Source organism: Enoplosus armatus, chromosome 14 (assembly GCF_043641665.1).
Source record: "Enoplosus armatus isolate fEnoArm2 chromosome 14, fEnoArm2.hap1, whole genome shotgun sequence".
NCBI classification, from domain to species: domain Eukaryota; kingdom Metazoa; phylum Chordata; class Actinopteri; order Centrarchiformes; family Enoplosidae; genus Enoplosus; species Enoplosus armatus.
The window spans coordinates 7,628,015-7,764,115 of record NC_092193.1 but is presented as its reverse complement, the minus strand read 5'-3'; the positions used below and the strand labels follow the sequence as shown (position 1 = coordinate 7,764,115).

General features: G+C 40.4%; 6 protein-coding genes across 7 annotated transcripts; 2 read left to right on the top strand and 4 right to left on the bottom strand.

Moving 5' to 3' along the window:
- Positions 1-2,765: 2,765 nt before the first annotated feature.
- Positions 2,766-12,197, top strand: phc3 (polyhomeotic homolog 3 (Drosophila)). Its single transcript, XM_070919490.1, has 14 exons — positions 2,766-2,945; positions 3,700-3,855; positions 3,945-4,025; positions 4,115-4,273; positions 4,448-4,537; positions 4,825-5,047; positions 5,882-6,522; positions 6,611-6,734; positions 7,269-7,546; positions 8,317-8,476; positions 8,570-8,687; positions 10,022-10,151; positions 10,828-11,116; positions 12,043-12,197. The coding sequence occupies exons 1-14, from the start codon at positions 2,766-2,768 to the stop codon at positions 12,195-12,197; spliced, it is 2,784 nt and encodes a 927-aa protein (XP_070775591.1).
- Positions 12,198-13,902: 1,705 nt separating this feature from the next.
- Positions 13,903-21,230, bottom strand: dapk3 (death-associated protein kinase 3). The gene is made up of 9 exons (XM_070918461.1): positions 21,200-21,230; positions 20,257-20,363; positions 18,235-18,595; positions 17,705-17,834; positions 17,324-17,372; positions 17,201-17,227; positions 16,934-17,086; positions 16,797-16,842; positions 13,903-15,943 (listed from the first exon to the last, which is right to left on the bottom strand). Exons 2-9 carry the CDS (start codon positions 20,316-20,318, stop codon positions 15,407-15,409), a joined length of 1,365 nt encoding a protein of 454 aa, XP_070774562.1. The 5' UTR covers positions 20,319-20,363; positions 21,200-21,230; the 3' UTR covers positions 13,903-15,406.
- Positions 21,231-23,305: 2,075 nt separating this feature from the next.
- On the top strand, positions 23,306-33,303 carry sppl2 (signal peptide peptidase-like 2). The gene is made up of 15 exons (XM_070918741.1): positions 23,306-23,372; positions 24,917-25,033; positions 25,264-25,446; positions 25,572-25,661; positions 25,863-26,002; positions 26,962-27,104; positions 28,065-28,161; positions 29,059-29,175; positions 30,193-30,274; positions 30,418-30,492; positions 30,582-30,644; positions 30,779-30,878; positions 31,339-31,416; positions 32,090-32,250; positions 33,109-33,303. The coding sequence occupies exons 1-15, from the start codon at positions 23,325-23,327 to the stop codon at positions 33,301-33,303; spliced, it is 1,689 nt and encodes a 562-aa protein (XP_070774842.1). The 5' UTR covers positions 23,306-23,324.
- Positions 33,304-37,004: 3,701 nt separating this feature from the next.
- On the bottom strand, positions 37,005-56,322 carry arhgef18a (rho/rac guanine nucleotide exchange factor (GEF) 18a). Of its 2 annotated transcripts, none has more exons than XM_070918797.1 (22): positions 56,204-56,322; positions 51,207-51,274; positions 50,615-50,679; positions 49,815-49,946; positions 49,347-49,453; positions 48,228-48,368; positions 47,267-47,517; positions 45,387-45,512; positions 45,044-45,161; positions 44,608-44,835; positions 43,577-43,653; positions 43,117-43,298; positions 42,706-42,761; positions 42,058-42,237; positions 41,657-41,800; positions 41,132-41,232; positions 40,977-41,039; positions 40,841-40,888; positions 40,160-40,645; positions 39,559-39,880; positions 39,289-39,393; positions 37,005-37,995 (listed from the first exon to the last, which is right to left on the bottom strand). In XM_070918797.1, exons 4-22 carry the CDS (start codon positions 49,880-49,882, stop codon positions 37,838-37,840), a joined length of 2,961 nt encoding a protein of 986 aa, XP_070774898.1. In that variant the 5' UTR covers positions 49,883-49,946; positions 50,615-50,679; positions 51,207-51,274; positions 56,204-56,322; the 3' UTR covers positions 37,005-37,837. The 2 variants fall into 2 exon arrangements, with proteins under 2 accessions (XP_070774898.1, XP_070774899.1); XM_070918798.1 differs by having other exon boundaries at positions 51,236-51,274.
- Positions 56,323-60,052: 3,730 nt separating this feature from the next.
- Positions 60,053-108,126, bottom strand: insra (insulin receptor a). Its single transcript, XM_070918954.1, is given in 21 exon segments — positions 60,053-60,410; positions 61,790-61,924; positions 62,498-62,627; positions 63,388-63,547; positions 64,685-64,795; positions 65,202-65,431; positions 66,109-66,231; positions 66,333-66,363; positions 67,281-67,454; positions 68,095-68,234; positions 68,853-69,139; positions 69,806-70,004; positions 71,274-71,441; positions 74,041-74,294; positions 74,923-75,049; positions 76,018-76,232; positions 76,565-76,709; positions 77,310-77,449; positions 81,040-81,379; positions 98,662-99,210; positions 108,021-108,126. Coding segments are annotated over 21 exon segments (4,122 nt in total).
- A 13,060-nt stretch (positions 108,127-121,186) lies between these two features.
- Positions 121,187-134,409, bottom strand: mfsd14a2 (major facilitator superfamily domain containing 14A2). Its single transcript, XM_070919053.1, has 12 exons — positions 134,326-134,409; positions 131,553-131,648; positions 128,942-129,004; positions 127,590-127,717; positions 127,258-127,372; positions 126,848-127,066; positions 125,619-125,732; positions 124,443-124,514; positions 123,812-123,924; positions 122,094-122,191; positions 121,600-121,757; positions 121,187-121,486 (listed from the first exon to the last, which is right to left on the bottom strand). Exons 1-12 carry the CDS (start codon positions 134,407-134,409, stop codon positions 121,274-121,276), a joined length of 1,473 nt encoding a protein of 490 aa, XP_070775154.1. The 3' UTR covers positions 121,187-121,273.
- Between the last annotated feature and the right edge of the window lie 1,692 nt (positions 134,410-136,101).

The window sequence follows — 136,101 nt, the reverse complement described above, 5'->3', positions numbered from 1 at the left end:
CTTTGTGCTGCTGTGCTAGAGCAAAGAGAAAATGTGAAAGGGGTATGTGATTAATAAAAGAAAAGAAATAAGGAAAAATATGAAAGTACCTACACAGCATGATAATTGTTTATATAGACTACAAAAATAGCATTTAATAATGGCATCAGGCTACATCAATAAAATGTACAGCAAACCACAGTCTATTATTTAGCCTACAGTCTATGGTTCAAACATGTTGCCGGATGGTTCACGTAGGTTTATCTCACACTTATTTCACTTACTTCACGTATATTTCCAACAGAACTTGAATACCACGTGAAAAGAGCATCCTTCGCAACCGGGAACGGGTTGTTCCGCCTCTCCTTGGATGAAACTCCTGTCAGGTCGTGATGACCGTTTTGATTTTTTTTGTCCCTCCTTATACAGAAACAGAAAGAGAGACGAGAATGGGAAACATGACCAACTTTTTTTTTCTTTCTTTCTCCGTCTAATCAGCTAATTTCAGTTATCCTGCATTCATCATTGTGATGCATTAGTATGCATCAGTTTTTGTTAACGTATTCGAAAATCTGAAATCTGAAAATCCAAAAACCCATCCGGACTAATTAGATTGAGATTCAGTTCAAAGCCTATAGAGATGCTTTTACTTCCCAATCACAGTGCAGAATCATATTTTGACAATCATTTGATTCATAGTGCAATCTTAAAAATGAATAGCCTATATTTTAAAATAACTTTTACAAACTGATCACTAGATTCTAGCAATTAGTTATGTTCGTGGTTCCTCAACTAAGTCATCTTTATTCTACATATCGTCACTATACATGCAGATGCTTCAACTTCCCTTTTGTCTATTGCATACTGATTTACTTAAGATTGTAATTTCTTATGATGCAAGTATTTATGTCTGCAGAGTAAGAACCCGCTATAGAGCATTTTAACAGTCAAATATAGCCTACACACAATGGGTTTCCTTCCTGTTTTATATATAACCCTAACCCTATAGATAAAGTGAATGAACTGAAAACAAACCAACGGGATGTTGTGTCTTGCATTTTGAAATAGTCTCCTGGCGCATCTTTTTTGTTGGATTTCCCCCCACAAATCTTTTAGAGTTCAAACCTATATCTTCGTTTTTGAGCAATTATTTAAAGCCTTTCACCAGACATCGTCATAATAAAAGTTGGCAAAGCAGAAAACACATTTTAACCCGGCAAATATCTCCGGGGCTCTCCATGCAGAGAGCGCGGCGGACTCCCCGGCTGTGGAAGGTCCTCCCGCACTGCGAGCGGTGCTGTGTCAAGGCTTTTTTTATTGCCTGCTGTGTAACCTACCGTCTGATTTTTTTAATCTCCATTTTAGACAGTACTGACGCATCTGTAGGCTTCATGACTGGGACAATGTTCCGGGGTATGGTCAGTCCCTGATGTCTATCCATGTCTATCAAAACCAGGCAGGTAACGCCGACAAGAGGTGAATGATGTGTGCATGCATAAAGCGCTGTCTGAGCGATGGGAGGCAGACCGACAGAGGAATCCTGATGTGTTGAATGTATTGTGTATTTACTAAATTATGGACAATGCATTTAAGCTAAGACTCATTTGTGATCGTTCAGGGTTTATCGAGAATATCCTGCCGGCGTTTTATAGGACAGGACCGACTCTGCAGCAAAAATCAATCAATATTCAAGCTGCTATAGCAGTACACTACACCACCAGTGTTTGGCCTCATGAAATATTGCTTAGAATTTCAGTGTTTTAAGGCTAGCTCATTGACATTATCAGAATATCTTAGCTGGCTTCATCAGCAGTTGAAAGAAAAACAAACCCTCCAGTATTGCTGCACCTTTGTCTGATGTTTGTCTCTTTACAGATGTGGTTGTGGCACAAAATAAGAAGATGAAAATGCATCAATAATGTGAATGATTTACCTTTTTCGTACACATTCATCAGGTCTTCGTAACTCCATCTTTGTTTTTCTTCATGTTATGATAACTAGATGATTCACTTTGACCAAGGTCAAACAAAAGTTTAAGATGCTCTGAAAAACATAGAGTTATATAGATGTAACTGAAGGATTACTATGAGCCAGAAGTGTATTGTTTCTGCAATGGATGGATTGTCTTGTAAATGTATTATTTATGTGAATTTATATTAATTTTATTTATATGCTTTTGGGGTTAAAACCAAACTGAACTGAAATATCAACGTATTTTTTCCTTCATGTATCATGAAGGAATAGATTATGATTCAGGCATCCTGTCTATAGATAAAATGTTTTTACTATAGCTTTGCAATACCAAATGTAGAGATTGGGATGCAGCAGTGAACTCTACTTTGAAAACAAGATCACAGAGATACCTTTCAATTATGGTCAAATTAAAATATAACTGGTAGAGTTAGTGTCCTCGAAGTGTGATGGAGTACATTTTGTTGACGTAGATTTGCATGTAAATAATCTGGAAAGGAAAAACCACCTGCTCATTTAATGTAACAGAGTTCATCCTTGAACAGTAACACTGGCAGTTTTCTATCAGACTAACAACTATTCAGTATTTAAAGCTCCAACTGGTGTAAATCATCCCCTTTCTAGACTAAACTAAGAGCTTTAGCTGCAGAGAGACAGTTGAGAAAACTGTAGAACAACAAAAGAGCTAAGCAGTATATCTCCATTTGCCTGATTCAACTCAAGTTGGAACTGTTGTATTTAACTGCCTCCTTTTAATTAATGTCTATTTCACCTCCACAGTTTTCCCATTACTGAATCTGTGTGTGACCTGGGAGATGGATAGGCAGAGCCCAGGAGAGAAGCAGGCAGACACTAATAGGACTGTAGCCACCACCACCCCCACCACCACATCAGCTGCCATCACTATGGCAACAGTCAGCTCCAGCAGCACCACATGCACCCAGGCGCCCTCTACTTCCCTTAGCATCATTTCACCTGACAGACAGGCAGTCCAGGTAGTAGACAGTACCTGGGACCTCTGCATGTGTTGTTTCATTTGACTGGCAGGTAGTCCAGGTAATAGACAGTACCTTGGATCTGCATGCATTGTTCGACTTGACTGGCATGCAATCCAGGTAATAGATAGTACCTGGGACCTCTGCATGCATTGTTTCATTTGACTGGCAGCTAGTCCAGGTAATAGACAGTACCTTGGACCTCTATACACATTGTTTCATTTGACAGGCAGGTAATCAATGTAATATACAGAACCTGGGACCTCTGCAGGCATTGTTTAACTTGACTGTCACAGTGGTCCAGGTAATAGACAGTACCTGGGACCTCTGCATGCATTGTTTGACTTGACTGGCAGACAATCCAGGTAATAGACAGTACCCAAGACCTCTGCATACATTGTTTCATTTGACAGGTAGGTTTTCCTGGTAATAGACAACACCTGGGACCTCTGCAGGCATTGTTTAACTCGACAGGCGGGCAGGTGATAGATGATTCCTTGTAATGCTTAGAGCCAATACAGAATATTTGAATTTTGCAAAATGAAACATAGGCAGTGCAGGAAATAGACAGTCCTCTGTACTGCTGTGAACATTTTTTCCAATAGATTGGTATGTTGTTTAGGAAAGAGGCTACTCAAAAACATATGTATTTTTGAAATTCCACCAGGAGTATATGTTATTTAAAAAAAGCGATTTCCATATAAAATACCTTGTGCTGCACTGAAATTGATGTGTCCATCATGTGATGCAATAGGTGATCCAGCATGCTATCCACAGACCTCAGAGCATGGCGGCCCAGTATCTGCATCAGATGTACGCAGCCCAGCAACAGCACCTCATGCTGCAGACAGCAGCCCTGCAGCAGCACCAGCACACCCCCCATCTGCAGAGTCTGGCCACCATTCAGCAGGTCAGATGGTGTCTGTCATGTGTTAGTTCAAGCATGAGTCATTTTAACACGAGCTATCAGGTGTGTGACGTCTCTACAATGCTTTTCAGGCTTCAGTCTGTCAGAGGCAGTCACCTTCTTCATCCAGTGGCAGTTTGGTTCATCAGCCTGGTGGTGTTTCCCAAAACTCAGTAAGTATCTGCATTACCACTCTCATCAATCTGACCTGCTCCAGCATCTTTCTTTTATCATCGTCTTCATCATGCTGCCCCGAATCCAGATTACTTTACCAGCATCTCCAGTGACAGCCCAGCTGATTGGCCGTACCCAGACATCCAACTCCTCTGGTGCTGCGACCACCATATCCCAGCAGGCCATGCTCCTGGGAAACAGACCTGCCAACTGTAACCAAGCTCAGATGTACCTTCGCACTCAGATGGTACAAACCTTTTCAAATATCTCAAGCTGTTTGTCATACTGATACTTTAAAACTGCACGACTCATTTGCCCGATTTCTGTTTTTAATGAATGCATTTTCTTATGTTTTGCGTTGGGTTTATTTCTAACCAACTAGCCACCTGTCTCTCCCTGCTTTTTGCCTGTCTTCTGTTAGCTTATTCTAACTCCTGCAGCCACGGTGGCTGCAGTTCAATCAGACCTCCCTGCTGTCACCTCCTGCTCCTCTTTACCTACCTCCTCTCAGGTACAAATGTTTGCCAGGCTCAAAATTAGAATAACCCATGCATGCCACAAGAACGCAAATATTATAGACTTCAGGATGTTACACACCTCGAGCATGAGCCACACTGCAAAATGAAAAGATACGTGGAAAATATATAAGTGAGGGGTAGAAATGTGGTGTGGGGTTTTGATGAATGTAAGAGGAACCATTAATATAGTTTCATGAAAGAACAAGGTAGTGAAGGGCTGTCAACCACACAACTGATTTATAAACAGCGTAAAAGTGACTTTCTTTTTGCGCATATTCAGGTGCAGAATCTAGCTCTGCGTGCCCACTTGCCTGGAGCTCTGGCCACAGCCCACAGTGTGATTTTAAAGCCATCCGCCCAGTCGCAAGCCCCGACTTCGACCACCTCTGTATCCAAGGCGTCAATTTGCGCGCTGAAGACCAACCAGCTGACTGACAGCGCAACAGAAACAGGACCGGCTGATGTCACCAGGCTGGCCTCAGGACCCCAGATTATAACTCCAGGTGAGCTAATGTGTTCGTATACTGAGGTTTGACGGAAAGATTACAAGAAAGCCAATGTGTTTCAGGCTCCAGTGATGAGTCACAGGAATGAAAATCAGCTCCCACATGCTGTCTACGCTTATGATATATCAAACAGCTATGGTTCAGTGATCGCATATAACAAATGACAACAAGTCTGCATATATACACTCACAAAGAACAACAACCAATCCTAAGAACCAAGCAATCAACCATCTGTAAATAACATCAGCTGGGAAGAGGTGGGGGAAAAAATCAATATTCTTAAGTCCCTTAATAGACCAATAAGATACCCTGTAAAGGTGGAATAGATCATTTGTGACATATTGAGTCTGATCATCTTTCAGGTAAACAATGACAGATGTGTTATATTTACAGTGTTTTGGAGGAGCAAACTGTTATTACTACTATTATTCCATTAATAGTTTTAAACAAATTTAAATGTTTTAGGGACAAACATTATTCAAACATCAAGACACACTCTTTCTTTGATGATGGAATGCAAAATAAGTGCTTCTTACAATGCTGATTTAGGCTCCCATTAATGGTGAAAAATAAAATGTACAGTGTTTTTTTTATTATTATTATTAATGTGCTAATGATTAGATGGAGAAGTCCAGCAGAGTCCAGGTAGCTGTAAACTAAACTGAGTTCATCTTCAAGAAGTAACTCAGTCAAGACTCAATACAGAATCAACAGATTTGCTGGATGTGAAGAGTCAAAGATACACTGACTCAGACAATTAGGTCAACCTTGAAAAAGAGGTACTTGTGTTGGTTATTTTTTTTGTTTTTGTTCCTCGTGCTCTCCTTGCAGCCTACTCTCCGGTGCAGACCCACGCTCTGGTCAAGCAGCAGCTGTCATGTCCCCCAGGCCAGCGGGTGGCGCACCACCAGCTCATCCTCCAGCAGGCGACAGGAGGAGCTCCAAACCACAGACAGCTCCAGCCCATCGCCCTCAGAGTAGCACCTCAAGAAAGCAACTCCAACCCTCTTCCTCTTTCAATGAAAAGACTGACCACTCCCAGCACCCAGTCACAAACCAACAGTGACCCTCGAGCCCCGTCTTCTTCTTCTTCTTCTTCATCTGTCTCCAGTGTGTTTGCATCCTCAGCTCAGACCTCAATCCCAGCTGCCACCGTTCAGCCTCAGCCTCCTCCTCTGGTGGCCGCTCCGCAGCGCCGGACCTCATTCCCACAAGTGCAGAACCAGCCTCCACCTCCTCCTCCTCCTCTGGTGCTCCCCAGGATGCCCCAGAACCTCCCAGCCTCCCTCCACAGGCTGTCCCTGCACTCGGTCCAGGCTTTGGCCGTCCAGTCGGGACGGGTGCTGCTGACAGAGCAGGAGCTGCCTGTAGCGGAAGCTCTGGTCCAGATGCCCTACCAGAACCTCCCACCTCCTCAGACGGTGGCTGTAGATCTGAAAGTGCATCCAGTCAGACGCAATGAAACTCCTTCGGTGAGTCGCTGTGGTTAAGCTTTGTAAGCTTTTTCTGTTCTCAGTGTGTATTATTTTAACCAAGGGATTGTTGTGGTTTGAATTTCAGTCGGGGCAAACATGCAAAGTGAACGGACTGAGTTCAGAGGAGAGGAAAGATGGATGTTCTCCCGGTCCACAGAGAGACAAGACCCCTACACCTCTCATTGTGCCTCCTAAGCAGAATGGTGCAGGTAAAATATGATTATAATAATAAAAGAATATATATATATAATGAAACCCTTTCTAACCCTACAAACTCCCCTCACCGGCCAGAGGGGTGTTTCATAAAGGAGGCACAGAAATGCTTACCTTGAATAAACCTATAAATCTGAACCTGGATCTGCTTCATGTGCATGTGTGGTGACTTTTTAGTGCCGAAAATGAGCGTGTATGCAACGTACTATTAAACAACTCTGATGTATCTGACAAGACTTGTTCTGTATCAGTTGGATTATGTCACCTTTGGAGAAAACACTGTTTCAGTCGGTCAGATTGATTGTAACACTGGTTCAGGTTCTGAGGTGAAGTTAACCTGACTGAGTCCAGGCTAGTCTGGAGGGATAAGTTTCCATGGCAACTTAGGTCAGACTTATTTAAAGCTCCTTTACGAAACAGAATTTCCTGAAAACAAACTTGAATTACTGGAATGAACCTGGTTTAACTGGTAATCTTGCTTCATGAAACACCCCTCTCTTCTGTTATCTTTGCTGCCTCTGATTGTTCAGCAGCGATGGCTTCGTCCTCCATCGTATCCAGTCGCTCCGTCATCAGGTCACCGGTGGTGGAAGAGCCGTCCCAGCTCACCACCACCAGCAGCAGCAACCTTCCTCCTCCATCTCCTCCTCTACCTCCTCCCATCCTGCCAGCAGCGGTTAGAGGCCCCAGCCAGCCCCCATCCTCCCCAGCCAGCCTCCCAGGGAGCCCTGACAGGATACTCACAACCCACGTCCTTACTCATCTCGTAGAGGGCTTCGTCATCCGAGAGGGTCTGGAGCCATTCCCGGTAATTTTAATTGTAATTTTATCCTGAATCCCTTTAAATTGACATTGTGTCTTGCGTTTTGTTGTTTGGTGGTATATATTTCTTATTATTCATGACTGATTAACATAAAAAGATTTCCGGTGCAGGTATGATGGAGAATGTAGTATAAAACATTTTCACTTATTTAAAACATGAGTAAATGTCTAATTCTGGTGTCAGAATCAAAAAGTAAAGACGTCTAAGTATTCTGACTCAATCATTAAAAGAAATATCGACGTACAGATGTGGCTGAGATTCTGTTTTCTGCTTCCTCATTACAACATAATGCAACACATCGTGTGTAAATGCTGTTTTTCCAAGTTCCTGTAACACTCGGTCTGCTAGGATTGTCTTGGTTTTACATTATGTTTAATTAAGTCACACTGAATGAGGGTTTATTTGAAGATCTAGATAACAACATCACGGCAGGTGATTAGTTCAAAACACCTGATGTCGGTGCATTGACACTGTAAATAAACTACAGTGTGTTATATCAGGCACTGCTTTTCAGTAGTTCATTGTTAATTTTGGTCTTTTCATGGGATTTCTTGACAATAACAAAAACAGGGAATATCGCCAGACTTATCCTCTAAGAATTGCTATTTCTTTATTCACTCTCAACAAAGCATTGGCTGGGACAGGCATACCTTACAAATCAGTGTAATCCAATGATCTGTATCTACAAGGAAGTCGCACGTCTTTTCATGTCAGTGTGTGAAATTTAACTTTTGTAAATGCCCCTCTTAATGCAGGTGGTCTCGTCCTCGCTGTTAGCGGACCAGCAGGCTTCACTTCCTGAATCCCAGGAGATACAAACCAACGGGGATGCAGCAGCAGAGGACAGTCCTCTGGATGCTGACCAGTCAGATTCAACTGACTCTGAGATGGAAAACGATGGGCCTGCGGCAGATGGTGAGGTGGTGTGTGTGTGTGTGTGTGTGTATATATCTATATGTGTGTGTGTGTGTGTGTGTGTGTGTGTGACTAACAGCTGGTCCTGTGAAGTTGCAGAGCTGGGGCAGAGTGTGGCAGGTGTGCTGCAGTGTGAGTTCTGTGGGAACAGAGGTTACGCTCACACATTTCTGCGCTCCAAGCGTTTCTGCTCCATGACGTGCGTCAGAAGGTAAATAAATCACTCACACATTGAGACGTGATCACCACATTTCTGGTTCTCTAAGAGCACTAACAACACATCAAGCATCAGTCTGGCTCTCTGAAATAATGTCAATCCAGTACAAAAAAAAGGCATTATAGATGCAGTAAAATGATATTTCAATTGATGCTAAGTTGATGTTAAGTTAGACATGCCTTCATTTCCTTTTCTTGAGCTGATTAAAACCTGCAGAATTAAAGGAGCAAAGATTGACACAAGTAACCAGTCCTGCTGTACTGTTGTTTCAGTGTTTATTTGATGTTAGTGTTATATATTGTTTTACTGTCAGCAAATACCATGAAAAGACCAAAACCATCAACTGATTGATTGTAATAACAAGTATTGTTTGTGTAGCCAAAGCCTGATACAGCTTATTGCTCTGAGCCAGCTGCATTCTTGTCCAAAAACTACTAAAAACATATAAATGAGCCACACCGTCTCTCTGGGTGACATGTTCCTTCATTACCATGAACACACACACTAGTTTATTTTGACTCGATCCTGCTGTCAGAAATACTCGATAATACTCACTAGAGCAGTGATTGTGTATTAGTCCACCGCTGAAAATAGTCCCTAACAAATGCACTATTTACTCCTGTTTTCGTAAAGTTTTCTAAAAACTACAGTGCCCAGCTATTTTAGGAAATTATTGATCCTTTTTTTAAAAATAAAACTATGTATTTGTGATACATTTTTAAATATTTATGTCCTCACAGACATATGACCACAGACAGTGTAGGGAAGCCAGAAAGTATTGAGGGATGGACTAAAGCATTGGTTTTAGTCTTTTCATGGGATTTGCTGACAATAAAAAAAATAGAGAATAACACCGCCCTCATCATTTAAAACAAAGACTGATTTGTTGGATGAACATTATGAGAAAGGGCAGCTCTGTAACGTAACGTAAGCTTGTTGCCCAGTTTATTTGTCACACCGTCTGGAAGAAGTGTGTGGAAATAATGAGTAAAGCTCTCATCCCCTCGACAACTACACATGCCCTTGAGCAAGGCACTTTACTGCAGAGTGTAGTCCAGCAGTCCGTCTCAGTGGTGGTGAGACACGTCAGCTGACATCTGGAATCCATTGAGCTACATTTGGGTTATAAGAAAAAGTCTCAAGTGTATAATCACTCCCAGGTTTCTCTTTGAGTTTCCATCCAGGCATCAAAGGGAGTCCAGATGCATCAGCTCACTACCCCGATGGCAAATACTGTCTAACTGTCTGCACTGACTACACACAGGAAAGTAAAATATCAAAGGGCTTTTTAGGCTTCAAGAATGATATCATCACTGTTCTGTGTTTAGGTTCAGTGTGAGCTGCACCAAGCGTATCACAATGCTAAGAGCAGGTCGCTGGGGTCACAGGCCAGTGGGCAGGAGAGGACGACCCCCCAGCAGAGTCAACGGAGCCTCCAGAGAACATTTTCTGAGACAGGTCAGTTGATATCACTGACCTGATGCACGTAGTCAAATGCAGAAGCGCTGCAGGGATCACTGGTCCGATGAGATGAGCTTTGGAGGAGGCTCCTGGCTTGTCGGCACATTTTCAGTAACTATTTCAATAAGACAAGATGCCTTCGGTTCTTTCAATGTGTTTTTTTTGTCCTTGTTTTATTTGAGTCATTTCAAGTGACCTGAAATTTTCCAGAAACTCACATGAAGAAAAAAAAGCACATAGAAGAGGAAAGTCTGAAAAAATAAACATGACTTTGTGTATAGGAAATGTTTTTTTCTGTTTTCTGTATCCTGGTAATCATCAGATTTATCTTTTAATCCCTTGTGGGGGTCTCATTTTGAAGGTGTTCAAGATTTTGACTAATCATTTTAATAATATTTTCTATTAGTGGAACATTTTTGTACTTCAAAAGAGTAAAATGTTTTTCCCAGTCTATATTCACAGAGTGGAAAAGCCTCTAAAACTCTTTTTTTAGTTCCTTAAGGCACAATGACCCATCATGCAACATCAGAGAAAACCCTGTAATACAATAATTCCTTTAAATTAAACCTTTATTTTGAAAAACATTGCAGCTTTCACATGTCGGACCTAAAATACTTTAGGCACCAAAACACAGCAGATCCAGTATTTATCTGTCGGTCTTTGCGCTCCACAGGCTCGTGGGTCGTTTGGCTCGGAGGAGACCCAGCAAAGCTCACAGAGAGAGGAGGACGAGCAGGAGGAAGAGGACGAGGAAGATGAGCCCCCCGTTCCCATGACAACCAGGCTCCGTAAACAGGCCGAGAGAAAGCGAGAGAGGGAGAGAGAGCAGGAGAGAGAGCAGGAGCAGAGGGTGACAGAAACAATCAGCGTTTCTGACGGAGAGGAAGAAGAAGAGGAAGACGTCGGCTGTCCGTCTCAGTGGGGCGTAGAACAAGTGTTCTCTTATATCAACTCCCTGCCAGGTACTGCTGTGAATTCAACATACCTTTTGTCCCTGAAATGGCAGATATAGCTGCGTTCTGTGTATTGGGGTATGAATATAACTTAGACCAGGGAAAATAAACAATTGAAAAGTTGTGAAATGGGGCGTCATGGTGGCTAAAGACAGATACTGTACCATGTGAACCACAACATCCCCGCTTCAAGTCCAGCTGGGGACTCCTCTCTCTCCCCACATTTCTTGTCCAACTATTTTCTGTCAATCAAAGGCCAAAATGCCCCCCAAAAAATTATGTTTTAAAAAAGGGATGTAGTCAAATGTAAAAATGCAAAGCAAAAAGTATAAAACTACCATTTAATCTAAAGCAGCTCTTTAAGAATTCCTGGTCGGGTGGCTATGATTTTAAACATTTTATTACTTTTACTTTTTACTTTAAAACTTACTATATATTGGTTTTCAGCATGACAACCAACATATTGATACAGCAACAGTAAACAAAATAACATTTTCTGGTGCTCATAAGCAGCCAAACAGGTTTTCCCAAACCTTTTCTCAGAAACGCTGGAGTGGGTTGTGCTCCATTTCCTTCTTATCATCATAAATCATCTATTACATTTGAATGTATGAATGTAGGTAGCACACTTTTGTTCATTTCTTCTGTTAAGTTGTGATGACGCTGGCTGTTAAAGCAAAATAAGCAGCTCTTCCTTCATTTATATTACAAACACTCCACTACTGCTGCCTTCAAGGACATAAAGCGAATCACCTCCTGTGCATCAAATTAATGCCACCAGATGCTCCAAACAGCCAAGGTAGCTTTGATTAAATTGCCCCATAAAAGCTGGAGGCCCCTGTTTTTGACATAGTAAGAATATATATGTTGTATAACCTTGATATTTGTAATTTAAGTCACATAGAGATATGAAGATCATAATGTCTTTTGTCCAGGTGGTCATGATGTAGCCCAGGAGTTCCGCTCCCAGGAAATCGACGGACAGGCTCTGCTGCTTCTAACAGAGGACCACCTGGTCAGCACCATGAACCTTAAACTGGGACCTGCACTGAAACTTTGTGCCCACATTAATTCTCTGAAAGATGCATAAACTATTAACATTCCTACTCTCCACGAACGAACTTGTGTTGATCCAGGATGAAGAAAAATAGAATAGACGGTGTTTTTAACTCTGCAGAGACAACGAGGAAAGACTGCCTGTCTTTAACTTGTCCGACTTGTTCTTGGCTTTATACAGAGACGGTTAAAACACAGAGCGGATCATGAATCCACAGACTGCAGTTTTTCTTGTAACCACTGCCAAAGGTGTCACTCCTGACGCCTCCAGCTGTTCCAGCTGTTAGTCTATCACACTGTCACAGCTGATTTTAACACAAAGATGAGCAGTTATTTCTGTCACCTCTCGTTATTTCATTGTAGAAGTTTGGCTCCGGTTATCCATTTGTTTCAAAATGGTTTTTAAAAGTTCTTTTAATCATTTGTAAACAAAGAAAGCAACTTAACATTCACATAAAAGTTAAAGGATGCTGTACAGTCTCAGAGTTTACAAGACAGATTATTGCCTACTATCTTACAGATGACATTTGATACACTTATCATCAGCAAACACACAGTTGTAATGAACCAAACTGATGACAAGGTTGTTATTTATGAATTATTTATTACTGACATTATTAATATACAAATAAAACCATTAAGATATTCTGTTTTGTGGTTTTGTGATATGTTTCACAAAAGATGACAAAAATCCTCCAAATGGAGACCGGATTGACTTTTTCTATTGGACAGCAATAAATGTGACTTTGTCTGTGTTTAAAAAGTGGAATTTGAAGAAAATCGTGAAATAGCTGAATTTCCTTTTGGTCACTTTTTGGTCACTGATTCAATAAGCAGTAGTATATCTTCAACCATCTCCACAGCGTTGCTCAAATGTTCTTGTCAAACTGAACAGATGTTTATGCTTTTTGGCTGCCTGGTAGATGTGAGATTCAAGCTAAAAGCGGCTTTTTTAAAATCTCATGTATTTTGGTGAACCCCCACCAGAGGGCGTCTGTTATACAGTTTCCTGCTGTAAAGAGCCGAGCACAAGGAGGGATGTGACAGTTTGTTGCTGGGTAGAAAACAGGTCCAGCTCCAAAGACATGTTGTCAGTGTTGTCTTTCCTGTGTACAACATTAAGGAGTTTGACAAATAATACTGTCACATTTTTAATAATGTTCCTTTTTTTAAATGAATATATATGAAAAACAAAATATAATATGAAAATAGGAAAGTATTGTGATCCTTTACTTTAGTAAAAGTAGATAATAATTAGTAGCAAAATATCAAGTAACCGTCTCATAATGTAGAAAAATAGCCCATGTGAGTGTTATATATTATATTATGGATTATAATATTGCTACATGAAAGTCTAAGCAGCATTTTACTGTAGTGGCTGGTTGAGGTGAAGCCGATTTAAACTATTTAATTTACTTTTGTGTGCTTTTATCGGCAAACACGTCAAAATATGTTTTGCCTTTAAAGTAACTATAGCTGTCAAATAAATGTAATGGAGTAAAAAGCTCAATATTTCCCTCTGAAATGCAGTGGAGTATAAAGTGGCATCAAATGGAAACACTGTAGTGTTACAAAACAAAAGCTACCATCATCACTGAGCACTAGACTGCAGGAAGACATAATTACAAGGTGTTTTTTGCATCATGACAGGACGCTACAAGGAGAGACTGTACTTTACCAACCTGAATAATGTTGTTATTACACAGAGTAGAGACAGAATAACAACACATGAATACGACTTGGTAACGACGATAACTTTGTTTATTTGAAACAAGTCCAGACAGTTTTTACAGCTCTTTCTTACACTTAAGAGACAGATTAAAATATATTTTTGGAACATTGCTATAATCATTGAAGTGCAAATGGGTACATTTCTCTACTGAAAAATACTACTGACTATATCATACACTTTCTATGCTATACATGGGGAATGTGCTGCCTGGATGTGAAACGCATCGATGGAATGTGTTCATGTGTGCAGAAACAGAAACACTAACAAGAGTTACAGTTTATAGAGAAAGTTTCCATGCACACCATTTGGTTTACAAGGCTACTGTGCAAAAGTTGTTGCGTTTAAGACATTGAGCAATATCAATGTGATAGAAATGTCATTAAGTCGATGACAGATGAGTGCTCGCAGAGGCATTAAGGTCGATCAGTTTACAGGCACTGCAAAGATGAGTTTATACATTCTTAATCTGGTCATGCTCTATTTTACGGGTCTGTAAATTCAGATTAGTTTCCAAATCATTTCTTACAAGGTTTCCTGGAAAAAAACCATGTAATTTGGTATTAATTACGGGTAAACTAGAGAGTGATCAGTGGGCAATTCTAAGCAATTCCAAATGCTAAGCTAGTGCAACCTTGAGACTTTCAATCGGAGGACAGCAGGTGAAAATGTCTACAAACATAAAATTCAGCATGTATGAAGAAGAACGTTTCCATTAATGACTGAATGATGAATAAATACTTACTTAAATTTAAATGAATTTCATTCATGGAAATTCCTCTGGAAGTCAATAATAAACTCAACACAACTAATTAAACTAAGTAAAATAATAGTCTCAGAACTCTATTTTCTCTGTTATTACAACCAAACTATGTGGTTCTTTCGAGGAAACTTTCAAGGCATCACAGACCTGTAAAATAAACCCCAAATCTTTCTTTTCTTCTATGCTGAGAGTTTATGTTTATTGCATCCTTTATAGTCGACATTCAGCGGATAAATAAATACCCCTGAACTCTGTGCAAACCGGACTCTATGAGCTGTATATTGTGAAGCTTTCTCACATAACTGGCCAATAACCTGAGGCAAGAGGCTTTTACAGCACTAGCAAATTCAGATGTATTGAAGTTTCTAAAAAGATAACCAAGAAAAATAAAATTAATGTATTTTCCATCTGCAATGCTGACAACTGCAAAAAAATAGCCCAAATAGTTTTCAAATAATTGTGTTAACTATAATGCAAATAACAGTACATAAAATCTCTAAAATTATAAATAAATGTATAAAAACACAGAAATGAGCCTTTTCATGGAGGAATGGGTTCGACACATTGCCTCTCTGCTTCTTGCTGGTTCTCTCAAGCGTGACCTAAAGAGGGTGGAACGTTCTTCCCGATGGGCAGCAGCAGCTTATGATGACAACTGACCCACTCAAGCTCCACTGTGCAGGACACATGCGGAGAAAACGGGCAGGAGGAAACTTGGGAATTAAGAGTCATTGCTGGACGTCAGCCCGGCTTACGGCATGCTGCCAGAGCCGAGGCCGTCCTTCTCTACAGATATGGACTTGACCAGCTCCTCCACCCAGCGGACCTCAGAGGCCACCTGCTCAGCCAGGACATCGTAGCGGTTTTCTAGGCGCCCAAACTTGCGCTTGAGGATGTTGGCCGCCTGCATGGTGAGCCGGGTGTCCTCCTGGCTCTTTTTGCGCTGGGCTTGAGTGCGCAGCAGCTCTTGGCGGATGTGGCTCAGGTCGCTGGAGATGCTGTGGTTCTCCTCCTTGTACCAACCCTCCTTCTCCTCGTATATGGACAGCAACGCCGCCACGTCCTCCCGGCACGAGCGCTGATTGCGCTCCAGCTCCCTCAGGCCTTCCTCCGCCGCCGTAATCTCCTCGAGGACCTGGGAGAAGCGCTCAAAGTTGACGTAAGTGTTGTTGGGTGGCATGCTGGAGTGGGACTTGATGGTGTACTCCTTCAGACGAGTGGTCTTTAGGCGTCGGCGCTCAGTCTTGTGGTCTCTCTCCTCCTGGCGGACATTTCGCCTCTTAATCACCTGGAGAGGGAAAAATGTAAACGTCTGAATTAAGGATGGTCATTTTATAGCATATCAATATTGGATCTGAGAGCTTAAAAGATCTGATAATGATACATCAGCCAATACATAAACATTTTTGAGGATTTCTTAAATTTGCTTCATTAAGGAATTGTGACCAAGGTATGTACTGACCAGGATATAAGTAACTTAATTCTCTCTGGTGGACAAACTATGTTTCTAAATTACCTTAAACACATCTCTGACATGCCCTGTGATGCAATTTCTTATTACTTATCGGCCAACATATACACTGATACGATATATGTGATATAAGCTAATATGTGCTGAAATATCAGTCTACCTCTATTTCCACCTCTATTCGGTAGATGATGAATAAAGAACACATGTGCATGAGCTTTACTAAGTAAGTAAAAATGTATTTATATTGCACTTTTCAAAACAAAATGCTTCCCAGTAGAAGCATTTAGCACAAAATATCAAACAGGCAGAATCGTATTAAACACAACTGCAACAAAATAGAAACAAAAGACATCAGCAAGATAAGTAATAACTGAACGCCTATGTTGAATTTTAAACACTGGACTAATGTGCTCCCTGCACTTTCTCTTTGGTAGAAGATGGGCTACAGCATTTTGAACTACATCTCGACGAGCTATAATGTATAATGAATTACAATAATCCAGTCATGAAGACACAAAAGCATGGATTCATTTCTCGGCACTTTCAGAAGATTAAACAACTTTCTTAATATGAATAGACAGCTCAGCAGCCGAGCACCACACCTGAGTGTTAATGTGATAGTGAATGTTACTCTACATGACCAGATATAAACGCTACATAAAACACTCACCTTAATCCAGGGGTGTTCAAGACTGTCATCAATCGTCATTCTCTTCCTGCAAAAGAAAATAATCCACCAGTGAGAAAAAGACAGAGCAGAGACGTTCATACCCGAGATAGAAGTGTAAAATCTGCAAAAGTTCCTACTTGGGATCCTTGACCAGCAGACGGCGTATGAAGTCCTTAGCCAGCTCGCTGGTGTTGCTGAAATACTCCTCATCAAAGTCATAGTTGACAGCGGAGATGTTTGTCAGGGTCTCCTGCTTGGTCTCGCCCAGAAATGGTGAAGCACCACTCAACCTACAGGAACACAGAGGAAGGCTTTGCTTCATAAAACACATGAGGATGAAGAGTGAAGAACATTTATGTTGCTGCAAATGTCAACATCCAGCCGTGACGTGAAACAGTACTCACAGAATGTATGTGATGACTCCGATGCTCCTGCAGAGAAGAGGAGAACCACACATGAATGAAAACTGTCACAGGATCAGTACACAGCTTCAAAGGAGAAAAAATAAAAACATGTTGACATCTTACCACATGTCCGCCTCCAGCCCAAGCGGCTCGTAGTTGACTATTTCAGGCGCTGTAAAGCACAGAGGAATGAACGCTTTAATTCAAACCAGATGTGGATATCTGAAACGCACCATCATGGGCACACTCTAGTATAAAGCTGATTTAGAATTTTTTAAGTGGAACATTCCTTTCTTTTCTTTTTTTTTTTTTAAGATGATTTTTGGGCATTTTGCCTTTAAATTGACAGCGACAGAGAGGGGGTGACAGGCAGCAAAGGGCCCAGGGCCACTGCAGCAAGGACTAGCCTTTGTACATGGGACACCCGCTCTACCAAGTGAGCTACAGGGAATCCCAAAGTGGAACATTCTTTACAGACATTCAGGAGGAGAAACGTGATCTCACCAACAAACTCTGGCGTTCCGAAAATGTTCTTGAACTCATTTCCCGCTTTAATCTGATGAGCAATCCCAAAATCAATCAGCTTGATCCTGGGGTTGGGGACGTTCTTGTCCAGCAGCATGATATTCTCAGGCTGAAAGATATAAACAATATAGCTACACATTAGTGAGAGAATAAGGTTAGTACACATGTAAACAGAGAGCTAAGACGCTACAGTTTAGTCAGTCAGTTTAATTTGACTGTTATCTGACTGAAATTAACAATGAAAGCAACTCATATGTTTGGTAATCATGTCCATATGACCCTGAAATGAATATATCTTTTTTTGCGTAATAATAAATAAAATATCTTGTCAGTAGCACCAAGCAGCTTGACAACCTTGTGTGTCTACAGCCCTGTCCTGTCTTTAAAAGATGGAAAAACCTCTAGATACATAAAGTACAACATAAACAGAACTTCTCGCTAACATGTCAAATACGACTGCTGGCCCAGAGCCTCACAAAGAAGCCGTCTTAACCACACAGACTGCTGACCTTGAGGTCAAAGTGAGCGATGCGTTTGGAGTGCAGATACTGGACGCCGTCCAGGATCTGCTTGAGAAACTGTGTGGCCTCCTCCTCCGTCAGAGATTCCTTCTCAGCCAGGAAGTCAAACAACTCTCCTCCGGACACCAGCTCTAGGATCAGGATCACGTCGGTCTTGTTTTCAAAGATGTCGTGCAGGGTGATGATGTTGCTGTGTTGGATCTCCCGCAGGATGTTGACCTCACGCTCAATCTCTTCGCGGCTCACCCCTCGCCGGCTGGACGACAGCCGCCGCTTCTTGATGAATTTGGCTGCGTACTCGACACTTGAGCTCTTCTCTTTACACTTACGAACGATGGCAAACTGTCCGCTGCAGGGAGGAGAGAACAAAGGGGGGTTAAAATATAAGGATATAGACTTTACTTATAGACATCACTTTGGGCTATGATAACTTGGGATTGGCAGTGATCATTATTTATATCATTTTATAGATTAAGTCAGTGCATCCCATCGTTTTTTGGCTTGTGTCCTCTTAAAATAAAGCAACTTCTACTTGTGACCCCTCATCACAGATTATGGCCTCAATGTGGACATATAGCTCAACCAAAAAGTGATTTTTCTTTCTCAGATTGTTTCATTTGAAGGATTTTAAGAAGCCTGAAGAAATGAAAGTATTAAGAATTTCACAAGAAAAAAAAGCAAAAATGTGAAAATCATCACCGTAACAAAAGAAATAATACTTGAAACTACTTGATCTATATAGGAAACAAAGTATTCTCACTGCATTGGCAGACTTTTTTGTTTGTTTTAGGAAACTTTAAGGACTCAAGTTGTAGGAATAAATGACTTGGTTAAAAGGAGGCTTTTGCAGGGATCTTGTGACCCCTGAGATTTATCTTGGGGACCTATTAGGGGATCCTGACCCCTAGGTTGGGAAACACTAGACTAAGTAATGGATTGATAAAATAGTTGGAATGAAAATGATTGTTAGTTGTCCAAGTAGCAAGTAGATAAGCTTGAAAACTGATATGTGATGCTGAACGTACAACATAGGAAAGTCTTTTCTATTGTAAAGTAAATAAAGATAATGGAAATATATGTTATCTGGAGTTTTGTTTTACAGAATCTGATTTAAAAGGAAATAAATAAATTACATTACTGACAAGAACAATAAGGTCAACATGCAGGTGAGGAGAAAGCATTTCATAATGCATGGCTGTGCAGAGAACTGAATGTTCTCCCATTTAATGTTTGCATACCTTTCTATCTCAGTACACACACACACACACACACACACATACACACCCACACACCCAGTGCCCTCTCCTTTAGAGACTCTACACCTCAGCAGAGGTGGAAAGGCACAATGAGGCAGTGATGTCATACTTTTGCTGCATTACTGCAGAAAAACAATAGCCCAGGTAGAAAGTTGAGTTTAACCTATTAAAATGTGATGACTCATTCACAAACTATTACGCATGGTGTAAAAATGATATTAAAAAGGATATTCAATTTGTTGCTGACACATACTTAAATATTTTGGCCTTCATCCGATATAATGTTTTGGATGGTTTGCAGCTCATACTTGGCATCAAAATGCTTCTCAAACACATCTCAAGTAACTATTTGTGATTTGATTACACTTCACGTTCACATTGTCTTATTTGTGAGAAATTGGAAACACTGGAAATCTGAAAGACATTTGTGCTCAGCCATACAGCTTGATGAGGCTGCAGCTATCTGGTACTTTGCTTTAAAAATTCATCTGAGTTGTTTCACAAATGAAAACTAACTGTCATGCTATGCACATACTATCAACTAATCACACAGTTTTTCAATGCCATCAGGCAGCCATTTGTAGTCACACAACACTACATATGTGGACACATGAATCTCTGATGGCCTTCAAACGTAGCATAAATGAATAGATCCTAAAGCATCTTAAATGTGAACATGTGTCTTTTGTTTGACTACAGTAGGGGTGTTTTGTTTTTGTTCTGTTTTGTCAGAGAAGAAAAGACAATAACATACCTGCCCAGCTCCTCTCCCATCTCATAATACAATTCAACATCCTCTTGCCTGAAGCCAGCCATGATGTGCTGACTGGAATGATGCTGGGAGCAATGCTTTGAGATTCACTGCAAAGATATAAACCCAGTTAATACTGGCAGTGACTGGTGTGGACATGACAGACAGCACAGTGACCAAAAACAACGCCTTCTAAACTGTGATAAAAGTCTCAGTTATGAGCCAGAATTACCATTTTCATTTCTACATGGCAGTTCACCTCTGAGTACCTGGGTTTCTTCCCTCCTTATTTGGCCCGAGTCAACACAGCTTTAGTTTTCAGAGACTTTCTGGCTGATGTCAGACCTCTGCATACCAGTCCTACTGACATCATCTCCTGCCCTGGACCAGCTATCTCTGACTCAATTAAAGGGACTGGGATTCAGCCAAACTACAGAGTATTTTTCTCATTTTAACCTTGTTTAAGGTGTATGGTCTATAAAAGAAAACACGGTTAAAATAAAACTATTTCTGACTGTAGCTTATAACACACTGGTGAGCGCTGGAAAAGATGCTGATAAATAGCGACTCTGCCGTTTGTGTTAAAAACAGGCAGCAGGGACATTTTCTTCCGTGGAATATCATAAGAAAAACACCATGAAGGTCGACCTTAATGCCACAAAGACAAAAGGAAACTCGTGCCACAGGTAGAACCTATTAACTTCTCCAGGATTAAAGGAATACAAAAAAACTACAGGAAGAAATAAAGGAAATCCCTGCGACGGAAGACAGCTAGCTTAGCTGGTTAACTAGCTAACGTTAATACGGTATAAACACCGGCTTTTCGCTGTTTGTGACAAGTGTTACTTCAGTAAGGAAAACAGGCGATTAATAACACTGAAATTCTGGAAGAACGGTATCTATATACCATATAAAAAGCAAAGGCATTGCTATAACGTATACTTACAGTACGGTTGGCTACGAGTGCTGCATTCCCCTCTAAAGTAGTTGAGTATGAATTCCCAGACTGAACAGTGTCACGCTAGCCACAGAGAAACACACAACTTCCGGTCTTTTTTGTAAAAAATAAAAGCCATACCAACGTAAGTATTACCTGCCAGTCATTTCCATTTCAAACTTATTTATTACAGTCAGCCCATCATTCTGACCACTAAGAGGCATCAGTGCATGATGTCAGAGTTTCAACCACCGTGCGGGGAAACGTGCTGCTGTCTTCTGGTATAGAAAATAAGACAGGCGCACAACAAAACGTACTCTTTTATTCTGAAGGCAGAATTCGCTTCAGTTCCGGTGTTGCGTCACTTGATGCAGGTAAAGCTCCGGCAGACGGAAGGACATATGGAATGACATCATACTGAGTGAATCAACCCGCTGCAGTACGTCAATGAATAACAAGATCAAGCATGCAAAGATTAAATAGGGACCGAGGTCATTCAAATAACATTGGATACCACTGGTGAAGAGGATGCTCAAAATAACAACATAGTAATATATTATAACAATAATATTAATTAGAGTATAAATATTCACCTAATCTTTTCTATTTGGACTTATAAGTGAGTTCATGGTTAATGGGATGTAGCCCAATTAGAGCTTTTGAATGTCTGAATGTACAAACGAAAAGATCCCAGGGATATTTAATACACACTAAACACACACTATATAGAAATCTCAAGAACATGCAGTATCCAACCTAATCTTGGATGAATAACTGGATAATCCTAGAGGAACTTTTATTATAATTTATAACATTACTAACACAATAGTTATTCCCATTTTATCTTTTGCCAGTTCAAGTCTGTAATACTTGTATTATCTTTGTTTGACCATTTTCCTTCATGGCATTTAAGTATTAATATAATTTACACCGGAATCAATAGGCAATACAAATTTAGCAATATGTTCATATAACATGACAGTATTTTCTAACCTATTAGAATATATAATGAGCATAGGATGGTAGCAACGGGTTAGATAGATAGATAGATAGATAGATAGATAGATAGATACCATTCAATGTATGGAACAATTCGTAGACTTCTTACAAAGTTGATGTCTGAGGAAGCAAAAAGCTGCAGATTGGCAGTTATACTGGAGGCTGTCCAGTCAAATACAGGGTTTGGGATGGAAAACAGACCTGCAGCCTTGCCAGCCTTGTTGGGTCAAGACTGACTTCATGAGTCCAAGTATTGTGGTTCTGTACACACTTGAAGCAAATTTGTGATTTGTGATACTGGGCTATATTGACTGGCTGGGGTCCACAAATGTGGTGACTGAAAGTTAATTTAATGAGATCTTCTCTTTCTGTAATGTTCAACATAATTCTGGAGCTATAAAGAGCTTTGACATAATTTTATGCATGTAACATGAACCAAGCTTTTCTCTCCATTAAAGAACAGGAAAGGACCAAAATCCTCAATGAATAGCAAAAGTAAATAAATTAGATAAACAAATAAAGAAACATAATATATAATATATATTATGTGTATCCTATATATTATGTGTTATATTAACATATATCAAAAAGATCTGCCATAGTTATTCCTATACAACCCAATATTGTGTTTTAAATATTACCCCAAATTGTTGGAATACAGCTACTTGTATGATTCATATTTAACATTTCAGACATATTGAATCAAATATGATTAAGTCGATTGGCTCTTTGACAATGCAGTCGGACATAGATTACAAATTAAGTTTGTTTTATACAAAACCTGAATATGAAATCAGTCAAGCTGATCTGTAACTTATATTTTACACCATAAATTGTCCTCCATCTTTAAAAGCTCCACCACGCCTGTATTACCTCAATTTAAAACGTCATGCCCCAATTAAACTGGACTAAAACTATTTGGTAAACGTAGGTTTATTTAAGACTTCTTTTTGACTGACTTTGACCTTAACCAATCAGGGACGTGTTCACTCGCTTGTGACAGTGACAGCCAATTACAAACCCTACACAGCAAAAATGGGCGTGGCATATTGAAACAGCTGGTGGGGGATAGTGTGAGGGGCTCGAGCCGAGCGGTTGGTTGGTTGATGGGGGAAACAACAGCAAGCTAGGCATCATGAGGGTCCCTGAAACACTCATTTGGACCGCTATTCTCATCCAGAAGGTGAGAGAGACCGAGTGTAATTCTTCGAGAACTGTTTCTCTGTGCGTTTATTTCGCATAGCGGCACGTGGCGGACAAAAACAGACTGTTTTTTTCTCACCGTGTTGTGGGATTATTAGCTTGGATGCTATGATTGTTAGCTTGCGGGGATCACCGTGGGCCCTGGAAACCCACACATCACTCACCTTTTGATGTAACATTAATATAGCAGGATTATTGCTGATTCACCACACCATTGAAACCACCACAAGGTTATTGATGGACTATATTTTAGTAGCGATTAGCAGACATTGGATCGGGAAATGTTAGCTAACAACTCACATCACGCTACAGTTACACGTCTGTAGTAGCAGAGATAAAAAGGGTAATGAAGCCATGTAATCATTATTTATTAAATATAAGTGTTTTCTGCGACACCATGCATTTGTAGAGACATTTCTGGCTGAAGAGAGTTTGATGACTAGAGTCAAATATTTCAGTTAACGCATTTGAGGGTAAAATATTTCTCGGCTGATAATAATGTCACCAACCAAAGTGTACTTTGACCCGCTGAGTCAAAGTATAACTAATTTTAGTTATACCAAAAGTTATTCTTCTAGTTATTCTTCTATGGTATGCAAAACAGTAGACATATCCTCTGTTTTTAATACCATATACCAAAAAGGTTTTCTCAGTCAGGTACTTTAAATCTGTAGGGTCCCACTTACTGTAGTGAAAGTTTTGCCATGGAGCTTTATCTTGCCACTTTATTAGGTACACCTGAAGCTAATGTAGTATAATACAACAACCCTGAAACAACTCCTTCCTCATTAAAATGTTCAGTTTGTCTTGAAACCGTTTAATAGAGATTTTATTAAACGTTATGGTAATTTTGGAGGCTTTGGTTTGCGATGTTGTTAAACTGTATTGAGTTATACTGAGAGTTGTTAAAAGTATTTTGTCCACCTCATTTATATCAGTTAGAGTAGATTAAATTCCATAGCACCTCAAACCGCAATGTATAAACAAATTTACAGTGAACATATTATGGCTAGTATTCAAAAATAAATGAAAGAGACTAAACAAACCTTAATTTAAGTGTCATCATTAGTTTTCTACTCTGTGGCACCTGGGTTTGCAGAGTGTTTTTTTGTATAGTTTGCGCTGATGTAATTTTGTTTTTTTTAAAATGCTAGTGTTTGTTACATGTTTGTACATCTCAGGACCATGTTAGAAATAAGTTGTTATTCCTCGTTATCCCCTTGGATTGGTGTGTTTTATAGATCCATAAGTAAATGAAAATCAAATATATAACTTTTAAAACTTGACTAGCAACACATTTACTCCCATCAGAATATATTTAATCCCAAATATCTGTATTGTCATCAGCCCCAAAAGTCCAAGGTGCTCACTACTTTTTCAGCAATACTTTTGACTTTTACCTTGTTACAGGACTTCAGGTGAAACAGTGCGTCTGGAAATAATGTTCAAGTCTAATCAAAAATCAAAGTTGCAAACATTTAATGGACATGTGGCGTGACAAAGACATTGTTATCATGTTGACAGGTGGTGGCAGAGTACGGCATGGCCCATTTCAGTGACAAGGGCAAGAGCAAAGGAAAGGATTACTGCATATTCTTCAACTCACAGTGGGCACGCTTACCTCAGGACCTCAATAAGGCAGTAAGTCACAAGTGAGATGTAACCAAGTCTTTGTAAGCAATAATAATAATGACACTTAAAGAAGAAGTGGTGAAATGCTTCACAGCCACATAGAGCAGTGAGGATAAACTACAGTATGCACTTCTATGTAGCTGATAAATAAATTCTTGTTTTTTTATTTATATTAAGTATTGAATCATAACAGGATTTTCTCCAACTCTGGTTGACATTGCAAACCTTTTGTCTTGAAGTCACGTCTTCAGATCTATGACCTGACAACATCGGCCCTGTGCTTGCCCTCTGATGTCCCGGAGGGAGGCTTCCCAAATCGCATCCCCATGGTGATGAGAGGCAACTGCACTTTCTATGAAAAGGTCCGACTGGCCCAGCTTAATGGCGCCAAGGGCCTGCTCATCGTCAGCAAGGACAGACTGGTAACACTGCTCATAGCTATAAACATCTTAAGGCTGTTGTTTGTAGTCACTGTGCATCAAGACTAAATTGATTTTGGCACTTCAGAAAACAGATACATGTTTCTCTTGTCTTTTTTAAATTACAGACACCACCTGCAGGAAACAAGACTCAGTATGAGGAGATTGACATTCCTGTAGCGCTGCTCAGCTACTCTGATATGCTTGACATAAGCAAGGTGAGAGGCCAGCAACTAGCCATTGAAAAAAACAAACAAACTTACTGTATCGTTTTCTCTTGAACAGATGTGTATATATGGGGTGGGTTGGTAGATGAGCAAAAGTACAGAATGGATCTTTACCAGATCTACTTGGGAGAAGTATGTGTTTATAAGTGTTTAGCTTTGAGCTGACTCTCTATGACTCTCTAACTCCTGCAGACCTTTGGTAAAGGAAGGCTGGTTGCCATGTACGCACCTAATGAGCCGGTATTGGACTGCAACATGGTGATCATCTTTTTGATGGCAGTAGGAACAGTTGCCATTGGAGGTTACTGGGCCGGCAGCAGAGACAGCAAGAAGTAGGTGGACATGATGGAGGGATAGAGTTGGAAACTGACTACTGAATATTTGTTATCACTCCATGATTCTGAATGCTTAGTTGGGTTTGAGTGTTGTATATATGTACAGACAGTGATGTACTGGAGGGTTAATTCATTATAGCTTTGTTTTAAATCTGAACTGACCCAATTGCATGGAAAGTATTACAATTGTAGTTTAATGTATGTAAAGATAAAGTCTTTCAAGGGACAAACATGGCATTTTATTGTCAACGATTATGCAGGTTGTCGTGTACAGTTTACCCGGCTTTGTACTTTCCACTACATCACATTATTACAGGACACAAAGTTTCCATCTGCCTGTTTATACCATGCTTTTAGTCCTGGCTGCTAAATTTATATCAAAGTTAATTCATCAGGGGGGAAATTAGTCACTGTTTTCTTGGCAAAGTCCTACAAGTGTATGCTTGCTCCGTCTATTCTCTTAGAGGACTGTGTGTTTGTCTCTTCTTTTCCAACCAAGCAGTCTGCATTGTACAACTCCACTAAAGGGCACTGTTGTTTATTTGAGACCGTATGAGTGACTCATCGGCTTGAGCCAATCCGAGTCCGTCCTTCCTGACGGAGTTGCCAGGGTGACTGAGGTCACAGTCAGATGGGGTCTCTGACGCACGGGACCGCAGGCAAAAAAAGATTTTGGAATATGAGTGTGTGTTTTGAACTCAGGAAGGAAGTGAGTGCCAGCGAGCTGAATGACGGTAAATATTGACTGTGGATGGTACGATGATCATCCTGTCTGCTTTGGCAAGTCACCAACCATCAGAGAATATGAATAAGAAAAGACAAAACCCAAGAGGCAGGCTGACTGCTGACTCTTTTACTTAATAAGCTGGCACAAGCAGATGAGTGTTCTTAGATACTGATCATTAGACTTTTAGAGGTATGGCATGCCTCTCTGAATTTTGTTTTTCCTCCTGCAGACGCTACATGAAGCACAAGCGAGACGACGGTGCGGAGAAGCAGGACGAGGAGACAGTAGACGTCACCCCTATCATGATCTGTGTGTTCGTGGTCATGTGCTGCAGCATGCTGGTGCTACTCTACTTTTTCTATGACCGCCTGGGTACGACAAGTACACTCGCACATCATTGATCTGAACACACAAAGCTACTCGTTCATGTTCAGCTCTGTCAATCTAAGTCAATAAGCTCAATATGGCGTTTGCTGGGGATACAGGGTGTGAAGGAGATGGCCCACAATGCATTCCTTGTTTGACAAATAATCTCAACTCAAGCTCCACTTGCTTGCTTTTTCTGAGCTTTCAACCGCATCTCACAGGCCTCCGTGTTTACCTTCACTGAAACATCAGTACAAAACCTAGCTGGATCAAACTGGATAAATATAGCAGTTGTTTTTGAAACACTGTCAAATTTCTCCTTTTATAAGTCGTCCCCTGATACTAAAATATATTTAAAGCAAGAAGGACAGCAGTTGCTGAATTGTGCTTTATTTTGTAACTACAATTCCTAGTTTAAATCATAGTTGACTCAGATGTCTGTTTCCACAGTATGTGTAGGTTTTCAGCAGTGGAGAAGCAGCATTTAGAATCAGAAGATTGCTGGTTAAAAGCCCAGACTGTCAAATCTTAGGTAACAAAGTGAGCCAATAATTCCTCCATTTAGCTCCACTGTAAACTCAACATTCCTCCAAGCTCATTTCAGAGCTCCTCGGTGTCCAGCATTGTAAGGCTATAGATGCAGTTTACAGATATGAATGTGTGAACCTCGCGTGTGTGTAAAGACTGGCTGTGCTGTGAAAGAGCTTAATGGCTCAGATAACATTTCCCTGATAAATAGATTAAAAGACGGACAGCTGCTGATAGACTGCTTCGCGTCTTTGATCAGCTGTTGTACATTCACTCAGAACACAGTGGTGAAACTGATACCACTATTCAAATATGTAAGGACTAACTTTGTCAAAGAACAAAACACCAGAAAAAGTCTAATTCCTCAATAGAATATGAGTGTGGTATCATGTGATTATATGAACTAATCCCCCGCCTCACTGCTTCCTCACTGTTTAGCCATTTGGGTCATAGCCATCTTCTGTGTGGCCTCCTCTGTCGGCCTCCACAGCTGTCTGTGGCCTTTCGTCAGGAGACTCCCTTTCTGCAAGTGCAGGTGAGACACGTCAATGTGGTTTCATAATGCTAGCTGCCCAAAAGTCTATTATCAACATGTCATATTGTTTTCTGAATCTCCATACAGTTGTATGTAAGTTTTGTCTACAAATGTACTCATCCGAGAGGTTTCTTGGTTCAGACCCTGGACCCCCATTTATCTTTAGCTCTCAAGGGGAAGGGGACGCAACATAAAATCAATGTAAAAAAAAGCTATTCATTACCCAGATCAGTCGTAGGTAGATTTTTAAATAACAAAAAATGGAAGGCGAACTACAAAGGAAGAATGGCCTGAGGGGGCTGCTTAAATCAAATAAATAAATACAATACCAAAAGAGTCCTAACTCAGAGTTTTAACAGTCTACATCACTCTAAATAAGAGAAACACAAAAATTAAACCTCAACTATCTGGCCTGCCCTACTTTTACCTGTCCAAAACCAAAACCGTTTGAAGCAGCACCCCGGCTCCTAGTGTTTCTAAACATAGGATTTCTGAGTGTGTGTGTGTATGTGTTCATTGAAGAACTAAACCTGGACCAGTCCCCAGGTAGTTAAGCGAGTGCCTCAGTTTCACATTAAAATTACTGATCTCTGCGGTATTTTAACAAATATAGACAGATCTGGAGACACAATGTCGTGCTGCTCACATCAAACCACAGCCGCCAAACGGACAGCTTGGCTGAGGATATATAGCCTGTCTGATGAGACTGCATACTCTGGACTGGGTCCCTCTCCAATCAGGGTCTTCAGGATAGCAGTCAGTCATATTTTACAGTTATAGTTATATATACCTGAAATAAGGTAGAACTTGCCTGAAAAAAACCCCTGTACACTGTTGATATGAGATGTCTTGATTATGGTTACATTTATTGATTTGTGGACCCTCTTATGACCACAGGGTCCCAGAGAACAACTTGCCGTACTTGCACAAGCGGCCGCAGATCCGCATGTTGCTGCTGTCGGCCCTCTGCATCGGTGTCAGCATCACCTGGATGGTGTTTCGTAATGAAGACCAGTAAGTGCAAAGAGAAGAAGTGTCAAATTCTGTCACATGCACTTAGAAAAGCAGCCATTTGCTGCATTCAGCAATAAAGATCTTTTTTCAGGATATTTTGTTGGCATGTCACTGTGGTGCCTCCTGAGGGGGGTTTCATGAAGCCAGATTACCAGTTAAACCAGGTTTATTTGAGGACATTCTGTTTCATACAGGATGTTTAAATTAGGGACGGCTTGATACCACTTTTTCATGTCAGAGACCGATACTGCAACCTTGAGTGTCTGCCGATGTAAAAGTAATGCTGCTGCCACCCCTTGAAACACTTGCAATGCATAAATTGTGGTCTTTTATTTTGCTTTTTCTTCTTTGAGCTTAAAATGATGACATGTGACAGCGCTGCTGACAGGTCTCACTCACGTTCAAGCTACTGTTCACACGACACATGCTGCTCATTTGTGTTTCTCGTGACACATCTCTCTTTATGGCATGTCGTTCAAAGTTTAGTTAAGCATTTACACGATAGTTTGGCTGATGGATCGTATCAGATTATACTTTTTTTTCTCTGATATCCGATGTAGTGTTTTTGGCCAGTATAGGATCGGCACATCCTTTGTTTAGATACATATCTTTTTCTGTCTAAAGTATCTGTACAGTATTCCAGTCAGCATTTGTGATTTTAGATGCACTGCAATTAAAGTAAAGCTAATAGTCAACCCATGGCTGTAGCCTTATTGTATACACAAAGCATATAGAGACCATAGTATTATCAGTTAGGCAGCATATGAACTAAAATGAATTTGATTTGTATTAAAAAAGGATCATATTTGCGACTGTAAATAAGGGTATTTTCAGTGTCTGCCTACACCCATGGATTTTGGTTTAAGAGCACATTTACTCCGTTTTGGATATTGATTTGTTGTTGTGTGTGGGGTGACATAATGGTAGGATGTTTCTGCCTGTGTGTGATAACACGTTGTAGGTACAGTATATGATGATGGTGTGGGCTGACTCACAGCCTTGTTATGTTTCCTCCAGGTGGGCGTGGGTGTTACAGGACGCCCTGGGGATCGCCTTCTGTCTCTACATGCTCAAAACAGTCAGACTCCCCACATTTAAGGTGGGTCGGCACTCTCAGAAACATGAGACACATCCTATAAAAATGTGCAAAGGTTTTAATTATTGTGTTTCACTGGATGATAAATGTTTGTTTATGCACCTTGTTAGTTGTAAACTCATCTGATTTCTGTCTCTGCTCTGCAGGCTTGCACCTTACTACTGTCTGTCCTTTTTGTTTACGACGTTTTCTTCGTATTTATTACACCCTTCTTTACAAAGGTACGACAGCACTGTTTTCACTGAAGACTATTCAAATGTGTCTGTTACTGTGTGTCATGCTTAGATAACCCACTGCCTTTTCTCCACAGAGTGGGGAAAGTATAATGGTGGAGGTAGCAGCTGGTCCCTCTGACTCCTCCACACATGAAAAGGTGAGCTTGTTTTCAAATTCCACAAGTCCCTTTGGGTGGGGTGGGATTTAGTCTAGTTAAAGAAACTTCAAATGCCCCTCTCAGCTCAGAGGAGAAGAAGTAGATAGTAACACTAATGTTTGTGTTTCTTCCAGCTTCCCATGGTGCTCAAAGTGCCAAGGTTAAACTCCTCTCCCCTGGCTCTTTGTGACCGGCCCTTCTCCCTTCTGGGCTTTGGTGATATTTTAGTACCAGGTAATTAACAGTGTCATTATACCACAAAGAACTCAGGCTGCCTAAAGCTCATTATGTGGTTTTTGTGCAGTCACAACCAGATAATTATTTAACCAACAAAGACCACAGTCACCCTATTTAGTCTGTCCTTGGAGCAGAAAACATTGATGTGGTTGCCAGCTATGTAAACACAGAACTACTCAACACCCACACCTTTTATGGCTAATGCCTTTAATGCTATATAATTGCACATTATAAGACTTAGACCTCGTACATTAATAACTGCACAATGATGTTTCTCTACCATTTCTTTAATTTCATTTAGCTTGTCTGATGTATTAGGAAATATCCACCAGATATTGAAGGAAAACACTTTGGTCACTCAAATAAATACGATCGTGTCTGATATGATAAAACATGGCTGAATACAGTCGCTTCTCTTGTTAATTGATCTGAATTCCTCTTTGTTCTTTTCTGTCAGGTCTGCTGGTGGCGTACTGTCACAGGTTTGACATTTTAACACAATCCTCCAGGATCTACTTCATGGCCTGTACGATTGGTACGTACATGGGCAGGAGGCTCATGAGGGTTGTAATTAGTGAAAGGTGCTGAAGTGTTATGATAAGCCCCATTGGGACGGGATTACCAAATATTACAGGATGTGGTCTGTAATAGACATGGACATTCTGCAGGACCAGCCGATAGAGAGTACCAGTACCTACCTGTAGCCCACATTACAACAGCCCATTTAATGAGCTTTTACAGGGTCTTTCTCTCCTGAAGGCCCAAACGGGCTTATATGTTGGTGTTAACATGTTTCAGATTAGCAAAAAAATATTTTTTGACTGAAAAGTCAAATTTCACACTGAGCTCATAAAAAAAGAAAGAATGAAGTAGAAGGACAAGCTGCTCTTCCTGCAGAAAAGACTCCACGTTAACATACGTGGACGTCGCTCCGGAGCATATTTAAATTAGGACCAGCTGGTTAGTAGAAACACAGCAGGTAACTGCAGCTGTAATTGTTACTGGGGTGGGCGTGAATAATTGCCCACATACAGTTAGCACTCCGGACAGGATTAAATCACTGACCAGCGCAGGTTATGTCAAAATATCCGGTCGGAATGGGGCTTTCGAGTGAAAAGCTGCATTATTTTATTATTCATTATTGGCTGGACATGACTGGACTCTGAAAATGCTGACTTTGTGTGTGCTGTCCGTCTCTCTCCTGTCAGCTTACGGCATCGGCCTGCTGATCACCTTCGTGGCCCTGGCCGTGATGCAGATGGGTCAGCCGGCTTTGCTCTACCTGGTGCCTTGCACTCTGCTCACCAGCCTCACTGTAGCGCTGTGGCGCAGGGAGTTGCCCCAGTTCTGGACTGGAAGTGGATTTGTGGTGAATACCAGTTTGATATGACTGCCTACCGCCGAAGAACAAAAAGACTTAAGCAAAAAAAAAAAAAGCAAGCATCAAAAGAAAACGCACAAACATCTAGTTAAATAACATGCAGAGTAAAGTAGAATTTTAAGTTGAGTAACCCCTTTAAATAATTCCATCCAACTGCCTCTTTCTGTTTTACTGTCCCCTCCCTCCCATCGCTGCTCCTTGCCCTTTATTTTACTGTGGGTGTGCTGTAGTCTGCTGCTGAGGGCTCAGCTGTCTGTGAATGTCACTGCAGGTATTCTATCTGGGCTTGCTCCTTCATACTCCACCATTAAAACATCCTGATCTTACTTAAGGTTCCTTTTTGTTGTCGTTTTTACCCCTTCAGTGTAGATGTTTGTTTTCATTTTTCTGCGTACACACATCTGTGATAGACTAGTGGTAAACTGAAGCTATTCTTGGTGTTGCTCATAGTGACGTGGATTAGCTCATGTTATTTCTTAAATAATATTAGTTAGCATGGGTAATCTGTGTTGTTTAGTGGGACTCACCCCTGTGGGTTTTTCTTTGATATGCTTCCCCTTTCTTTCTGCATATCTGGGACTTTTTATCTGTGTACAGGAATACCTCTGACAACATTAAGAATTAAGGCTCCTTTAATTGGGGTTTAAGTGGTTAAGCAGGATGTGATGAGAAACAAAGAGTCAATTAAGCCTCAAATCTACCTGTGGACAGAGGAATGACTGTATATTCTTTGTTTTCTTTGTCTTATTTACGGCTATTCTGTCTTCCGTTCTCATCGTTGCATTTTGTTTCCCGCTCGACACAATTCAGCCATCTTATATACACACTTTTTTTTGTCCCCTGCAGCCTGCCATAGTGCTCGCACCAATCAACTGTACACAAACTGCAGCGCCGCAGACTAAGGAGCCCTCGACTAAACCGGAGCCACAAACCACCGAAGCCACCAATCAGAGCGGAGACTCACCCCAGGACCCGCCTCAGGAAACGCCCCCAGTTGAGAAAGATGAAGCGGAAAACAAATCTAACGGAAAAGACGTCTAGTCTAGTACGACATTTAACATTTCACTCCATGTTTTATTTGTTGTTGAGGTTGTTTTTTTGTTTTTTTTTTACATTGTGTCTCAGTCAATGGACATTTGGACATTTTAAGTACGGACGTTTATTTGCACTTGGTGCGAAGGGAAGAGCAGAGGAGAGATCTGTGTTTTCTGAATGGCTGGCTCAGCTGGGAAACCAGGATTGGACACACGAGGTCAAGGCATTGAAACTGACAAAAACGCCAAGTATAAAACCTGCACAGCCGCCCCAACACCTTCTTCTACTAACATACAGTCTGTACCTCCTCTAAAGGGAATGAAAAGCCAAATCTGGAAGCTACACAGCTGTTGGACACTACATGCTCTCAAGGCACTAAGATGAAGCTCTTTACAGCACTAAAGGCCCAGTCACACCAGTGTTTTAAAATGGCAAAATTAATTAATGTCAATGCAAATCACTGCAATTAGTTTACAGGGGCGTAGTACATCCACTGTATTTTTTTCAACTTTGGTGAACTTTGAGCTAACTTATTAGCGATGTTGCTCCATCCACTTTTATTTAACCACCACTGATGGAGTATAAAATGCTCCACAGTGGAGCTGGAACGATTAGTTGATCAACAGAAAATTAATCTACATCTATTTTGATAATCGAATAATCGTTCTAGTAATTTCTTAAGCAAAAATGCCAAAGATTTGCTGATTCCAGCTTCTCAGTTGTGAGGATTTGAAGCTTTTCTGTGTAATACATGAAAGTGAACTGTTGTTTGGGTTTTGAACTGTTGATCGAACAAAACAAAACGCAAGCATGTTTTTGGCTGGCTAGTGTGTTAGCAGTTAGCTCACCAGCTACAGTAGTTTACCAACTTGCCCTGCAAGTAGTCACAATGTCACCAAGCCTCTAGAACCAAGTATTTCGCTGTGCCCCTTTCTGGTGTGACAGGGCCTTAAAGGTCTCAGTATGCTTGAAGTTAACTTTTTTGTAAGAGATGTGTCGTCTGACCACGTCTAAAGGCAAATGTGTTCATAGCTGTTTCAAATAGCTACAATGGAAGGTGGAGTAAAAAGCCTGCTGTCATAGAGAGCGGTGAGATGCAATGAAGCACACAAATGGAGAAAACGCTTTCGGACAAGTTCTCCTCGAAGGCATTCAAGTTGACTCACTTGGTTGTACATCTTGTGTGATTCTGCAAAGTAGATGTGATTGTCGGCTTTGGAAAATTACAAAAATACTCAAATGCAGCGCCCCCTAGTCCAATGTCAGGAAGGTGCGGGAGAGGCCGGGTTCAAGACTCCAATAAGCACTTCATTTGAAGCATACTGAGACCTTTTATTCTCAAAAGCACACACACACACTCACAAACACTACATAACAAGCCATGTCAGCTGTCTGTATCCCTCCATTACACTACACCTGAGTCACAGTATAAAGTACAGCAGTGAAGAGTTTCACTCCCTTTAAAATGTGGCGCTCTCGTGGTTGTTGACTGAGCCAAAACTAGTAGATTTATATATATATTTTTTAAACTGAAGCATTTGTTTTCTCATCTTACTTTTGGTATATGTTTTGTTTTGCATGCTATTAATGATTTTACCCTTTTATTTATATATATATATATATATATAAATAAAAAATATATAAAACCAGTGTATAATCGATAGTGCAGAGTTTGTATAAATTATTGGTGGTGCCACAGTCGAGACGTTGGCTGCTGCAGATTTGTTCCCCCAGTAGTTACTCATATTGTCTTAATTGGTTTTGGCCTTAAATGTGTCCATGTTGGGAGGTAACAGCAGAATGTCACATGTAAAAGTTGCTTTATGGAAAAAGTACTGTACTCTAAATGATGATTATGATGTGCTTCAGTTTAATGTATGAGGTGAGGAGCAAGTGGCGGTTACCAATGTTCATAGATTAATTAGTATGAAGCATTTGCACAATATTTTTGAATTCATGGGCTGACGGAAGTCGTTGGTTCATGTGTGTATATGGTTATGTAAACTCAAAGGGTTTAAAGAAACGGAAACCAAGGTATCAATATATCCAAAATTCATCCTGCTTTGGTTTTAGGAATCAATTTCTGACCTGAGGGTGTCTTCTTAAAACACCAGAGTCCAGCAGTCGCTTCACTCTGTACACCAATATGGATTTATTTCTCATTCTCATTCATTTATGACGCATATTAACCAAGTTCAACATTTCTGTGTGGAAGGTCAAAAGGTCAAAATAATTTGGTCAGATGAGAGCAGTTGGTGTCTGGATGTGTGCCCTTGCTGATTTCCAGAGTTGAGATTATTAATGCAGCAGTATAGTTTGTTGTCGCCAAGTGGTTTTTAATGCCTCTGTTGAGGAATACATATATTAAAGAAACATTGTATCTGATATTTGGTGTGTTTTGATTTTGTTGCACAATATTACACAGAATTCACACTCTAGTTTACAGGCTCTGATTTGTTTGAATGGCTTAGAAAGGACTTCTCAGCAGCTCCACTCAAGATGCCGTCTGTGTTCGCTCTCGGACATGTTGACGCAGAACATGGTTCAGCCTCTTGCAGTGGTTTCTGAGTCTGAATGTGTCTTTTCATCGTGGCCCTCCAGCTGTGAAAATGGTCAAACTCTGCAGAGATAAACAGCCGTCCGACAAGGAGCCTCTTTGTCGCTTCAGCTCAGTCACTCAAAGTGGAGGGCTGTTGATTCTGGATCACTATCTGATCGACTAACATCCTGTTTAGTGGACCAGTTTACACAGAGCGGAAGACACACTAACATTTCTAAAAGGGACTTGCACCATATTAAAAGTTTGTAGATCAAATGGCGAGTACAACATTTGATATTTAAAACGCAAATACCGGCTGGTTGAATCAGTCTGTAAACAGAGGACGATAGTGTGTGGAAAGGTTTTTATCTTGGGTGTTAAAAAATATATCTTTAAGGGCTTTGGGGGATTAGTAGAAGTCTAACCTCAAAGAGGAGACCGTCTTTGAGCGATGAGGCGTCTCATCTGAAACTGACGGCCTGATGCTTCATTCATGAAGAGCAGTCAGGAGGCTTTTCTAAAAATGTCAGCTTCACTATATAAGATGATGGTGGTGCTAAAAGGTGTTAAAATGATAGGTTCTGTCTTAAAACACTCACATTGGGTAGGTACATTGAAACATTCCTCCTGTTCACACTGGCCAATAAAAGATCCTTTCCAACGTACATCTAATGTAAGAGAGGGGCGGACACAATACAGTCCTCATTCTGTGCAAAAATATATTCCAAAGTTTATGTCGAAGTTGATATGAAGTCATTGAGGCTTCAGCAGTCTGGAGGTAAACAAAATGGATATCTTCCGTCATGTACATTTACAGCGCATTAGTGATCTCTTCAGGGCTGGTATGAACAGGATTACAGCAAGCAAAAACTGCTTCAATGATCATCTGGACACCCAACTATTGTTCTAAGACAGTGAACCTGTCCTGTCAAAGTTCTGAATCTGTTTGATTTTTCTTTGCTTCTATCAAAGTGAAGCTATTGAGACAAATGTAAAGGCACGTGTCACATTTAGATATCACACTGGATAAAGGAAATGACTGCAGCAAGTAAAAAGTAGATAAACGGTCATGTAATCAAAAGCCTCAATGCACCATGACATCGGTTATTGTTTTGAGTCACCTTCAGTTCAGTGTCTTTGAAGAAAACCTAAAATAGTTCTTAGGCTGTCATGTCAACCATCTTTTTATTGCATGACCCATTAGTTGGGATATTTACATGGAAGCAGAAGGTGACAGCGCTCAGTGTGTCTCAACATAATGTTAAATTATGCCAGAACATTATTTAACAGTAAATGACATTAATTCTGTTACATTCTCATTAATGCTTCCAGCAGCTGTCGGTCTGAAACAACCCTGCTGTCGCCGTCTCCAGGCAGGAAGTGCACAAAACAATTTACAAACAAAAAGTTTATCGCCATGATGTAGTTTCTTCCACACACCCTATGAATTTATGATTCGAGTACAGCACAGACTGAGGAGCAGGACCACAGTACAAATCTAAAGGTTATCTGATTCATCTGAAGTAAAACATTGGTGCTTGGCACCTCATATCTAAACAAATGTAAACTACCACCTCCTCACACCGTGTTTATCATTTCTTAAATGAAAAAGAGAGCTTAGGAGTTAAGACATGAGTGATAAATGGTTAAAAACCTACATTCATTTAAAATAAAAATGATAAAAAAGAACTTCTCATAAAAGTCTTTGGCAAAGTCTTTTGCTTTTGCAGCATCTTCATTTAAAATATTATCTTCCCCAACGTGCACATTTTTTGAAGAGCTTGTATCGCAAATATTTCTTTGCGTTCAAATTAGCTGAAAAGCAAACAGCTGGTTTCCAGTGATAAGATTCCATAACAGTGACGGTCCTCTTCATACTGGACACACAGGGACGTCATGAAGTCATGTCCAATGTCTTTTAACAGCTCCATCAGCCTTTCCATGCGTGTAAGTCTTTATGATGGACGAGGCCTCATCCGAACTCCAGTCTGTATTTTAGGATTAAAGGAATATCACCCTCTCTTTGCCAGTTTCAAGAATTTCTTTGGGAAAAGGAGGCGGCACTGGTGGTGGAGCCTCGCTGCTGCCGCTGTTCTTCTGTGTGCTGAAGGACTGAGACGTTTTCACATTGCGGACAGCTCCAGGTGGGTTGAAGGCACCTGAAGGGAGTGAAAAATAAATGAATGAATGAATGGAGCTACAGTAGGTACCTGTAAAATTACAGCATCACCTGACAATCATAATCTCCCCTCCCATCTCTGCACTGCATGCAGAGTTTAAACTGATAATGATGAAGTAGGAGTTATGGGAAACAACCGTATATAACAAAATGTTAGAGTATTACTTTAAAGTGTTTAAGTGTTATATTTTATAATCTAAACTATATGGGCATATATTGCTACCCTTGCTGATAAAAATCGATGAGAAAAGTGAGAAAACTTTTTGGTTGGTAAGCATAAAACAAACAATAAAATAAATAACTTCTTCACTCATGTTTGGCAGGTTGCAGATTCTCCACAAGGGGGAGCTGTTCAGTCGCTAACCACTATCACTAACTGTTTTGCAGAATAAAATACTGTATTACTGTTACCGAGTATAATTCTGTGACATTATATTCTTATATTCCATTATATCCTCACTCTGACATATTATCTGATGTTTCTCCAGGAAGTTATAGCAACTGGAAGGGTTATGACACCATTGACAGGCAACCAAATGAAACGTACCGTTACCTTGAATAAAATTACAGATTTCTGCGGGTTTGAACATGGCTGGAAACATTTGGGATAATGTAAGTACACAACTCAATAAAATAACATAGGTTTAGCCATTTTTAGTTACATATTACCTTACATGTTATGCCTTTAAATATTGAAAAATATTGACTTTTTCTGTCTCTAAAGAACTATGAACGAGGCTTTAATTCAGCTTTTTCACGCACCATCAGAGTGCAAGTTGTCTGTAAAAACAGTCACCTCTACAGAGTTAATTATTCTACCAATAATAAGAATCAGAATCAGCCTTATTGGCCAAGTATGTGTACTCGTACAATACAAGGAATTTTACTCCGTTTTTTTGTTGCTCTCAATGTACTTACACACAGTACCAAAAACAATTTTCAGGAAGGTGGATAGAAATAGACATACAGCTAAACAAGCGTGAACTGGAAACTGAACAAATAAACAAAAACAGAAAAAGACCAGAGAGCGTGAAACAGAGGCTTGCTTAAATATATATTAGAAATACATTCACTAATAATAATAATAATAATAATATAATAAGTTTATAGTTCAATTATTCAACACTAAATATAGACCTTAGTCAACCTACATTGCTTACAGTATATTCAAATCAAATGTGGATATGTCTAAATCTGATTGGATGTAGGTGATTATGTATGTAGTCTTTAACACTGACTGAGTGAGAAGCCACTTCCCTTTGATGGTCTGTACCTGACTTGTAGATGCTTTGAGTGCCGGTGTTCCTTTTGGCTCTCAGGCTGCCTCCTTCTTTCCCGGTCACTCGGATGGGCAGCACCTGGTTCACGTCTATGTTGGCTGGATGTAGAAAGACAGGACTGAGGTCAGTGTTGGGGTTTTAGTTCAGTATCATTTGAATTTGAAGCCTGATTGAGCTTGCCATTTGCCAACTGTTGTGTCTCTTGTATTGTAAAAGCAAGGTTTATAACACCAGTTTTAAAAACTCAACATATGTATCCCGACCTGCGCTGTGTGTTCTCTGGTGGGACCCCTTCGTCTTGAAACCTTTCTCCTTTCCCTTTGACAGAGCAGCCAGCTTGGTGGGGATCTGCTGCTGCACGGCCGCAGGCTTGTGCACCTGGTTGGTGGTGCTGATCAGTTGGATGGGCAGCTCGGGCATGGCCGGCTGGGGGCTGATGCTCTCCTTGCGCGGTGGAACCTTTGGAGGGATTTCCGTGGGGTCTGAGGCGGTGGGCAAGACGCGGATCTTTGGAGGTAAGGTCAGACTCCCACCTCCGTTCACTATGCTTCCTCTGAACGATTGGTAACTGGAGAGACTCCAGTACTAGGGAGAAAGAGGAAATGCATAACTCAAACTAGTGCTTCTTTCTGATTATGTATTTTACTACAACATTCTAATACTTTTTCCTTTTAATATTTAAGTCCATGCCATTGTCGAGTTCCTCATTAAAAGTGTCAGCGTTAAATCAAGGCTGAAGTCAGCTCTGATTATATTGTTTCAGAAGATTTTAAACCTCTACTGTTATATAGACTTTTCACACATTGGTATATAAATACACAATAATGTTAATAAACATTCAATCCATTAGATTTTTATCCTCACTTGTGAAGCATCATCATAGTTGGAGTGTCCTGTGTTTGGGATGTGTTTCTTTATTTTCTCCTGCAGCTGCTCTAGACGCTCCCTCTCCTGATTTAGACGCTCCTTGTCCTTGTCTACTGATTTTGTAGACTCCCTCAGCCTCTCCAAGTCCTGCTGATAGCTTTCCTTCAGCTCCTCCAGCTCGGCCCTCTCCTCATTGAGCTTCTCCTCCCACTTTTGGCACTCCTCCTCCCTCTGTTGCAGCTCAGCCTCCAGAGTCTCGATCTGAATCCTCTGCCGCTCCCTCTCCTTCTCCCAGCGCTGCTGCTCCTCTTGATACTGGGCCTGCAGCTTGTGCAAGTTGGTAAGCTCCTCCTTATGCTTCTCCAAGTTGCGCTGCTTCTCCTGCTGGAGCAGCACGCTGCTGTAATGACGAGCGGGCTGCTTGCTCTTTGACTGAAAGGCGTGCTGCAGCTCAATCTGGCTGTCCTGCTGGGCGACGACTGCCTGCACGTTGAAGAATTTAATATATGACATGGGAAATCCACCATTGGCAAACACACAATTTATCTTTCTCACGAATTACACATTTATCTTCACAAATTCAGACAAAACATTTAAAGACACTTTTGCAAGAAGCTTGCAGAAATGAGGTGCCTGTTGAATAAAATATAGATTTCAGAGCAATTTACATTGTCTTACTTGTAAGCTGTACAGCCTCTGTGCGAGCAGTATCACCCTGTCACAAACCTACGGAGAAAAATAATTGCAGTGACAGATATCAATATTTCTGCATGGATGAACATAGAAAAGTCATTAACAGTATTAGAAAGGTTACCTCTGCCTCAGGGAAATGACTGGAGGTTAAATTGCAGTTTGGCATCTGTGTGTCCTCATCAGCCTTGAAGCAAAATAGCACAAGCAGTGTAAATACTTCACATTTTATCCCCAGATGGACGTATGGTTTAGATCCTTTGCATCAGTCTCACTCACAGACTGTTCCAGGCTCTCAGAGTGGTACACTTCCTGGAGCTGAGAGTCACTTGTGGCGTGACTGCCCTCGCTGCCACCTGGCCTCTCAGCTGCGTCTCCATCTGAGAAAACAAAATCATACACATCAAAAGTCAATAAACACCTTCACATATTCAATATGAGTACAGTTAGTTGAGTAGAAAGGTTTTTTTTTTTTAAAAGGAGTTAACAGTATGATTGGATTTGTTGTGCGTAAAACCAGTGCAATGAATGTTTAAAACAAACATTCAGATAGTGTATTATATACCAAAAGTGACCCTGATACCTGAAACTTTATCTTTCCAAAGAAAGTTTTGTCAAATTCCCTGACTACCTCGATTAAAATGCATGTCAAAGGTTCATGATATAGATCCTGAGTTGCACATCAAGTAAATAAAAACACGTCAGCCATGTTTTACTGCAACTCATTTTGCTGTCTTCACTGTCAACACAATAATGCATAAAATGAGTTAATGTCACTACCACGTCAGCTTTATGTCAGCTTACTTTTCATGGCGCTTGCAGCAGGGTTACTATCGGCCACCCCAAACGTTTCAGCCCTCCTGAGCAGCCCCCCCTGCACCGGACTCTCACCCATATGAAGGTTTGGGTCTTTGATCCTTGAGAAGAGCAGGTTCTGCAGGTTTTCCACTGCAGACAAAAGAAAGAAACAACTCCTTAATCTCCTCTCAAAGACATCATCAGTGCTCTCTGAGTCATGACTTGGCTGTATGGGAAACCAGAACGGAGTATATTTCACATTTACTTCTTCAGAATTTAAATATGGACTCACAGCTAACCAATGCAGAAACAACAGACACTAAATACTGCCTCATGATTCCCAACAAGACTGATTAACAAAACTGAGACAAACTCTTGAAAACTGATGCTGTTGTCTCAGCTCTTACCCTCATCGAGGGCTCCTTTGAGTAGTGTCTCCCCCTGCTGGAGGTCAGAGGCGTCTCCTCTGAGCAGCAGCCCTTTGTGGGGGGTTTCCTGCTCCGTCACAGTCTCATAGAGAGCAGCAAAGATCTGCTGTTTTTCGGTCAGACTTTGCTTTATTTGGTCATCCCTCATTTTTAGAATATCTAAAGAGCAAATAAACAACACGTTTCTCAAGTAAATGCAGAGAGGGCAGGTTGAAGGAGCATGGCTGCCCTTTTCCAGCGAGTCCTGCTTCATATAGTGCACATAAACAAGGAAGAAAATATATGTTTTCCATATTTTTAATATCAAAAGATTTCTTTTCCACTGAAATATCTTGCGTTGGCATTTAAAAAAACAAAAGAAAGAACAAGACAAAATCAGTGTACAAAGAAAAAGAAGACCATCTTCACACACTGAAATTTGAAAGCTCACAAAAAAAAAACCCTACAAGAGCAATTTCTTTGGAAGCTTTGGAAGACAACTACCCTCCATCCAACCAATACAATATGATAAAAGGTTTTTGGTTTACAAAATCTAACCTTTCCTCAATCTAACACCTCAGAACAAATATCTCTGCCTACAGAAGAATATCAAACCACAGAACAAAATCATTTCATAAATAACCTTACCTTGAAATTGTTGCAGTCTCGCAGTCAGTTCGCGGTACAGCTCCTCTTCTGGGTAGCTGAATCACACAGACATCTTACTCAGTATCGTCTTTCATGTAATATGTTAAAGACATACATTTTAAATACATTATGACCAGTTACTTATTTTCTTATATCAGTTGTCCATATACAAATATTCTCTTTATTGTCATTTTGATGTTTATCTCATGATGTGGTATATGTAAAAATGGAAATGGTGGTTGGCGGGTTTTGTTTATTGCTTCGGGCATCTCAGTTTCACTGCATTTCAGTCATATTTCAGTCTTTCATCAGGTATCAATGCTATTAACATACGCTGTTGCAACTATTCTATCTGATATTAATTTCCCAATGAAACTCGTTCTGCTCTCTTCCTAGAAGTCCTCAGCTTACCGGTTCACAGCTTCCCGTATCAGCGCCGTCCACGTGATGCGTTCCTCTCTGGAGCCCGTGTGGATCTCGTACATCTCCGGCATGCTGGTGGTGCATGCACAGATAAGGAACATGGCTTTGTCATTGTGAGCCACTTCCCTAACTATCAGTCTTTGAAGGGAGATCACTGGTGGTTTGTTATCCTGCATGAGCCACAATAATACAGCAAGTGTTATTATAATTCAAATAATTATTACGGTCTGTCCTGAATTAATAGGACATGCAACATATGATGTAGCGATCATATCTTGACGTAATCATTTAAAGAAAAGAAGTGTGAGACTTCATACTGCTTCTGTCCATGTAGAAAAACTGGACAAATACAAATGTATACAATGTTTATGTATAAATGATGCAGTAGGTAGTGACTGATGCATCTGTTTCAACAAAAATGACTCATTAATGTTTGGGCAGAACTCACCACAGCAGCAAACACCAGCTTCTGATCTTTCTCTTGTAAGAGGAGGATCACGTCTGACAGCAGCACAGCGTGGATGTCTGCAGGGAGACAAATGCTGCTCAGCATCGAAACAACACAAGCGCTTCATGTTTCGACTCAAGCTGCCAGATGCAAGATGGACTAGAGACATGTCTACTACCTTTCATTTTGTGCGAATCTTTGACACTCAAGTAATGACATCAAAATATGCTGCTACACTGGTTCTCTGAATCGTTCGGCTTTCACAAAAGCAAATTGCCCCGAAGTTGAACCTCCTATTAAAAAACACAAAGGAAACAAATCCAAATGCCGCCGCTATAATACTGCAGTAATCCACTGAACCGTCAGTCACTTGATGCATCATCTCTTCATCAAAATCAGACCAAACAACAATCTGACCTTTGGTGACCCCATTAGGGCAATGTGAAAGAGTAGCTGGAGGTGTGTAAAAATGTTGTATCATGCACAAAAGGTTCACAAACATAAGGAAGAACCTGAAAGAGTGGAGAACCATAAAAATTGCAGACGTTTCCATACAGATGCATTGCATGACACCATTCAGTAATGTATAACACAGGCACACTGAAGCTGCTCTGAAGTGGCTCACGGTGGCCCATAGTCGAGGGTTAATATGCAGAAAGTGTTATCAACTGTGTGTCTTGTTCCCCCTTCTTCCACGGTAATAAATACCACTGTAATAAACCTGTCATTTAATTATCATCTCTTATGTACAAGGAAATAAAACTCTGCCTTATGAACCAGGAAATGCTGTGAATGAGCTGTTGTTGTTGGGGGGATTTTCCCTCAAATTAGCCTATAAAAATACAAATCCCTTGCAGTTCAGGGAAAAAGAAACAAAACACTTGGAAAACAGCATTGATCATCAGACCATCAATCTCACAACTGACAACTGCTTACAGTAAGAATATCCAGAAAAATGCTTTACATGTGAGCAATGGTCATTGACTAAGCTACAGATAAACAACCACAATGTCGATAAACTCATAACAAACCTTTTTGTCTACCGGAGGACTTCCAGGTGACGCCGCCTTCGTGCAGCAGAGTCCTGTCTCCCTGGATCAGGTCCTTCAGCCGGCCCTGAGATTTCGGCTCCAATCGCAGAACGATCTCTCTCAGACGAGCGGCTTTCTCGTATGTACTGACCTGATCGTTCACCTGGGAGATGGTTTCTTTGATCAGCGCCAAACCCTGCACCAGAGACTTGTACTCGTCTGTGTCAGCTGAAAGGAGCATGAAATATATCAAATCGACCAGTCTCTCTTTATATATATGAAAACCATTTTATACATAGGGCCATTCCAGCCTGTATTTGTGTTTCCAAAGAAGATTCAGTCAATCAAATGTCTACTAATGAGTTTAACAGTGAAAGGCTGAGCATAGACTATAACAACTTGTTGAGATGCAGGTAGGTCAGCGGTGAGATTTTACCTTCAGTGTTCTGAATGATCCGCTCCACCAGGATGGGATATTTTGTGATGCGTTGAGTCACCAACAGAAAACACTCAGGGATTCCCAACCTTCGCACAAGGGGAAGCTGACCTATTTTCTGTTAAAACAAAGAAAGTTTTTGTTTTCCAAGACTAGCATCTTTCCTGCCATTCTCCTCTCAGCAGTAAACGGTCTTAGGTTAAGCATCACAGACATCATTCTTTGTGGGGCGTCGTTGTCTCTTAGATACTGCTACTGATGCTCCAGGCAAGTACCTAATTCTTCCATTCCTCCAAAATCACATCCATGTACCTACATTGACCAGTGGGTGCAGATTGCTTACCCTAATAAGGACCTGTAGTTTCTTGTTGTTCTGCAGCTGCTCTTTGTAGAAGCTGGTGGCTTCAGTGTGATGACTGCAGAAAACACTGTAACACTCCAGCATTCCTTCTCCCAGTCCACCTGAAAACTAACACAAGAGGAAAAAACATATACTTAAAGATTATACAGTTTTAATAGTGACAATGTTGCACTGAAGCTACTGCCAAAGTATAAAATATATGTCTTTATTTTGGAAAAGGGAACAATGGAAGAAAGAGAGGATCACAAAGATCCCAGACTAGATTTGAACCCAGGATGTCGAGGCTTTATGGCCCACAATAAATGCAACACACACCTGCCACACATTGAAGCATTGCCTTATTTGACACACGCACACACACACACACACACACACACACACACACACACACACACACACACGCACACGCACACGCACACTTGACATGTCAGAGACAGAAGAAACAGTCAAGGTATGGTGGCAAAGAAATGTCAAATTGGAGGGCAAATGTGAGAAAAGTACTGCTTTTCACTGCTTTTACTGTTGTGAAATAGGACAGTAGCGCATCATGATGCATTGACGGGCGTCAACCCTCAATGACACACATCACAGATGCCTGTGTGAGGGTTTACATAGAAAACAAAGGGTGTTGGTCTTGTGACACACAGCATATGTCACAGGTGTGTGCTACCCTTTCGAGCCACTTTAGCAGGAGGACATCTAACAAACTCCAGTTTTCATGTGTTATATGAGGCTAGGACAGAGAACACATAAACATTATTTTAAACTGAGTGACATTTTCACTTGCAGCGCTACATAGTGTATAATTCAGAACAGACAGCTCTGGTGTATCTGTGTTTATGTCTGTTATTCCGATTCTTCAATCAGGAAAATTATTATTAACCACAGAAGTAAAAATTCTCCAGGACTGTGATGCTGGGCTTCATAAGCCATCAAACACGCAGAGCAGTGTACAGTTACAGTGCGTTTCAGACATACCAGCCATTCCTATGGACACCTGTACACTCAGTCAGCACGTGACAAAGGTGGAGAGAGGTGGATGAATATACTATATTAAGAGCAAGGTGCAGCTAAGCAGGAAAAATTGGTGCAGTACAAACACCATTATTTATTCCTAAATAAAACCAATAACAATGTCAGAGCTGCATGTTGGACTGTAACAGGCACAACACACCTCGAAGCAACGGTAGCAACTTATTTCCAAAATGTAAAAGGTCACCTAAACATGAACAGTTGAATTGTGGGTAAAGCTAGCTGACTGCTTGTTGTAGACCTCTGTGTAGAAATGTAAACATAGCATTTAGGAGTTATAAATATACATTGACTAAACTGTGGACATGGATGTGTAGGTGCAATGCAAGTCTAAATGCTTTTAGTTAAAATGTGCAAGAAATACAATGTAGGAAATACATTTGGGAATAACAACCATTTGGTTTAAGAACATTTGGATGATGACAATCTGTTTACAGTAAATTCATGATCCTTTTAAACCTTTCTGTAAATCTAAAGATTACCTTCCAACTCCCTTCAGTTGTTTTGGAGAAGGCTTGTGCGGAAAAGTACCTCTAACTTGCTTTGTGTTATGTTGACATACAAACCTTACTGGCATTTTGACCTGAAGCTGAGTAAATAAATAATGACATTTTCACTTTAGAAGAAGGAAGAACTTTTTCTTTAAAAACGTACACTCTACAACTTTCCATGTTTACGAACCAAACTGTCTCTGGGGAAAATTACCCCCAAAACAAACTATCCCTCTCTGTTGCAACCCATTGATTTAAGAAGATCAATTAGACTCATTGACTGCAATGGTTTAAATGAAAAATGTAGCCGGTGGTGGCTTTGAAATGACTCTATCCTACCTGAGAGATGAGAATATCCCCCAGTTGTGTGATCTGGTAGTTGTTTGGGTTTCCTTCCTCCTGACTTTCGTTCTGGTGCATTTTGAGGCAGTTGAGGAAGTGCTGGTGGAGGGTGAGCAAGGCCTCCACCCCGAAGAAGAGCCGCTCCAGACGGGCCTCCTCTATCAGCAAAGACTGCCTCAACTCGTACATGTAGACATGGAGAAGGATTTTTAAGGTGCGTACATGGTGCATCTCCGTCTGGATCAACTCTAGGAAATTGATAAAGAGGGATTTCTTGATTAATATATCTGAAGAGATCCAGGTTGAGTGCATATAGGAACACTTGTGTGACGTAAAATGGCAGTAACATCCAACCAGCATCGGGGTGCCCTTGAACAAGGCATTTAACTCTAAATTGCACCAGTGAAGCTGCTTTAATAACAACACAATAACTGCTGCCGACCAATTCCCACATGCGAACAAAATAAAATAAATAAAAGTAGTCCAGTAGTCAAAGCTGGAAAAATGTATTCTGAAGTGAACTTGTCCTGTTAGACAAAACAATTGTTGGCGTCATTATACTTATTATCACAGTAGACATGTTTACCCTCAAAAGGTCCTTGGAGTTAAAGAAAGCATCCATCAACATCATAATTACAGGCACTGTCATCTCTGCTTCAACAGTGCAGTTATTATATACTCTGCCATCAGTGAAGATTCATCTTCTATAACGAGTGATTGACACCTCCATCCGTACACACACACACACACACACACACACACACACACACACACACACACACACACACACACACACACACACACACACACACACACACACACACACACACACACACACACACACACACACACACACACACACACACACACAAAAGATGATACATGATTACTGAAAATACTATTTGTTTTTTGGATTTGGAGTGATTCATTTTCTACAGACTTGGCTGGTTAAGCCTACCATAGATGACGTCCTGTCTTTTGACAGCCTCTTTGTTCAGGGCCTTCAGGTAGTTCTGGTCCACAGCAACGCTCCACGACTCCGCCTCCAAGTTCTGGGCGTCGGACTCGAGTTCGCCTCGCAGCACAGCATAATGAGAATCTGGATGACACATAGAAGGTCACACTGGGACTTGTTGTCACCCAAACAAGGCTTGTGCTTTGCGGTCATATGAGTATGTATCTCAGTGATTCATTACTGGTCATGAACAAATTATTTTTAATCCGTTCATGTGGCAAAAATGTTTTACGCTTACATGGCGCCAGATTTTAGTCATGTTATACTGCTTCATTACTTACAAAACAGAGGAAGGTTTAAGTCAACCATAAAATAATCTAACTTTGTAGTTGTAGCTGCTTCTAACTATGGATTATAAAAATCTCCAATACTTTATACAATAATGCCACTGCAGCATTATGCATTGATCTTCCTCTCTCCCTCATTATTGATAAAAGTATGAGAGAGATAAACAGCACAGATTATTTCTATCCTTGTGTTACAGAATTGTATTTATCTTTAATATCTTCAATGACAATAATTACAATTTTACCATTTAAAACTTTAAATTCTTATTTTGAATTCAAGATGACATTTGTTAAATCCCTGTCTACAGATCAAAAATGTACACGAGAAGGATGTACTCTAAAAAGTAGATGTTTTCAAGTAGTTTGGGCTACTGAAATGAAGATACGTTTTTGCACAATGTCCCAATTACAAAAGGTTTTTGCACACCATAAGGTCTGCACATTGACATGTGCAAAGGAACAAACAGTTTCACACACTGTCGATCACTTGTACTGACTTACAGGAGTATATGAATTTACCTGATGAAGGTCTGAGGACCAAAATGTCATTAACAAAATGAGTAAAAGAGTGTGAGATTCTTTGGTTTCTTTGTAAAGTGTCACATATATTTCATAGGAGAGGCTTAAACTTCAAACATAATAAAGACTACTTGGCCATTCAAATGAAAACCACATCCATGTTTCCATAAGCTATTTTTAACAGTGAAGTTACATCATGCTGTTGGGACAAAAAAGTACAGCAAGCTTTCAGCAGTTTCTCATGAAACCAGCTGACCTTCTAGGTTGATGGGCTCAGCCAAGGAGGAAGCAAGCGATACAGAGTCCTCAGAGGAGAGCTTCAACCGCGGGCCTTCGACCTCATCCATCTGCACCGGACCGGTTCTAGTTGGTATATGATGAGATAAAGCTCCACAGATAAAAGTGATGTCAGCATACAAACACGCACACAAAAGAAAAAGAACAGTAACGTTTGTAAGCCTTCAGTGCTGTTGCTTAATAAGGAGAAACGTCAGTAAAAACAACAAAAAACATCACGACTCAGAATCAGGTTTTGTACCGCACACCTCTGTCAGGCCGAAAAAAAAAACATGAGACTCGGTTTGTATTTCAGCTGCTGACACTTGACTGGAAAACAATGTGTCATGTATGAGGAAAAATGAAATGAAGACACTGTCAGTTGTGCTGTGAATGTGGCCACAAGATACACGATGGAAATGAGTTCTTAAAATACATTTTCACCAACCTGGGACTTGCGTTGTTGTAAGAGGAGGAACCAGGCTGAGCAGTGTGTTTTTTAGGGGTGACGGTCATGCCTGGACTGGGGAAGCAGGAAGGGAGGCCATGAGAGGCCGGGGGAGAAACACTCTCCCCAGAGCTGAGAGAGAGAAAAAATATACTGTGAGTAACAGAGGCAAAAAGAAAAATACTGTGTGAGAGACTAAAAATAAGAGGACAAGTGCAGAGGAAAGAAGTTTAAGTTATCTGTTACAAGTAGGTGTTTTCCTTTGTTGTTTCACTCTACACGGATGAAAATGTATTGTTTTTTAAGAGACGGCTTTTGTCAAAAAAATGGAGCCTTCTTGTTTGTCGAGTTTACATCATCAAAACAAAACAATGAAAAACAAAAAACACAATAAACCTAATCAAGTCAGAAAGCTGAACTATTGTTTCCTTTCAGAGCCTGCACCTGTTTTTGATCACATTACGTAGCGCTGGGCAATATGGTTAAATCACCATCACAATAGTAAAAATATGTTTGTGGATTTAAGTAAACATAAAATGTTCAAATAGTCAATCAATAAAATGAGCTGTGTCTCAGTGTTATGCATTACATCAGATAAGGCTACTTTAATGTGCAAAACATTACCTACAATAACTAGTTTTTCATGTTAAATAAGAGAGTTTTGTACAATATGATCACATCACCACAATACAAAACCACTGAAAGTCAATACATAGATTATCATGAAGCCCAACTTAAATGCAATGAGGATTTCAAGGATTTAAAGTTTACTATTCAGCAGGAAATTCAAATAAACACACCTTTATTATTTGTTTCTGAAAGCTCCTCTTTGCTGACTCACAGGTCCCTCAGACAGACAGGTTACCTACAAAAGAAAAAAGGACTGTAAGTGGAGAGTACATTTCATGGTCCTGAATCCAAAGAGGCTGCTGCAAAACTAATTTAGCCCTGTGGAGAGGGAACTGGTTTGACAAACAGTGACAGCACAACTCAAGTCAGACCAGCTCTCAGGTGAAGACACAACAAAAATAAATGGTGCCGGAGAACACAGAGCTGCACGGTAAGATAACAGGAGCCACTAATTACATGATTTATTAGAGTGACACAGATACAGCAGCGGTTTGAACATTCAGTACATGGATCAACATCTCCTATTCTACTTTAAAGAGACATTACATGAGGTGTATGTCATCAAGCTTTTATCTACTCAGCATTTTCCTCTTGACTGTGTGATACACATCTCTGCAGGATGGGGGTGTGAAAATGTTAGTAGACCATAATAATCATATGACTGACACATCCTTTCGAGTCCAGCTTTGAAATGACAGCTTTCTGATCTCAAATTACTTTAAAAGCCAACCATCTCTATGTCTGTGACCAAGAATGACTCACCTTGTTCATATATATACACTTCTGCTTACCGCTTTCTGTGTTGTGCCTTCCACAGTTTCCTTGTGACACTGGAAAAAACATAAAAGGGGAAAATAATCCGGTTAAACAGCAGGGTGAAAAGGAAAGAGGAAAATGCAGAAAAAAGATTGACATTGAATGCTCTTGGGTCCCAGTTTGATTGAATTTGGTGCCAACCAACAGAAAACAGTGTACCACAGTTTTAGCACAGCGGCCCTCAGTGACCCCACTGGCTGTGTCTATGAGTGTGTGTTTGTGTGCTATTGCTAATGGGCCCCTGAGGGTCAATGAGACTGATCCACTGATGTGTACAAAGGCCTCCACCTGATTCACAGGCAGCAGTAGGAAAGCTTGTGGCAAGTCAGACAGCAGGAGGAAAACATCTCCATAATGTGGATGGTAACATAAATTGTACTGAACAAATACACTTGAACAATGCATAAAATGCATGTTTAAAAAGACATGAGGCATAAAAAAGGAAAACAGCCCAAAAAAAGTCCCACTTTTTTCAAGCTACAAACTGCATTTTAATTGTATCTAAGCTTATTAGTTTAACAGAGAGAGTTTTAGAAGAAAAGCAGAAGTTGTTTGAAGTCAGACACACCTAAAACATACACATTGCTGTTTGACTAAAGGAGTTGTGACATAAACTCACACAGGAGCTCTCCTGCAAGCCTCTGGCTCACCTGTTTGTCACACACACTGACACTTCCTGCAGAACAAGAGTGTTAAAACAATGAGTCGATTACTTGATTAGTCCATCAACAGAAAATTAGCATTGTGGGGCTGATGGGAATGTCATTAGTTTTGCAGGTATTTAGTCATAAAACAAAGTAATGAACAAACTGACCAGACCTGCAATATTCTTTGAAATGGCAATCAATCCATTAGATGTTGAGATATTTCACTTGAAACCACAAATGTGAATTTCATGGTGCAACTAGAGGAAAAGTCATGGGGTCACCAAAGTCATTAGGATTCTTTGTCTGGAAACCATGAATGTCTGCACCAAATTCTGTGCTAAGCCATCCAGTAGACTGGAAACTTCAATTTGCGGTTGGCGCTGGAGGAAAAGTCAGGCCATCAACAAAGTCATTAGGATTCATCCTCTGGGGACCATGTATAACTGCACAAAAGTTCATGGCAGTCCATCTTATAGTCACTGTGACATTTCAGTCTGGACCAAGTGGTGGAACGACTGACAGACAAACCAACCTAAAGTCCGACATTGCCATCCACATCCAAAAATACCAGACATTTGCTGGTTCCATCTTCACAAGTGTAATTAAAGTGTGGCAATATTCTGACATTTTGCAAACTAAACGAATAATCGGTTATTTGTAAAAATAATTGTTGGTTGCAGCCCTAGTCTAAGTCTCAAATCTCAATACTGTTTCGATCTCTCTGATCTAGCTGCTGCTCAACCATTTGTTGTTGTGTCCTGAAGACAAACTCATGGAGGAGAGTCACATCGTCCCAGTTTTTATTACAATACTCTGCCAAAGATATCACACGATGTTTCCCATTACTCTTGTCTGTTTCTGTTTTCGGGGATAGATATAACAGCAGTTCTATGTCTTGGACCTAACCGATGAAAAAGAAGTATTTTCTATATACACATGATTGTTTACACAATGTACCATATGCAACATTTAAGATCTACAAACTTAATCAGCTTACAAACAATGCTTAAGCACCTTCTCCCAGGCATTTGTATGATATTACTTTCTTTAAAGACTTGTTTCTAAGCCTCATGGTATGTTATTAGCCGTTTTGTGGTTGTATGATTCAGCCCCTTGTTGTGAGTGACAGCCACACCTCAAATGATTCACCTACAGTGGGCGGAAAGGGAGCAGAGCAGCATGAAATACAAGTCATTCCCTACAACAGACAAAACAAGACCAGCAAGTCTGCCAAGTATCCTGCAGAGGACGGAAAGACAGGGGAAGAAACGACTAAATGCTGTGTTGGTGGAAAGTAGTGTCACTTAGAAAGACATGGGCCCTAATCACTTCAACACCAAAACAACAAGACTATTGAAACAAGAGAGAGTTGCTGACGTTTAGTCGTGACAAGACAAGTGAAACCAGGCCATCAACGGTTAACAACCGTGAAACTGTACCCATTAGCCTAAGGAGGACATAAAAGCTGACTGATACAAAAGAAACCCGTGATCTGTGTTACTTTTGTTCCCAATAAACCCCGGAGGCTGTAGTGCGAACAGGTCTGGCTTGCACTTCTCATGTTGCCTTCACATCCACCAGCCTTGACACACGGTTTACTCATTAACTTCTAGAGCCTGGCTGTGTTTTTATCTTTAGTGTAGTGTGATGTAAACGCATGCCAATGTGTTTCTGTCAGTATGAACAGGTGAATCCTACCCTTACCAAGTCCTCAATCTGAGGGAAGAGTGATGCATGTGTGCATGCAATGCAGTCTGAGGTCCCAGGTAACCTACAGCGCTTCCTAATTATAAATACATGAGACTGGAAAGAAAATGTAGTCTAGGGCATTGACCCCTCATCACATACAGTATGAACATATAGTAAACTATTTAAACTTGAAATCACACTAAATATCAAGTATGCATTATTATTTATTTATCTTGCCTTATCGTTGAATGGTACTGCAGATTCATTTGAACAGTCTGCTCTGCTATACCTCCAAATAATAATGTAATTTTGCTGTAATGCAGACTTGATGTCAGAGTTTGATGTCATATTGTATGGAAAAGAATGGAAACCAATGGCTGCGTGGAACAGTAAAAATACTCAAGTTTCTAACATACAATAGCATAATTTGCAAAATGGCTAGCTTCTCTCTGAAGTATAGACTTACGGTAAATAGGCTACAACATGCAAACCCCTGGTGTAGTATTGGTGTAACATGATATCCCCTGGTTACTCAAAAGTCATTTATATAATATGCATATCAATGTATTATATTACATTTCAGAACAGTGGTTCTCATGCTCTGACCCCCTGATTGAGTCCTATGGTTAGAAGAGAGATGTATGATATACTTTAAAATACAATATTTTTTCATTTATATATTTCAATCTTTTTTACTATATATATATATATATATATATATATATATATATGCGCTCTTGAAAACAGAATACAAAACGATGCCCTCAAATTCAGATGAATTTCAGTGAATTTTAGGATCTAAAAATATAGGGTAACCAGAAAAAGGTTGTGAAACCCTGTTTTAGAATCACATCCAACTGGGGCAAATGTTCATTCAAAGTAATCACATAGTGCCCAATTAATACATTCTTGTGTAATATTCATTCCTTTAACTGTCAACTGCTAAATACAGTCTCCTAATACTGTCATTGTGAGGAGACAATGAAACCTGTGGGATTTAGGATTGGTATAAAAACAAATTAAACATTGTTTTGTAAGAGCCAGACTGGAGGTGCAGATGTATTTGATATTTGCAGATGATATTTTAGGCCTAACATTAGAGCCTTTAATAGAAGATGTCATTCTCTGTCAGTTGTTGTACAGTATGCAACTTCAATTTAATTTAGCTATCACAGCAAGTACAGATAGATGTTTCAGCAGTTTCACTGCTTTCATTTCTTTTTCCTTAAATCTGCTTTTAGTCATACACTCCCAACTGACTAACTAACTCCTTTCAATGCCTACACTTCAAGCACTTTCAATTCTCAGATCTTTACCTTCTTCAGCACTTCTAAGTCCCACAACTTCCACTCTTCATACACAATTTACTGCTTTCGGTGAATACATTTAAACTGGCATTCATTTCTCTTGACTACCTCTTCAACTGAAACTTCAAGCTCAATTTATCACTAGCAGTTTGGAGATTTCAACTCTTCGTTTCGTCGTATTCGTCAGCTTTACTCAGGGCATTTAAATTGACGCTTCAACTAAATTCAGCGCTTAGCTTTACACTTCAGCTACACGTCAACTTATTTCAGCACTTCCATTTTAACTGCTATTTCAACTTGAATTTCGACTGCCACTTCAACTACCTTCAACTTTTCGGTATGTCAGCTATTTCAAATGTTTCAACTGCATATTTTAAACAACGACCACAGTAACTAGTTCCTGGTTGTGTTGTCACGTTGCAACTGCAGTTTAAATGGTCAAGGATGTATCATTCCGCACAGTCTATAGTACAACGGTCTATTTGTTTTACGAAATCTTATATTTTAGCGGTTAGTTTTCATATCATTCCGCATATAACATGACGCTCCATTTCATTTTCAATCACCTGACACTCCAAATAGAAAACTGCTGGGAGGTTGCTCGGTGGTTTCCTAAAAACACACCGTGAAAACACATCATAATCTCCCGTTTGGGGGAGCCGTTGATTAAAAAAAACCCCAATCTTTGACGACATTACCATCGGGCTTTGTGTGTTATCGAGCGGAAGGGGAATGTGAGGAATGCCAATGTGCCAGGTGAGAGTAACTGACCTGGATTCATAACGTTACCCACTGAAAAAAGTCTCAGACTCGTTAAGTCAACAGAGACAGGTGTTTCAAGGGATAAAACAAACAGGTGGAAAGTCAAGAGTGGAGGCAGGAGTGGCTGCAGGTGTACCTACATGTAGCTATCCCAATGTTTGCTAACAAGTTACTGGTTGGCATATGGCTAGCTACCTTAGCTGACCGAACTGACAACTAGCTACAGGAAAGTTAGCGTTATCTATTGCCTCAAATATAGAGAGTTGAGTCTAAAGTGACACGTAGTTAATAATAATAATAGTAGTTATAATGAATTCGAGTCAGTTTTCCAGGTCACGTCGAGTTAAAAAAAAAAGAAGAAGCAAGAGTTAACTGCTGTTTTCATGATCGTGGCGTATTGTGTTAAGCTAGCTAACGTTATCCCAGAATGTTACCACTGTTGACGTTACCCAACGGTCGTTTATCAACTTGTTTGTCCCGTCCGCCCTGTTAATTTGGAAGAACAACGTTAACAACCCCAACAACAGTTTCATCTTACCCGGGTGTTGTTAAACAGCAGCCGTGCGCGCCGAAAGCAAGAGACAGCTTTCTGAATATTTCCAGGCAAAGGCAAGAGAGGGAAATAAATTCTTCCACTGAACGGGACAGACAGTGAGGATGCCTCAGGAGGAACAAGTGCACGAATTCGAGAAGCTGGAGCTGATCTGGAGGCGGGTGTTGAAGCAGAAATCCCAGCCTCCTCTGGATGAGCCCTCCTTCCCTCTCGAAGCATCATGGGAGTCATTCGTTTCAGTGAGACACATCCCGCAAATTCATTCACTCACTCCGCCTTTGAATGAACGTAGACATGACCCAGTATGACTCTGCTGTGATGCTGCAGTCATTTGCCATTGAAATAAATGACCAGATTGATCTTTAACATGACTTTCCGCCTAAGAAACAATGATACCACGTGCAGCTGGGTGGAAACCAGCTGGTGTGAAAACTGAGATGCTTTTTTATTTTGGCGAAAATAAACAGCTTTTCTTTATGTAGGCAACTACAGGGAATGCAGGTAGAGCTCAGGTAGCATTTCTTGTAATTTAATTTCCTACCAGGCATTTCTTTGCAAATTAAATTAGTTTGAGGGCAGTATTGTAGCTACTATTATAACAGAGGTAGTCGTGTAAAAAATCTCTTTCACTTATGAACAGGTGAATCCTACCCTCATTCACTCATTACTCTGATTCAGGGTGTATTTTGTGATCCAGAGAGATTGAAGACGAGAAGTCCCTAAAGTGCTCAGATATAATTCCATAACTGGGTGACTCCACCTGCTGGGGAAGATTGTGTGATACAATCGAAAGCTCCAGAACAGCTAGAGTGCAGGAGTGAACCTTGTGCTGAGAATGATTTGTCAACCAAAATCACTAGACATGTACCTCCTTCGCTTGGAGTTGTACAGACAATAAACCATTCTGTTGCATCTAAATGAATCCAACAGGTGCATACTTTGAGTCAGGTTGCATTTAGTGATCCCCAGACAGACTGAGATGTTGTATCAGAGTGCAACAGGTGGTGTGAAGCCTCTCATACAGTTATGAATATTTGCAGCAGAGGTGGTTGACCCTCAGGAGTAGAAAGGGGCAGGACCTTTGATAAATGTTAAATTAAAAGGCAGCTCTGCCAAGGCGGACACTGGAATACCTGAGACAAAGAATAATAAAATAGAGATGCACAGAGGTGAGCAGGGACATGGAAATGAGGCCTTGACTTTACTCCTCGGACTGCACTGGACAGATGAAACCAGGACCAGTCAGGATTTTAGAAACTCTGAGGTCACCCTTCTCAGAACATTTTGACCAGAAACCAAAAGGAAGGTCTCTAAAATGTATATTGGAATACTTAGATAGTGTTAATCCGGTTAGAGGACGGGTTCATATTGTTTCAAGTGTATCTTAAAACAATACTCACATGCCCCTATATACATTGAAATTATTAAAGTTATTGTTGTCTTTAATTGTTCCTGCACACAATTCCCTGTTTGTGTTACTATTTTTGCTGCAGCTCAGCCAGAAAACACTGTCCAGTTCCCCAAAAATGACTAACTTTGGAAGATACCCACTAAATGTGACTAATTCAGCTGAAGCCTCATATTAACTTTAGATTCATTTAGGACTGCATTTTTGCATTGATCAAGGGTGTGGATTTTGGAGTCACGTTATGAAGGGATCATTTTACAGACAGTAAGGAGAAGAGGAACCATTTCAGCAACCGATAACTTTCAATGTATATATGGGCATTTGAGTATTATATTAAAACGTGAACCTACCCTTTGATATCATTTACAAGCTCCTCCGGCTTTATGGGAGATACTAACAGGAGCACGATGATGGATTATACCTGCATGACCTCGTCTACTCTGCCTTTACATGACAAGAATTTAGCTTGGATAAGTTAAGTTTATCACATTAAGCTTTGTCACTAAAATTAATATATATTCAAAACTGTTTAGAAATAACTCATATCTTAAGTGCAAAGCAGGGCCTCATGTCACTACATAGATGGTAGTTTCCATTTCATTGTTGTCCAGCAGGTGGCATCATTGCACTAGAGCACTTCTTTGGGAGTTCAGCTTCAGTTATTGAGTCAAACTTAACACACTAACACATATCACAGATGACACTCTTACCACCACACATGATATTTAAAATATACAATTTGCAAATATGCTACGGATATGTGATGAGTCACTACTGTGATTTTCATTTTGGTAGACATACTCGTGAAAAACTGCTGTACATTAACATTTTAATGTATTTAGACTATTCATAATGACTGCAATTCTGGTAAAGTTTATTCAAAATTTTAATGTCATTATCATGTGAAATGTAAAATATCTTGCCTCAGTATGTATGTTCATCAAAACTCTGAGAGGTTGTGTAAAGAAAGGAATATTTGGGATTTCTTTTATTTGCAAATATCATTATCTGTATTAGCTTCAAAAGTCCCATCTCGCTCGGGCTCTGCTTTGTAGGTAAATTGAGTTGAGCGCGTGTACATTGTATTTTTGTCCTACCTTTCCAAACTCTATTCACAGGGATAAAACCACAACTTCCCTTTATATACACAAGACAATCTCAGTGTGCAGTGAAGAAACACATCGCTGTCTGGAAAAACACATGTATTAAGAGAATGGAAAAATAACAGAAGCACTGCCAGAGCCTCTTCATGAATGCACCTTTGCTGCATTATTTACAGCACTATTTTATTTGATCTTGATATGATGGGCAGACATCTTAAGCTGAAGACGCCAAACACTCCTCCTCCCGGGCATCGCATAGCAAAAAGACCAAGTGCTGTTGGTTGATCATGAGTCCAAAAAAGCTAATTAGTATGATTTTCTGGATTAGAAAAAATAAACATAAGAGACCAACATGTAAAAACATTTTCTATGACCAGAAATACCTCAAAAATGACAACATATCAACTATGTACAAAAACATCAATAATATATTTATATATATATTTATATATTTTTTTAAATCTTCTATACCCACTAAAATATACCAAAGAAGCAGCTATTGGTCAATCTGAGGAACTCGTTCACCAACATGTTTTTTGAAAACAGTTTAAATATCCTTCAGCTGTAAATGTGAAAACTCAAAAAAAGAAAGAGAAAAAAAAGGAAAAGAAAGAAAGACACGTAAATAAATTTAAAAAATATAACCCAACAAAAGTCCTGTGTTCATCCTGTGTGCCATTTTGGAATACTGCAGAGTGTGAGGAGGTAAGCCACTTCAACCAGCTTCTCCAGTGGATAAGAGTTTGTTCGATGATGGACCGTCTTTGACCATCCAACAGAGAGTTCCCAAAGTCTTTCGCTTTCAGTTCGTCATCCACTTGTGTACTAAGATTCAGACACGGTTCCATGACAACTGATGTAGGCCACAGACAAAATAGAGGGAACTTTTTTTTTTTTTTTGTCAAAACTTAGCAACCCTTTTGTCGAATCAGGGGAGAGGGACACAGTCTGGACTCGGGAAGGGACAGTGGGTTTAGCAGCCTTCTTGTTTGTCAAGAGTTTGTTTCACAGTTGAATCCATTGTCCACCCAGTCTAGCACAAACTTGGCAATATATATATACAGTATATAAACTACAATCATGAACAAGAGAGACGCGGGAGGTTCATCCTTAAATACAAAAAGTGTCTTCTGGCATCCGTGTGTGGACTTGCTGTAGTGTGTGTTTGTGACATCTGAGGAGAAAAATAAGGTCCTGAGATATGCACTGAGGGGCTTCTGAAGAGAGAGTGATAAAAGTGTGATCTATATAAAATAACAACAAAAAACAAAAATATATTTAAATCTATAGCATCGACATGTTTGCGGGGATGTGTACAGTATGTTAGGAGGGGCTGGACCGCGGTAGGGCCAGTATTCGTCCGTTGGTCTTTCCCCCGTTCATGTGTGTGAACGGGATGTGGTGCTCCTCGTAACTGCCCCTCAGGCCCATGGAGGAGGCCTCGTCCCTGTCCAAACACTGTTCCCTCTGGGAGTAGGACGACGGGTCCAGCGGGATGCTCTCCATGTTTTCCATGTCCAGGTCAAAGTCTTCGCTCTCGGGCGGCTTGTTCTCCTCACTGTAGAAGAAGGAGAACTCCTGGAAGGAAGGATGCAGGTCCTCGCGCAGCATCTCGATGATCTCCTGGAAGGCGGGACGCATCTTGGGGTTGTACTGCCAACACATCTGCATCAGGTTGTGTCTGGGTGAGGATACAGGGAGAGTGAGATCACGGTTAAATGATGCTGATCTGAATTTTAGTTTGTCGCCAGTTATTTATTATTTTCATGATGTAGTTATTTCTCGTTAACAAGGACTGTCTGTGTATACTACTATAACTTAAAGGATGATGCTGGTGAAATTCTAGATTTTTCTTAATGCCAACAAATTCCATGAAAAAAACAAAACCAACAATGGATTTATCCTACTAACAAGTACTGCCTGTGTATCCAAAGCCTGATACAGCTTATTTCTCTGTGCCGTAGAGCTCCATTGTTGCTAAAAAAAACTATTAAAAACACATCAGTCAGCCACATCATTACACTGGGTGACATGTTCCTTCATTATAATGAATATTATAATGCACTGTAGTTTACTTTGAGTCCTTCCCACATTCACAGTCCTGCTGCCATAAATACTCACTAGAACACAAAATGTGTATTAATCCACAGCTAAAAATATTCCCCCCAAAAAGCACACTTTAGTTTTTAAGTAACATTTTGCTAAAAACAACAGCGCCCAGCTGTTTTAGGAAACTAGTTTGAATTTTTATTTTATTTTAATCAAACTGTACAACCGTTACCATATATTTAAAAAGGTTTTACATATTTGGGCTAAGGGCTGAGTGCCACAGACAGGTTTAGGACTTTTTTCATGAGATCTGTTGATATGAAAAATACAGACCATGGTCAAAATATTTACTTCATACTCGTACTTCAACCTGATATCGTCATCCTGTTTCTTTACTATTGCTACTATAGTCTACTCTGTTTGTACAGCATTTATTACACATGCCAGTCCTGAAGAGGGATCCCTCCTCTGTTGATTTCCTAAGGTTTCTTTTATATTTCATTATCGATTAATCAGTTATTTGTTTTGCCTATAAAATGCCAGAAAACAGTGAAAAATGTCCATTGCCTAATGTCCTAGATGAGGTCTTCAAATGTCCCGTTTTATCTGACCAACAGTCCAAAACCCAAAGACATTCAGTTTTCAGTTCAATGATATGATATAATATATTATAAATAGAATATGATATAAAACACAGAGAAGCAGCAAATCGTCACATATGAGAGATGCTGGAACCAGATAATTTTTGCCATTTTTCTTTAAAAAAGGACTTGAATGATTTATCAATTATCAAAACAGTTGCAGACTCATTTTCTGTCGAAGGACTAACTTATATATGGACTACTGTTGCAGCTCTCATGCAGACTGTAAGACCCTCTGAGGCAAATTTGTGATTTTGAGCTTTGTAAATAAACTGACTTGAATCGGGTTGTCTGAATTAATTAAATGGTTACAATACAACTCTTGTTTTTCTCAGCCCATGTCTAACCTTAGCCCTACTCTTGTACTCACAGTCTGTCAGCGCAGTTGTCCGGCCGGTCCAGGTAGCCCCCGTCCATGACGAACTTGAGGACCTGCTCGTTGGACAGGCCCTGGTACGGCTGCTCGGCCAGCGTGCTGATCTCCCACAGCACAACCCCAAATGACCTGGCAAACAGGCGGACGAGACAACAACAGCGACATGGGGAGAATGAGGACAGGCCAATTAGACACCTGACAGAGTAAATCTGTCTGTAAACACTTGAGGCAGCGAACAGGTAGAACCTGGGCAGAGGCGGCGGCTGTGATGCTGGTAAACAACGTATGATAGAAGCAGGTTAGCTACACACACGTTCTGATCTCTTATTTTAATATTTGTAATGTGTTTACTGTTTGTTATCCTGGTCTGGTTTTATGACCCATGTTGATCTGTGGAGAAGCTCTAAAAATGGACTCAAGACAGGTTTGTTGATCAACTTATCACAGTTAAACAATGTAGTTGTGAAGTGCGAAGAGTGGTATCTTATCAAGGGTAAGCTGCCTTTGTAGTAACTTTTAGCATGCTGTATGATAAATGATTTATTAAGTTTTATGAATGTCCTCCACAAACCCTGATCTCTTAACATTTAGTTTTAGAGCTGCTTCATACTAATTTTCTCCTGTTTAAGATCAACACCACGTCATGCTATGTACAGCGCCTACACGTCTACACACAAACCCAGAATCAGAGGTGTCACTGACCAGCAGTCTGAATGTGCAGTGAAGACTCCGTCCTTCAGAGACTCCGGTGCCATCCACCTGACGGGCAGCAGGCCCTTCCCTCCCTTCCTGTAGTAGTCGGTCTCGTAGATGTCTCTCGTCATGCCAAAGTCTGAGAGGAAAACAGGATTTTCATTAGTTGCAGTCAAACCTATGCTGATGTTATTTGTTACTAAGTGTTATATGTTTAAGGGGCTTTAACATGTATTTAAGACATACTTCTTCCTGCTTTTCAGTGTCACTGGTGTGATTTATCTGCTTCTGAAATATGTCTAGTCTTTTTTATTCAGGCTGAAATCTCTTTGATTATCTTTTTCTTCTAACTGTTTTATGTTTAAGATGCTGAATAAATACATCTTTTTTGACTTGAATGCCGTTGTTGAGGTTAGCCAGTTTAATTCTCATCTGTTCTGCATGGAGTTATGTATTGTTTAATTAAAAACGCAGAATAAATCTATGGGTTATAATGGCTATGTCCGAACTTAAAGCCACTTGAGGGCCTGCATAGTAACTAATGCATCCAGTAAATACAGCATACCACATGTCTAGTGAGATAATCACAGTGCGAACTTAACTGAAACATATTTCTTGCTCGCCATGTAAGCGCCGTCAATTATTGATGCAGGACTTTGTTATAGCCTTCCATAAATTTCTTCAAAAAGCCAACTTTTATTTTTCAAATACATCAGCGTTTTCCTGACAACACGGTCAAAAACTCTTGACCTGTTTGCTCTTCCATCTTGCATCACCTGACATTGACCACGTGACAAATGAACAAACTACACAATGTTGCCAGAGCATCAAATAATTGTCGCACATAGCTACAGTAATCAAATCAGAAACTCGTTTGTGCCTGTTGTGATCAAACTTGCCTCCTATTTTGACGGTGAGATCGTGGGCTACCATGCAGTTTCTGGCTGCCAGGTCTCTGTGGACAAACTTCTTGGCGTTAAGGTAAGCCATGCCGTCTGCGATCTCAGCGGCCATTTGGATCATCTCCTTCAGAGTGGGCGGTGGACGCCCGGGGTTGTTCTGACAGACACAAGACAGATTTTCAATTTCTGATTTGGCAACACAGAGATTCACACATTTTTTCATGCCAACAACTCATGATTTAGTGTTTCGATACTTAAAAAACGTATTAATTCTTAGATCCCTCAGCATAAAGAAAAATAACCAGGTTTATTTTAAAAGTTCATCATCACACTTGACTTGAAAATCTTAGTAGCAACTATTTTCTCAGCCAGTTTGGAGGCCTGATGTTCACTGCTGCCATGTTTTCAGCTGACTTTAGTGTTGACTGCTAAAGTCATCTGTCAACATCCAAGAGCTCCTCTTCCAATCCAAGTGCCATCTGTATATTTACACACTTCAGAAGACGACACCCTACAAGTCATCTGTACACATATTAAAAGTAAATTCAATGGTAATTGAAAATGTATAACAGTTATTGTGTTAACACCCCACAAATAGATCCACATCAGGCCACACAGCCTCTCGTCTGTTTAAATTACATTTGATAGATGTGATTGAGTCCAGAATCCACTACGATCTGGCTGGCAAGAAAACAGCAGGTGGAGTTAAATGTGTCATCACATTTCTTATTGTGTTAACTGTCGGTTAGTTTAAACACTGGTGGGCTGAAATTGTTCTGTATTTGTACATCTGTGCTGAGTCTTCAGCCAATGTAGAAGGAGGGGAACCACTGCACTTTTATTTTATTTGAAATGTGATATTTTCAAGATCAGACGTCACAAAGTGCCAAAGTAGATTTTGGCAATAAGAGCAGCAGAGGATCTTAGGGTGAGTAAAAATCAGTACACTATATGTGTGTGTGTGTGTGTGTGTGTGTGTGTGTGTGTAAACCAGTAGCCCTGTTTTACTGCACTTTATTATAAAAATAATTTCCCACGCAGATATAAAAAGAAAGCATCAAAAATGTGCATACTGATATGAAAACTGCACTAAAAGACTGCTGTACCATTTATCTACATAAAATGCAAAAGAGAAAAGAAGAAAAAGAAGAAGCCCAAGACAGAAGTATTTCTATATTCTGTTGCAAGTTCACCAAACTAGAAGTTCAATCCAAGATTAAACAAATAAGAGCATTGAACTCAAACATTTCAGATTCGGTTTGTGATTCAGGGGTCAGTGCTGCAATCTCATTACCTCAGCGTCGGGTCGCAGAGAGCGCAGGAAGCTCTTCAGGTCTCCGTGGGTCATTAGCTCCATCACCACCAGGGTCGGCTGGCCTTTAGACACGACACCCAGCAGACGCACCTGGGAGACGATGACGAGGGGTTTTCCATTTCAATATTGTCTGGTTTGATTACATCTTTCCTTATGACTCCATAAGAGAAGTGTCTCGAGCTCTTCCTCAACTTTTTATTTGTCGTATTTTTTCTCATTTACTTTTTTCTCCAACTACTAACATTGTTGGAGAGAGCTGATAATTAAGAACTTAACTGGTCCGGTAACAGCAAGGTGATACTGCTGCCCTTCACACAGCTAAATGTGGGAGAGGTCTGGTACTCACTGTTCTAGATCAGTACTGCGTCTAATTATTGACAGCTACAACATACCAGTGGAGTTCACTGATTCACACCCTACTTAGCACTTTTACACAGCCAACACTAAAACCACAAAGCCTCGTGTTTCTCTTTCAAGAGATGTCGTCTCTCCTTACCACGTGGTGGCAGCTGAAGGCTTTCATGACCGAGGCCTCGTTAAGGAACTCAATTCTCTCTCTCAGGCTGGCCGACTCGTTCACCGTCTTCACTGCTACGTGCGTCTCCCCCTCGCCCTTGATGATGTCCTTGGCGATGCCCTCGTAGACCATGCCGAAGGAGCCCTGACCCAGTTCCCTCAAAATGTTGATCTTGTCTCTGGCCACCTCCCACTCGTCCTCCTCATACACTGCAGGTACATTTACAGGAACATGTTCGACATGTAGCTTTATGATGATTTGAGTTCACATACAAATGAGAAAGCAGGTTAGTTAAAGTTGGATAATAATCTGATATTGCAGTTCATCAGTAGTCAGATTTCTCCCTTATTCCCTTGCATCTTTCCAAGACTTTTTTTTGATTTGGAGTATTTGAACTAAATAAATGAAATAGCACAAAGTAGAGGAAGGTTTTCCCTATTTTGCCAAATGTAAATAAGAATATAAGAGCTACTTATTTCTAGATCTCCTCCAGACATAAAAATATGCTCTAATTAACAAAATGTGTCTCATATGTTTTTCCACAGTAATAAGCTCAATTAACTAGTTATTACAATTCTTAAAATTACATCTTCTCCCTCATTCAAATCCAGAATCTGAATTGAAATACTATGTTTATGGAGATGTCTTTGGAGGTGTGTGTAACTGAAAAAGGAGCAAATAACTGGGCTTTTCATAAACTTGCTTAATGCCATCTTCACTATCAGAATTCTCTACCAGCACGCAGCCCAAGCTGACCAATCACAGTTCTTGTGGTCTCAATGTAGCACCTTCTTAGCCACTATAGCTCTGACATTTTTACATTTTTACACACTTACATTTTTGAGGCGCCATAATCCCTTAAATCTAAAATGTCTTTTTTGCTTACCGTCATTAGCGCTGAGATACTCTGGGTTGGAAGAGGCGTAAATGGGACCACTAGGTCCTTGAGTTTGACTAAAAGGAAAAAAAAGAAAAATATTTAATAATTACACAGAAAAAATATAAATAATAAGAAAATGAGTGAGAGTATTGAACAGGATGTGATGATTGCGTACTTCTTCTTGAACATGACGAATCCTGCCACGGCCACAAACAGCAGCAGGACAAAGCAGATGACCGGTCCGATTATGATCTTTACAATGTAGAGAGGATCGCCTGTTCAACACATCCGCCCGGACAGTGAGTCACATTTCAGGTGAAGAACAAACACAAGCTCTTATGAAACTGACAAATTAAACTGCTGCTAGGATCAAAGTGCTGCTCTGTGAACGTAATCTGCGACAAGTACCATCTTTTGATCTTGTCATAATGGTTCAAAGGGTTGAGTCCTACGAGGCTACCACATGTTTTCTATGTTTATATTCTGCCTTTACATACATTTACATTCATTTCATGGCTTTTTTTTTTTTTTACAACAGGTGATCACTATATAGATACGTCATATACTATAAGGTTAAATGATAGCAGATTTACAACTACATGAAATGTGTAGTCATCTAGGACTCAAAATGTATATTCTTACCACTGCTCAAGAACTTTTTGCAATTCATAAACGTTTTGAAAAACAAACTAATTTCCTACTAAACTAATGCCATGTCCCAAATCCATACTACAAGCTGAATCTAGTCAGGTTTTTTAGTATGTAGTGTCTTCACACTGGGAAAGTAACAAAATAAAGTATACACAAACCAGGCAGCATGCATACTAAATACGATCACACTATTCTCCCAAATTGAAAGGAGAGGAAAATGGAGGAGCTGCTAAGAGCTGGAATATAATTAAAATATAATGTGGTGTAGCAGCTCTAAAAGAATATGGGAAAACAAAAAATAATCTCTTAAAATCTTTTGATGTCTTATTGGCGGTAGCTTTCCTAAGTTGCAGTTTGATTGACATCTGACGTCACACGCATCATTTCCTGGTAAGTATGTTGATATTTTTGTATACTACCTGCTAAACAGTATACTATGATGAGTAGTATGTAGTACATGCTGTATAGGATTAGTATGTTGTATGGATTCGGGACACAGCCTAAGTCTTTGCTTGTTTTGCCCTCATGGAAGATGGAGACTTACTCGCGTCCTGGACGTAGAAGAAGGTGGGCTCGGTCCAGGATCCGTTGCCAGCCAGCGAGGTGGCCCGGATCCTCACCGTGTAGTTCCCCGGATGCATCACCTTCAGCTTGCAGCCGTGAGTCACTTTGTACATGTTCCTCGACACGCAGTAGTGCAGCTCCTGCAGAAAAACAACACTGAGGTTCAGCCAGTGGACAAAAACAGCATCGTATGACAAACAAGCTGCTTCACCATTTCCAAGTTTAAAATAACGTTTTGACTCATTGTGTAGGATATTCTGTTTCATCTCCCATGTTAATGTTTCATGTTTCCGCTGGGGAAGTTGTTTGTTTATTGTTTTCCACAGCAAATAACAGCCAGATGTTTTATAGACCTGTTTCCACAGCAACTAAAACATGGTGCGACGCTAAAATTACTTCTGCATTAAGTTTATCAACCAAATGACATTAGTGAGACCACAAGGCCAAATTTCAAAACCACAAGTCAAGTAATAAGTATTGCCTCTCTTATTTGTCTGAGCTGCATGTCGAGTTTCAGGATGGATACATTTAATTTGATCCTCAGTTAAATTGTCTTTCATTACGAGCCAGAGCTATTGTGTTTAATGAGAAAGGGGAATATAAAAAGTGCTTTCTGAGTAAGAATGAATGTGTTCATGTGTTGTGGTGCACTTACAGTGAACTCATGTCCTCAGTGACGCAGAGACTCAAAACACCACAAACACTAAAGCAATAAAGGCATGGCAGATGTGTGTGCTGATGTGTGTGTGTGTGTGTGTGTGTGGTGTGTTTCTTCACCTCAGTGTCCCCCAGTCTCTTGTAGTTGACCTCGTACAGGATGATCATACCATTAGGGGCCACAGGTTCCTGCCATGTGATGTGCACTGAGTTTTCTGTCACCTCATAACTGATGGGACCCCCGATGTCATCAGCTTTATCTGTGAGGAACAGAGTCACATGGTTTCATGAATCAGATTTCTATTAAAAACTTAATGTCCCGTCCTTCCTGTCTGTCTGTCTTTGTCAAACAATTGTGAAAATGCCAAAAAAGTCCCACAAAATTGTATCATTACCTGAAACAGGACGTTGAGGTGGGACAATGAGACACGTACAGTTAGGATGAAAGTGAGGGATCAATTTTAAACCAGTTAAAAAGGAACTCCACCGATTTTACACATCAAAGTCTGTTCACAGGTCTTTGGGAGTATGACTGTGTATATTAAAAGTATTTTGTGGCTCCAGAGGCAGCTGCGTGAAGTCTGACACGATTGGTGCTGAAGACTACAAGTTTGAAAATGAAAATAATCTGGTTTAATTGTGTTTTTCAACAAAAGATTTGAGGAATTGTAACCCACAGTGCAAACACACCTCAGTAATGAACACTTCAGAACCAAAGAGAGAGAAGAGGCCACACATTTTGAGAGCTACAGCAGATTAAAATCAACAATTTCGCCAAACTGAGGCAGCTATCATCTTCTTGATGATGTGTTCTTTTTATACATAGACCCACACTCTTCCCCTCCTTAGTAACAGTAACAAAAGAAGTGCCTTCTTACCTTCAGGCATTGTGCGGGCGCTGACATACGCTGCCATGCTGCAGCGGCCCGGGTCAGTGGGGTGGTTGCAGGCGTGGACTTCAATCTGGTAGCTGGTGAAGTGGCGCAGGTTGGAGATGACAGTGGACTCCTTGGCGTGAACGGTGACCACAGTCTTTGTGCTTTCAAAGGTTTCCTCGTCCTCGTCCTCAGGGATGCCTGTGCCGTGGGGCGGGCTGGGGGCGGTGGTGAGGAAGGGGTGCGTTCGGTTGGCGATGCCCATCACAGAGCGCCGCTGTCTCGAGCGTCTAGAAAAGGCCAGGCAAGTTTAAAGTGATTTACATAAAGACATCAAATTTGAAGAACAGCATTAGACGTTAGAGAACAGAAGCAACATTTTTTTTTTTTTTTTTAAAGTGAAAATCAGAGGGATTGCATGGAGCAATAGTTCCGGCGTCAGATCGACAATTTCTGTAACTTCACGAATCCAACATACACACCCACCCAACCACACGATGTGATTGGCCAGCTGTGTACACAACTATTTCTGTCACTTGTTATGTGTATAACCATGTGCAACACCATGAATGTCTTCCAGGAGAGACGGTCTGAAAATGTGTGCCGTTATCCCCACATTTAAACGATATCCCTTGCACTCCAGTGACACAAATCAAACATAATAGGGCAGAATTTAGCAACACCATTTGATTTCGTCCCAATACTCTCCCAAAGACTGCTCTGTTATGAGAGTGCTTCGCATGATCCAGATACCAAACACAAAATGGTGCATGACAACTTTAATTTGTTGTGAGAAGCTAAACTGAAAGCAATGTTGATCTGGAGTGAGTTTGACAACATGAAGACAAAGAAAAGAAAGGTTTTCTGATTTAGTCAAACTTGACTCAAACCTTAAAAAGCAATTCTCCTGAGGACTTTAATTCTTAAAAAGACAAATCCGTTGTCATTTGTCTTACTTGATTTCAAAGACTTCATTGTGGAGGTAATTCTCAAAGGTTTTGCGGTACTCCGAGTCCTCTTTCTCCTTCTTGAGCTCCTTGTCGGTTTTGGGGCAGGCGCAGCATCGTGTCCCCTGGCCCTGCTCCTCCGTCTGGTTCCACTTCTGCTCCTCGTCGCTGTCCACCTGAGTGGGCACTCGAGACGGCAACTTCATTCCTAGTGAAATAGAGTCAGACACAGCAACCAGAGGGGAAAAAAAACATACAATCAGTCAGAATGGGATGACAGGTGCAATAGACACAGACACATAACACAGTCTTATGCACAAATATCCACGTACACACCCTCCCACACACACGCCTGAGGGCCACGTCTGCCATCGTCAGCCCCGGGTCCTCTTTCCCCTTTCTAGTAGAGATAAATTACCAGTGACATGACCTCCCTGCAGACTCCCACCTCTCTGGATGTGTGGGAGTTATGGGAGTTCAAAAGAGAAAGGTTTGGGCTTGGTTGTGTGATAACATGGAAGAGCACGATGGAAGAGCACGATGGCAGGGCACCGACGCTCGTCAGGCTGTGACAGGAATAATTCAGCCAGGATAAAAATCTGAACTTTGCCTGAACCTGAGCCGGAGTGAGAGGAAGATCCTGACTGGTTTCACGCAGTTTCAGCTACATCATACTACAAAAACAAAAGATTCAACTTTACGGCTCTTGATTTTCTTGCTCAGTGGATACAGGGTAGCATTCTCCCTGTTAGGGAAAACGGTTCAATTCACAAAGGGGTCACTATGCTTAAAATGCACTCAAAGAAAATGTTCAATAAATGTCTTTTCTCTTCTGTTGCACTTCTCTGTTTAACATGTGCTGTAGACATATTGCTGTTGTCATGTGGAAATGTTAAACTCCGGTTTTGATGATTTTAATGTTTTCATTTAATTAAAAAATAACATGCCACTCTGCGGGTTGAAGAAATTCTGCCAGGGCTCCTACAGCTAATGAAACATTTTTGGAAAATGTGAAAGACGTAGTGACATCCAGCAAGGTTTTTTTTCCTATTCCAAGAAAAGCTGACTTTTTAAGAGTTATTGCAGACTTAAATATGTTTTATGTACATGACGTTAGCTAAAAATCTATCAAGATGATGACGTTGAGCGTGTTTGTTTTGGTTAATGTTTGTTGTGGTGCTTTTGTTTTGTTGATTTGTATTTAATGTGGGTTGATGTTTATTTGGAAAATCTAAATAAAATCTTGATATGAACCACCCATCCAGAAGGATCAGATCACAAAGTCACAGCAGAGTGTCCTGGGAGCAAACTGGAGCAACATGAAGCAGCCAAGAGCCTTTGAGAGAGAAGAGCTCTTCTACTAATGGAGAGACGACAAAAGACATTCTTTCTCTCGCTCTCTCGCACAATCAGAAACCACTGACACAGACGCAGACACAGGAATAGGAACAGGACAACCACAAACAATGTGGCTCACCTTTCTGACAGTAGTCAAACTTGTAGAGCTCGCTGGCTTCAGGCTGGCGCTGGCAGAAGACCAGGTAGTGAGTGATGTTGCCGTTGGGGTCATTGGGAGGTTTCCACTTGAGGATGATCTGGGAGGACGAGTTGGACGAGGAAATGGGGTCCAGCGGGACTGAGGGTTCTGGGGAGACATTGCAGAATCACCAAAAAAGAAACTTGTAATGTTATCACATCAGAGTGAAATGTGTTCCCATCTACATTCAGATGTCCGTATTTTACAAGTTAATGAAGACCAAATAAACTAAATATTCATTTTTAGTCTGGGCAGCACAGTAAAGAACCTTGTTTTGTTTGTTGTGATTTGCACATTTGGAAGATATTTTAATACCATTCTTAATACAGATTGTATGCTTCTTGCTCTCTGCACCAGGGCTGTCGTAGCTTTTCACTCTTCATTGACGTATGTCGTGGTTTTCAATGTGGCTTTGGTAGCTTTAGTTTCGCTATTTTTGTGTTAAGCTGTGTTTTAGATGTTTAGTTTCAGTTCAACTTTTCAGTAGTGTTGGCAGGTATGGTATTTTGTATATTTCAAACTTTTGCTGTGAAAAACTACATTTAAAATAATTATGTTGTCTTTACTTACCCTCATTTTAGATTCATTGATTTAGAAAAATGCCATAATATATTTTAACGGTAGTCTTATTTCACATTTATGCTTTAAAACAACATTTGTAACTTGTCAACAATGTTTATGCAACATGTAGCTTTTGGTTTGGTTGTAGTTTACTGTAATAACACTTGTTATCACATTACTCTACATTACATCTACACGATTACTTACATGATATGAATGTAGGTGGTGCATGAGTGAAATTTCAGAATAATTTCATGTAAAACACGACATGACTGAAGAGTTACACATATTTTCATGTTGCAAAACAAACTGCAATGTGACGCACATTTTTCTATTCTTAATTCAATCCTGCTTAGTGAAAACAGATTAACAGCACTAATGCAAGAGGCATAATGAACATGAGTCAGTGTGTGATTTGCAAAAGCAGGATGGGAGCCACAAGTGCTTGTTGTTGGTGAGAATTAAATGCAGCTAAAAATGTCTTTTGGCAGTTACATCATCATTGTTTCAAGACAGACTGTTGTTTTTGTTTTTTTATCCTATTATACATCTAAATGTGTTTTGTGATCTGTGGCGAGCTGATAATAAAGTGTGCCTTGTGTGCTGCGAGTACAAAAAGAGGTTAGCAGCTGCGTGTGGCGTGAATACTGTCTGGCATCACCGTATATCTGATTGTCTGGTGAGCCGTCTTTTCAGCAGACATATGAATCAGATTTTCGAGTGGGAGGCAAAAATAAGAGACACTTGTCCCGGCCTGAAGTGTAGTAGGAGTTCTGGGTAGACAAAAATATAATTGAACAAAGAGTTTATGTGTTGACATGTATACTTCATAAGAAGAGTGTGTGAGGAGGAGAATAGATGGGAGGAAGGAGGGGTGCGAGGGGATGTCAGACCGAACCCTAAGGAGACACAGAGACCCGAGCTTCGTCGCCACAGTGTGATTATGCTGTCCCCGTTTCATGACGGTGCAACACACTGGTCTGACCGCATTGTCAGACTAAGTCTCATCAGCAACAGCTTATTTGTAATGACAGCTTTGCCCTTCTGACGAGGTATGCTGGTTAGACATGACACAGACCAGGAACCCGGAGCGGTTTCCAGACAGATAGAAAACAACCCTCCCTTGACACGGCTGGCTGGCTGAATGATGCGTCTCTGCTGGAGGCCTGTTTCGTGTGAGGGATGTCATGTTTGATGCGGTTTATCAGGAAGGAAACGCACATTGTGTAAAAGGAAGCCAGTTAGACAGGACATCATGACTATGACAAGCCCAAACTGCTCACGACACACTGTGGGTGGCAGAGTACAATTAAGTGCTGGGGAAGAGTTTTAGGATAACTGCGTGACCAGCAGATGCAGACACCTTGCACGAGGCAGCGTCCTGTCATTCGGAGGCCCCCCCAGGCGAATCGTCCCATCTGTCTTCCTCTTCCCTGTTCTTGTGCCAAGGACATTTTGGCAGCAGCCAGACTGACACACTGAATTCACTAGTCAATGATAGTAACACCACAAGAAATGTGGATTCAAGACGGCCCTAAAAATAGGCCTTTTCCACTACAGGAACTGTAACATGGAGCTTCCCATAATCTGAACTTCTAATAACCTGCAAAGTTTTAGTTGGAGGTTCTACCTCGTGTTCACGCTGTGTTTTACATATTCTGTATTTTTGACATACGTCATTGGAAAGGCAACTCTTTTCACGCACCGTTTGGCAGGAGAGTGCAGTTGTGGAACAGACAATAATGGAATAAGTGTGGCTAATATTGATTTTCTTTTATGTTTACATGTAATGACTTTTAAACATCAATATCAATAGAATAATGGAAGGGCTGCTGCTGGATGGAAGGGTCCGCTCAACACTTTTTAGCTAACATTTTTTAACATTCATTAACTGTGGTGTTTGCCGTGTTGCAAACGAGGTGTTGCATTTCATGCCCCTGAGAGTACTAGAAGGAACTTTCCCCCCAGACTGCGGGAAACAAAAGCAGAACCAATGACAATGGCTACAGATTAGGTTACATGTTGTTAAGTTGCTGTAGCGAAAAGAGGCCTTAGAGACAGAGCATTTTGTATAAATATTTGATCCAGAGATTTGAACTACATCAACAGGATATTTTTGAACAACTCAAATGTAAATCAGTCTTACTGGTGGCGTTGGTGCGAACATAGATGATCTCGCTCTTGGCTCCGTGGACCTGGTGCTCGTCAGAGGCTGAGAGCTGGGTCTTCACCATTATGGCGTACTGCGTCCAGGGCTTCAGCGGCAGAATGAGATGACCCGGTTCAAACTGCTCTTTATCCCCCTCTGTGGCTCGACGTGGAGGGTCCACGTCAGCGATCACCCAGCTGTTGGAGCCGCAGGCGTCCTGCCCGTCGAACTCAGTTACGTTCTGAAAAGGTCTATAGTGGGGAAAAACAATAAGAGTATACGGAAGGAAAATGTGTTATATGTAGGCCTAAATTGCATTTCAGTTGAGAAAGGATATTGAGTTTCAGTTTGATGTTTTACGGCAGTTCATCATTTTATTTATCTGACTAGACAGCAGAGAAAAAGAGCCGCGCAAAACTTCACTGAGGCCAGAGAGACCCTCAAAGGGAGGATATTCCAGGATGTAGGTTCAAACAAATGAGAATTAACAAATACTTTGTTGAAATTAACTCAAAGAAAACCCACACAACCTAATCGCAAATACATTTATATTTGTTATAGTGGTAACTTTACTGCAGGCAGTTTTGAAAAGACAGCAAACAGCCTGCATGCATTTTCCATCTATGGTGTTGAATCCAAAATGTTGCCTCTCAGTACTTCTCAGTCAGTTTTCAGATGTTCATGAATTATCACGATTTATCTGCAAGTGTTTTAAATGAGTCAGTGAAGCAGGAAATGACATTACCACAATCTACAGGATCTAACTGATCTAAATGTTTCTATTCATCTATGAAGTACTTAAGCAGCTTAAATCAATATTTGTCTGTCAGAGATCCAAGTCTGATTGTGACTGTGGCTGACTGATGAACATTAACTTACGCTTCTTTGTACAGCACCATGAAGCCCAGCAGGTCTCTGAAGTCTGGAGGCCAGAAAGGTTCCCACTTGACCATTATTTTATCACTCATGGTTCGAATCTGGGTAAACTTCAACACATCGTTCTCACCTGAGAAAAGACAGAAAAAGTTCAAAGTACAGCAAGAAATAATATTATCTAGGGAGATGGGGAGTTGTTATGGGGAGATAATAGTGAAGAAGTATCTGCTTTTGTTGATTTAGAATGAAAACATCCCGATGTCCTGGAGCAGCCGCCCACCTTCACCTATTCAATCATTTTAAGAATATAAAATATACGATGAGGGGGCCCTCCCCTCAGATCCTCCCCCAACGCTGCAAAACTCTGGGGCACAATTTCAGACTTTTTTGTCTGCATGTTTTATGAGTTACTTTAGTATTTTTTGGGGCATTTTTTATGCTGGAAATGAGGACGAGAGAGATGCCAGTTCAGTTGCAGTTCATGGTTGGCGCCTTAAGTGCCACTCCCGTTATTGGAGTTTCTATGACACCTTCTACTTGACAAAAACTTTATAAGCCCACAGATCAGCCTGGCTTTGTGCATCTCAGGGACTCGATTTACTCCGACACATGTAGCTGCAATGTCCTGACCTTCAAATCCGGCCTGGGGCCTTTTTAGTAGAGGTCTTAACGATCCGGAAAGAATCAGTAGAAAACCTACCAAAACCCAATCCCCATGGAATTTTTATTTTTAAAACAAAGCGATCCGATCAAGAAAGGGACACCAAGGCAGCCAGAACCCGTCAGAAATAGACCCGAGGATTAGAACCAACCCTCCCAGTCAATCATTCTTACACATTGTCTGGACTTGAATCGAACATGTACTTTAACTGTGTTACCACGTTTAACAGTTATTGGTGCTTTACTCTGTTGGTTGTTCCGAGTTTAACTGTGTCAGTAAAAGGTCTGCAGGAAGACATTTGCAAACATAGGAGGGACAGGAAATTACCATCATAACAATAACTAGGACTGTGTTTGCATATGTACCAGGGCTGACTCTGTGTTTCATGTTGCCATAGTAACTCCTGCAACAACTGTCATGTCTTCAGAGGTTCTTACATGAGGCCTGGTCTCCATTGGTCTTGGAGGCGATGTCGTTCTTGACTTGCCGCTCTTTGGTCCCCGTCACCTCCTCCATCTTTTGGATCTCGGACATGCAGAGTTTGGAGTTGTAATGGAAAAACATGCGTCCCTGCAGGATGGTCAGCTTGTGTTTGGACCAATCCCAGAGTTGCCGCAGGTTCTGGTTGTCCAGGGCATAGAACGAGTAATTCCTGGAAAAGAACACACAAGACTGCATGAACATATTTTTCATGATGCACATGACATTTTAGCGGAGGATATTATGAAAGAGCGCCTTGAGTAACATGAGTAGAAAAGTATTTCAGCATGGTAAGCCTACAATTTGCATCATATGCCTATCCTTTGCCATTTCTACTGTAAGTGTCTGAATGAAGCCTCATATATGATTTGGGAAAGTCTAACCAAAAACAGTTACCACAGAAAGACATTTTGAAAAGGTCAGTCCTTCCGCTTTTAACTCATAATTACAGGAGGAGGCTCTGACATGGCGAGGATGAGATGGGCTCAGAAGACGGAGACTCACCCGATTTCTTGTTCCTCTCCACGAATAACACGGAGTTTGCGGAAAAACGAGAGGGATACAAGGGCGTAGGAACGTCGCACTGTCAGGTAGCCAGTGATCTCCTCCAGCTGGCCCAGGCTGGCCTCCAGTTCAGCTGCTATGTTGTCTGCAGAAAACCAAAAGACACGAGCCTTGAAGTGACTTTTGATTCTACAGTGAAGTCACAGTCTTCTTTTATGCAAAAGCTTAATATTATGATGTTGTGTTTTCAGTACATTGTCAACTTTCATATTTTCACAGCTAAATCTAAATTTCACACAATGAAAGTCATACTAAATCGCCCACTGCTATTTTCAGTTTCTTTAGGCAGGATGATCGGGAATGTGTGTGTGTGTGTGTGTGTGTGTGTGTGTGTGTGTGTGCCTAACTGTTAATGTGCATGTTCAATGTGTTAAAATTCATATAACCTTACTTTTCTATAAACCTAGTTTGCAGCCTTTTCTTACACAATGAGTAGTAGTATTAGTGTGCATTGACTTGATTTTTAATTTGTTTATTTTATCTGTATTGATATTTGTTGTTTACATTTATTATAAACCACTTGAGATGTACCATCTCATTTTCTAGAGGCTCCCACAGTTTTTTTAATTTCATTTTAAATGTATGTTGCCGTTTGTTCAACTGCACGTTTCTTTTTGTTGTTGTTGTTCTGTTGATCTCTTTTATACTGTTATCCGATTCAACCCAACAAACCACAGTTACTCACTTCCTCCACGCAGGTTGATGACGAGGCTCCCGTTGAGGACAGTGCAGCCTCTCAAAGCCTGGGCAGCCGTGACAGAGTCCACCGTTTTCAGACCCATACATACCTTGGGACAAAGCCCTGCACAGGGAGTGCAGTTGAGCCTGTAGAATGAGGGGGGAAAAAACACTGATTAGAAAAGTATTTCAAAGAAATATGTGTTGGTGCTACAAACTCATGTAATTCATTTTCCACCTTCTTTATGATTCTCCTCAACACAGAAATACTAGAACCTTAAATCTGCATTAACTGATTTGTTATGGTGAACTTATTCGCAAACAGTTGTTTATTTACACATTGAGCAGATGCAGAGAAACATTAGCATTCATTCGGAGTCCTTTTGTGTCCACCTGATGAATTTAAGTTCAATATTCACTCTCTTTTTAGCTCTGCGGCCGAATATGCTGATAAATAATGAGCTGAAAGCTGCTAAACCACTCCGGAGAGCTGGGGGGAACTACAGAGTCGGGTTAGAAGTCTCTGTAGATTCATAACTACGAGCGACACCTTTTAGTAGTCGTGTGATCTATTTATGTAAAAATAATAACTACAGCTGCAAGTTCTTGGCTGCACCGTATGCAAAACAAAAGCACTGAAAAAGAAGCTTTACTCCACTTTTGTTTTGAATTAACTGAAAATGAACTGACCGCAGCCCTTCACCTTTACAACCTGGCTTACATAATGTTTTCATAACAGGTCTATTCTCATAACAGATATATTGCCGGGGCTTTGTGTGCCAACCATATTAACCTATTTCCTGAAAAGCCATCTGTACAATCCCCACACTCATAATGTGGCAAGTGCAAACTTAGATGAGGTAAAATCCAAAGTACACAGCAACCTCTGCAGCCTCTCAAATTCACACAGCAGAGTGAACGTCTTTTAGCAGGGACACGTGTTGCGGAGAACGTTTTTTGAAGCTTTCATATTGAGGGGATTAAGGCATGATGAGACAATGATGGGTGATGTTTGCTCGGGGCCGGTGTCCTGAGTGTGTTTAAGCATTTATTTTTTGCCGCTGGCTGGTTTATGAGGTGAGAATGCTTTTGTTTGGCAACAGTTGAATAAGCTGGCAGGACAATTACAGAAGAATGTGGCATTTCTTTTGTGAATGCCAAATAACGGGAGCAGGTTGCAGCTAATGTGCTATGGATTTCATGTCACTGCACGTCTAATCTATAGTATATGTTGTACTTGTAAATGAGATTAATGACAGCTTACAACAACAAAAAAACAAACAAACCGCCCATCGGCATCGTTTCTTTATCAGACTCATAACTTTCCTGATCAATTTTGACCTTTTTCCCTCTCTAGTGCCACATATGTACTTTCAGAAGGGACAGTCATAACGCCTTGGAGTACACCGCTTAGCCTCAGAGCACTTTCATTTCCACAGCTTAGTTTAAAGCCAAGGACGGGAGAGAGATGCCAAAGCGAAGAGATCGGCCATAAGGGGAACAGAAAGGGAGTAAAAAAGGCTGAGATATCAGTATGGCAGGGTTCACCACAGGTCAACAGTGGCCTGAAGGTGCAGATGTGCAGGACTGTTGAGACAAGTTTGACTTTTAACTAAATTTGTTCAAGCATTAATCTAAAGATGTGAGTAATTTGTATGTGTTTGTCTGTTGTGGGAGTTTTCTCTGTTCCCCTTTCTTCTGCTGTATCTCTCTTGCAAAGGATATCTTGATTTCAATGTAATTACCTGATTAAAAAAAGGTTATATTAAAACAGCACCAAACAAAAAACATCACAAACTGAAAACATACAATACGAAAATTTTACGAAACATATTTCTTCAGTGCCTGATGGAAAATCTGCACAGCTTTTATTGAACTGATAATAAATCAAGTTACAGGGCGCATATCTGGGTGTGTATACCAGCCCTGCTGATTCTAAACTGTGGACCAACCTGGAAAATCTTAACAGTTAAAGAAAATCAGTGGCACTCTTTTCTTTCTCAACAATGCCTGAGGTGCACTTGAGCAAAGCACTTCACCCTCATCTGCTCCAGTGGAGCTGGATCTGCTTAGAGAGTCCCACTAGAAACCTCTCAGGTGTGAATGTACAGTATGTAACTCCATGAATACGAAGCTGCATGTTCTTCCAACAAAGATTAGGTGCTTGGCAAACCTGCCTGTGTATAAATAAAGGTTAAATACACATGACAACGCAAACACCGCAGCGGTAGCACAACCACTTTTCCTTGTCATCACCGTTGTCAGTGACAGACTGTCTGGATTATGATGCTGCAGTTGCTTGCCAGACAGACCCTCTACAGATGGGTGGAAAATTAAAGGAAAAACCAACGTGAAGAGTCTTAATATGGAGTCAGGCCACCACGAGCCCCCAGAGCAACTTCAGGGCTCCTTGTCGGGTCTGTGGAACTCTATAGATATTCTTCTTACGGAGATGGTGGTGGAGAACGTTGTCTACAAATTCTTCCATAAGTGTGAAACTGGGTTGAGATCTGGTGACTGTAAATGCTGTAGTGTTTTATTCACATTATTTTCATACCATTCAGTGAGCCCTGGTGCACAAACGCATCTGCATTTGATATATTTCTCCACTCTTTTATTCAGGGTTTTCCTTTCGTTTGTCCCCCGTCTGTATCTCATAGCAGCCAGCCAGGAGAACCCGGGGCACTGACAGTCTGTCCTGAATGCCTCTCTGACTCCCCTGGTGTTTAACTGCTACCCGGTCAACTAGCCAGTCGTGTTGTAACGAAAGACAACAAGTATTGAAAGTTCCAGCTGCGTTGTAAACCTCTGCCAGAGCAGAATGATTAGAGCTGTCTGGAGTGTCTGTGCTTGCAGGCACGCCCACACTAATCAGCAGCCCTGTCATGGTCAATGAAGGTGTCAAACAGGGAGGCGATAAAGGTCACTGGCAGGCCAGCACAACGTACAACGCCCTTCTTTGGAGAGGGAAGTCTGTTCGGATGCAGCGACAAAGATACACGCACAACAGGTTGTAAATTATAGACGTAGAGAAAAGGGAAATAACACTTCTTCGTCTGTCTGCATTTGCCTGTAGCTCGCTCACTGTAATGCAGACACCAGCGGTTGGTAAACAACCATCAATTTTGTGCAGCGTGTGAGCCACAAAAAAATGTAGCGGATGGATACTGAGTCAAAAGCAGAAACATAGATGTGCCAGCCTTCCTACTGTGCTGCACCACTTTGACCTAGCTGTCTGCAGTCTCACTCACACACACACACACACACACACACACACACACAAAAAGAGGTGTGTGTGCATATACAGAGTGTCGTCTGAACTCAGCAGGAGGACCTTCAACAGTCATTTTGTGCTTCAAACACAGTGACAAGAGCTTAACCAATCTGTGCAAGATCTCAGTATTTTTAACAGATCAGATTATTTTTAAATGTACATTACATTTGTTTACTTATCTTTCTTTCTTTCTTTTAAATTGGAGTCTGTTGTTGTTGTTATTGTTGTATCATTTGTTCTTACTGGACTGCTAAATGACACCTAGAAATGAAGTGTACCTCTTCTTTATGTGTTATATTTCTATTTACTCTGAACCCTGAAACAATTTACTTTATGTAAAGGATTAAATTGACGTGCATGTGAATGTGCGTTTGCATGCAGAATATCAAGCCAGCTTCACTGATCACACATTGTTCCATCAGACCATCAAGAGCCCATCAGACCGGCATGAGTGTCCACTTACGAGGAGGAGTTGACGGTCGTGTAGCCGGAGGGACACTCAGGGATGCAGGCACCGTTGTGGATGACGTACTCGTGGCAGTCGGGGCTCTTGCTGCGCTCCTTCTCCCGCTTGCATCTGTTGTGGAGATCCTGGCAGAAGGCGAAGGAGACGCAGCGCCAGCCCTTGAAGGTAAAGTGGTTTTCGGGGCAGCGCTCCACACAGTTGCCCTCTGGCCCTTGGAGGCCGCGGCAGGCCACGCAGTGACTGGCTGAGTTGGGCTTGGTGCAGCCGCCCAGGCAATGGTCGTGGCAGCACTGGTCGTCCTTGGTGCAGGCTCGATGTTTACACTGAACAGGGCACACTGCAGTTGAGAGAGGAACAACAGAGTTAGTGAAGCAAAGGTGAGACAAGATAAAAAAAAGGTTTCTTTAAAATGTATTCAGGACTGAATGTGAGCTGCAGGAAGAGAGAGACAGGAAACTGGAGCTTATCATCATGCAAACACCTACATAGTATTTCAGTTCCCCAAGTAACATGTTATTCTAATAAGTCTCTAATGATGGTATATCTTTATATCTTCAACTCCACAGAAATCTCATATGGTCAGATCTCTGTCAGCGGGAGTGAAATCCCTCCTCACTGCACTCACCAGCAGCCCAGAGGACCATCTGCCATTGGCCAACAAGCATACTGAATACAAACAGCAGGGATCCAGCACCAGAAGGCTTGGTGAAAGTGAGGCAGAGGGGAAAAATCTGGCATTCAAGGCATATAGTATTTTGCAAGCAAGACATGTGCAAGATCTTTTGTTCTTTTAGAACAATAAATCCCATTCCGTGACTGTGACAGTAAAGACCTGATGGATCAGTTGTTTTCAGACTTTTTTTAAGTTCCGAAATAATTTATCACGCAAAAATGCAAAATAGTCACTTGTTCCAGCTTTGGAAATGTGCAGATTTGCTGTTTTATATAATTGAAAATGTTATACTTTTTGGGTTTGAACTGTTAGTTGGACAAAACAAGGCATGTTGTTACTTTAGTTTCTGGGAAATTTTTTTTTTTTTTTTACATTTATAGATTAAATAACTAATATTTGATCAAAAAATAACTAAAAGATCAACTGATAATAAAAATAACCCTTAGTTGAAGGCCTGCAGTCGATGTAGTTGTTGTTCAACACTGTGTCACAATTCATGATATCAAAATAATCTCAACATCATTACAAGGACACGTGATAAATAATAAATATCCATGAATTGCTAAGCTCTTGGCTGCAACGGCCATAGTAAAAACAAGCCCTAAATCATCTACAGTAGCTGAGCAAAACTTAAGCACAGGCCTCTTAATAGCAACATGCCCTGCACAGACTCTTTGTGAGCCAGCAGAAGAAACACTGACAGAAAGTTACGCTGTCCTGACAATCACACAAACACTGAAGTTCAGTGACATTTCCGGGCCGTAAAAACGATCAACTAAGGATAGAGACACAAGTCTGTACAGTAGGCCGGCTGTTTATGCATACGTCTGCATTATATAGAACTGTTACATAACATTAAACATTAGACTCTCAGGATTGGCAGGTGTGTTTGTGTGCGTGTGTTGCTGTCTCAGCGTAGGTATGAGTGTGCAAGGATGAATGGAGGCTTCTCAGAGGTAAATACAGCTGACTGACCTGCCTGCTGAGATTAGCTTCTCATCCACAGGAGCCAGATTAAGACCGTTCAACAGCAGGGGAGATAATGAGTCGCTGAGGTTAGGGGCAGGTCACAGGTCAGGCCGTAAAGTTGTGAGTATGTTTGTCTTTTATGGGTCTGGACTAATATTTAGCCACGTAAACAAAGAAGGACAAGGGACGTACTTCAAATTACGGGAGATAATTAAACTCAATAATCTGTTATTCTTTGGAATTATTCCTCTGTTAACTTGCTATTGTTGACTCGTGAGCATGTGCACAAAAGTGCTTGGTTTCATTAGTGTCACAAGGTCAGCTCTTAAAAGAAAAAAACAACATGGACCCCCCTGTCCTCTTACATCCACAGAGGTCTTGAAGCGCATAAAGAGTGTGTGTTTGGGGTGGGCGGCAGCAATATGAGAATGGCAGTGTGAGGGGGAAGCTAAAGGGGGCATGGTGCAGGAAAAACAAATGATATAACCACCTTTTATCTACGTCAGTCTGCGAGTCTAAATAATCTACTCCACAGTGGGATTTACAAACAGCACTGGGGATGATTTCCACACTGAAAAATAAAAACATCTCTCTTGATATGATGTTTTCCTTCTGTCTCCAAAGTTTATTTCAAAAGCTGCCCTTCAACTTTTCCTCAAATGCTTGTAGGCGCGCACACACACACACACACACACACACACACACACACACACACACACACACACACACACACACACACACACACACACACACACACACACACACAGATGTACACAAAAGCTTTGCTGTGTGCTCACGCCGACTCCTGATCCTCCAGCGGGGCTCCATGCCGGAGCACAGGCCCAGCAGCAGATCCACCCTCAGCCTTAGCCAATGTGTTGGCTAGCTGTAGAAGCTAGCCATTCAAATGGCCTCTCCCATCTCCAAGGAAGACAGGCTCACAGTTTAACCCTTTGTGTCCCTCTCTCTTCCCTCCCAGCCAGTCAGACAGCAGCAGCAAAGGGAGGTACGCCAAAAAACCGACACGAGAGCCACATAGTAACAGGCTGGAGCCGAAGAAAAAAAGAGCTGCACTGCTCTACTTTTTCTGTCTCCTCACTACTGTGAATCGGCTGCTTTTATACTAATCAAAAGCACAAGTCGTTCTTATTAAGTACTTTTGATTTATTTTTTTTGTCATGCACACAAATCTGTGGTGGACAGGAGGAGGAATTTTGGGAGAAATGTGGCGCTTTCTGTAGTAAATGGGTTCAAATTCGTGCCGACAATCACGTTATGTTAGTATGATGCTTCAGGTGATGCATCATGTCTCATAATGTCTACAACTCATTAGGCGTTTTTACAAACTTTAACAGCCCTGAAAAAGGTTCATCCAGGTCGAGATATCTGTTTGAACAACATATCGGTTAAAGAGTATTTCAGACACTTTGATGATATTCTTTGCACAACGTCCAGTGTATTTTTGAATGTCTGGTGGAAAAAAACATTTAATTATTATTAATACAATACTGATGCTGACTACATTTTGGCCAACTTCTAATGAAGGGAAACCACTCAGTCCTGTTCAGATATAAAACATTGCATTAAAGCTGAAACAATGAACTGATTAGTCGATCAACATAGAAATGAATCTGTGACAATTCTGATAGCCGATTTATCATTTTCAGGTGTATAATCAACCTAAATTTCAAATATTTGCTGGTTCCAGCTTCACAAAGTTGAGGATTTGCAATAAAACGATAGCGATATGTACAAGCGATAGACACTTAGGAAAGTTGTTCAATAGTTTCACTTAAATGCATGAAATGCAAACCGCCATGAAAGCACATAGCGAATACGCCCTGCCTCATAAACAGCCTATCACATCCCTTGATAACGGAGTGTGCTACAAGTGACACAACAACTTTATTGATTCATAAAAAAAAATTGCTTAAATTAGAGCTGAAACAATTGGTCTAGTGATTAGTCAACAGACAGAAAATTGGTTGGCAACTATTTTGGTTATCGATCGTTTTTCAAGTTTCTCCATTTTAAATTGAACACTTTTAGCTTTTGAACGGCTGTTTGGACAAAACGACGTCACCTTGTGATGGACATTTTTCACTCTTAGTGACATTTCAATCAGAGTAGATATTAATAGATCATGAAAATACTTGTCAGTTGCAGCCCTACATTGAATGTGCGATGAAAATGTTACATGTCTGATGTTTTTTTTTTTTTAACAGAGGCACCAGCTAGTGAAGACTTTTAGGGGGGAAACAAACAAGTGTTAATGTGGGTCAGTCAATTTCAGTAACTGATGTCAAGCTTCAGGCATGCACATGAGTGCCACCTGAGAGAACAAGCGGACAACCACTTTCATGAAGCACCAAAACTAACCACTCAGTGTCCGAAAGATTTGCACAGTTCACTTCGCCAGCAGCTGACTTGGCCGTGTCTGCTGAGTTGCAATCAATGCTGGTATTTGATCCTAAATTAGCGGTGTTATTCACTATCAGACATCACAGAGGCTTTTATAATATCAACAACAGTGACCACACTGAAGGAGATAGACTTGTTTCTTGTGTGCTTGTCAAAAGTGTTTTCAAGGTCGAGACCCTGAGGATCTTTGAGAGTGGGGCCACCCCAAGCCATCTTTGATCTCCCGGAGCGAGAAAGACGCTGAGGAGACTGTTTGGGGGAGTTTGTCATTCTTTCCTTAAAACATGCAAATCTCTTAATACAGGCCCCGTTTCTTTATTATCATTATAAAGCATGCGGCTAGCACCACTCATGAAGGGCAGAGGTCTTTTCTCAGTTTGGTTTGTGTCAATTAGCTATGCTCAGCTTGAGTTTGGTCTTGTCAGCATCTCCACTACTTATCTTACATTTGGACATCACTTGACAACAATAAATCAATGGGGTTTTTAGGAGGCAAGTGCTGGGTCTGCAGTTGGACTTAGGTCTGTTTACGACTGGCTACATCTTTTTTAAAAACGTCTTGACGCTGAATATGTGTATCGCCTCCTGTCTCTGTAGTCCTTATCCTTATTACTCTGGTTCCTCTGGCATGCTGGTCAGGGCCTGTCTGATCTCTTGTCATGCGGTTTGTGCAAAGTACAGCAGGATCACATGAAGGCCAGGGAATAATGCTGCAGAAATGCCTGGCTCTTTATCTCATCAGCAGAGGTTTCACTTGGATGGGGGGGGGGGGGGGGGGGGGGGGGGGGGCGTCACAATGAGACGCTCAATCCCCAAAGCTCGAAACGGACATCAACAAACCAACACAACTCCAGGCCCCTGTGTAACAGATGAATACACCCTGTCAGGGAGATGCCAACTTGGAAATGGGAGGCGAAGAAACAGATTTGCGCAGCCTGCCAGCCAGCGGCCAGCTTCCCCAGCGTGGGGTGTCGAAAAGGCAGAAGGAATCCACATTGCTCGCAAGGAATGACTCATACAGTTTATAACGGTTCCTTGTCTGCAACCAATGGACACACTCTGTATGAAAAGTTTTCTATCTTAGCTGTTTCTACCAATATCAAAATGCACACCACACACCCTAAACTCTGGGATTCTTGCCTAAAATTAAGAGCCTCTGTATTTGTCATTAACCACAATCGTCCCTAAAATCACTTTGCGGTGAGTTTTTCCAAGTTCCTTTTTTTGGCAGTGATGAAACAGCAGTCTATTCAGGCTTTTTTGCGTTGAGATCATATAAGACCCCAGAAAATGCAAAACGGGAATGTGGTGGTGCACTAGTTGGTAATTAAAATTCCACGTCCATGACGAGGGCAGGACTTAGTTCCTTATGAAAGAAAGTTTTTGCTGAGGGCCCAGATGAGAACAATCTAAAGAACAAATAAAGTGCTTTTGAAAATGGTGATCTTTCAATGTTTCCACACTTTAAAACAAACAGAATAACAGCGCAGCAACTTGAGAACTGAATAAAGTGCCAGAATTGAACTTTGAAGATTGATTCATGTTTCAAATATGACGTGGATTGCTTGGCACTCACAGCTTGTACAGCAAAACAGCTGACTAGATATTTAGGGGTGATGAGGTCGTGCAATAAATATAGAAAGGCAAAAAAAAAGAAAGAGACACAAAAGCTAACTAATTTATTAGTATAGTAAATGCATATAGAGGTGCAACTAATGACTATTTTCAGTTTGGATTAATCTATCATTATTGTGTGCCCATGGTGACGTCGATCGAGTAATTGCTTAATCAACTAATTGCTTCAGCATGAAATGCATAAGGTAACATCCAATGCAACATCCAAACATAACAACCCATGGGCATTGCTCAATAACACATCTACATGCAGCTGGTTTACCCACTTGGGGAACTTTTTCTAACCAAGGTACTTGAACAAATTCAAGCTTGTATAATTAACTTTTTTTATGTTTGTGCTTTCTAACAGCCATTCCCTATCAGCCGATTAATTTGTTTTTGTTGGCCACACAAGGGTTTTCTTACAACAGACTTGCTGGTGCAAGTTCACCAAACAGTATGCAGGGCTGAGAATGTACTTCATTCACTGGAACAGTATTTTTTAATGCATTCAGTAAACCATCAGAAGTGACGACTCAAAGTCCCTTATTCTGCTTGATAGAATCAGATTTTTCTAGTTTCAAGTAAACATATCTTATTACCTATTTTTGTCAAGTCATTGTGTGTACTATCAGGATACGGCAAGAGTGTTAACAGATGTTAATTCAAGGCGTATATTTGTGGATAACCATGGTAACAGTACACTGATCTCACAGTGGATGGTGCATGGTGTTTAAAAGTCTATCTTGCAATTGGTATATTTTATGAGGTATGGACACCGTTCACATTAATGTAAATCTTGTATGTATGTAAACTATACATCCTGTATGCACAATTTATAATAAAGATATGTTGCGAAAAAAAAGTCTGTCTTGCCAAATCTTTGACTATCTTGCCTTCATAAGGCTGGTATATGAGGCCGTTTTTGGTCATTTAATATGACAGAAAAGCTGTTTGTTGAGAACTTTGAGGTCCATAACCTTAAGGTCTATCTTTATACAGCAGCCAGCCTGATCAGAAAAACTTAAACACAACATTATAACTGTATAGTGCCAGAATAACACAGACTGCAAGAACACAAAATGTTCAAAAAGCAATGAATGTGTCCAATGTGTGTCCAATTTGAATACATATCAGTTGTTACATTATCACTATCGTTAACATTTGTGGTTCTATAGCAGAATCAAAATCCCTCACACTGCCCATGCCACATTAAATTTATGATTTCAACTCGCCTCAGGCGGTGATGATTGGTGGCTCTGCCCTGACTCTCACTAACGTCTGTCATTAATACGGAGCTGCGTGGTTTCCTCTCTACTAGTGAGGAACAGATGTTATATAGTCCCCACTTCTATTTCCAAACATGTCTGTGCCTACTGCAGCTCCCTCTGTACCTTTAATAAAGAATGAGATGGCGGTGAATAAAATGGACGGATAGTGGGACATAAAATCAACAATGAATCAATTCATCGAGTGCATGACATTTGAGTCGAGATGTTGACTTTGTAAAGAATCCTGTATAGACAGGAACATTGGGCAAATGCAACAGTGTTACATTATCTACAAAAGCAATCACTGACAATACCCCATAACATTTAATCAATTACTTTGTTATGGCGCAAACAGCCCAAGACTTTGTTGACTGAAGACAATCCAGATTGACATCTCACATTTCTGAGTTTAGGCCTTATATCTTTATATAAGGGTGATAACTTATCAAATATTTACCAGTAAAAACCAAATTGTGCAGATGATAAGAGAAAAGCGTGATTGTTTGTAGGGCCTCCAGACACAAAGGAAAAGCATTTATCAAGAGGTGAGACAGCTGACTACAAAGTAGAGCTGAAACGATTAGTCCATTAGTTGACTGACAAAAAAATTGTCTGTTTTTGGTGAAGCAAAAATGCCAAATATTTGCTCGTTCCAGCTTCTCAAACGTGAGTATTTGCTTCTTTGTATTATAAGATAGTACACTGAATACCTTCAGGTTGTGGACTGGGAAATAATGCTGGGCATTTATCACTATTTTCTTACATCTTACAGACAAAATGATAAATTGATTCATTGAAAAAATAATCTGTAGATTAATCAATAATGTAAAGGATTGTTAGTTGCAACCCTACATCAAAAATTGTCAAATTATCTTTGGGTTTTAGTCTGTCAAATATCAGTCAGGAACGATAATAATTGTCATTCTGACGTCTAAATATTCAATTATGCATCAAAACTCTGATGAGAAAGATTACGACTCAGAAACAACTTGCGATCAATCTAATTCAAATTAAAGCAAAATTTAGTACGTCACAGAAAAAGATTCAAAATTGTTGCCTGGATGTGACTTCATAAAAAGCAATGGCCAACGACCTCGGTTTATTTGTCTCATTTTTTCTTGGTAACCACTTGTCAGCTGGTCTGACTCAGCAGCAGCAGGGCTCGTTGGAGACGACTCGGGTAACAACAGGAAGCGTAAACAATTTCATTAACCGGCCCGGCCTCCGTTAATAGAACAAAAACACACAAACAACATGGAAAAGCACTTTTTGTTTTTAATGTTGCCCTGCCGCCGTGGTCATCTGAAAGCAGGATATCCAGTTTGTCCGTGACTGGAATAGAAATGATAAACACTGTGCTCTCATTGATGGGCAATTACACTGCCTGCTTGACAGGCAAATGACGCACGCCACAGCCTTGAATCTTCATTTCCTTCCAGTGCTCAGTGTCGAGCTGTAATAATGACTAACTCTGTGTTTGACTTTGACTACCTGTTACGACATCAACAGCATTTATGTCACGTTTAGGTCATTAATGCAACGTCACACCACGCTTTTGTCTTTTTTTTTTTTTTAATTAAATTTTAACGAACGCAGCTGATCTCACGTAAAGTGCAGCCGTCCACAGTAGGAATAGAAGAAGAAATGTTTTTTCTGCATTAACTTTACTAAAGGTTAGTTTATTTATTAGGACAGTCAGTATTGGGGTGAAGATGGATTTTATTTATGACGCTTGTTTCTTTTGAGTCTCTTGTATTTTATGTTTCCGGCAGCAGCAACAGCAGATTGTGTGGAATAAAAAAATAAAATAGTTTTATTCTGTGGAATAAAAAATAAAAATATATAATAACATGACCAGTGACCAGACAAGAAACTCACTTTAAGGAAAAGAGACGTGAAAGTAGAGCCACGTTTTTGTCTCTGTATCAAAAATATCAAGAAGGACAAAGCCAATAATACTGAGGTTAACAACTTTGAAATATTTAGCAAAATAAGAAAGATTGAGTTGTGTTTCAACACTAGAGCTGTAACAATTAGTACATTTACTATTATAGTTAATATAGTTAATTGGCGACAATTTCAATCATATCATTTTTGAGTAATCACAATATGTTTTTTATATCACAGTAATGGTATATATCACGATACAGTAATTGTTCTGTAAATTCAATTAAGAAATGGTTTACAATAACCATACCGTACTTCATGCACTGTATTTACAATTTCACTCCCCTCCTCCATGTTTTCTTGTCACTCTTCTTCTGTGGCTGTTGGCAAACCAGCTTTGAGGTGCATTACCGCCACCAACTGTCGCTCTCTTGTCAAGTGAGAACGTGGTCAGTCCTGCTGCCCAAATCACGTTGCCTAGCGAGGCAGCTGGATTAAAATCCAGACCAGAATATATAGCAGACAGCTCCCGCGGTGGAAACGGTATCACCAAATTTCTACCAGTGGACACATTTCTGCCGTCACGCGGTATATACCGTCATATCGCCCAACTCAATATTAAGGCTTGGCTCTGATGGAGTGAGGTGCAATGATATTAAACAATAGTGATATTTTGCTGCACCACACGCAAAAAACAATGTGGTAATTTATGGGTCATATGAGCGTAGAATGACTAATTGAAAAGACAATTTATAAAAAATTAAACGACAAAAAACAAAAACCATGTGGTACAGGTACAACAGATAGCGATGACAAAATAATACAAACCTTATTTTATAGACAAATGATTGAATAAACTAATAAAACATCTGGATCAAGGTTGCATGTAACTTGTGAGAGAAGATAAAAAGAAACATTGTCTGATTAAACCAGCAGTGAGCTGTTGTAAATCGAATGGCTGTGGGGAGTGTGAGCGCGTACAGCGCTGAAGAAACGCCTGTCAGCCCAGCTTTAACAAATGCCTGAAATGTCTGGGATTCCATGGGAATGGCTCCAGTAGCTGAACGGCGAGGGTTCGCAGGGTGCAGCTCCACAAGACTGAGTGCCAGAGCAGTTAAGTCAGCTCAAAGGAAAGGACTCATGTTGTGTGTGTGTGTGTGTGTGTGTGTGTGTGTGTGTGTGTGTGTGTGTGTGTGTATAAGGGGGTCTGAGAGCAGTCTGGATTTAGGCTAGTAGAATAGCACTCTGCATACTGAACCATGAAAAGAAGCTGGGGGGAGAAGGGGGTAGATCTTCATGACTTACACGTATCCGTCTAATCTTGTCTGATTCTTTATTTACTTTTCATGTCTGATTACAAACCAAAGTTTTGAGATAGATATTAGGTCAAACAGGCCAGAAGTCATACTGCAAAGTAAGTTTACTAATTTTTAAAAAGGCATTACTTATATGCAGAATATCAAGTGAAGCATTTTCTGCCATTTGTCTTTTCACACATTGTAATCTACTGAATCACACGGGTAGTGGGTAATATACATAGCTGGTGTGTATATCAAGTTTTGCCACGGCCAATTCAAATAAACATCAGCTTCAGCACAGCAGCTTTATTTTCTTTTTATTTCAATGTTTTAAATCTCATCTCAAGACCCTTTTATCATCAGTGCTTTCTGACCCTGAACATTTTTTGTTCATCTTTGTGTTAAAAAAAACATTTGAATAAATGCTTATCGTTTTCTTTTCTGAAACTGTGAAGCACTTTGTAACCCTGGCTCTGAAAAGTGCTAAATAAATAAAGTTTTTTATTTCACTTTTTTTGCACCAAATGAAAAAAGGAAGTAGCATTTATCTAAGGCAAGCAAAGAAAAATGAAAGACAAATAGTTCACAGGCGAGTTGAAAATTGGTCTCAAAGCCTTTGCACAGTGGAAACAAATAAAGACAGAAAAGGAATTCAAACATGATGCTGGGGTTGTAATGTTTCTTTTGGACAGGTAACCTACTAGCTGACAAGAAAATATATAGCCTTTACCTTGTAAACTCGCTGGCCATATGTGCATGTGCAGTATATATATTGTATTTGGATGACGTTTGGTCGTGTGGACGCTATGTGACATCTCTGAACAGAGGTTGCAGTCCTGTAATAAAATCACAGCCGCTCGTATTGAGGAATTGTGACGGAAAATATATTTTGCACATTGTGAGGAAAGGTAAAGTAAGTTTGTCTTCGCAGGACATTTTCATTCAGTGGAATAACTGTTTACGCTCAGCAAGGACGTAACGTCTTTCACAAGCACGAGCCTCGATTTCCTATCAGCTTTGTTTTACTTTGAGCGCAATTTAATTTTCTACTCGCTGCAGTGGAGTGCAACAACGTGCAGGAAGCTACGGATTTAAGCTTTAAGGTTTAAAATCATATAGATGATACAGAATGAATGGGGCCATGACAAGAATAGAAACAGAATAAGATTCATGTGATGGGAGGAGGACAAGGCCGGCTTAGCTTTCAAACACAGTTCATGTTTATAAGGCAGTGCTTCAGGCAATGAATACATAAGGCCCATCGGGCTGTTGAAATTGACTTACACCAGCCCTCAACATGTCAGAGAGACCTCAGAAAGCAGTGTCCTTACACTGTTGGCAGGTAATAAAGTGACATACAGTCTCAGCTTTCAAAAACAAAAGCGCCAATAATGAACACAACTCAAGGCGATATAATAAAGTCATAGTTTTGACACACCAAGGGGTCACTTCCATCGCAAAATAATAAACCTTAGTAACAATATCCTCCTATTTCCCCACAGACAGCTTTACTAGGAGCTAAGTTTGTCCTCTTTCCTGCCTTGCTGACCTCCACGAGTCACCCATCAGCATTTTGGTCTCATAAAAGTGTCTGCCACTACCGAGGCGGTATCCTAGGCCCCCGTGTCCATTCATAACCTCAGAGAGGAAGCAGACCAACAAAGACAGGAAACAATTGGGAAGAACGCTCCGTGAACTTCTACGACCACCATTGTTCAGAGTGGAAAGGGATCGTGGCGCCAGCGCTGACCGTTGCGTGTGGGAGCTGCGACAAGGTCGGCAGAGAGGAGAGCTGAGGGTCAACAGTGAGGCGGGACCCATCCCTCAAACCCCCCCCCCCCCCCCCCCCCCCCCCTCACCCCCGTAGTGACCGGTGACCTCGCTTTTCCTTCTCATACGGCCTGGGTGAATGTCTGATGTGTTCATATCCACGATTACACCACAGTGTTACTCTCCTGTTTCCTAGCAGCAAGACTAAACAATAGCCATCCACTCTGTCTGCACACACACACAGAGGTTATGTCCCTGAGAGATTTATAATCCATGTCTGTGTTGCCGTTACACACACACACACACACACACACACACACACACACACACACACACACACACACACACACACACACACACACACACACACACACACACACACACACACACACACTGACCCTGATAAATCTCCAAGTCCATCTTGTGATTGGTGGACAGACATATATTATGTGAGCCAAGAGTAAATTTGGAACATCCATATCAAGAAAGGTCCAGCTCGGGGTCCTCACCTGACCTGATTCTAATGCGATTCATAGCAATACTACAATTGTGGCAGCCTGCATGAAAGCAACAGTAGTCTGTGTCTCTGTGCCCATGCCCATAGGCTACACATGCAACAGCTGTGGAAAGTGCCAAACCAATCAGAGGTCGAGGCGTCTGCTGAGAGCTGTTCTCCACCTTATGGGAGCTTATTAAATATGCAACAGATCTCACAAACCCAAACACTAACGAGAGGAGGAGGACAACCCATCTCTGGCAGAGGGTAGATAATTAAGATCACTTTTAATAATGTGTGTGTTAAATACTAGCCACCTGGGAAATACATGCTCAGTTATATCTCTCTGGGCTTGGGGAAAGGCCTGCAACAGAAACTGCTCCGCAAAGAGAACAAACACAGTTACAAAAAAAAAAGAAACAAAGATATCAAAAGACCCTTTTTGGTGAAGATGACTCTTTTACTGCAACAGAAAACACTTCAGCAAATGCAATGCACATTCAATTAATATTATTAATATAATAAGCAAGTTTTATGCAGGGTTCAAAAAGCTTGTGTTCTCAGAATTTCTTCTTAAACCGAGAAAGTAAACTCCACTGAATTTCACAGTAATCCAACTTATGTGTACTGATATGACTAAGAAACTACTTCATACTCGCATTTTCCCCAAATTTGAATAAAAAGAATCCCATTAGATATGCAAGATTAGGGGTACCCCTGAAGGTCTATGGGGATTTTTGGTGCCGATCATGACCCACAAGGTCCCCAGTTTGAGTCTGCCCAGGCAGACCATTGTTGCATGGCATTCTCCACTGTCGACTCTAATAGAGACAAAAATGCCCAAAAAATACTTAGAAGAAAAGAAAAACATGCAAAATTAAATAACATTTTGACTGACAGATGGACAGTCTGAAAAAAATATATATAATGTCCCAACGGGAAGCCTCTGATTTCTTCACAGCCAATTTTTTCAGATGCCAACCCCTTTCAGGACTCAGGCTAAGCAGACATCCTAACAGCCTAAAACACTGTGCCACATAACAGCCATTACCAAAACATAATCAAATGCCCATTATCTTCAAATGAGTGTTGGCAAGAAATAGTAATTCATTTCAAGTAAATAGACTCGACAGTAATATTTCCCTTCACGCCATCTCATATTTTCAACTCAATTTTTAAAAAGGAAATAAAGGCCTGCTTTGTTTTGCAGCAGATTTCATAAGCTTGTGTTTATAAACAGACTTGAGTTAGGGGCTCACAGCTGATGATGATTGCCAGTAAAATGTTTTGGTTTTTTTTCAAAATAGCCCTGATATTTTATGAATTAACATTAGAAAGGCCCCCGACATACTCAAACAACAGGATGTACAGCGTTTGTTTATACTACATGTGGATGTCTGCCCTCAAAGACCAGCAGACACTCCACGTGAGACGCATGAAATAGAAAGTGGTTAACTTATTAATTTTTTTATGAAATATAACATTTAATGTTATATGATATTTTTATTCAGGAAAAACAAGTAGTGGCGTTATGTCACACAGCAAAAGCTACATATTTAATGATTGTTTAAAGGGTTATGTAGTATCGATCTAGATCAGGGGTGCCCAATACGTCGCTCGCGATCTACCGGTCGATCGCAAAAGGTAATGTGGGTAGATCGCATGGCATTAAAAAAATCGTCAGCCTATCATCCATCCTCACTATGAAATTTGTCACTTGATTGACATACAGGGCAGCCAGTCTGACATCTGATCTTTTCTGACACATGGGTCACCACGCATGCGCGTACAAGAGTGCCAAGTGCGGCAAAATGCATCCCAGGCTGATTCCATTCAGTGCAAGTCATCAGAGTAAGGTAATGACAAAAAATGTACAGAGTTATATTGTGCAATATGGGTTCATGCAGTTATGCAAGGTACACCAACACATATTGTACATATAAAGAATACTCAATATATCTATAAATAAATATATGTTTTGCATTTTTATAGTAGGTAGATCATTTTGACTTGGTCATTTTATAAGTAGCTCGCATGCTGAAAAAGTGTATGCACCCCTGATCTAGATCAATCACACTGTACATTCACTTCATCAGTCTGGTGGTGCTGGCTAAAGTCATCTCTGACCAGTTGACTACTGCCCACTGAGTCGACCAGTGGTTTTAATAGTCAAAATCCCTTTGAATATGTCCAATAAGTTTGTGAAATGACAGAACAACAGAAACAACCTCTAAAATGCACAGTAATAAGTGTTCAAGCCCTGTTGGGAAAGCTTTTTTGCATAAATGTCTTATGTGTGAGTATGTTTGTCTGGCATTTGTCTTTGATAAAACTCCATAACATATCTAACACAATTTCAAAGAGTTAATTGCAAAGATGAGAAAGATGCTTCACAGGATGATGTCTTGTATTTGCCACTATTACAGCTGTTGACATGGAGTGTGTTTGTGTGTGTGTGCCTGTAGCCAAATCTAATCAGCTTTGGTAATGAGCATCTCCTGCAACCTCGCTTTGCCACTTTGTTTAACGGACGCACCCAGTTTAGTGTAAAAAGGACGGGGAAATTAGCAGTGGCTGCTCTGGGAGAAGCTCAAATTACCTCTGTAATAGAAGCAGGGAAGGGAAATGGGTTGTGACTCCAAACATGGGACCTAAGCCAAGCCTCGTGGTTCTGCAGCTTTGTTTTCTGTTGGTGTACAGGCTACAGAAAGTATGTGTGACCTGCAGTCACCTCTGGCACTTACAGCACTTAACTACTGTCTATACTTTGCATCACAAAACACAGCAATATCACATTTTTTTAGATGTTCTTTTATATTAAAAGAGCTAAAAGACACTTTTTGGAATCAAAAACAATTCTCTATTTATTTATTGTGCATGTCAATTTTATTTCTAAAATTTATATCAGATCCAGCATCTCTGTTTGTTTATACATGCATGTTATTGTGTAAAAAAACAGCAGACTTGACACCAGAAGATAGAAGGATAGAAATAAAGAATGCAACAAGTTTGGGAAAAGTAGCTTATTTTAGGGACTACAGTATGTCTATAAAAAGCAGTAACAGGGTACATCTGAGGAGTCCCGTCCTGTGGTTCTAGCCAGGGCTTAACAGATCTCTTCATGCTTTAGTGAAAGTAGGCAAAAAACCACAGGTCCCAGACCACAAGACCACAGCCCTGCCCTGGCCTGTGACTGGAGATCAGAACTTGCCAGTCAACGCCTGGTTTTGATTCATCGTCATCGCACAAAACTAGGAAATCATCTTTGCTGTGAGACTTTTTATATAAACACTTCCGCCTTAACATTAACCACAATTTGACAATAGGCCCTCTGGGCCTGTTCTGCAAATGTCTTCAAGGATTTGTGATGACTATGAGCAATCACCTCAAGCACAAATTCATTAGTGGAAAAACTATAAAAACACTCTTCAGTGGCAAGGGGACTGAAGAGCATAATAATGGACCTCGCTCAGCTCACCAGAAACGGCATGTAGCCGCCACAAGAAACAAACATTAATAAGAGCCTGAAAAAGCAGACATGTGCAGAGAAACTCGTTCAAAAGAGCTGTTAGACTAACGCACGCAGTATTGCGTAATGGTGCGAGCCAAGGTGTTCAGACAGCACCCATACGCTAAATTCTTCTCAGCACTTGAACTTGAACTCTTTGGCAGTGTGAAATGGGTGGGCTTGTAAAAGCCAGAACACAGAGGGAACGGCCCGTGTCGCAGGAACTTAAAAGGGCACAATGAGAAAAGGGCCATGATGTCTAATTTCTTCTTTACCTCCTCCACACAACATGAGCAATGACAACACTACAGTCTATTGAGAGTAAACATTCAAAGACTAACTGGCGAGGTGTTGCATCACATCATCGTTTGGTTCAAGATACGTTGACACAGAACTTGGCCTACTTAACTAAACCTGAGCAAATGACACAGCTCTGACACTTCAAAACTAAAGAGAGGGGCACAATTAACTTTTGGCAAAACAACGTTTAGGCGATTCAACAAAGAACTATTTTTGTGACACTCGTGCTTTTATTTGGTCCAAATGGAGAGTTGAACTCTGTAAATGTTAAGACTGGCTGAAATGTGGCAAAAGGGAATGGAAATAATGATGTGTTGATGGAAAGAAGCCGAGAATAACTACTCAGGAGCTGCTACTGGTCATTGGCAAAAAATAGTAGTGAATTGTAAAAAAAAAATGAATCTAATAGTGTGTTTGATACAGTTTCTCGTCTAAACCAAGTGTATGTTTTAGATGTATAAATGTTTTAACATTACAACAACATCTGTTGATTAAGACGGTGAGATGTGGTTGAAAGCTCTGGAAAAGGCTAGTGAGTCAACCTTGATTTAAGATGGGCAGATTATGACATTATTATTTAACTGTAAATGTTCCTCTAGTGTGGTGAGTTTCAAGGGTTTTATAATCTTACTTGGTAAAGTTACAGTTGCAGCTAACAATTACTTTCATTAATGATTAATCTGTTGAGTTTTTCCCCCAATTAATCGTATTCACAAGAAAATTCTCTGAGCTAAAGATGAAGTCTCCGAGTCGCTTGTTTTGTCCGACCAGCATTTCGAAGTTACTGAATTTACAATCATATAAAATAGATAAAAGCAGTAAATGTATTTGACTTTGAGGTTAAAGGTTTTGGCTTAAACATTTAATCCATTATCAAAACTGTTGTTGTCCTAATCCAGGACTGTCATAATCCAAACATTTCAGTCACTCCATTTATAAAATTGGTCGCAGGAAAAGCTTTGAAAATATGTCGCCAGATGGAAGGCAATCTTCTTAGCAACTTAAAAGAGGACGATAAAACATTGTCAGGCAGTCGTAGAGTAACGAAAAACTAGATTTACTTCGTCAAAGACGTCTGTTAAAGTCTATACAAACCGTGTATGATCTTTAACGGTGAAGGATGTCTTCCTCACCCCTAACTGGATTGCTGCTGCTGCAGTGTGCTCAGTGCTGCCACTGGTGGACAGAAACTATATTGCATATTAGCATCATAAATTGTTAAGATGAATCTCTTCCACCCAGTGACTACTTATTATCACTTATCTTTCAGTACTGAATTTTAGGAATGCCAGTCTGAAATGTTCAGGTTCCCTCTGACAGCCATCCAGGACCGTGATATGTGGTATGATGGTAAAGAATCACAAAGATCAAAAATATTACATGAGAGAGAATCATAACAAAAGACTGCTTACTTCTTTGACAGTGGTTCTGCGTCCAGCAGCGTTCACTGAAGTGTCCGTTGATGGTGGTCGTCTGGCAGGTGGTCTTCCCCATGGCTGCCCCTGGGCACACATCTCCACACTCTCTGTCGTTCTTGTTAGCCATGATGTAGTTGTCCTCCACTGAGTCTGAGATTTTGGACCAGTCCAGAGTGGAGAGGTAGCAGAGATCTGGGTTCTTCTCAATTCTAACGGCTCCTCGGGTGATGTTCATCAAGCTATGGAGGCCGATCTCTCGCAGCTGGAGCATCTCGAACATCACCAGGGCGTAATTGAAGAACAGATTGTTCCCTCTGATCACAGTTAGGTTGGGGAACAGATCAGTGAGGCTCTCCAGGCCGTAAACTCTGAAGAGCAACAGGTAGTCGGTGACCACTATCAGTTTGGGGAAACTGAGGCCTCGGAAATCCTCGGGCTTGGTCCTGAACATGAGTAAGATCTTCAGGTGGCCTTCGATCACAGTGCAGTTCACAAGCGTCTGCAGGTTGGTCACATTGTTCCGGATGTCCTTGCTTGGACAAACTGAAAAGACATGAAAGGAAAGACACAGGTTCTTAACAAAGTAGATACTGTTGTGTATGACTCAAAACAATTAAAGTAAAAACAAGGCTAAAACAATATCGTGTGGAAAGGCTGAGATGTACAGTAAAGTCTTATGGGTAACTGAACAGACTCTCAGACATGAACAACAACAAAAAATTCAAGACAATTTTTCTTGTCCAGTTGTCTGCGGATTACAACTGCTGAACGTGACTGATGCGTTAGGCAAGACGTCTGCTCTGTAAACTGGAAAAACAGGGTTGAAGAAGTCAGACACGGTCTCAAGGAGGAAAAAAAATAAATAGCTCTCTTGGTAATTTGAAGGGATATTTTACTGAAAAATATGTGGTTATGTCTCTAGCTTTGATGAAGACCAGACCAACTTCACTGACATTTTGTTTAGCAACCACATATCTGGCTGCGAGCCACTGTCAAATATGGAGTGCTGTCATCGGAGTGAGGCTGTGCTCATCCTTGGTTACGCTGAGTTGATTTGTGGAGTTGCTTCTGTAACTCAAGACCATAAAAAACATTAGCTAATGCATTAAAAATATTAGTCTATGAGGGAATTCAAGCACCAACAGCCGTGTATTGCACCAGTAGTAGATTTGTGGCTTTGTCAGTCCTCACCCAGAAATACCTCAACTATGCTCTTACGCAGACGGGCTACAATGGTACGTTTCAATCATTTCAAATTCTGCTGTATCACAATGACGCAGTACAAGAGTTTAATATAGGGTTGAAATTATTAACCATTATTTATCGGTCTATTCTTTTTTCAATTAATCATTTAGTCTATTGCATATCAGAAGATAGTGAAAAAAGCTGAGCACCATTTGTCAGATCCCAAGGGGCTGTCTTCTAAATATTTGTTTTGTCCACCCAACATCCCAAAACTCAATAGTATCCCATTCACAATGCTATAAAACAGAGAATAACAGCAAATCCCCACATTTAGGAAGCTAGCAGCAGCACACTGTTGTCCCTTTTGCTTGAAGAAATGGCTTAAACAATCAATTGATAACCAAAATACTTGATTTGTTTTCTTTCAATCGACTAATTGATGAATCAACTAATTGTTTAAGGTCTAGATGAATGTCAACTGTACTAAAACTCCAGATAATGCAGCATGGTGATGTTGAAACCTCCTGCTAAATATATCAAACACTATTACACTCAGGGGGTCTGTATGGAGAGAGCTGACAGTCATGAGGATTTCCTCAACTCTCTCTTCTGGAAATCAGCCAAACTCTCAAGCATATGCTTTGTGTGACATAACACAAGTAATGACGGCCATAAAGACGTTTTCCTTTGCAGGTGCAACGTGGGACATTCCAGGCCCAATTTTACAGCTCACAAGCCATGGGTGCAGCTGGTGGTGTGCTGCCTGGTGAGAGGACTGTATTTGTTTACCTACCGACCCACCGCTGAGCCGGGCGCATCAGGCCAACTGGTGAGCCGTGTGGGGAACAGCTAGGCGTGCACCTCTTTATGGCAGCAGCTCATTTTACACCTTCTGTTGCATAACAGTACAAGACAACTGACACACACACACACAGTGTCCAAACAACAAGCTTTTCACTCCATGACCTTAACCAGCATGTTCACTCCGCAGCTATTATCTAGAGTTCAGCCTACAACTTTGAGGCTCGTTTAAAAGTACACACAAAATGTCCTAACATGGGTTTAAACAGCAAAGCTATTAAAAGCAACTTGGCTTGTTAAAAAGTAGATCTCTTTTTGAACTACATTTAGATCTGCAGTTCTCTTTGTGGTCTTGGGAGTATAGCCGAATTGTAAGCATGAATGGCATGCCACAAATCTGTAATTTCAACACATCCACCTCCAAATGAAACATTTGCCATCAAACTGACGGTAACTGCCAGAGTCTGCAGCAAACATAGCCCACTGTAGATCCCATCAAGGAACATATTTACAACTACAAAGAGCCTTCCTCTTGCTTATACAAGACCACACACACACTCGAACAAAACAGTTTAATAGATAAAGACGCTGGCGGCGTACAATACGAGGGGACAGTGGTTTTGTAGTGGCAGTAAGTCAGCCAGCAGAGTACTGAGTGACCCTGTGGAGAATTATCACAGGGCGGCGAGTCCAGGCTCCTATCAGTGTACACTTTCAGCCAGGCCAGTATTTTTAGCACCGCATTCCCAATAGAGAATCTAATACACTCCGGCTGCCCCGATAGTGGCTCACATTGGAAACTGGAACATGGCAGCCCTGGTGTGTAAGTGAGGAATTTTAGAGCAGCAGCAGAGAAAGAACTGGCCGAGCTGACTTCTCCATGTGTGAACACTTAGTTTAGAAACAAAACTTTGGCAGGAGTCGGAACTTTTCTTTTCTTTTTTTTTTTTTTAAACACTGTATTTTGTTGTTTTAGCGTAGAGCACTGAAACTCAGTCCGTGACGACATGACACAACTCAGGCAAAACAAACCAGATGCATCTCAGAATTTGAATGCTCCCTGTATTGTTGGGACAGAGAAAAAAACTGGGAGACATCACAAAGGTTACTATGGTGACTAGGCCAGCTCCAGCTCTCCATACATCACCTAATCTGAGCCAGGCAAGACTGAAAACACAGCCATGGGCGCCGAACTGTCAATTAGAGCCATTAGAGAAGCAGAGTTTCATTTAACCGATGCCATCAGAGGTCTCTCACTGCCGACACCTCTGAGACAGATGAACTTTTAAGGTTAATTAAAAAGCAGCAGTATGATGGTTTCTCATTCCAGCAACACTGTGTGAGAAGAAAAACCTGATAATAATAACAACAGGGATTATAACCACACTGGAGAGAACGTAAAAACGAAGTTTAATGGTTTATCTTTTTATCCTTAGTACTAAATCCAAAGACGAGACCAAAACCAACAATTAATTTATCATAACAAAACAAAGCAAAGCGTATTTGTATAGCACTTTCCAAAACACATAGACAAATCAAAGTGCCTTATCAGAGGCATAGAAATGTTTTCTATAGACTGCTCATCAGCAGTAATGCTTAACTTTATCCAACACAGATGAAAAGTCCAACAAGTGTTAAGGATGAAATCATAGCAGCTACTGAGCTCGCATGTCAACAGATCTCAGCAATCTTAATCTGCTGATAAAGGCAGTGTAAAAAAATAGATAAAGCTAGTCAGTGGACCTTGAGTTGGAATTGTTTTGTCAAGACCAATTTAAGCAGCATCAAATTAAATTATAAACAAAATAAAAACAGACAAACGATACTGTTTCAGTGCAGTATAACAGTTAATAGCCCAAATTTTCTCATTAGGATTAATAAAGTTATCTTTATATAGGCTATCTAAAAAATATATAAAAATAACAGCGCAGTTTAATCAAACAAGTATCAAACAAGTATTGTCTGTGTAGCAAGAGCCATTCATCTGCGCCTACTAACAATACTTGTCAGCAGTTTAAGTTGTTGATTTTGGTCACTTCAGGTGATTCGTGGATAATCATTAAAAGATAAAATAACACCAGCAATCTGGATAGCTCATTTGGATCAGGAAAAATGCACGTTATTAGGGCTGAAACAGTAAGTCGATAAAAAAATAATAGCCAGTTAATAATCTGTTAGTCATTTCAGTTATTTTTAAAGCAAAATGAGAGGATTTGCTGCTTTTCATTGTCATAATTCACAGTAAACAGAATATCTTTGGGCTTTGGACTTTTGGTTGAACAAAACAAGACATTTGAAGACGACAATCCAAATGTGTTCAGATCCACTCGGCCCACGAGAAAGAAAATGTCAATTTGTTGATATATCTGACAGCTGCCTTCTGTGACCCTACTGACGCAATTTCCATGTCACAATTCTGTACCATAATGCAGACACGTTGCAAACAAGACCAGATCATTAATACGAAGTGTAAATGCAATGTCAATGGTGACATGTCCTTGTAATAAATCCAGATAGATACCATTGTGAATGCCTGATGTAAATCACATCTAAGTCATGGGATGGTCCTAAATTTAAATCAACATGTTCTGAACTATAACTCTGAGGCGTGAACACAAATACTGTACATAACTATACTAAAGAAAGTCAGCACTAAAGTCTGAGCTTCACTCTGTCCACTGTGCGCTCAGAGGCACAATGTACAAACCTACAATCCTTTCACTGCAGCTGCAAGCATCAACAGGCACCGACACTTCTGATCTTGTGAAGAAGGTGGATTGGGGGGGGGGGCTACACGTTGTCAGACTGATGGCGTACATTATCGCCGGGCCTCGGAGAGAACTGAGGCCTCAGTAAGCAGGAACACAAACACTCAGTGATTGCAACACTTCCCTTTTCAAGGTTTCGCTGTTCTGTTGTTTTCCAACCTAGGCTAAAACTAACCGCAGATCCACAAAATGAGAGGTCACCGAGAAACATGTTCACCGTGTCCAAACTGACATGTGATGTAATCATTTTTAAGAAGGGGTGTAAAACCTAATCATCCAGCAGTTTTAAGGCATACCGTAAACACAGAAAACAACTTTCAATAACTTTGTCTTCATTCTCTCTTCTGAACTGGTGAAATAATGACATGTAATACAACGACATAGTCCTGTTCTGAAGGGAGCATCAAAGGCAAACAAGCTTAAATTCTGTTTCAGATAACTCATGTTTAATAACTCAGCATACAACCATTTAACTTTGAAAGGCTCCCGGCTGCAATTACAGTTAATTAAAAAGAGGTTTGCCATCTCTAATCCTGTGAACTGCACAGGATTAGAGATACTAAGAGATGCTACCTTCTTGGGAAATTGCTCAAGAGTCATCCTCATGTATAGGCTCTCCTATAAATGTCTTGTAAGCAGGGCTGACAGGGAGGGGGGGGGCAGAGCGGGTTATTTAATGTGCCAGCTGTTTGGTAGCAGCACATTGACAATACAATACAGTCCAGGGGATAAAATGAAACCAAAGTTATTCAGTCCCTGGTCTTTAAATAGAGTGAAATGGAGTAAAAGGGAGAGCCTATAAAACCACAAAGTTCCCTCTTGGGATTGTTTGATGGGTATCCTGTAGAGAAATGGCTCTGGACCAAAGATCATTTGGTGATTCAGTTGCCCACCAGCTGCACACGCTAACAAATAATTCTCCCTGCCAACGTTGGCAGTGAGGTAATTATTACCTCTTAAGTGTGAGAGGACAATAACAAGCACATTTCCTTTTAAACAGGGTCACAGTGTCAAGGGTAAAGATCTGACACAACAAGACTTCCTTGTCAGACGCCTGTGTGGTCAAAGTGAAAGATTGCAGGTGTGCAGATTACTCCATTTTCTCAGCTCTATATATTTTTCAAACGTGAACCCGTCAACCAGGATTAGGCAGCAATTGTTGAGCGTGACAAGTGCAAAAATCACTCTATTGTATGCATGTCAAACATACTCATGACTGTTGTACTTGGGACAGGAGTGGCAGTTTGTGTGTAGTGTTTTTGTCTGAGTGTTTTTGGAGTTGGTGGGGGAGGGATGACAGTTTCATCACCTTACAATTGCTCTTGTCGGGAGGCGTAAATCAAAGGCGCCAGGTCGCTGATTGCTGCCCCCCTTACGAGACCCGCTCTGACCAGAGCGGTACTCAACAGGTTGCCGGTGGCTTCATGGTGAGCCCCTGCTGTTTAACACAAAGTGATGTGTTATCATGGCCCAACAATACGCTGCAGTCTGACAGCCAGACCACCTGAGACCTCGACACACAACCTGAGGTGAACCATGCTGGAACTCAACTGCAGTTTGTGGCTCTTATGTTTTGCCATTACACTCGAATCATTGGGCTCCACAAATGTTTTTGGAAAAATAAATAAATAACCCAGAAGGTCGTTATACAGCACCCAACACAAACGGGTTAAATATCTTCTCCATCGTGCAGCAACTGGCAGTTGGAGTTGGGCCATATGATGCATGTACTTGTTGCACTGATATCCGACAAGTCTTTCACAAAAACAAGGTGGTGACTAAATGACAGTTAAGCCGTCTTTAGTGGTTGCCGTCTGATCGATTGGTGCTGAAAAGCAACGTCAATTCATAATTCATATTTGAGAACTAGATCAAAAACTGTATGTGCAGTTGTGCATCCCGACCATTTAACAGCATGATTATGTTATCCCCACCTGTTTGTTCATTAGAAGGCTGTAAGCCGAGGCGTCCTTTATCTGACGCCATCTGGCTCTTTTTCAAATTGTGTCGGACAGTTATTCAGCCTGTCTTTACAGCTTATTGCTTAGAAAAGATCTCAAGGTGATTTATTCTGTTTGATTGAAGAAGAGTAGCCTGTATGCTGTAATGTTTCGGTAAAATTAGATTTTCGCATCAAAGACCGCCGATGTCAGAGGATAAGGGAAAGGCAAATGTATTCAAACAGTGGGATTCATGTGGAGACCTGCGCGAATATATCAGCAATCGCCGGTCAGAAAATTTTAACATATCGCCCAACCTTACAACATAAGAGGCCCAAACTGGGGATAGCTAAAAGCAATATGTAATAAAACATAACAGTTACAAAAGTATGCACTAAAATTTTCAACTGCCAGCCAATGCTACATAAATGAAATCAATTCACACTGCCACTAAATATAAGCTTTCATTATTAAGTGAATTTTTCCATCAAGCTGAGCTGGGCAGCTACCAACAAGTAGCTCAGAAGATTTCCTGACTTCGACACTGGTCAGTCCAGCTTATGAAATCGGCCAGTGTGAGGCCCAGGTCCCACTCTTCCCTTCTGTGGTTCACTCTCAACTCTGACAGGAGTGGGAGGGGGTGGGGGTTGCAGTGGAATTACACAACTTGCTTTTGATTTATGTCTTAAAATTCTTGCTCAAACTGGTTTGATGACATCGCTCCATTCGCCCCCTCACTACAATCTGATGAAAGGTGAGAGAGTATGTGCTTTTATTTTCCTTCACAGCACCTCTCAACTCCAACTACCTCCATGTACTGCAGTATGAGTTTTAAAGCTACCTGGGGCTACATACAGTGTGTACATACAGTGGACACATTCTTATACTGAACAAAGGGGGAGTGTGCGTTAATGTGTACATGTTCGTGTCAAGACTATTGTAACAAAACTTTTTTCTCAAAGATCAGAGACGGAAATTTTTTTTTTTTTTTTTTTTTTTTTTTTAAATCAATGGATTAACACAGAGCAATTTCGTAGATAATCTTAATAAAGCCTGTGATATTTTGCAACTGTGCACCAAAACTAATGCAATGTATTTGGACATGCACTCTCTGTTACAGGCAAATATTTGAAAGAAATTATTTACATACAATTATAAAAAAAGTATTTTCTATACATCTCAATGACACTACAGAGCATTGATTTGTATCGCCAAATACATTTTAATTCCCCATAGTGGAGCTTTTCAGAATTATTTAGATTATGAATACATTTTGCTTTCGTTTAAGCGCCTGCCATATTTTGTTTGCAATATTTTGAGAGTTAATTACAAACTTAAGTGATGACACAATGACTAAACAAAAGCCAGTGTTTCTTCCAACTTTGCAGAGCCAAGAGTCAAAAGAACAGCTGTATTTATTTCTCTATTTCAATAAGTTTGAACAGTAGAGAAACCACACGAAGAGCTGTCATCAGTCAATCTCACTTATAAATCACCTGTAACTTCCACTGAGTCATCTGCTTAGATAAAAATGGTAACATTTCCTGGCATATGGGACAATGAGTGAACTGTGTAATGTCTCGATTACCAGACTGGTCTCTGTTCTTGTCATCTTGAAAATGCACTCTTACTGTACAGCAGTTTAAACCTGCAAGTAGTCCCACAGGTTTGCTATACATTTCCTCATAAGTACAGCCAATATTTGCTTAACAGTACTGTTAACAGTAACAGATTCCAACAGAGTAAAACAGCGAGTGTGTGCAGTCATTGTAGTGTTTGAGAAATGTGAAAATGTCTCCGGGTGATTGCAAATGTGTTCATTCATTCCTATCACCGGGGCTTGTTGGCTGCTGAATATAAAGGGATTGTCAGGAGCTGTAAAGAGGGCTTATTGTTACATTCCTGCACTGACCACAGCAACAAGTCAAGGCTTTCCATTCTACAATAACAGCCAATTAATTCTCCCAAACTCTCAGACCACTTAGTTATTTGGGACAAAACATTTTGTTTACAGTTCCTGCAGACTCAAATAGCCGATAAGTGTTAACCTTTGTCCCTTCAATGCAGTGACTGTCTATAAAACCACTGTTGCTGCCTACCTGCTTTTATCAAACCACTAACAAAACAAGAAAGTCTGGATAACAAAAGGTACAGGGGGGTTACAGTATTTCACAGCATGTTATTCTTTTCCATTCATAATTTGTCTATTTAAAGTCATTGTACTGACTATATCATAATTTGAATGTGTAATGTAATAATAATTAGCGTCACAATTATCTGAGTCCTAAAAGTCTTTACCTATTGATCTCTACCAAAATGTAAAAATCAGAAGTAATTCATTTAATCTATTTCCCCCATTATCTTGTCACAATTAAGGAATGTGTAATGAGTTTTAGAGTTAATCCCCTCACCTGCAACAGACAGAAAGTCTGCGCAATATTTGACACACTCGGACAATTTATTTTAATGAAATGTGAGTATGTGTCTGTAGTTTATAATTTCTGGGTCCTTAGTATATCGCATAATTCCTGTACAAGTATATACACACATGCAGCTGTACAGTGCAGCCAGCCACTTGTTCAGACAGTTTACACAATTAAAATGCTCAATATTAACCATGATTTTTCTTTTTTAAAAAGTGTTAATTAGTGTTACTTACCCTCTCCACTCGCTCGATGACAGCTCATCATAAAGCAGCCAGCGGTCAAAACAAAGCCCAAACACAAAGTCCGGAGCCACATAACTGACTCGGGATAAGACACCATCCAGCACTATTCCGGGTCAAATACAGAATAATCCTTGGCGAGAAGGGCAGTTCAAACTTTAGGAGATATACCCTCAGGAAACTGGTTTTGTTTTGCGGCGGGGGCCAACAGGTAAACAAAAATAAATAAAAGACATCCCGGAAGATGGGCGGAGGAACGAGTCCAACGTGTTCAGTCAAACACAAGCTAACGCTGCTGCTGCGGCTAAAGTTAGCCACCTCATGGACAAGCACTGTTAACAAACACCAGCACGGGACATCTGTGCTCCTCTTCTGTCTTTAACTGCATTGGTTAGTTAAACTGGACCTGTTGAGTTCGTCCGTGTCGGGAAACAAAGAGAAAGAAAAAAAAACAGACTTGTTGGCCGAGCAGAAGCTAACGTTAGTGCTAGCAAACGGCAGTTAAGCTAGCTAGCTAGCTTCCCAGCCTGGCTCCACCACTCTAGTCCAGGCCACAAGTGAAGTTTGTGCTGCTTTTACAGCAACCCTCTCAATTAATTCTAACTTTTAAGAAATCTCACCCACACAGCTGCGGTGCATATTCTCTACAAAAAGAGATACGTTGCATGCATGGACACCTCAGTAAAAGCGACCCTTAACTTAATTTAGAAGGATTTTGGAGCCGTTTGCTGCTGACTCGATGGTTGTGGCATGCGTGGCGTAACGTTAGCGTGTCTTTCGTAAAAAAAAACAAAAAATCCCTGAAGTCCCCCAGCGAGCACAAAGCATTACAGATGATTTATTTTGCTTGTGAAATAAGGAGGATTTTTTTTCGGGCGGCTGGCTAGCTCCAAAGCGACAACTCCTCTTCAGTCAGTGCAGAGATTTCCAGTGAGACCTCCAGTCTGTGAAAGGCTGACAGACAAGACTTCGTCGTGGCTCAGCTGCACTCCGCTCCTCTCTTTTTTTGGTGTTTGGAAATTGAAAAAAAAAATGCTTCAAGTTGTGTTTAAGCGCCGCACAGCTGGCTGCTCCCACAACTAAGCGTGTGTCTGAATGAGAGAGAGAGAAAAAAGTAGGTGAAATAAAGTTTTCGAGTTCTTTTTTTCCTCCTTTTTCTTTTTCCACGCACAGAGAGGTAGATTGTACAGTCTCCCAGGTCCTGTAGGATCCCCTTCTTCCCAGCCTCTCCGCCAGTAAACAAACCCTGCCAGTGAGCCAGATGGGCTTGAGGGGAAATGCGGACTGGAGTTTATTGGATTACACAACAAACTGATCTCACTGTCAGCAGGTAAAAAGTAATGCATTTACTTACATTTACTTGTACCCTGTTGTGCAAACGACTCGATATATCAGAAGGCTGCTGTGGATTTATTGCCATTTAAATTTAAAGTGATCATTAAACACATACTAGAACTGAAACAATTAGGATTAATCAATATATCGATTGACAGAAAATAATTATTTGATAATCAATTCATCTAAATCATTTGGTTAGGATGTGTTTGGCTACCCCAAACGAATTATCCAGTAATTGATTAATCGAGAAACAGAATAATCGATACTGGAAAATAATCTTAGTTACCGCCCAAAAATACAGTTTAAAAACATTTAATAACAATAATAGTAATAATAATAAATTATCAGATGCTAATCTCGAATTTAAAAGGGATATTTTCCTAATTTTATGGCAAAATTAGTCTAGATGAAACTCCAATTTCAGTTAAACAAATTAAAAAGCCGTTTGGGGATCATTAACATAATAATATCATTATTCATAGCCCACTACTGTGATTGGCTTGCACTGCTGGTCTTGACCCCTCCCCTGACAGAAACAAATGGTGGCCAACAAGAGACAAGAGCCTGTGCAGCAGAATGAAAAATCAGAAGCAGGATTAGATCTTGTTGACGAAAACAATCTGACAACAAGGTCCACTCAGTCCGTCCTCAGCAGAAGGACTTTGCCACGTTGTCATGGAAATGTAGCTGTTAAAAATGTTTCTTCTCGTCTGTGTCGGCTTTAACATTCAGGTTTTGTTAGAAAAAAAGAACCTTAACTCAAGGTTTACTTACTAGCTTTTTGTGAAGCGTTCAATCACATCTCACAGTCTGTCTCAGTGGATGGAATTTTGCTCTGTTGCCGTGGAGACGGCTCAGTTGTTGTTGATCTCCAGTTAGATTTGTCCACATTGCGACATCACATGGAGGAGCAGCTCTAAGAGACTTATTCAACTATCTTTATTACGTACAAATTGTGAAACATTTAGGATTACAAGTTTCATGTTTTTACTGTAGTCAAGTAACAAACCTCGGCCAAGTGCAGGCCTCATATGATCATATAATATATGATAATCTCCCTAGTTAGACATTCAATTCCCAGTCACAACTAGAAAATACCAGAATCGGTTATGGTTAGTTGCAACATTATATTAACAAATATTAGAGTGCTATTATACAGTATGGTATAATGCATACTGTAAATACAGGTATGCAGAAACATGCAAGGTAGTACAACAGTTTAGTATGCAGAGTTTTAGTGCAACAACAGGTAATAACATGTCCATTAGTAGTGTGTGATTGTGGTGAGCTTTCTCCACTTTTACAGCCTTTGAGATGGAGATTTGCCAAAGATGCAGCTGTTTTGAGTAAAAGGTGTTGCCAGTTATTTAGATTTTTCTTTGAAGTCGGTTGAATCTTTATTGGGTAGATGACAGAATGGTTACATGATTATTATGATAACACCAAACAAGGCAAAATGATGAGTGTGACTGCATCAATTAAAATGCACTCATTCTGCACTCACCACAAGAAGCAAAAACATTAACATAAACATTTGTTTTCACTGATTCACTGGTTCAATATTAATTAAAAATACAGCAAGCAAATGCTTGATGGCAAATCTAGTGGTAAAAAAGGATTGAGTCAAAAGGACGAATCACAGGACAGCACTGACCCGGAAACTGCCACACAGGTTTTCTAACGGACTTTAATGTAGGTGGTGAAGTGATTACTAATCATGTTGCAATGCTGCTCACCAAAGTTTGTTAAAGTAACAAGACAACAAGTCTGCAAACACATGTTGAATTGATTTAGTGAACGGAAGTTAACACTGTAAGGTGGCGGTATTCTGAAAATTGAGCATGTGATTAAGGGTTTTTGCATTTTATTTGTAAGCGCAGTATTTTGTGTTTAAAGGTAAAAACTTTTAAAAAATTTTAACTGGTGTGAAAACAATCGTGAAACACTAATATGAGCTTTTCGTTGTATCTTGCATGTACACACACATCTGGTTAAGAGAAGGTAAATGGGGGGAAACCTTTTGTCACTTGTACATAAACTAATTTGGCTGTTATTGAATTCAAGATCTCATGCTATTGAGGAAAGTTTTGCAGGGACCCAACCTAAAAAAAAGCCGTCCTGAATTTTTATCCTCTTAAAGAGCTAATAGCAATTATAACCGGCCAGATTTGGACCTTCTGTACATGTTCGAAAATTAAGAAGATCTCTGTTATTTTAGGAAGCTGAGGGGAAAAGATGAGGAAGGAAAATCCTTATGTGATTCAGCCATTGTTTAAAAACAGAACTTGATTCTCCTTTTGATCCTGTAATGTTCTCACACTCAGACAGATTAATGGGGGGAAAAATTACATTTCACACTGCGTTCACAACTGAGCTGAAAATATCTGGGATTGTTCTTCCTGGCGTGTTTTGTGTGAGCTCCGTCTCCATCACCACTGCGAAGTCACTACCTGTTTACATCCTCCATCAAAGCAGCAGCAGCATGTTTGGTGCAAGATAATCACGTCCTGTTGTTTATTGTACTGAAATAGATTTTACTGGAATTCAAAAAAAGCTGCACTTCCAGGATTTCTGTGGCAGCTGTGACACTTACAGTCATCAGTTTGTTGAGATTTGTCTGTAAAGCCGTCAGGTGGTGTGAATAAACACTGACTACTATATGCTGTTGACGCAGGCATTGATTCAGTGGGAAGTGACCACTTACCAAGAGTAACGTGAAACAGGAGAGCAGCTCATTAGTAATATCAGCACTTGGTAATCGGGGGTTATTTGACGCAAGAGGAAAACTCAGAGGCTCTCACGTGTTCACAACAACACCGTAAGGAACACCGTTGCAACGGGGTCAAGAGGTGATGCTCACTGACGCCTTTCAACAACCACCGCCGAGCAACAAGAGGGACAGAAAGGCACTAGTAATTAGCTCCTGAGCCGATTGGACCATCATGCAGTGCAGCAACATCTTGCATTATATAGGAAGCAGAGCTAAATTGCATGGCTGTGAATTCTATATCTAATGATAATCCCATATAGAGAGTGCAGTCTGTAGGAGTAAGGTGCCTTAATGAGATTAAAGCCTAGTGAGTGACTGGATGAAGCCATGTCCCACTTCCCATTCAGTTTCTAACAATAACTTAATAATTAGAGAGGTCTGATTTTCCAATTTTATTCAGTATTTTGTATTTTATTTTGCTTGTATATTCTGTAGAAGAGGAGATGTGTTTGTATATGGGGTTGTTAGCGTGTGAGATCTGGGGACATGCTTTCATACAACATTAGTAACAATAATAAACTTTATTTATATAGCACCTTTCAAAACAGTGAAACAGTGCTTTACACCGGAAAACATTTCAACATTTCAACACAACAATTAAATGAAACTGAATAAAATATCCAAAATACAAGAAAAGATAAAAACAGCAAAATAAACAAATAAAACACACATAAAACATACAGGACTGTTTCCAATATGTTTAATGTGTTGTATGTCCAACAGTTGTCCAACAGTTTGGACATTTATGCTTCCTTACCTCCTTTAAAACATCCACTTTTTTTTTAGCTCTAGATGTTTAACCATTAACATCTTTCAACCATTTTAAAATGTCATAGGTCTCCTGAATCTTTAATTACTAAACTGCAAAATTCAAAACACTTTTTTAGTAATGTTCGATGAAGTCATTTTCAGTACAACCCGTGACTAATAATGAGCTCAAACCAGTGTGGCCAAAGCAGAGTATGTACCCTACTGTGCTATTTTGATGAGGGCCATTATTGCTCAGAACTATTGATGTGTTATTGAGGCTGAGATGAACAAAAAAACAAATGACTCAAAAACACATGATCTGAATGCTGACAGCCTGTTGCCGGGGTCTAAGGAGGAGGTTGTTTTTGACCTATGACTTCTAATCCCGGCGACCTCCTAATCCTGACCTGCTGGGGTCGTGGCTGACTGTTGAGGGTGGAGCAGTCTCACTGTCCTATGCACAACATGGCCTCCATAAGCAGGCAGATGGTGTTTAAAATCCACTTCAGCCACACACATGAAGAATTTATTAGATATGATTTTGGGACGATTGTTAATTGCTTAATTGCTTAAAAGACCTTAACTGTGGTTTTGCAGGTTACAATTTTATATGTCTTTCATGCTGTAACTTTGCAGGTTCATTAAAGGTCCTTCTATTCCACAAGGGATGCAACAGTACAATCAAAAATATATAAGGAAAACATAAACTAACTTTTATTTAATTTTAATCCAAAATGTAATCTCAGTTTGTTTTTATGCTGCTGTTTGAACAGTTGTGTCATGTAGTTTTTATCTATGATTTATTACATTTTGGTAACCAGAGATGGTTGACTCAGATGGGAGCGCTTTGATGTCCATATTTTTATAAATGAAAACTTCAATTGTTAGACTTTTGAAAACAATGTACATTAAAACTGAATCACCCCTCAGCAGTAATGTAACACTGTCAAGCTCAAGCAAGTGTCAACAGTTGTTTAATAGGTTTTCATACTGCACAAAAATCAGTGGAAACCAGTGGCTGCCATGGAAAGTAGGTAAATCACGACAAAAAAACAACATCTCTGCATTTGAAAATTGTAATGTGTGTGTCGTTATGTGTCGTTATGTGTCGTTATGTGTCGTTATGTGTCGATGAGGTAATGCTGCTTAGAGTGGGAACTCTTCCTTTGTGGTGCCATCAAGGAAGCTTCAACTTTCAATATTTATATGTTGGTTGTCGAAAAGCATTTCTTTCAGTCTATGTTGTCGGGAAATCTGACCCGGAAGACAAACAATAAGCAAACATGGATGTCCTAGAAAGGACTATGAATTTGGCACAGACATCAAAATGTTAGTTTGGAAGCAGATCATTAAGTGATTTACAGGGCAAAGACAATTTGACAGAACCAGGCATGAAAAAAGAAACAAAAATGACAAAATGTATTCAATGGAAAATAAGAATTAAAATAACAAAAAACAATTAAACTGTTTCAATGTACTTGGTATAAATTGACCAAAGTTCAGGTCTCCACTACAAGTTTCTGGTCAGCTGACAAATGTAAAACCAGTATTCACCGGTGTTTTAGCTCTGGTTTGGTCTCCACCAAATCCTTACAATTCTTTGTCGGTTCAAGAGATCATTTTCACATTACCAGTAGTCATTTGATTTAATGTAAATATAAAATGATATCTATTACTCAAGTTTTAAAACATGTCTAAAAAATTATAAAAACAACACTGGTATGGAAACCCTGAGGTTTCAAATTTGACTTGGGTTCAGCTAAAAGGCTATGATGAGGCTCACAGCTGTTTCAAAATAGTCAGAAGCAATATAAAGTAGATGTGATTGTGGCAAATAGCCTCAAATATTCACCGATGTGGTACATTAACTGTCACTCTCTGCACAGGTTGTTGTGTCTCTCTCACTAATGATATAAATCTGCTTGAAATGATCAGTTCACTGCAGGGAGGGATTAAAGTGCTCTTACCATAAAAGCCTGAAGATGCACTTTCTGACACTCCTTAAGTGTCTGCTGCCTACAGCCACATTAATAACAACCACACGTTACTGTGTAACCTTTACCTTATTCCAACATATCGGTATGTAGGTAGCACCCTGTTTGGATGTGACAGCAAAAACAACAGGGTCAGGGTTCAGAATGATAAGGCTGACTCACAATGTTATTATGGACAAACTGTGACACACTGGGGTTATTTCTGTCAGTCTACAGTATCTGTAAAAGGTGCGGGAGATATCCGAGAGGCAAATACAAGGAGTTTAAAATGAATAATATTAGATTATACGGCCTTGGAGGAAAATGTTTTGTATCCAGAGATGTCGGGGCCTTGTGTGTGTGAACCAGCCAGTACCCGGAGGCCCACACCTATCCCTGAGTTAATCATCAACCATATGTCCTAGGAAGTCATATGAGAAAACATTGGTGGTCTGCATATAGAACATGGGAAAGCAGGCATTGTGGCAGAGGTTAGTGACAAACCCAGGTTCACACAGACCTGTTTGACTGGAAGAACAATGAGGTTCACACATGATTCATCCCGGGGCTCTTCCTAGACGCCAGTACGCCACACATCTCCACCACAGGAAAAGATGCTGCCGTGTGTCAGGGCCGAGTGGGACATCCACCACTGGGCCCACTTCCCCTTCCCAGTGCGTCTGTGGGGCCCGAGGTGTACTGCTCTGAAGAAATATCTCTTCCTGCTGACATTTACAGTGTTTGCAAAGACAATACTTTAAGTTTTGAGGCAGAGCTTGATGGATGCACTGCCTCTCTGAGGTTAATGGACACTCACATTTATAGCAACAGTGCTGTGGACTGTGTATGGCCTCTGGCCAAGTCCAGGAGGCCAGTTTTCAAACATGTAAGCACTCTTCCACTCTCATGCACCTAATTGAAGCCTGGAAAGTAAATGTGCCATGACAGCGACTCTGCATCACAATACATTCCAGCAGCTCTCCCAAATAGTCACATGGCCCCTTTTCATCCCCAACACGAGCACAAATAAACGACGGGTGAAACACTAGAGGGGCTCTTGCACTCGCACTTACGCCTTGGAAGTGATCTGAGCAGCTACCCTCTTCTAAAGCGCTCAGTAAAGTTGCTCTTGTTAAAACATGCCCAATCCTTTCCTTGCCAGAGAGCTGTTAATCCTGACAAGGCTGTGTGCCCCTAATTCCCAGAAAGCTGGAACCTGCAGTTTGTTGATGTGTTGTGTAGCTACATGCACTGGAGGCTGCAAGTTAAAGCATTCCCCCTTCCTTTTGGTGCCACAAAAAAAAAATGTGTTACATGTCAAACATGTGTCTGCAAGTCTTCATGTGTAGGGGAAACTACTAAAGTGTGATATGAAACAGTAGCAAGGCGGTCGTCTTTCTTACAGTAAGTATCCACTGGATTTCTGGAGCCCACATGGCACAGTATGAACAGCAGTTGGTGATTATGGATGCTCAATCAGAGACCCCATTGTGCTGATGTGTCTGTCGTAACGAAATCCAACTCAGTGCCAAGTGCTGTTACAGGGCTCGTCAGGAAACAATGGGCACGGATTATGGTTAAGAGTCTTATTATTATCTCCTCTATCCCAGGTTAAGACCGCACAACACCTGCTGCTCCACTTGGACCCTTTGCCTACATCATCATATCCCAGCAGACAGAAGGAAACACCAGTGAGGCAGTCTGCTCAGGCTCGCAGAGATTAATCTGTAAATGTAGAAGGAAATGTCCCATTAGAGAGACAGTGGCTGACGAGTCTTCACTGTTTGTCGAGGTAGTCTGATCTCTCAAAAGCAAAGAGGGAAAGTGATGTGAAAATACCATTAGTCCTCATGTAGGATCGTGTTAGCACATGTGAAAAGTGTGATGACGGGGAAGTAATGTGCTGGGATTTATGGAACCGGTATTTTGCAAAGCTCTCAGAAAAATTTAAAGATGAGTCCCAATGTCAACACCGTCAAGTTAAAAAGATTCATTCCACTGTTCCCCCCTCAGTTATAGTCAGCTGATTTCTGTATGAAACCAGAGACTCAACAGAAGGATGCACAACATATAAACAAGGAACAGGAAACAGTTTCTAAATAAAGCAACCTTTCAAAAGACAACATAGTCTATTTACGTATTGATAGAAAGGTAAAGGTTTATGATGCATATTCGTGGTCAACATTATAATGATCGATCCCCAAAGTATCAATACTACAGATACTAGTGATACCCCACCCCCCCCCCCCCCAAAAAAAAAAGTTAGATCATGTTCTGGGCACATGAAAACTCTTGTTGGCATGCGCTCAGCGATCACCTCATTAGTTCAGCGCACTCACACAATAAACATTTATTTACTGTTCGGACATACAGAGAATAGCAAAAGGAAAAGCCTTATGTTGGTCAGATTATTAGCTGGTAATCAAAATATATTCAGAGGTAAACTATTACTGATGAACACATTTCTCTCCCCTACATGATATTACAGCAGATGCTTTTATTAATAATAGAAATTATATTAATGTGGTCCTGGTATTATTTAATATTGGAGAGAAACTATATTTTGTGGTGTCACCAAACCAGAGTTCACACTAGTTCAGGGGAAAGCAGTGTGATGGCCTTGTTAAGGACTTCAGCCAGACTTTACTACTGCCTCCATGTGGCTTTAATAAAGAAAGGCTCAGACCACAGAAAGTAAACAAGCTTAGGTCTGTGCATTAATAATAGTATCTAAACTGTGGAGGTGGAGGAAAGCGTTACAGCTGTAATAGAACTGTGAGGGGCAGGATTACTAAACAAACAACCAACAAAGTTAGAGCATTAAACAAAAAGTCAGTAAGTAAAGGCTAACAGGAACACTCACTGTTTGTAATGGGATTTAGCAGCCATTAAAATAAGGATCCCTGTATTAAACATGACACTAACAGCATGATTAGTTGGCTACATGCAGAGGCACGCACCCTGATCACTTAGTTAGTTTGTATGGTAAACAGCCCAAAACCCACAGAAGCAAACTCAAACATTTCATTGTACAATAAACCTTTAATAAATAGTTTGTCATTAGTTTCCCATATTTACATAATAACCACCATTTACTTATGTTGCCATACTCATTTCTTGGCTAATTTTAGGCACACAGAGAGGGGGTTCAGGCCACAAACCACATCGTACTAAAAACAGGAGTGGCTAGCAGGTAAGTCTTGAGAAATATATAATAATAATAATAATAATAATAATAATAATAATTGCACCATACAACCAAATAGACCAAGAGGTGGCCATCTCCTTGAGCAATAAATATATACATTTGCTGTACGTACAGGTGATTTTTGTACATTGGAAGCTGTACGAGTGCACGTGGGGCTGGTGCAGAATCTTTCCAATTGAAGTAGGATCTGAATTTATGGGTTTACCTATGTGTTGGTCCAATAAATGATAAATTAAAAAAAGAAAGTATGATATTCAGAGATTAAATCAACAACAATGGCCTCCTGTATAGTAACACCCCCTCTGAAATAATAAAAACTATGACAGGTTAAGTCAAAATGTTGAGGGTATAGCGTGGTCAACATGTACAGCTTGGCTTTGAACATTCAGTCACTTTTGTTATGATCTACTGATAAATCTGGGGAAATTAGCCTATCAAATGTAACTAACCACGGTGAAATGCTTGTTATCAAATGAAGACCGAGACTGAAAAACAAACAGATGGACATTCGATAATTTACCATCTGGCCACAATGTTGAAAAGATTCCTAAAAATGACTGGATGAAGTTTTAAAACGCTATAAAAAATAGCATTAAAACTTAAATCTTCAGCCACAGAAATTAAGACGAGAAAACAAAACGAAAAATATCCAAATCACTCAAGTGCGCAAGCACACGTACACACACAGTATGAAAAAGCAAACCAATAAAAATTTGGCACAAAATATATGACATACATTTCTCTTCAGATAGATGTTAAACAGCATGAATCCCACTGCTACTAATCTGTATCAGGTTGTAATTTGGCTATTTAAATGCACTTGAGGCATTTATAAATGAACTGTTAAAAATTACAACAAGCATAATTGACCAGTTGCTGACACAGAGTGTGAACACAGGGAACACAGTGTCATTGATGCGAAGCACCAAAACCAGGCGCTGCCAATATTATCCAATTATGGAGCTGCTGCACCAGCAGTTTCAGACCTGCAGTTCATGTTCAGCCTGCGCCACCTACTGACAAGAAGACCTGCACAGACATACTGATGTGCACCATCTACAGGCAAGAAAAATGATAGATGCTGCAGTTTTGACACTTTCAGGCTTTTGCAAGTGTGCATGTTTGAGGTTTTACATTTTATATAATTTGTTAACTGGATCTTATTTACTAATGAATTCTGGGACGACTACAGAGTTCACAATGTCATCATGTAACCTCTGACCTCAAGCACGGTCCTCCTCGTTACTTAGTAGATTTCAATTCAATGAAAACTGTATTTTTAATCCTAGTTTGTTTTTAAGCCTTTAAACTATTTCATTTAATTATTCAATGTTGTTTATCGTTTTTCATCTATTGTTTTTTTTGGCCATTTTTCTGTTTTGGTAATCAGAATTGGTTGATAAGGATGGGAGCACTGTTATTTCCATGATTTTATGAATGAATAAATTTAATCTTGACACTATACTTACTACTACACTATACTTTATCGTAGCTAACATGGTTGTGGAAAATGTAAAACCTTAAAAACACTCAACTACATCAGCTTTTAAAAAGAAGGTGTAACATTTGCTAAAATTGAAGCAGCTGTTCTCTTCCTTGCCTGTAGAGGGTGACATGTTTTGCATATACAAGTCTGAACTATTGTTGCCACTACATCTTTTTCCTATAGGTGGCGCAGGTTGGCACGTATACAACTGGTCCGACAATGATCGAACAGCTTCCCATTGAGGAGAATCTGAAGCCTGTTAAATGCGAGTTTGTGAGTTACAAGCCAGTTCCATGAGGTGCTTCACATGTAAAATTCTGTTGTTAGTTATCGTTTGAGACATGTGTAGTGCCTGTTAATGACTCAATTCATAGTTCATATCCAATTACCACTGAAGAAATCTTTATCCACCACGTTACATCACACTTAACCTTTGAATTATCTACTGCAGCAGCACGAGTGATACTCTGTTTAACCTAATGATATTAATTCAAAGACTCCGTTTTAAGCATCAGCGCCAACACGGACATGCTGATAGCGACGCTCTAGCTCCAAATGGTCCAGAGGCTTTTAAAATAAAACCATGGTTCTGTAAGCCTTAACCCTGATGGTGATAAATGTCAGGAAACAAAGTGAAGGGCATGAAAACAAAAAGGAATAAAAAGTGTGTAACGGCTCCGATGGGAGCGATAGCGTAAGATTACAGAGCCTTCTCAGACCTCGGTCTTCATACAGGTTACGTAATTAATATATATATATAAATATATATATATTAAGTCACTTCGAGGCAACATTTGTTTCTTGAAGAACTTGAAGCACAACTAGCCTTCAGTTTGAACAGAGAAAAATATACAACCCAAACTGTACAACTTATCTAGAGAATGGTAAACATTGAAAAACAGTTTCAGCTAATAAAGTGGTCTCTCTCGCACACTTCTCTCTGTAAGAAGTGTGATGTTTAAACAAAGTGTGGTCTTACGAAGCTTCTTATATCTGAACTGCTTGACCCATCCTAACCTACATTAGGCAGCACCTCTCCAACACTCATCTGCAGAGACTCCCCTCACAGGTATAGTTACTGTACTTCCCTGCTGAGCATACAGAGGAAGAACTGTGTTCCCTTCTTGGATACTTTAACAGAGCTGTAGTCGCAACGACGAGCATCTGAACAGATGTTAGCTTGTGAAAGACCATTAACAAGTGCTCAACTCACTGTTTGTTACACTCTCGTTGGACAAACAGACAAAGTTGCCACTTCACTGGCTACAAAGGAATATGAAGAATCACACAGGGATTTAGTAACATCTGAGCTATATCCCACTCACACTCTAAACCAAATCACTTCTGTTCTGTTTCGCACCAGGAGGAGGGCAACCTGTTGTATACTCCACTCTCTTACTGCTTTATAGAAACCAAGGATTAGAGTCCAGCTCAGCCGTGTCACACACACACACCTTTCCACTGCAGCCCGAAAAAATACTCAATACACTCTCTTTATACAGGGTCTTTAGAGAGTCCTCACCCTGCTTTAACAAAGAAAAGGGCCACTAAGGAAGGAGTGCCCACTTTTGTGCTGTGGACACAAACACCTCTTCGTGGCACTTGAGTCTGATGTGTGCCTGAGGTGAGTGTGTGTCCATGTGGTAAAATGTGTGTGTATCTGTCCATGTCTGTGGGAGGGGGTTGGGTTGGAGCGAGGGTGTCTGCCCCCCTCAGCTGAGGTTATACACTGCTGTCCTCCAGCAGCGGCTCCTTGCCCTCGGCCCCGCTGCCTTGAGGGCTGTGGGAGTGACTCTGTGCCCCGTTGCTGTGCTTCTTATAGGCGCCAGGCCTCATGCCGGGCCCCGTGTGCTCCGGGATAAACAGGGCCACCAGCAGGGACAGCAGCACTGAGCATGCACCAAACAGGAAGGGAGGACCTGGAATGATGGCACTCTGAAGAGACACCAGAGGAATTAGTAGGAAGTAGGGAGTACAGGAAGTACAGCTGCAACTTATTTGTCTTTCTTGTGTAACCAACTTAAAAGCAATATTTCATTCATGCTCACCTCATCAGTGGGGTTGGCCATGTTGAGTTTGGCACCTTTCTCAGAGCCGTCCGTGTCGGTCAGCTCCACGTGGAACAAGTAGAAGACAAAACCGTAAAGAGCAGGGCCCAAACCGTTACAGAGGCCCCGAATTCCAGTAATCATCCCCTGGACAACACCTACAGGAAGACAGATATGAACAGAATACTGTAAGGAAGATCTCCAATAAATCCTTCATTCACAGTGAGAATGACAATTCAGTTTATGTAGTGACCGAAATGTGTGTCTTGCACCTAGAACAGAAAACTAAACAGGACCTAAATTCGGAGTGCCGCGTCCCTTTCATTTATATTGTGATTAAATATTCAATAATTTGAATAACAATCAAAAAAATACTTTTTTATGTGGGCACAGTTCACACATACCTGTTTGTGTTAGGACAAAATCAAACTGATGCATGCTCATTTTTATCAAAAATAAAAAAGGTGATAGATGTTAACAGTTGAGAGACTTACCTTGTTGATCGGGGTCAGCATTACGGGACACAATGGCGCTGATAGCAGGGAAAGTGATGCTGGACATGGCTGCAACAGCTCCAGCAGCCCACATCATCCTACAACCACCAACACACATTTGTTAAGGATACAAACAAATTCTTATTTAGCCTTTCAAAAGTTTGATTCATACATGCCCTTGAAGGTGAGTTAAAGGTTAGTAAGCCTACTATGGTTAAAAGCTTATGGCCTAAAAATATATACAGATCGTTAACCAAACTACAGCTATAAAAAAGAGCAGTGACTGAGCCTGAGTCCAAAATGTCAAAGCTAAATTTAGATACAGGGGTACTTCTTATTCCATTTATGAAAAACTAAAACCATGACAATGATGACCAGCTGTATGTTTTCCATCATTAATTAACTACTTTCGAGTTTTTATGGCAATCCCAAAAGGTAGAGGCACTAGACGTAATGGATACTCTTTATTCCTTTTTGTTAACATGGAAAGGACTCTGACCTTAATATATAATAAGGTCAACTTGACCTTTATTTAACTTAATTTCCTGGGTATTGACTAAAGAAAAGAGGAGCAACAAGGAGACGTGTTGTGAATGTTTTCTGTCAGAATCAATAGATATTATGTCGCTCTGCCTTCCCCTCCAGGCCAAAACAACAAGAGAAACTGGTGGAGTTGTTATGATCTCACCTCAAGAGAAATGAAACTGATAGTATGACCTGTGTGTAAGGGTGGTGGCTGTTTGGTAAAAGCACCTTTCTTCATATTTATAGGTTTCAACTGAATGAGTACACAAACACATTAGTTGCACTACTGCTTTTTGCTTTCAAATATCATGTTTCAAAAGGCATTGAATCTCAAACTGCAATTTCCAAGAATTCACTTCCCTGTGCATGTGTTACAACTGCTCACAATTTACATTAATCAAACTAAATCTTTCAAGTTACAACACTATATTGATGCCTTTAAAAACGTTTCAGTTATCAGATTACAGTGTCACCACTTAGCTGGTGACAGTACTCTTGATTAAGGCTATGCTCCCCTCTGGTGGTTGGTCAGGGCATTACAACAACAGAGGACAATAACAAGGAATTCTAAAGCAAAAAATGACAATAGTGCCTTTATGTGTGCAGTGTTCAATGGGGCACTGGGCCTGAAACACATCAGGTTGGGCATCATTTAGATTTTATTGATTCTGATTATAGATTATTGGTTGCTATCTGACCATGCTTCAGTTCCAAAATACACTGAAAGCAAAATATTAGTCAGAAAGTATTATGCATTAAGTATTTTGTCATTCTTTTGACTTGAAACGTTAAATTAAGAAACAGAAAAATAGAAACATTCTCCATCTTGCCATACTCGAGTTAAATATCTGCCATTTTACGGGGGTTGAATGAGCTACCATTAACAGATTCAGAGACATTATGACTGCCTGCGGTTTTGCACCATGCTGCAGGAAATGCTTTGTCATGTCAGACAAACTTCTCTCCTTGCTTGAATTATATTCACTGAGTGATTAAATTTCACTGTATCACTACTATGTTTTGTGAAACATGCCCTGAACAAAGTGATGCAGATGGAAGCTTTTCTTTCAAGAATCAATACCTGGAATCGAAAAGAACATTTTTTCATGAATCTCTGGTTCTTACATTTCAATGAATGTAGTGGAAAGGTGTGTGTGTGTGTGTGTTAGAAACAAGGTGTGGAGGTTACTGACCAGGGCTGAGAGCCGAAGCCGTACCACGCCAGCTGGAGGATCTGGAAGCCGAGGCCGAGCAGGATTGTGTTCTTATTCCCTATGGAACGCATTAGGATCCCCAACACCACTGTCTGGAAAAACACAGGACCCAGGTCATACAAGACAGCTCGAAGTAATGCAGCAAATAGTTTTAATAATTTTCATATCACTCTTCAGTCTTGACTCTGACTAAGAGCTGAAACGATTAATTGATGGACAGAAAATTTATCTGCAACAATATTTAAAATAAATGTAATTGTTTCACTAACTTCACCCCCTCAAATGTTAAGAAATGCTGCTTTTCTTTGTCTTCTTTGACAGTTAACTGAATAACTTTGGGTCTTGGGCTGTTTTCTGGACAAAAAAAGCTAGAGGGATGCATTGCTCTTCCTGAAACCCCTGTTTGTAAGTTTTTTTTCCTTATCCAAATCGAAGCAAATTTGTGATTTTGGGATACACAAAGAAAATTTGACTCGACTTAAAGTTGACTATTCTCTGCCATTTTATAGGACAAAATGATTAAGCATAACAATACTAAAACTCCAAAAATGAGGAGAGGATGGCTCAATATTACATGTAATTCTACAGCAAAAGTGTATTTTTTCAGTACCTGAGCTAGTATTGAGAGGATCCCCACAACAGCAATAAAGGCAGCCACTGTCTCTGATGAGAAGCCTATGACCTGAGGGCGAGAGAGAATTCAGATAACTCAGGTTAGGACATGATAAGACAGGCACAGTCAGAGACAAGCACGTATCACAAACACAAAGCCTTCACCCTTTTTTCATCAAACACAATGGAAGAAAAGGGGTTTGTTTGTGGCCTTTTGTTTACATGTGCTGTGCTGCATCTTGGAACAACAAAAAATGCTCCTTTTTTTCCTCCCCTTGTTTTCTCTGCTGCATGAAGGTCAAATATGCTGCCCTTTTCTCCTTCAAATCAGGCAGCTGGTGCAACTTGTTTATTCTGACAATGAATTTGGAGAGATATGTTAAAGCAATTTCGGCATTAAAAAGGTGACAGGAAGGCTTGTAGAGTAATGTTAGCCACAACGCTCCAGAACGTTTTCAAGATGGTAGCAGATAAGCATGAGACTGTGTGTGTGTGTGTGTCAGACTTGCCCGACTGGTTCATTTGACTCTGTTTACACAAACTTAAGTCATTTCAAGCAGTTTGGAAAAGAAGCCCACACCTCGTCAGTTAATCTCGAAGCTGCTTCCAGATGCTACTGTACCATTGCATAATGACAGAAGCTGTCCATTTCTGTCTACTTGTGTTTTAAAATACATTCGTTTTCCTGCGTTAGCATTTTGCTGAGACACACTGAAACACGCTGCTCAGCAAACCTGCTGATCCAATCTTAAAGCAATGTAGTTGAAAGTGTGTGTTGGGCAAATTTCCCCCCAGTTGTACAGAGATTATTCCCTGAGCTTTTCTAGTAGCAATTTAAGCCATTTTTTTTAATCAACACAAAAGTATGATTCACATATTAATACCACATTGTCTTGTCTTTCTTAACAAACCACAACTTCAACTAAGAAAGGAATGTCTTAAATTCAGAGTATCAACACAAGAACTTTTTAACTTCAAAACATCGGTCTAACACCACAGTGAAAAGGGGATGTTGGTGTTGATTGAGTTTAGAACGGAATCCTTAAATAACAATTTAATGTTGGATGAGTAGGTGCCATTACATGTGGTACAAGAGTCCATGGAGTGTCTAAACAATGTTTGTGTGTTGTGCGTATTTCTGGAGATGTGTAAGCAGGGAGAGCGAGCGTGTTACCTGTCTGAGATAGAGGAAGAAACTGGAGTACTGGCCGGCCTCGGGGAGGTAGGAGAGAAACACTGTGATACAGATGAGGAGCACCGTGGAGTCCTGACCCACTTTACGCAGAGACTGACAAAGAGAAAAACACAGAAACAGCGAGAAACAATTTAACTTGTTGCATAGCTAAAAATACATGACATGCTGACTTACCATAGTCTCCTAATTTAATAAGCCTTAAGTTATAAAAGACACATCTGCACCTTGAAGCTTTAATTTGCATATACTCTATATAACTGTCTTCAAATACCATGGGTGGTACTGATATGAACTCTGCATTAAAGGATATGTCCACATTTTTATTCAAGTCTCTCTTAAAATAATACTCACATGCGCATGCGTACACTGAAACAGGTTTTTGCTTGCTGTAGTCATTCCTCCTGTTCATACTAGCCAATACAAGATCCCTTTATAACAAACATCTAATGTAAGAAATGGGAAGACGGGAGCAAATTATTAAGGGATATTTTAATGGCCAATATAAAACAGGAAGAATGATTACAGCTCACATCATCTGTTTCTATTTACATATGGGCACCTGACTTTTGTTTAAAGGCAGACCTAAAATGTGAACATATCCTTTAAAAGAGAAACTTAACACCCCCAACTTTTCACCTTGCTGCAGTGAACTCCAGGACCCCGTGACGTCACTGTGTTTACAGGTCAACAGAGCACACGTCTAACCACACCCCACCACACCTGTTAGTGATGCTGGTTGTGGTCAGAGGTGAGACATAACAAAAAGTAAACACAGTTGCATGTAGTCATCTCTAAGGCCACAGCATTACTCTCTTATTAAAATGAATTCATTACAAGTAAGATACTCTGGTTCTGCATCATTATGTTGCCATGCAGGTCTGAATGAAAGAAATGTGTTTATTTTTTTCTGAGATTGAAAGAATTTGTCTGTGAGCAATCTGCCCACAGCATCAAGTGCAATCCCAGCATGAGACTTTTTATTCTGGCAGAAAACATTTAATTATACAAATCCATTTCATTGTGAAGTAAAAGCTTCCGCTCAAAAGTTTAACCTTAAATGATTTTCAAGGCAACCATGTTCTTATTCTAACAAAATACTAATAGCTGACAAAACACACTGCAATCAGCTGCTGTTTGGTAGGAAACAGGAAATAGTGGGTCATAATTGACTGCAAATTATCAACAAAGAGTATTATGTTGTTACTCACAGCGAAGGGGTCTGCCTGCTCCCAGGAGATGGGTGCTCCCCATGATGCTGGCCTCATCTTCTCTGGCAGCGACTCCGGTACGGCCACCAGGATGAAGCAGATGTCGAGCAGTGCAATGGCTGTGGCCAGGATGACCACTAAGGTGTCACCATAGGCCACAGACAGGTAGGCCCCGATGGCCGGGCTGGTAACCAGGCTGGCCGCAAAGGTAGCTGATACCTGGAGGGGAAGGAGGAGGAGGCAGAGCTGAGGTTAGAAAAACATGAAGTGATTGATCTTTTTTAACTGTTTAACTGAACTTTGTCCGTTTCTTCACTGATAATTGCTTCCTTGCATTACATAATCATTCTGGAGGTGTTTAAGGACACATATTTAACAGGAAAATATTGTTTGGTCAACCATCTCCTTACCAAACCGTATGCTGTGCTCCTCTCATGCTCCTGCGTGATATCCGCCACATAGGCAAAGATCACAGAGAAGGTGACGGCAAAGACGCCGGACATGGAGATGACTGCAAAGTACCACCTGAAAGAAGACAAGAGTTTGGCTGGTCAGCACAGACAACCTAAAATGGTTGTAAGGTAAATCCTACCTTTGTGAAGTTTATAACATTTTTAATTGATAGTTGTTGTATTACATTGCATTGTATCGTAAGGTTTCAGCCAGTATAGGACAAGGCTTCACCTTCTACATAAAAACAAGCCTGAATAATAGTACAGAGGTGTCAGTGACTTGCACTCACCATGGGCTGATCTTCATCAGTGGAATGGGTGCGCACGTGAAGAAGACCGTAAGCAGCAAGAAGGACTTGCGTCCCCATACGTCTGACAACGCTCCAATCAGTGGAGCACTCAGAAATGATAACAGGCCCTGGAAAGGATGGAGATGGAGGGAGAGGGAGAGAGAGAGAGAGAGAGAGACACAGAGAGACAGAGAGATGAGGGAGGACATGGGACAGAAATGGTGGTGATGTATCACCAGTCACACCAGTCACATTTTAGCTTCAGTTTGTCCTCTAAAGCCAAACTGACACAAAGGAAACCAATATCTTTACAATTATTTCTATTGTTTGGGAAATTTAAAGTCTGTATATGGACTGTGGAGTATGGTATCACCAAGCTATTGTAGCTGGCAGACTGGAAAGAAAAGATTTTTATCCTGTGAATAAAGACATGAACCCAGAGAAAACAAGACAATAACGTCAAACTGATTGGCACCAAGTGAGGGCCAGAAAAAATATTTATTTATCTAGCTAATAAAAGACAGTTATTTAGTAACTAAAATGATTGTTCATTTTTGCCATCATTATCTTGACAAAACAAACCATCAATCCATTATGTTGACATATAGACAACAGATTGTCATAATAAGTTGTTAATGGTGCTCACTAATAGATTTGTCAACTCAATTTTGCTCAATCTTCTCTTGTTTCGCAGACTAATTATTTCTTGATGAGAGAATACAATACATGCAACAGCCACAATGACAAGAAAATAGAAAATCTAAAATAACTACAAGCATCCACTCTCCAACTATCTTTAGACGCACTTTCTTTTCCTGGAATAAAGACTGTCATGGTGCACTTGAGGCACTTCACCCCAGAAGGTGCTTCAGCGAGCTATTCTGTGGCCAGCTGGGGAACCTGCTATGGTAACTGGACAGCTTGCAGGTGTTAACATGTCACTGAATTAGTGTCAAGCGGGGCGTCGCTGAACAAGAGCACACATGCTAAGCAAATCTTCCATGGACAAATAAAAGCAAAGCAAACTTGCAACACTGAAGAAGGATGTTACTTAACAGCGGCTGTAGTACTTAAAACACAAAAAGCACATGGCTGCTGGCCATGAAAAATTATATTATTGCTTATTTATTCCTCCACAGTGAACTCAAGTGTTTGCTCTACCACTCGTATAAAGTAATTACATTTCAAACAACACAAAGATGTAGCTTATATTTTGCGATACTGGCAATAAAAGGACTAGCAATAACTTGCTACATGTTTTGTCACTTTGCATATGTCACCTTCCATCATTTCCATCATGAGAGACAGAACATTGAACCAAGTGATTCTGTTTGTTTGTACTGAGGTCTTACCTTGACACCATGGATAAGCCCATTCATCAGGAATGTGTGTTGGGGGAATGTCTGGTGTAATACCTGAAAAACAAACACAGATAACACCAGATGAAACCACTTTATCCACATAGTCACAGGCTGGATGGCATCACATTTCAAACAGTGACCTACAGTGGTTTATGTACTTTTCAGAGTTCAACTCCAGCTAGGGAGCAAAACAAGTGTGACGCCACTGGACAAAAATCTACCAAAATGAACCAAATGATGGAGGGTTGAAATAACCCATTAACTCAATCATTGAGGCCAATGGCAGAAAATTATATGCTGCAAATTTTCACTGTAATGAAAACAAACAAAAACATTTTGACTATGTATTGTATTAGACCTGTGCTGGTGTCTAGTATGCTCAAACACCTGTAAATAGTCTGGTGCCTAGCCATTTAGGCATTTATACACGAGACTTGAGTTAAAAACTGAGTTAAAAACCAAAAGGTTGTCATTTCTCATGTGAGCACTAAAGCGTATTAAATTTACATGTGCACTTTGATCATAAAAGCAACAGACAACCTTTTTAGGATTTTAAAACACATTTTCAGCCCAGCCACTTCAGTTCATCAGGATAGAGTGTAAAGTTGGTGTTGCTTGTTTACAGATAAAGTTGCACTCTGTTGTTTGAGGAGTCAAGTGACCTAAATAGTTTCCAATGTTCAGGTTTTCCAGTTTTGTCATGGTAACAGGTTATCGCTAGACAAGATGACAGAGTACTTTTACCTGTTACAAACTGTGTTTCCCTCTGCTCTGTTGAAGGTGACATCTATTCTTTTAGTCAGTCAGTCTGAGTGTAGCCACAGAGACTAGAGATCTTTACAACCTCATTCAATCCTGATATAAGAAGCTGGTTGTGTAATATCAGGGAGAAAAGTAATTTCATCTCTTTGTCAAATCTCTATGACATCATGTTACAACATTTGACTTACAGTGACATCCGTTTCGTGGTTTTTAGATGACAAACTGTTTTACTGGGAAACTGCTCCGTTATCAAACTTTCATTGCAGACTAGGAAGTACTCAGAGGATTGTGCAGCCTTGATGGGGTACGCACTCTCAATTTTATTTTAATTGTAGAAAATGTTTTTAAAAGTTTACTTTGTGTGTCTTTAAACATGGGAAGCTTTTGTTATAAACACATTAAACAAAAACATACAGAACGTTTCTGTTTTTGACCATGCTTGGTTTACTGCTGCTGTCAAACAAATAATAAAGAACCATAGTAAAAGTATTTCAGAATATATACACAGACATACACTGTATCCATAAAATACTTAATCTTTGTGGGGATGTAGGTGAAAGGGGTGTTCACATAGTTCAAATCCATGGGATGTTCAGATCAAAGTCCAATAACGTCAGTGAGCAGCAAGTATGGAGTGCAAGTGTCATTGACAGCGGTGTGGGAACACGAAGCCTTGGTTTAATTTAGCATGTGGATCTCGACAGAGACTGAACAACAGGATCTGGTTATTGTTTAGAGGTACAGAGGGAAAGTTCCCGGCATTGCTAAGAATCCCCTCTCTTCCTCTGGGAGTCAGTTGCCCAACTCACACAGACTGTGAATGCTCAGTGAAGACGGTTGCTGCTGGATACTAATGAAGCAGTGCACTCATTGGGAGCAGTGAAGCAGTCCCTCTCATCTTCAGGCGCCCTCTGATTAGTCCAAAATGCAAATCCTGCCTCCACCCAGGGATCTTGAGGGCAACAACCCCCCAGTAATTAATGTTTAACAGTTACACATACAACCACCTCTTCAAACAACAGGCTGCTGAAAAGCATGCATTACATAAGCCTGTCTGGTTTACATCATGTGGCTCACAGATGTTTGCTCATCATTTGTTTGAGATACCAGTTTCCACCCAAAGTCATGTATGTTGTAGAGAAAATGTGTAGTTAAAACAAAACAAAGACAGGAATTCAATAAATACAGAGCTTGGCTGAAAAGGGAAAACTATTAATACACAATCTCTGCGGGAATGAAATAAAGCATATCATCATTCTGAGTCATCTTAGCACTCTACTTAGTAATTAGATATGTTTATGAGGAAACAATCATCTGTGTTTTTTAATTATTGACAGATGGTTTTCTGGTGACAACATTTTTCAATAATACAAGTTACATTTTGGAATGTAAATCCTCTAAATAAAGGTGTAGCAAATATTTAAACCACATTACTCTGCAGCGCACTGAGGTGAATGTGTGGGGTTTGCCTGGCAGGCATCTGTGCTGTGGCCTGACAACACAAACCAGTGACCCCCTGATAAGCCTTTTCAACAAAGAACTGGTGCTCAGACTATACAACTGTTTGATGCCCTTTTCATATTTCTCAGTCCATTAGCGCTTGGCAAAACATCTGCCGACACATACGCACAAAAACAAAACTGCGTCACTCACTCATTTGATTAGGAATTCAATCATTCATAGACACTGATGGGCCTTGTGTGATTCCAGTCAATGGGAAATGCCATTCTTTGGCTAGGTTTCCAGAGAGGAGAGGTGTAGGCGTATGAACATATTACCAACCGTTAAGTCAGTTTACATAACAGTGTGTCTACGTGAGAGTGTGTGAATCCGGGCTTACCGTGAGCATCGGGGTGGTAAGGAGACCCCATGCAAAAAACTCCAGGAAGATGACCACCACAGCATGGTAAACACTGGGCTCACCGATTCCCTGAGGCTGGATGGAGACAGAGGGAGACACATAGGAATAGAAAAGGTAATTAACTGAGAAGCAACAAACACTTTTACATGCATCAAAGTGCCTGTTGATGGTAATACATTAAACAGATCGAACCATAAACCGGAATCCATTTCAAGGCAGCATTCACCTAATGATACGAAGACTCTGCATCACCTGATCTTGTGGGAAAGCCCACAGTTGGCTAAGAGACATTACCCAACTGACTTAGCCAATACAGTGCTGAATGTTCAATTAAACAACCAATTATATTAGAATTGCTATAACTTTTTTTTTTTCTTAACTCTCTTAAGCTGAGTTTACTAGTTGCCTGATAGTCAGAAAGAATTAGCTGTATCCTGCAGACAATTAGGAAATAAGAACATAATGAAAATGTTAGTTTTCTACATCAACAAACTAGGACTGACTATAACTATAAAGCTGTATATCTGCTGCCAAAATGAAGCCGTTTTATTTTTTCACTGCCACAAGCCTATGTATTTATTCTACAACATGAGCTCTATGGTGCCGGCGCAGTATCAAAATCGAAAATCCCAAGACAAAAAGCAACTAAGCTGCATACATGCCAAGACTAATTTAAAAGCAGGCGAGCACGGTGGCTCTATTAATCCAGTCTTACTTACTCTAATTACGACATTAACGTGACTGAGACAACACGGTTAAGCTGTTTACACGAGATCTGTAGTATTAGTTATATTGTCTTGCTCATCGTTTACTGGGTCACTCTAAATAAAGATATATATCCGTAATGAGTAAAACACAAATAGACAGCCTTTTAACTCGCATAAAACCCATTCCCTGGAGAAGAAGTCACTTCACTGAACCACAGTAAAATCTATACAACTCTGTAAGGTGAAGAGAAAGTGTGATGGAGTTAGCGTGGATGTTGAGCAGGAACTTTGGCAGGAAACACCACAAGGTGCAATAATTGTGGAAACTGTAAAGTAGGCCGTGGCCAACTTAGCAAAGACACTACCTGCTAGTTTACTCGTTCATGTGGTTTGTCATCACAGAAAACCAGTCTACAGGTCTGGGTATGACTGACTGGGGCGCAAGTGGCAAATCAGAGGAAACTCCCTTTTTATTCTATGATAAGCCTACGATCACACCACCTGATTTAGTGAGAAAATGAGGAACAATCTGTAACCGTCTCATTATATGGATGTTGCAACTTCCTCTCCAGTAAAATGACGACAAACTACGTGTTAGAGATCACATTTTACTATTGACTAGTGCGCATCTAAGCCTATTAGATGCTATGGCTGGATCAAGGGCCGGATGTTGAAAGCGAAATCATTATGTCTGAGTGGTCAGACCTTGCTGCAGTGATACAGTAAGGCAATAACAATGACCTGAACTAAGGACCTCATTGGAACAGAACCACATCATGTCAAAAAATGTAAATGCAGACACAAGGCTGTCATCAGGATGAACAGTTTCTGGTTCTCTTCATTATGATTACAACTCTGTGTCTTCATATGGATATCTAGCATGTTTGGCATAGCTTCCCAACTGATTACATAACCAACACTGATGCCCTTTTATTCATAACAATCCTACCATACTCACTCTTTGCCAACAGCCTAATTTGTGACAATCATCACTTCCACCATCTAAATGATCCACATAACTAGAATCCCATGGATGATACTTGGTTGACTATTTGATCTGTCTATTGAGAAAGATGGATGCTTCCAGTTAAGGACATCCAATCACATTACAGGATGGTTTCATCATACCTAGACTACAGGTGTCTCTGGCCCAGAGAAAGAAGTATAAATGAAACAACTAGCCCTGACTGATGATATTAACCAATCTTAGAACCATATTCTTAACAGCCATCATATAATTACAAAATAAGTTACAAACAACTTATAACTTAGCTTGAGCAGCAAATGTTTATACTTGCCTGGTATGTTGACTTAAACGTTATGTATGCTTGTTTTCAACCAACGTTAACAAACCCTGTCTTTAACTAAACGTCTTGCCTTCGCTCATATAAACCACATTGTCGACTAAAGATATCTTTCGTTTTCTGACAAGTTACCTTGCTTTGTCGCTAAAACAATTAGCTAGGTAGTACAAAAAGTAGCTTAAAGCTAGCAAATAATATCATCTGTATATTGCAACAGGGTAAAAGACAACCCCAATTAAACACATATGCTAGTGAGCTAATGTTAACCTAGCCCCAGTTTGTGCCTCTTAGTGATGCACACGCAATTTCTACAAGATTTGAGCAAACGTGAGATGCCGTAAACATTAAGTGCTGGTTTAAGTTAGATAAGCTAAGCTAATGTTAAGTGTAACTGAATCACTGTGGGAGATAGTCGCACAAAGAAAAACACTATCGTTGACATTAGCCAACTAGCGTTACCTGAGCTGACGTGTAAACGACTAGCAAACGTAGGCCGCTAACATGCTAAATGCTAGTTCATAGCTAAGTGTGCAAGCTAGCCAGTTAGCGAGGCGGACCCAGCTAACGGTTAACATTATCCGCTGGAGCAAACCATCGAAGACGGAACGCCATAAACAAATGCCACTTCGACTGCTACGTTTTCATTACATAAACAATACTACTAACTAACTTCAGCGTCTGAGAGCTAATTTAGCTCAGTGGCAAGCTAAGTTAACGAAGATAAATAAATATTTAACTCACACTTCCTCCATCTTTTATTATAATTTTCTTTGCAAGAAGAATGCTGCGGTTCAGCCGCTTTTTCTTCTTTTTCTCCCCCGTCATTGTTAACTTATGTCCATTCTTGGTGTCAGAGGGTCATCGTTGCACCTATCAAAAGTAAAATAATCTACTGATTTCGGCTACTACACTCATAACACCTTAGCAGTCGGCTTCAGGCAGCTAGCAGCGAGCTAACTAAATGATGATTTCTCATCCCCACCTCACTTCACCCGTCTTCCTGAACTAAACATTGACCCGCCCTTCCAATGCAACACTGCTCAACGATTGGCTGCCTGGTGAAGGCGAGAGTCCAAACTGTGCGTCTGATTGGTTTAGAAAAATGTTGGTGCTATTTATCCTCAAATGGTGATTTGCGTACGCCACACCGCGGGTTCGGTGTACAAAGAGGAAATCCCTTATATGGTGAGTGGCTGTGTTTACAAAGAAAGTGTACAAGATGTTCAGCTAGCCTACTTCAACGAACCTAATAAAAACTTTAATTTAATTAATCTCATTTCAATTGTGTGTTTAAATACCACATCCATTGTTGCAAGTGTTGTTAATTTCTTCACAAGTCTTTCAATATCTCTTCTCTTAAACTAATTTTCAGATTTGTCTTAAAGTCTAAAATCCCTGACATATTACCTGGTGCCTGCTATTTTGAAAGTGTCCGCTCTATGACTATCTTAATCGAGGAAAAATATGAATGGGTGGGGATGAGTGTATATTGCAAACACCATTTAGAATAAAAATAGCTACTTAAAATAATGGCAAAATAACACAGCATGCTGTCGCAATGTGTTAGAGATCTGCTCAAAAGTAGAAAAAAAGGTGGCACGCTATCAAAGCAAGCGATGCCTGTAGAGTTTTACATTTTATTAAAGTGTTAGAAGTCCATTTGAAATTAATGAAGACGGGAGAAAATCAATCATCTTGGCTGTTTTGTTTATGTTGTTACCGTTAAGGGATTTTAAATATCTGTAAATATGTTAAATTAGGCTCTCATTCCATTTACACACATTTGGCATAAATTAACTGAAACTATTTTAACCTGCAATTCATCCATGAAGAAGAGCATGTCAGTGCATTCTGAGGCACAATATCCATAATCTTAGGGGATAACCAAGAATTGCATAACTGAATGAAACTCATGGAAATTGGAGTCCATAAAACACATATCCTCACAAGTTTTAGATTTCTGGGAAATGATTCAAAATGAAACCGTTTGTGCTGGAAATGTGCCATAGGGTTTGGCATCTGTTAGAAATGTATAGTGAGTCACTAAAAAAGCCCCTGCAAGTTTGGAATCCTGAAAAGCATTTTTAGTAAAACTTTGGGGATGTAGTGTCATAAAGAATGAGAGCCTTATTTAAACTTTAAATTAACAAGTAATTTCACCAAGAGCAGAAGGTGTTTCTGATCAGCAAGTAGTCTGAACCATAACAGCATTAGTTTGAGTCTAGAGTTCATATTTAATTAGGATTCATGACTGAAAATGAACATTGGCAAGTTATTATATTTCTGTAATATGTCTACCCATAGTTACACGCCTGTCTACATTTCTGTAATGCCCTCTACACAGGTATTACTCAGGCTTCCCTCTATCGTCTTTAACTGGTTCAAAATGCTGCTGCTAGGATTAACAAGATCATATAACTCCAATTCTGGCCTCCCTGAATTGGCTTCCCGTTCACATTCGCATTGATTTTAAAATGGTACTGTTGATTGAAGGCTTCTGATTATGTCAAAGATCTA

What these genes read in the sequence shown, in the direction of transcription:
- arhgef18a (XM_070918797.1), bottom strand. Translation starts at nt 49,882, where the DNA reads ATGACCGTCACCCCTAAAAAACACACTGCTCAGCCTGGTTCCTCCTCT. An exon ending in GTCCTCCGGTAGACAAAAAG is followed by an intron (nt 43,654 to 44,607) that starts GTTTGTTATGAG and finishes GTCTCCCTGCAG; the next exon opens with ACATCCACGCTGTGCTGCTG. An exon ending in GAGACTGCAACAATTTCAAG is followed by an intron (nt 42,238 to 42,705) that starts GTAAGGTTATTT and finishes TTTGCTCTTTAG; the next exon opens with ATATTCTAAAAATGAGGGAT.
- dapk3 (XM_070918461.1), bottom strand. Translation starts at nt 20,318, where the DNA reads ATGGCTGGCTTCAGGCAAGAGGATGTTGAATTGTATTATGAGATGGGA. An exon ending in GGGCTGGAGGCGGACATGTG is followed by an intron (nt 17,228 to 17,323) that starts GTAAGATGTCAA and finishes TCTTCTCTGCAG; the next exon opens with GAGCATCGGAGTCATCACAT. An exon ending in TTGAACACCCCTGGATTAAG is followed by an intron (nt 15,944 to 16,796) that starts GTGAGTGTTTTA and finishes TTCCCTCTCCAG; the next exon opens with GTGATTAAGAGGCGAAATGT.
- phc3 (XM_070919490.1), top strand. Translation starts at nt 2,766, where the DNA reads ATGGATAGGCAGAGCCCAGGAGAGAAGCAGGCAGACACTAATAGGACT. An exon ending in GTGGTGTTTCCCAAAACTCA is followed by an intron (nt 4,026 to 4,114) that starts GTAAGTATCTGC and finishes CCCCGAATCCAG; the next exon opens with ATTACTTTACCAGCATCTCC. An exon ending in AGGGTCTGGAGCCATTCCCG is followed by an intron (nt 7,547 to 8,316) that starts GTAATTTTAATT and finishes CTCTTAATGCAG; the next exon opens with GTGGTCTCGTCCTCGCTGTT.
- mfsd14a2 (XM_070919053.1), bottom strand. Translation starts at nt 134,409, where the DNA reads ATGACGGGGGAGAAAAAGAAGAAAAAGCGGCTGAACCGCAGCATTCTT. An exon ending in TTACCACCCCGATGCTCACG is followed by an intron (nt 129,005 to 131,552) that starts GTAAGCCCGGAT and finishes TTTGTTTTTCAG; the next exon opens with GTATTACACCAGACATTCCC. An exon ending in GGCTTATCCATGGTGTCAAG is followed by an intron (nt 127,718 to 128,941) that starts GTAAGACCTCAG and finishes CATCCTTTCCAG; the next exon opens with GGCCTGTTATCATTTCTGAG.
- sppl2 (XM_070918741.1), top strand. Translation starts at nt 23,325, where the DNA reads ATGAGGGTCCCTGAAACACTCATTTGGACCGCTATTCTCATCCAGAAG. An exon ending in GGCAGCAGAGACAGCAAGAA is followed by an intron (nt 26,003 to 26,961) that starts GTAGGTGGACAT and finishes TTCCTCCTGCAG; the next exon opens with ACGCTACATGAAGCACAAGC. An exon ending in TTACACCCTTCTTTACAAAG is followed by an intron (nt 30,493 to 30,581) that starts GTACGACAGCAC and finishes TTTTCTCCACAG; the next exon opens with AGTGGGGAAAGTATAATGGT.